The sequence below is a fragment of the Leptidea sinapis genome, chromosome 4 (genome assembly GCF_905404315.1).
Source record: "Leptidea sinapis chromosome 4, ilLepSina1.1, whole genome shotgun sequence".
Lineage (NCBI taxonomy): Eukaryota > Metazoa > Arthropoda > Insecta > Lepidoptera > Pieridae > Leptidea > Leptidea sinapis.
In genome coordinates, this window is record NC_066268.1 from 58,203 (window position 1) to 202,381 (window position 144,179).

Consider the following 144,179-nt stretch of genomic DNA (forward strand, 5'->3'; position numbering starts at 1 on the left):
TCCTCGGGGGTTTCACCAGGAACGGCCTTGGTAGGACTGCGGTTCTTTAAGTAGACTGCTGTGTTCACTGCCTCTGCCCAGAATTTCTTTTCCAGTCCAGCGTCACGCAGCATGCATCTAACCTTCTCCATCACCGTCCTATTGGCCCGTTCCGCGACGCCATTTTGTTGTGGGCAGTCGGGGATGGTCTTCTGGTGTTTGATCCCGCAGGTCTTTAGGTATTCCTTAAATTTAGAACTCATATATTCTCCGCCTCTATCACTTCTAAGAACTTTTAACTTCTTCCCAGTTTCATTCTCCACAAGGGCTTTGAATTTTTTGAAATTAGCAAAAGTTTCATTTTTTGATTTCAAAAAATAGACAAACTGCTTTCTTGTGTAGTCATCGATGAAACTAAGTATGTACCTAGCACCACTTATAGAGGGAACCTGTATGGGACCACATAAGTCTGTATGTATTAAACCCAGCACTTCTGTCGCTCTACTACTTGATTTCTTAGGAAAAGGGAGTCTACTTTGCTTTCCTTCAACACAAGACACACATTGCTGAAAATCAGAAGTATTAAAATGAACGCCAATTGCCATACCTTTTTGCAAAAGTTGCATACTTCTTAGATTAAGGTGACCGAGCCGCTTGTGCCACACTTCCTGGGATTTCAAGTCTGCCGCAGCTGATGCCATCATACTGCACTCCTGTTCCTCTGCAGTACAAACGCTATCAGACACAGTATCTAGCTGATAGACACCATTGACATGGGTACCTGTAGCTAAAATCTCGTTATTATCATAGATAGTACATGATGTACTATCAAAAGTAACAATATAACCTTTTTTGGTCATGGCACTGACTGACAACAAATTAGTACTTAAATTAGGAACATAATAAGTATCACTTATTGTCCTTACACAGTCTTTCAGCTGCACTTTTACTTGACCTAACCCCGCAGTGGATAGCTTTGCACCGTTTGCAATGCACACATCCACTGTTTTTTTCGGATCACATCCTACCATCACTTTTGCACTGTTACACATATGATTAGTGGCTCCGGAATCAATGTACCACTTGTTACTATTCACATTCACAGAGAGAGCCGTCACAAGCGCCTTGTTTTTAACAGGAACCTTCTTCTGCGAGCTCCTCGGTGGATGCCTCGTTCCCAGGCTGCTACTGTAGTTGCTTGCAGTTGCAATCTTTCTCTCCGGACAGTTCCGAGAAAGGTGTCCTTTGCCGTTGCACTTAAAACATTTGAATTGTTTCTGTGTGTGTGTGGTGACTAAGGCTGTACCACCTTCGTTCTTGTCTTCACGCCTTTGTACCTCTTGTAATAGTTTAGAGGAGATGGTATCGGTCGTCAACTTGGAACTAGAATTCTCAATTGCCATGATGAGCGGGTCGTAGTCTTCTGTGAGACCACTCAACATTATCACTGCAACAAATTCATCATCCAGAGGTGATTCTATTTCCTCCAGTTGGTGAGAAATCTCCTTAATTTTGTGTAGGTATGACTCCATCGAGGGATTTTCACTCAACTTGGTGCTGAAAAGACTCCGCAGCAGGCCCAATCTTCTGCTCAGACCACGTCCTTCATAAGCCTTTTTCAGTATGTTCCACGCCTCAAACGCGGTTTTGGCAGAACGGATGTACGGTATTACCGTCGGTGCCACAGAGAGCGCGATCCTCGCCAACGCTTTCTCACCTTTATTTTTGTCGCTTTCGTTATTGGTTTCAACGAAGTCCCACAATTCCTCGTGAATTAATAGCATGCGCATAGTAAACTTCCAAGTGGAGTAGTTTTCTGCCCCTTTTAGTTTCTCCATACCTTGTGCAAGCGGGGACGCCATGTTGTTCACCGAAGCAACGAAGTAACGCGTGCGTGATGAAAAATTGGTACGCGTAATCTCGCCGAAATAAATATTTTTTCCTATTCTCCCAACCACGCTCTGCTACCATGTTAGGAAAAATGATAGGAATAAAAACACTGCGATGAGATTACACTTGATTTTAATACTATGAGCGATAACAAACAAGACAAGTACGTACATTACCAATGACCATTAGCAGAGAACAGGAAGTTAAAGGGCTGACGTCTATTTGACATTACATATGTCACACTGAGCACAGACAAAATAAACTTTTAGGTTGCGTTTACATTTAAGCAATAGCTTCAACATAATGTAGTTATCGTACTTTTCAGCGGCGGCCAACTTTGATTTGAAAAATGATCACAAAATCGTTCTCTGCACCCTCGAGAACCTCGGATACGACACCCATAATGGAGTTATCATAAATTTGAGCGGCGGCCAGTTGGGTTTCAAAAATGATCACAAAATCGTTCTGTGCATTCTCGAAAACCTCGGATACGATACCCATATTTTTATGATCATAATCTTGCACGGCGGCCATCTCGGATTTAAAAATGATCCCAAAATTATTTTCTGCATCCTCGAGAACCTCGGACACGATATCCATATTGCTTAAAACATTATTGTTTGCGGCAGCGCTCTTGGATTTCAAAAATGATCACAGAATAATTCTCTGCACCCTCGAGAACCTCGGATACGATTTCCATATCGCAGAAATCATAATTTTGTACGGCGGCCATCTTGGTTTTGAAAAATGATCACAAAATCGTTCTCAGCACCCACGACAACCTCGGATACGATAACCATAATGTAGTTATCATACTTTTGAGCGGCGGCCATCTTGGATTTGAAAAATAATCACAAAATCGTTCTCTGCATCCTCGAGAACCTCTGATACGATAACCATAATGTAGTTATCATAATTTTGAGCGGCGGCCATCTCGGAAATAAACATGATCCCAAAATTGTTTTCTGCACATTCTAGATTCTCGGACACGATAACCATATTGCTAAATCCATAATTTTGTGCGGCGGCCATCTTTGATTTGAAAAATGATCAACAAATCGTTCTCTGCACTCTCGAGAACCTCGGATACGATACCCATAATGTAGTTATCATACTTTTGAGCGGCGGCCAACTTCGATTTGAAAAATGATCACAAAATCGTTCTCTGCACCCTCGACAAACTCGGATACGATATCCATAATGTAGTTATCGTATATTGAGCGGTGGCAATCTTGGATTTGAAAACTGATCACAAAATCGTTCTCAGCACCCTCGAGAACCTCGGATACGATACCCATAATCAAGTTATCATACTTTTGAGCGGCGGCCATCTCGGATTAAAACATGATCCCAAAATTGTTTTCTGCACATTCGAGAACCTCGGACACGATAACCATATTGCTAAATCCATAATTTAGTGCGGCGGCCATCTTGGATTTGAAAAATGATTACCAAATCGTTCTCTGCACCCTCGAAAACCTCGGGTACGATATCCATATTGCTGAAATCATAATTTTGTGCGGCGGCCATCTTGAATTTGAAAAATGATCAACAAATCGTTCTCTGCACCCTCGAGAACCTCGGGTACGATATCCATATTGCTTAATCCATAATTTTGTGCGGCGGCCATCTTGGATTTGAAAAATGATCACCAAATCTTTCTCTGCACCCTCGAGAACCTGTGATACGATACCTATATTTTTGTGATCATAAACTTGCACGGCGGCCCTCTTGGATTTGAAAAATGATCACAAAATCGTTCTGAGCACCCTCGAGAACCTTGGATACGATACCCATAATGTAGTTATCATACTTTTGAGCGGCGGCCATCTTGGATTTGAAGAATGATCACAAAATCGTTCTCTGCACCCTCGAGAACATGTGATACGATACCCATAATGTAGTAATCATAATTTTGAGCGGCGGCCATCTCGGATTAAAAAATGATCCCAAAATTGTTTTCTGCACCCTCGAGAACCTCGGCCACGATATCCATATAGCTGAGAACATAATTGTTTGCGGCAGCCCTCTTGGATTTCAAAAATGATCACAAAATCGTTCTCTGCACCCTCGAGAACCTCTGATACGATACCCATAATGTAGTTATCATAATATTGAGCGGCGGCCATCTCGGATTTAAAAATGATCCCAAAATTGTTTTCTCCACCCTCAAGAACCTCGGCCACGATATCCATATTGCTGAAATCATAATTTTGTGCGGCGGCAATCTTGGATTTGAAAAATGATCACAAAATCGTTCTCTTCACCCTCGAGAACCTCGGATACGATACCCATACTTTAATGATCATAATCTTACACGGCGGCCATCTTGGACTTGAAAAATGATCACAAAATCGTTCTCAGCGCCCTCGAGAAACTCGGATACGATATCCATAATGTAGTTATCATACTTTTGAGCGGCGGCCAACGTCGATTTGAAAAATGATCACAAAATCGTTCTCTGCACCCTCGAGAACCTCGGATACGACACCCATAATGGAGTTATCATAATTTTGAGCGGCGGCCAGTTGGGTTTCAAAAATGATCACAAAATCGTTCTGTGCACTCTCGAAAACCTCGGATACGATACCCATATTTTTATGATCATAATCTTGCACGGCGGCCATCTCGGATTTAAAAATGATCCCAAAATTATTTTCTGCACCCTCGAGAACCTCGGACACGATATCCATATTGCTGAAAACATTATTGTTTGCGGCAGCGCTCTTGGATTTCAAAAATGATCACAGAATAATTATCTGCACCCTCGAGAACCTCGGATACGATATCCATATTGCAGAAATCATAATTTTGTACGGCAGCCATCTTGGTTTTGAAAAATGATCACAAAATCGTTCTCAGCACCTTCGACAACCTCGGATACGATACCCATAATGGAGTTATCATAAATTTGAGCGGCGGCCATCTTGGATTTGAAAAATGATCATAAAATCGTTATCTGCATCCTCGAGAACCTCTGATACGATAACCATAATGTAGTTATCATAATTTTGAGCGGCGGCCATCTTGGAAATAAACATGATCCCAAAATTGTTTCCTGCACATTCGAGATTCTCGAACACGATAACCATATTGCTAAATCCATAATTTTGTGCGGCGGCCATCTTTGATTTGAAAATGATCACCAAATCGTTCTCTGCACCCTCGAGAACCTCGGATACGATACCCATAATGTAGTTATCATACTTTTGAGCGGCGGCCATATTGGATTTGAAAAATGATCACAAAATCGTTCTCTGCATCTTCGAGAACCTCTGATACGATAACCATAATGTAGTTATCATAATTTTGAGCGGCGGCCATCTCGGAAATAAACATGATCCCAAAATTGTTTTCTGCACATTCTAGATTCTCGGACACGATTACCATATTGCTAAATCCATAATTTTGTGCGGCGGCCATCTTTGATTTGAAAAATGATCACCAAATCGATCTCTGCACCCTCGAGAACCTCGGATACGATACCCATAATGTAGTTATCATACTTTTGAGCGGCGGCCAACTTTGATTTGAAAAATGATCACAAAATCGTTCTCTGCACACTCGAGGACCTCGGATACGACACCCATAATGGAGTTATCATACTTTTGAGCGGCGGCCATCTTGGATTTGAAAAATGATCACAAAATCGTTCTCTGCATCCTCGAGAACCTCTGATACGATAACCATAATGTAGTTATCATAATTTTGAGCGGCGGCCATCTCGGATTTAAACATGATCCCAAAATTGTTTTCTGCACATTCGAGAACCTAGAACACGATAACCATATTTCTAAATCCATAATTTTGTGCGGCGGCCATCTTGGATTTGAAAAGTGATCACCAAATCGTTTTCTGCACCCTCGAGAACCTCGGATACGATATCCATATTGCTGAAATCATAATTTTGTACGGCGGCCATCTTGGTTTTGAAAAATTATCACAAAATCGTTCTCAGCACCCTCGAGAACCTCGGATACGATACCCATAATGTAGTTATCATTCTTTTGAGCGGCGGCCAACGTCGATTTGAAAAATGATCACAAAATCGTTCTCTGCACCCTAGAGAACCTCGGATACGACACCCATAATGGAGTTATCATAATTTTGAGCGGCGGCCAGTTGGGTTTCAAAAATGATCACAAAATCGTTCTTTGCACTCTCGAAAACCTCGGATACGATACCCATATTTTTATGATCATAATCTTGCACGGCGGCCATCTCGGATTTAAAAATGATCCCAAAATTATTTTCTGCATCCTCGAGAACCTCGGACACGATATCCATATTGCTTAAAACATTATTGTTTGCGGCAGCGCTCTTGGATTTCAAAAATGATCACAGAATAATTCTCTGCACCCTCGAGAACCTCGGATACGATATCCATATTGCTGAAATCATAATTTTGTACGGCGGCTATCTTGGTTTTGAAAAATTATCACAAAATCGTTCTCAGCACCCTCGAGAACCTCGGATACGATACCCATAATGTAGTTATCATTCTTTTGAGCGGCGGCCAACGTCGATTTGAAAAATGATCACAAAATCGTTCTCTGCACCCTAGAGAACCTCGGATACGACACCCATAATGGAGTTATCATAATTTTGAGCGGCGGCCAGTTGGGTTTCAAAAATGATCACAAAATCGTTCTTTGCACTCTCGAAAACCTCGGATACGATACCCATATTTTTATGATCATAATCTTGCACGGCGGCCATCTCGGATTTAAAAATGATCCCAAAATTATTTTCTGCATCCTCGAGAACCTCGGACACGATATCCATATTGCTTAAAACATTATTGTTTGCGGCAGCGCTCTTGGAATTCAAAAATGATCACAGAATAATTATCTGCACCCCCGATAACCTCGGATACGATATCCATATTGCTGAAATCATAATTTTGTATGGCGGCCATCTCGGATTTAAAAATGATCCCAAAATTATTTTCTGCACCCTTGAGAACCTCGGACACGATATCCATATGTCTGAAAACATTATTGTTTGCGGCAGCGCTCTTGGATTTCAAAAATGATCACAGAATAATTATCTGCACCCTCGAGAACCTCGGATACGATATCCATATTGCTGAAATCATAATTTTGTATGGCGGCCATCTTGGTTTTGAAAAATGATCACAAAATCGTTCTCAGCACCCTCGAGAACCTCGGATACGATACCCATAATGTAGTTATCATACTTTTGAGCGGCGGTTAACGTCGATTTGAAAAATGATCACAAAATCGTTCTCTGCACCCTCGAGAACCTCGGATACGACACCCATAATGGAGTTATCATAATTTTGAGCGGCGGCCAGATGGTTTTCAAAAATGATCACAAAATCGTTCTGTGCACTCTCGAAAACCTCGGATACGATACCCATATTTTTATGATCATAATCTTGCACGGCGGCCATCTCGGATTTAAAAATGATCCCAAAATTATTTTCTGCACCCTCGAGAACTTCGGACACGATATCCATATTGCGGAAAACATTATTGTTTGCGGCAGCGCTCTTGGATTTCAAAAATGATCACAGAATAATTCTCTGCACCATCGAGAACCTCGGATACGATATCCATATCGCAGAAATCATAATTTTGTACGGTGGCCATCTTGGTTTTGAAAAATGATCACAAAATCGTTCTCTGCATCCTTGAGAACCTCTGATACGATAACCATAATGTAGTTATCATAATTTTGAGCGGCGGCCATCTCGGATTTAAACATGATCCCAAAATTGTTTTCTGCACATTCGAGAACCTCGGACACGATAACCATATTGCTAAATCCATAATTTTGTGCGGCGGCCATCTTGGATTTGAAAAATGATCACCAAATCGTTCTCTACACCCTCGAGAACCTCGGATACGATATCCATATTGCTGAAATCATAATTTTGTACGGCGGTCATCTTGGTTTTGAAAAATTATCACAAAATCGTTCTCAGCACCCTCGAGAACCTCGGATACGAAACCCATAATGTAGTTATCATACTTTTGAGCGGCGGCCAACGTCGATTTGAAAAATGATCACAAAATCGTTCTCTGCACCCTCGAGAACCTCGGATACGACACCCATAATGGAGTTATCATAATTTTGAGCGGCGGCCAGTTGGGTTTCAAAAATGATCACAAAATCGTTCTGTGCACTCTCGAAAACCTCGGATACGATACCCATATTTTTATGATCATAATCTTGCACGGCGGCCATCTCGGATTTAAAAATGATCCCAAAATTATTTTCTGCACCCTCGAGAACCTCGGACACGATATCCATATTGCTGAAAACATTATTGTTTGCGGCAGCGCTCTTGGATTTCAAAAATGATCACAGAATAATTATCTGCACCCTCGAGAACCTCGGATACGATATCCATATTGCAGAAATCATAATTTTGTACGGCGGCCATCTTGGTTTTGAAAAATGATCACAAAATCGTTCTCAGCACCCTCGACAACCTCAGATACGAGACCCATAATGGAGTTATCATAAATTTGAGCGGCGGCCATCTTGGATTTGAAAAATGATCATAAAATCGTTATCTGCATCCTCGAGAACCTCTGATACGATAACCATAATGTAGTTATCATAATTTTGAGCGGCGGCCATCTTGGAAATAAACATGATCCCAAAATTGTTTCCTGCACATTCGAGATTCTCGAACACGATAACCATATTGCTAAATCCATAATTTTGTGCGGCGGCCATCTTTGATTTGAAAATGATCACCAAATCGTTCTCTGCACCCTCGAGAACCTCGGATACGATACCCATAATGTAGTTATCATACTTTTGAGCGGCGGCCATATTGGATTTGAAAAATGATCACAAAATCGTTCTCTGCATCTTCGAGAACCTCTGATACGATAACCATAATGTAGTTATCATAATTTTGAGCGGCGGCCATCTCGGAAATAAACATGATCCCAAAATTGTTTTCTGCACATTCTAGATTCTCGGACACGATTACCATATTGCTAAATCCATAATTTTGTGCGGCGGCCATCTTTGATTTGAAAAATGATCACCAAATCGTTCTCTGCACCCTCGAGAACCTCGGATACGATACCCATAATGTAGTTATCATACTTTTGAGCGGCGGCCAACTTTGATTTGAAAAATGATCACAAAATCGTTCTCTGCACACTCGAGGACCTCGGATACGACACCCATAATGAAGTTATCATAATTTTGAGCGGCGCCCAGTTGGGTTTCAAAAATGATCACAAAATTGTTCTGTGCACTCTCGAGAACCTCAGATGCGATACCCATATTTTTATGATCATAATCTTGCACGGCGGCCATCTCGGATTTAAAAATGATCCCAAAATTATTTTCTGCACCCTCGAGAACCTCGGACACGATATCCATATGTCTGAAAACATTATTGTTTGCGGCAGCGCTCTTGGATTTCAAAAATGATCACAGAATAATTATCTGCACCCTCGAGAACCTCGGATACGATATCCATATTGCTGAATTCATAATTTTGTACGGCCGCCATCTTGGTTTTGAAAAATGATCACAAAATCGTTCTCAGTACCCTCGACAACCTTGGATACGATACCCATTATGTAGTTATCATACTTTTGAGCGGCGGCCATATTGGATTTGAAAAATGATCACAAAATCGTTCTCTGCATCCTCGAGAACCTCTGATACGATAACCATAATGTAGTTATCATAATTTTGAGCGGCGGCCATCTCGGAAATAAACATGATCCCAAAATTGTTTTCTGCACATTCTAGATTCTCGGACACGATTACCATATTGCTAAATCCATAATTTTGTGCGGCGGCCATCTTTGATTTGAAAAATGATCACCAAATCGTTCTCTGCACCCTCGAGAACCTCGGATACGATACCCATAATGTAGTCATCATACTTTTGAGCGGCGGCCAACTTTGATTTGAAAAATGATCACAAAATCGTTCTCTGCACCCTCGAGAACCTCGCATACGACACCCATAATGGAGTTATCATAATTTTGAGCGGCGGCCAGTTGGGTTTCAAAAATGATCACAAAATCGTTCTGTGCATTCTCGAAAACCTCGGATACGATACCCATATTTTTATGATCATAATCTTGCACGGCGGCCATCTTGGATTTAAAAATGATCCCAAAATTATTTTCTGCATCCTCGAGAACCTCGGACACGATATCCATATTGCTTAAAACATTATTGTTTGCGGCAGCGCTCTTGGATTTCAAAAATGATCACAGAATAATTCTCTGCACCCTCGAGAACCTCGGATACGATATCCATATCGCAGAAATCATAATTTTGTACGGCGGCCATCTTGGTTTTGAAAAATGATCACAAAATCGTTCTCAGCACCCACGACAACCTCGGATACGATAACCATAATGTAGTTATCATACTTTTGGGCGGCGGCCATCTTGGATTTGAAAAATAATCACAAAATCGTTCTCTGCATCCTCGAGAACCTCTGATACGATAACCATAATGTAGTTATCATAATTTTGAGCGGCGGCCATCTCGGAAATAAACATGATCCCAAAATTGTTTTCTGCACATTCTAGATTCTCGGACACGATAACCATATTGCTAAATCCATAATTTTGTGCTACGGCCATCTTTGATTTGAAAAATGATCAACAAATCGTTCTCTGCACTCTCGAGAACCTCGGATACGATACCCATAATGTAGTTATCATACTTTTGAGCGGCGGCCAACTTCGATTTGAAAAATGATCACAAAATCGTTCTCTGCACCCTCGACAAACTCGGATACGATACCCATAATGTACTTATCATACTTTTGAGCGGCGGCCAACTTCGATTTGAAAAATGATCACAAAATCGTTCTCAGCACCCTCGAGAACCTCGGATACGATACCCATAATCAAGTTATCATACTTTTGAGCGGCGGCCATCTCGGATTTAAAAATGATCCCAAAATTGTTTTCTGCACCCTCGAGAACCTCGGACACGATATCCATATTGCTGAAAACATAGTTGTTTGCGGCAGCCCTCTTTGATTTCAAAAATGATCACAGAATTGTTCTCTGCACCCTCGAGAACCTCTGATACGATACCCATAATCAAGTTATCATAATTTTGAGCGGCGGCCATCTCGGATTAAAACATGATCCCAAAATTGTTTTCTGCACATTCGAGAACCTCGGACACGATAACCATATTGCTTAAACCATAATTTAGTGCGGCGGCCATCTTGGATTTGAAAAATGATTACCAAATCGTTCTCTGCACCCTCGAGAACCTGTGAAACGATACCCATTATGTAGTTATCATAATTTTGAGCGGCGGCCATCTCGGATTTAAAAATGATCCCAAAATTGTTTTCTCCACCCTCAAGAACTTCGGCCACGATATCTTTATTGCTGAAAACATAATTGTTTGCGGCAGCTCTCTTGGATTTAAAAGATGATCACAGAATTGTTCTCTGCAACCTCCAGAACCTCGGACACAATATCCATATTGCTGAAATCATAATTTTGTGCGGCGGCCATCTTGAATTTGAAAAATGATCAACAAATCGTTCTCTGCACCCTCGAGAACCTCGGGTACGATATCCATATTGCTTAATCCATAATTTTGTGCGGCGGCCATCTTGGATTTGAAAAATGATCACAAAATCGTTCTCTGCATCCTCGAGAACCTCTGATACGATAATCATAATGTAGTTATCATAATTTTGAGAGGCGGCCATCTCGGATTTAAAAATGATCCCAAAATTGTTTTCTGCACATTCGAGAACCTCGGACACGATAACCATATTGCTAAATCCATAATTTTGTGCGGCGGCCATCTTGGATTTGAAAAATGATCACCAAATCTTTCTCTGCACCCTCGAGAACCTGTGATACGATACCTATATTTTTGTGATCATAAACTTGCACGGCGGCCCTCTTGGATTTGAAAAATGATCCCAAAATTGTTTTCTGCACCCTCGAGAACCTCGGCCATGATATCCATATAGCTGAGAACATAATTGTTTGCGGCAGCCCTCTTGGATTTCAAAAATGATCACAAAATCGTTCTCTGCACCCTCGAAAACCTCTGATACGATACCCATAATGTAGTTATCATAATATTGAGCGGCGGCCATCTCGGATTTAAAAATGATCCCAAAATTGTTTTCTCCACCCTCAAGAACCTCGGCCACGATATCCATATTGCTGAAATCATAATTTTGTGCGGCGGCCATCTTGGATTTGAAAAATGATCACAAAATCGTTCTCTTCACCCTCGAGAACCTCGGATACGATACCCATATTTTAATGATCATAATCTTACACGGCGGCCATCTTGGACTTGAAAAATGATCACAAAATCGTTCTCAGCGCCCTCGAGAACCTCGGATACGATACCCATAATGTAGTCATCATACTTTTGAGCGGCGGCCAACTTTGATTTGAAAAATGATCACAAAATCGTTCTCTGCACACTCGAGGACCTCGGATACGACACCCATAATGGAGTTATCATAATTTTGAGCGGCGGCCAGTTGGGTTTCAAAAATGATCACAAAATCGTTCTGTGCACTCTCGAGAACCTCGGATGCGATACCCATATTTTTATGATCATAATCTTGCACGGCGGCCATCTCGGATTTAAAAATGATCCCAAAATTATTTTCTGCACCCTCGAGAACCTCGGACACGATATCCATATGTCTGAAAACATTATTGTTTGCGGCAGCGCTCTTGGATTTCAAAAATGATCACAGAATAATTATCTGCACCCTCGAGAACCTCGGATACGATATCCATATTGCTGAATTCATAATTTTGTACGGCCGCCATCTTGGTTTTGAAAAATGATCACAAAATCGTTCTCAGTACCCTCGACAACCTCGGATACGATACCCATTATGTAGTTATCATACTTTTGAGCGGCGGCCATATTGGATTTGAAAAATGATCACAAAATCGTTCTCTGCATCCTCGAGAACCTCTGATACGATAACCATAATGTAGTTATCATAATTTTGAGCGGCGGCCATCTCGGAAATAAACATGATCCCAAAATTGTTTTCTGCACATTCTAGATTCTCGGACGCGATAACCATATTGCTAAATCCATAATTTTGTGCGGCGGCCATCTTTGATTTGAAAAATGATCACCAAATCGTTCTCTGCACCCTCGAGAACCTCGTATACGATACCCATAATGTAGTTATCATACTTTTGAGCGGCGGCCAACTTTGATTTGAAAAATGATCACAAAATCGTTCTCTGCACCCTCGAGAACCTCGGATACGACACCCATAATGGAGTTATCATAATTTTGAGCGGCGGCCAGTTGGGTTTCAAAAATGATCACAAAATCGTTCTGTGCATTCTCGAAAACCTCGGATACGACACCCATATTTTTATGATCATAATCTTGCACGGCGGCCATCTCGGATTTAAAAATGATCCCAAAATTATTTTCTGCATCCTCGAGAACCTCGGACACGATATCCATATTGCTTAAAACATTATTGTTTGCGGCAGCGCTCTTGGATTTCAAAAATGATCACAGAATAATTCTCTGCACCCTCGAGAACCTCGGATACGATATCCATATCGCAGAAATCATAATTTTGTACGGCGGCCATCTTGGTTTTGAAAAATGATCACAAAATCGTTCTCAGCACCCACGACAACCTCGGATACGATAACCATAATGTAGTTATCATACTTTTGAGCGGCGGCCATCTTGGATTTGAAAAATAATCACAAAATCGTTCTCTGCATCCTCGAGAACCTCTGATACGATAACCATAATGTAGTTATCATAATTTTGAGCGGCGGCCATCTCGGAAATAAACATGATCCCAAAATTGTTTTCTGCACATTCTAGATTCTCGGACACGATAACCATATTGCTAAATCCATAATTTTGTGCGGCGGCCATCTTTGATTTGAAAAATGATCAACAAATCGTTCTCTGCACTCTCGAGAACCTCGGATACGATACCCATAATGTAGTTATCATACTTTTGAGCGGCGGCCAACTTCTATTTGAAAAATGATCACAAAATCGTTCTCTGCACCCTCGACAAACTCGGATACGATATCCATAATGTAGTTATCGTATATTGAGCGGTGGCAATCTTGGATTTGAAAACTGATCACAAAATCGTTCTCAGCACCCTCGAGACTCCGGATACGATACCCATAATCAAGTTATCATACTTTTGAGCGGCGGCCATCTCGGATTTAAAAATGATCCCAAAATTGTTTTCTGCACCCTCGAGAACCTCGGACACGATATCCATATTGCTGAAAACATTATTGTTTGCGGCAGCCCTCTTTGATTTCAAAAATGATCACAGAATTGTTCTCTGCACCCTCGAGAACCTCTGATACGATACCCATAATCAAGTTATCATAATTTTGAGCGGCGGCCATCTCGGATTAAAACATGATCCCAAAATTGTTTTCTGCACATTCGAGAACCTCGGACACGATAACCATATTGCTAAATCCATAATTTAGTGCGGCGGCCATCTTGGATTTGAAAAATGATTACCAAATCGTTCTCAGCACCGTCGAGAACCTCGGATACGATACCCATAATCAAGTTATCATACTTTTGAGCGGCGGCCATCTCGGATCTAAAAATGATCCCAAAATTGTTTTCTGCACCCTCGAGAACCTCGGACATGATATCCATATTGCTGAAAACATTATTGTATGCGGCAGCCCTCTTTGATTTCAAAAATGATCACAGAATTGTTCTCTGCACCTACAAGAACCTCGGACACGATATTCATATTGCTAAAATCATAATTTTGTGCGGCGGCCATCTTGGATTTGAAAAATGATCACCAAATCGTTCTCTGCACCCTCGAGAACCTCGGATACGATACCCATAATGTAGTTATCATAATTTTTAGCGGCGGCCATCTTGGATTTCAAAAATGATCACAAAATCGTTCTGTGCACTCACGAGAAACTCGGATACGATACCCATACTTTAATGATCATAATCTTACACGGCGGCCATCTTGGACTTGAAAAATGATCACAAAATCGTTCTCAGCGCCCTCGAGAAACTCGGATACGATACCCATAATGTAGTTATCGTATATTGAGCGGCGGCAATCTTGGATTTGAAAACTGATCACAAAATCGTTCTCAGCACCCTCGAGAACCTCGGATACGATACCCATAATCAAGTTATCATACTTTTGAGCGGCGGCCATCTCGGATTTAAAAATGATCCCAAAATTGTTTTCTGCACCCTCGAGAACCTAGGAATAGATATCCATATTGCTTAAATCATTATTTTGTGCGGCGGCCATCTTGGATTTGAAAAATGATCACAAAATCGTTCTCAGCACCCTCGAGAAACTCAGATAGGATACCCATAATGTAGTTATCATACTTTTGAGTGGCAGCCTACTCGGATTTGAAAAATGATCACAAAATCGTTCTCTGCATCCTCGAGAACCTCGGATACGATACCCATAATCAAGTTATCATACTTTTGAGCGGCGGACATCTCGGATTTAAAAATGATCCCAAAATTGTTTTCTGCACCCTCAAGAACCTCGGCCACGATATCCATATTGCTTAAAACATAATTGTTTGCAGCAGCCTTCAAAAAATGATCACAGAATTGTTATTTGCAACCTCGAGAACCTCGGACACGATATCCATATTGCTAAAATCATAATTTTGAGCGGCGGCCATCTCGGAAATAAACATGATCCCAAAATTGTTTTCTGCACATTCTAGATTCTCGGACACGATAACCATATTGCTAAATCCATAATTTAGTGCGGCGGCCATCTTTGATTTGAAAAATGATCACCAAATCGTTCTCTGCACACTCGAGAACCTCGGATACGACACCCATAATGGAGTTTTCATTATTTTGAGCGGCGGCCAGTTGGGTTTCAAAAATGATCACAAAATGGTTCTGTGCACTCTCGAGAACCTCGGATACGATACCCATATTTTTATGATCATAATCTTGCACGGCGGCCATCTTGGTTTTGAAAAATGATCACAAAATCGTTCTCAGCACCCTCGACAACCTCGGATACGATACCCATAATGTAGTTATTATACTTTTGAGCGGCGGCCATCTTGGATTTGAAAAATGATCACAAAATCGTTCTCTGCATCCTCAAAAACCTCTGATACGATAACCATAATGTAGTTATCATAATTTTGAGCGGCGGCCATCTCGGATTTAAACATGATCCCAAAATTGTTTTCTGCACATTCGAGAACCTCGGACACGATAACCATATTGCTAAATCCATAATTTTGTGCGGCGGCCATCTTGGATCTGAAAAGTGATCACCAAATCGTTCTCTGCACCCTCGAGAACCTCGGATACGATATCCATATTGCTGAAATCATAATTTTGTACGGCGGCCATCTTGGTTTTGAAAAATGATCACAAACTCGTTCTCTGCACCCTCGAGAACCTCGGATACGACACCCATAATGGAGTTATCATAATTTTGAGCGGCGGCCAGTTGGGTTTCAAAAATGATCACAAAATCGTTCTGTGCACACTCGAAAACCTCGGATACGATACCCATATTTTTATGATCATAATCTTGCACGGCGGCCATCTCGGATTTAAAAATGATCCCAAAATTATTTTCTGCACCCTCGAGAACCTCGGACACGATATCCATATAGCTGAGAACATAATTGTTTGCGGCAGCCCTCTTGGATTTCAAAAATGATCACAGAATTGTTCTCTGCACCTACAAGAACCTCGGACACGATATTCATATTGCTAAAATCATAATTTTGTACGGCGGCCGTATGGATTTGAAAAATGATCACCAAATCGTTCTCTGTACCCTCGAGAACCTAGGAATAGATATCCATATTGCTTAAATCATTATTTTGTGCGGCGGCCATCTTGGATTTGAAAAATGATCACCAAATCGTTCTTTGCACCCTCGAGAACCTCGGGTACGATATCCATATTGCTGAAATCATAATTTTGTGCGGTGGCCATCTTGGATTTGAAAAATGATCACAAAATCGTTCTCAGCACCCTCGAGAAACTCAGATAGGATACCCATAATGTAGTTATCATACTTTTGAGTGGCGGCCAACTCGGATTTGAAAAATGATCACAAAATCGTTCTCTGCATCCTCGAGAACCTCGGATACGATACCCATAATCAAGTTATCATACTTTTGAGCGGCGGACATCTCGGATTTAAAAATGATCCCAAAATTGTTTTCTGCACCCTCAAGAACCTCGGCCACGATATCCATATTGCTTAAAACATAATTGTTTGCAGCAGCCCACTTGGATATAAAAAATGATCACAGAATTGTTATTTGCAACCTCGAGAACCTCGGACACGATATCCATATTGCTAAAATCATAATTTTGTGCGGCGGCCATCTTGGATTTGAAAAATGATCACCAAATCATTCTCTGCACCCTCAAGAACCTCGGATACGACACCCATAATTGAGTTATCATAATTTTGAGCGGCGGCCAGTTGGGTTTCAAAAATGATCACAAAATCGTTCTGTGCACTCTCGAAAACCTCGGATACGATACCCATATTTTTATGATCATAATCTTGCACGGCGGCCATCTCGGATTTAAAAATGATCCCAAAATTATTTTCTGCACCCTCGAGAACCTCGGACACGATATCCATATTGCTGAAAACATTATTGTTTGCGGCAGCGCTCTGGGATTTCAAAAATATTCATATTGCTAAAATCATAATTTTGTGCGGCGGCCATCTTGGATTTGAAAAATGATCACTAAATCGTTCTCTGCACCCTCGAGAACCTAGGACAAGATATCCATATTGCATAAATCATAATTTTGTGCGGCGGCCAGCTTGGATTTGAAAAATGAACACAAAATCGTTCTCAGCACCCTCGAGAACCTCTGATACGATAACCATAATGTAGTTATCATAATTTTGAGCGGCGACCATCTTGGATTCTCTGATCATAACTACATTATGGTTATCGTATCAGAGGTTCTCGAGGATGCAGAGAACAATTTTGTGATCATTTTTCAAATCCAAGATGGCCGCCGCACAAAATTATGGATTAAGCAATATGGTTATCGTACCCGAGGTTCTCGAGGGTTAAAAGAACGATTTGGTGATCATTTTTCAAATCCAAGATGGCTACCGCACAAAATCGGACACGATATCCATATTGCTGAAAACATTATTGTTTGCGGCAGCCCTCTTGGATTTCAAAAATAATCATATTGCTAAAATCATAATTTTTTGCGGCGGCCATCTTGGATTTGAAAAATGATCACCAAATCATTCTCTGCACCCTCGAGAACCTCGGATACGACACCCATAATGGAGTTATCATAATTTTGAGCGGCGGCCAGTTGGGTTTCAAAAATGATCACGAAATCGTTCTGTGCACTCTCGAAAACCTCGGATACGATACCCATATTTTTATGATCATAATCTTGCACGGCGGCCATCTCGGTTTTAAAAATGATCCCAAAATTATTTTCTGCACCCTCGAGAACCTCGGACACGATATCCATATTGCTGAAAACATTATTGTTTGCGGCAGCGCTCTGGGATTTCAAAAATATTCATATTGCTAAAATCATAATTTTGTGCGGCGGCCATCTTGGATTTGAAAAATGATCACTAAATCGTTCTCTGCACCCTCGAGAACCTAGGACAAGATATCCATATTGCATAAATCATAATTTTGTGCGGCGGCCAGCTTGGATTTGAAAAATGAACACAAAATCGTTCTCAGCACCCTCGAGAACCTCTGATACGATAACCATAATGTAGTTATCATAATTTTGAGCGGCGACCAGTTGGGTTTCAAAAATGATCACAAAATCGTTCTGTGCACTCTCGAAACCCTCGGATACGATACCCATATTTTTATGATCATAATCTTGCACGGCGGCCATCTCGGATTTAAAAATGATCCCAAAATTATTTTCTGCACCCTCGAGAACCTCGGACACGATATCCATATTGCTGAAAACATTATTGTTTGCGGCAGCGCTCTGGGATTTCAAAAATATTCATATTGCTTAAATCATAATTTTGTGCGGCGGCCATCTTGGATTTGAAAAATGATCACCAAATCGTTCTCTGCACCCTCGAGAACCTAGGACAAGATATCCATACTGCATAAATCATAATTTTGTGCGGCGGCCAGCTTGGATTTGAAAAATGATCACAAAATCGTTCTCAGCACCCTCGAGAACCTCTGATACGATAACCATAATGTAGTTATCATAATTTTGAGCGGCGACCATCTTGGATTTAAACATGATCCCAAAATTGTTTTCTGCACATTCGAGAACCTCGGGTACGATATCCATATTGCTTAATCCATAAGTTTGTGCGGCGGCCATCTTGGATTTAAAAAATGATCACAAAATCGTTCTCTGCATCCTCGAGATCCTCTGATACGATAACCATAATGTAGTTATCATAATTTTGAGCGGCGGCCATCTCGGATTTAAACATGATCCCAAAATTGTTTTCTGCACATTCGAGAACCTCGGACACGATAACCATATTGCTAAATCCATAATATTGTGCGGCGGCCATCTTGGATTTGAAAAATGATCACAAAATCGTTCTCTGCACTCTCGAGAACCTCGGATACGACACCCATAATGGAGTTATCATAATTTTGAGCGGCGGCCAGTTGGGTTTCAAAAATGATCACAAAATCGTTCTGTGCATTCTCGAAAACCTCGGATACGATACCCATATTTTTATGATCTTAATCTTGCACGGCGGCCATCTCCGATTTAAAAATGATCCCAAAATTGTTTTCTGCACCCTCGAGAACCTCGGACACGATATCCATATTGCTGAAAACATTATTGTTTGCGGTAGCGCTCTTGGATTTCAAAAATGATCACAGAATAATTATCTGCACCCTCGAGAACCTCGAATACGATATCCATATTGCAGAAATCATAATTTTGTACGGCGGCCATCATGGTTTTGAAAAATGATCACAAAATCGTTCTCAGCACCCTCGACAACCTCGGATACGATACCCATAATGTAGTTATCATACTTTTGAGCGGCGACCATCTTGGATTTGAAAAATGATCACAAAATCGTTCTCTGCATCCTTGAGAACCTCTGATACGATAACCATAATGTAGTTATCATAATTTTGAGCGGCGGCCATCTCGGATTTAAACATGATCCCAAAATTGTTTTCTGCACATTCGAGAACCTCGGACACGATAACCATATTGCTAAATCCATAATTTTGTGCGGCGGCCATCTTGGATTTGAAAAATGATCACCAAATCGTTCTCTACACCCTCGAGAACCTCGGATACGATATCCATATTGCTGAAATCATAATTTTGTATGGCGGTCATCTTGGTTTTGAAAAATTATCACAAAATCGTTCTCAGCACCCTCGAGAACCTCGGATACGCTACCCATAATGTAGTTATCATACTTTTGAGCGGCGGCCAACGTCGATTTGAAAAATGATCTCAAAATCGTTCTCTGCACCCTCGAGAACCTCGGATACGACACCCATAATGGAGTTATCATAATTTTGAGCGGCGGCCAGTTGGGTTTCAAAAATGATCACAAAATCGTTCTGTGCACTCTCGAAAACCTCGGATACGATACCCATATTTTTATGATCATAATCTTGCACGGCGGCCATCTCGGATTTAAAAATGATCCCAAAATTATTTTCTGCACCCTCGAGAACCTCGGACACGATATCCATATTGCTGAAAACATTATTGTTTGCGGCAGCGCTCTGGGATTTCAAAAATATTCATATTGCTAAAATCATAATTTTGTGCGGCGGCCATCTTGGATTTGAAAAATGATCACCAAATCGTTCTCTGCACCCTCGAGAACCTAGGACAAGATATCCATATTGCATAAATCATAATTTTGTGCGGCGGCCAGCTTGGATTTGAAAAATGATCACAAAATCGTTCTCAGCACCCTCGAGAACCTCTGATACGATAACCATAATGTAGTTATCATAATTTTGAGCGGCGACCATCTTGGATTCTCTGATCATAACTACATTATGGTTATCGTATCAGAGGTTCTCGAGGATGCAGAGAACAATTTTGTGATCATTTTTCAAATCCAAGATGGCCGCCGCACAAAATTATGGATTAAGCAATATGGTTATCGTACCCGAGGTTCTCGAGGGTTAAAAGAACGATTTGGTGATCATTTTTCAAATCCAAGATGGCTACCGCACAAAATCGGACACGATATCCATATTGCTGAAAACATTATTGTTTGCGGCAGCCCTCTTGGATTTCAAAAATAATCATATTGCTAAAATCATAATTTTTTGCGGCGGCCATCTTGGATTTGAAAAATGATCACCAAATCATTCTCTGCACCCTCGAGAACCTCGGATACGACACCCATAATGGAGTTATCATAATTTTGAGCGGCGGCCAGTTGGGTTTCAAAAATGATCACGAAATCGTTCTGTGCACTCTCGAAAACCTCGGATACGATACCCATATTTTTATGATCATAATCTTGCACGGCGGCCATCTCGGTTTTAAAAATGATCCCAAAATTATTTTCTGCACCCTCGAGAACCTCGGACACGATATCCATATTGCTGAAAACATTATTGTTTGCGGCAGCGCTCTGGGATTTCAAAAATATTCATATTGCTAAAATCATAATTTTGTGCGGCGGCCATCTTGGATTTGAAAAATGATCACTAAATCGTTCTCTGCACCCTCGAGAACCTAGGACAAGATATCCATATTGCATAAATCATAATTTTGTGCGGCGGCCAGCTTGGATTTGAAAAATGAACACAAAATCGTTCTCAGCACCCTCGAGAACCTCTGATACGATAACCATAATGTAGTTATCATAATTTTGAGCGGCGACCAGTTGGGTTTCAAAAATGATCACAAAATCGTTCTGTGCACTCTCGAAACCCTCGGATACGATACCCATATTTTTATGATCATAATCTTGCACGGCGGCCATCTCGGATTTAAAAATGATCCCAAAATTATTTTCTGCACCCTCGAGAACCTCGGACACGATATCCATATTGCTGAAAACATTATTGTTTGCGGCAGCGCTCTGGGATTTCAAAAATATTCATATTGCTTAAATCATAATTTTGTGCGGCGGCCATCTTGGATTTGAAAAATGATCACCAAATCGTTCTCTGCACCCTCGAGAACCTAGGACAAGATATCCATATTGCATAAATCATAATTTTGTGCGGCGGCCAGCTTGGATTTGAAAAATGATCACAAAATCGTTCTCAGCACCCTCGAGAACCTCTGATACGATAACCATAATGTAGTTATCATAATTTTGAGCGGCGACCATCTTGGATTTAAACATGATCCCAAAATTGTTTTCTGCACATTCGAGAACCTCGGGTACGATATCCATATTGCTTAATCCATAAGTTTGTGCGGCGGCCATCTTGGATTTAAAAAATGATCACAAAATCGTTCTCTGCATCCTCGAGATCCTCTGATACGATAACCATAATGTAGTTATCATAATTTTGAGCGGCGGCCATCTCGGATTTAAACATGATCCCAAAATTGTTTTCTGCACATTCGAGAACCTCGGACACGATAACCATATTGCTAAATCCATAATTTTGTGCGGCGGCCATCTTGGATTTGAAAAATGATCACAAAATCGTTCTCTGCACTCTCGAGAACCTCGGATACGACACCCATAATGGAGTTATCATAATTTTGAGCGGCGGCCAGTTGGGTTTCAAAAATGATCACAAAATCGTTCTGTGCATTCTCGAAAACCTCGGATACGATACCCATATTTTTATGATCTTAATCTTGCACGGCGGCCATCTCGGATTTAAAAATGATCCCAAAATTGTTTTCTGCACCCTCGAGAACCTCGGACACGATATCCATATTGCTGAAAACATTATTGTTTGCGGTAGCGCTCTTGGATTTCAAAAATGATCACAGAATAATTATCTGCACCCTCGAGAACCTCGAATACGATATCCATATTGCAGAAATCATAATTTTGTACGGCGGCCATCATGGTTTTGAAAAATGATCACAAAATCGTTCTCAGCACCCTCGACAACCTCGGATACGATACCCATAATGTAGTTATCATACTTTTGAGCGGCGACCATCTTGGATTTGAAAAATGATCACAAAATCGTTCTCTGCATCCTTGAGAACCTCTGATACGATAACCATAATGTAGTTATCATAATTTTGAGCGGCGGCCATCTCGGATTTAAACATGATCCCAAAATTGTTTTCTGCACATTCGAGAACCTCGGACACGATAACCATATTGCTAAATCCATAATTTTGTGCGGCGGCCATCTTGGATTTGAAAAATGATCACCAAATCGTTCTCTACACCCTCGAGAACCTCGGATACGATATCCATATTGCTGAAATCATAATTTTGTATGGCGGTCATCTTGGTTTTGAAAAATTATCACAAAATCGTTCTCAGCACCCTCGAGAACCTCGGATACGATACCCATAATGTAGTTATCATACTTTTGAGCGGCGGCCAACGTCGATTTGAAAAATGATCTCAAAATCGTTCTCTGCACCCTCGAGAACCTCGGATACGACACCCATAATGGAGTTATCATAATTTTGAGCGGCGGCCAGTTGGGTTTCAAAAATGATCACAAAATCGTTCTGTGCACTCTCGAAAACCTCGGATACGATACCCATATTTTTATGATCATAATCTTGCACGGCGGCCATCTCGGATTTAAAAATGATCCCAAAATTATTTTCTGCACCCTCGAGAACCTCGGACACGATATCCATATTGCTGAAAACATTATTGTTTGCGGCAGCGCTCTGGGATTTCAAAAATATTCATATTGCTAAAATCATAATTTTGTGCGGCGGCCATCTTGGATTTGAAAAATGATCACCAAATCGTTCTCTGCACCCTCGAGAACCTAGGACAAGATATCCATATTGCATAAATCATAATTTTGTGCGGCGGCCAGCTTGGATTTGAAAAATGATCACAAAATCGTTCTCAGCACCCTCGAGAACCTCTGATACGATAACCATAATGTAGTTATCATAATTTTGAGCGGCGACCATCTTGGATTTAAACATGATCCCAAAATTGTTTTCTGCACATTCGAGAACCTCGGGTACGATATCCATATTGCTTAATCCATAAGTTTGTGCGGCGGCCATCTTGGATTTAAAAAATGATCACAAAATCGTTCTCTGCATCCTCGAGATCCTCTGATACGATAACCATAATGTAGTTATCATAATTTTGAGCGGCGGCCATCTCGGATTTAAACATGATCCCAAAATTGTTTTCTGCACATTCGAGAACCTCGGACACGATAACCATATTGCTAAATCCATAATTTTGTGCGACGGCCATCTTGGATTTGAAAAATGATCACCAAATCGTTCTCTGCACCCTCGAGAACCTGTGATACGATACCCATTATGTAGTTATCAAAATTTTGAGCGGCGGCGATCTCGGATTTAAAAATGATCCCAAAATTGTTTTCTGCACCATCGAGAACCTCCGATACGATACCCATATTTTTGTGATCATAATCTTGCACGGCGGCCCTCTTGGATTTGAAAAATGATCACCAAATCGTTCTTTTCACCCTCGAGAACCTCGGGTACGATAACCATATTGCTTAATCCATAATATTGTGCGGCGGCCATCTTGGATTTGAAAAATGATCACAAAATAGTTCTCTGCATCCTCGAGAACCTCTGATACGATAACCATAATGAAGTTATGATCAGAGAATCCTAGATGGTCGCCGCTCAAAATTATGATAACTACATTATGGTTATCGTATCAGAGGTTCACGAGAGTGCTGAGAACGATTTTGTGATCATTTTTCAAATCCAAGGTGGCCGCCGCACAATATTATGATTTCAACAATATGGATATCGTACCCGAGGTTCTCGAGGGTGAAAAGAACGATTTGGTGATCATTTTTCAAATGCAAGATGGCCGCCGCACAAAATTATGATTTAAGCAATATGGATATCTTGTCCTAGTTTCACGAGGGTGCAGAGAACGATTTGGTGATCATTTTTCAAATCCAAGATGGCCGCCGCACAAAATTATGATTTTAGCAATATGATTATTTTTGAAATCCAAGAGGGCTGCCGCAAACAATAATGTTTTCAGCAATATGGATATCGTGTCCGAGGTTCTCGAATGTGCAGAATACAATTTTGGGATCATTTTTAAATCCGAGATGGCCGCCGCTCAAAAGTATGATAACTACATTATGGGTATCGTATCCGAGGTTCTCGAGGGTGCTGAGAACGATTTTGTGATCATTTTTCAAATCCAAGAGGGCCGCCGTGCAAGATTATGATCACAAAAATATGGGTATCGTATCCGAGGTTCTCGATGGTGCAGAAAACAATTTTGGGATCTTTTTTAAATCCGAGATGGCCGCCGCTCAAAATTATGATAACTACATTATGGTTATCGTATCAGAGGTTCCCGAGGATGCAGAGAACAATTTTGTGATCATTTTTCAAATCCAAGTTGGCCGCCGCACAAAAGTATGATAACTACATTATGGGTATCTTATCTGAGGTTCTCGAGGGTGCTGAGAACGATTTTGTGATCATTTTTCAAATCCAAGATGGCCGCAACACAAAATTATGATTTCAGCAATATGGATATCGTACCCGAGGTTCTCGAGGGTGCAAAGAACGATTTGGTGATCATTTTTCAAATCCAAGAGGGCCGCCGCTCAAAAGTATGATAACTACATTATGGGTATCGTATCCAAGGTTCTCGAGGGTGCTGAGAACGATTTTGTGATCATTTTTCAAATCCAAGAGGGCCGCCGTGCAAGATTATGATCACAAAAATATGGGTATCGTATCCGAGGTTCTCGATGGTGCAGAAAACAATTTTTGGATCATTTTTAAATCCGAGATGGCCGCCGCTCAAAATTATGATAACTACATAATGGGTATCGTATCACAGGTTCTCGAGGGTGCAGAGAACGATTTGGTGATCATTTTTCAAATCCAAGATGGCCGCCGCCCAAAATTATGGATTTAGCAATATGGTTATCGTGTCCGAGGTTCTCGAATGTGCAGAAAACAATTTTGGGATCATGTTTAAATCCGAGATGGCCGCCGCTCAAAATTATGATAACTACATTATGGTTATCGTATCAGAGGTTCTCGAGGATGCAGAGAACGATTTTGTGATCATTTTTCAAATCCAAGTTGGCCGCCGCACAAAATTATGGATTAAGCAACATGGATATCGTACCCGAGGTTCTCGAATGTGCAGAAAACAATTTTGGGATCATGTTTAAATCCGAGATGGTCGCCGCTCAAAATTATGATAACTACATTATGGTTATCGTATCAGAGGTTCTCGAGGGTGCTGAGAACGATTTTGTGATCATTTTTCAAATCCAAGCTGGCCGCCGCACAAAATTTTGATTTCAGCAATATGGATATCGTACCCGAGGTTCTCGAGGGTGAAAAGAACGATTTGTTGATCATTTTTCAAATCCAAGATGGCCGCCGCACAAAATTATGATTTAAGCAATATGGATATCTTGTCCTAGTTTCTCGAGGTCGCAGAAAACAATTTTGGGATCATTTTTAAATCCGAGATGGCCGCCGCTCAAAAGTATGATAACTACATTATGGTTATCGTATCCGAGTTTCTCGAGGGTGCTGAGAACGATTTTGTGATCATTTTTCAAATCCAAGAGGGCCGCCGTGCAAGATTATGATCACAAAAATATGGGTATCGTATCCGAGGTTCTCGATGGTGCAGAAAACAATTTTGGGATCATTTTTAAATCCGAGATGGCCGCCGCTCAAAATTATGATAACTACATTATGGGTATCGTATCACAGGTTCTCGAGGGTGCAGAGAACGATTTGGTGATCATTTTTCAAATCCAAGATGGCCGCCGCACAAAATTATGGATTTAGCAATATGGTTATCGTGTCCGAGGTTCTCGAATGTGCAGAAAACAATTTTGGGATCATGTTTAAATCCGAGATGGCCGCCGCTCAAAATTATGATAACTACATTATGGTTATCGTATCAGAGGTTCCCGAGGATGCAGAGAACAATTTTGTGATCATTTTTCAAATCCAAGATGGCCGCCGCACAAAAGTATGATAACTACATTATGGGTATCGTATCTGAGGTTCTCGAGGGTGCTGAGAACGATTTTGTGATCATTTTTCAAATCCAAGATGGCCGCCGCACAAAATTATGATTTAAGCAATATGGATATCTTTTCCTTGGTTCTCGAGGGTGCAGAGAACGATTTGGTGATAATTTTTCACATCCAAGATGGCCGCCGCACAAAATTATGATTTTAGCAATATGAATATCGTGTCCGAATTTCTCGAAGGTGCAGAGAACAATTCTGTGATCATTTTTGAAATCCAAGAGGGCTGCCGCAAACAATAATGTTTTCAGCAATATGGATATCGTGTCCGAGGTTCTCGAGGGTGCAGAAAACAATTTTGGGATCATTTTTAAATCCGAGATGGCCGTCGCTCAAAAGTATGATAACTTGATTATGGGTATCGTATCCGAGTTTCTCGAGGGTGCTGAGAACGATTTTGTGATCAGTTTTCAAATCCAAGATTGCCGCCGCTCAATATACGATAACTACATTATGGCTATCGTATCCGAGGTTCTTGATTGTGCAGAAAACAATTTTGGGATCATTTTTAAATCCGAGATGGCCGCCGCTGAAAAATTATGATAACTACATAATGGGTATCGTATCACAGGTTCTCGAGGGTGCAGAGAACGATTTGGTGATCATTTTTCAAATCCAAGATGGCCGCCGCACAAAATTATGGATTGAGCAATATGGTTATCGTGTCCGAGGTTCTCGAATGTGCAGAAAACAATTTTGGGATTATGTTTAAATCCGAGATGGCCGCCGCTCAAAATTATGATAACTACATTATGGTTATCGTATCAGAGGTTCCCGAGGATGCAGAGAACAATTTTGTGATCATTTTTCAAATCCAAGATGGCCGCCGCACAAAAGTATGTTAACTACATTATGGGTATCGTATCTGAGGTTCTCGAGGGTGTTGAGAACGATTTTGTGATCATTTTTCAAATCCAAGATTGCCGCCGCACAAAATTATGATTTCAGCAATATGGATATCGTACCCGAGGTTCTCGAGGGTGAAAAGAACGATTTGGTGATCATTTTTCAAATCCAAGATGGCCGCCGCACAAAATTATGATTTAAGCAATATGGATATCTTGTCCTAGTTTCTCGAGGGTGCAGAGAACGATTTGGTGATCATTTTTCAAATCCAAGATGGCCGCCGCACAAAATTATGATTTTAGCGATATGATTATTTTTGAAATCCAAGAGGGCTGCCGCAAACAATAATGTTTTCAGCAATATGGATATCGTGTCCGAGGTTCTCGAGGTCGCAGAAAACAATTTTGGGATCATTTTTAAATCCGAGATGGCCGCCGCTCAAAAGTATGATAACTACATTATGGGTATCGTATCCGAGTTTCTCGAGGGTGCTGAGAACGATTTTGTGATCATTTTTCAAATCCAAGAGGGCCGCCGTGCAAGATTATGATCACAAAAATATGGGTATCGTATCCGAGGTTCTCGATGGTGCAGAAAACAATTTTGGGATCATTTTTAAATCCGAGATGGCCGCCGCTCAAAATTATGATAACTACATTATGGGTATCGTATCACAGGTTCTCGAGGGTGCAGAGAACGATTTGGTGATCATTTTTCAAATCCAAGATGGCCGCCGCACAAAATTATGGATTTAGCAATATGGTTATCGTGTCCGAGGTTCTCGAATGTGCAGAAAACAATTTTGGGATCATGTTTAAATCCGAGATGGCCGCCGCTCAAAATTATGATAACTACATTATGGTTATCGTATCAGAGGTTCCCGAGGATGCAGAGAACAATTTTGTGATCATTTTTCAAATCCAAGATGGCCGCCGCACAAAAGTATGATAACTACATTATGGGTATCGTATCTGAGGTTCTCGAGGGTGCTGAGAACGATTTTGTGATCATTTTTCAAATCCAAGATGGCCGCCGCACAAAATTATGATTTAAGCAATATGGATATCTTTTCCTTGGTTCTCGAGGGTGCAGAGAACGATTTGGTGATAATTTTTCACATCCAAGATGGCCGCCGCACAAAATTATGATTTTAGCAATATGAATATCGTGTCCGAATTTCTCGAAGATGCAGAGAACAATTCTGTGATCATTTTTGAAATCCAAGAGGGCTGCCGCAAACAATAATGTTTTCAGCAATATGGATATCGTGTCCGAGGTTCTCGAGGGTGCAGAAAACAATTTTGGGATCATTTTTAAATCCGAGATGGCCTTCGCTCAAAAGTATGATAACTTGATTATGGGTATCGTATCCGAGTTTCTCGAGGGTGCTGAGAACGATTTTGTGATCAGTTTTCAAATCCAAGATTGCCGCCGCTCAATATACGATAACTACATTATGGCTATCGTATCCGAGGTTCTCGATTGTGCAGAAAACAATTTTGGGATCATTTTTAAATCCGAGATGGCCGCCGCTGAAAAATTATGATAACTACATAATGGGTATCGTATCACAGGTTCTCGAGGGTGCAGAGAACGATTTGGTGATCATTTTTCAAATCCAAGATGGCCGCCGCACAAAATTATGGATTGAGCAATATGGTTATCGTGTCCGAGGTTCTCGAATGTGCAGAAAACAATTTTGGGATTATGTTTAAATCCGAGATGGCCGCCGCTCAAAATTATGATAACTACATTATGGTTATCGTATCAGAGGTTCCCGAGGATGCAGAGAACAATTTTGTGATCATTTTTAAATCCGAGATGGCCGCCGCTCAAAATTATGATAACTACATTATGGGTATCGTATCTAAGGTTCTCGAGGGTGCTGAGAACGATTTTGTGATCATTTTTCAAATCCAAGATGGCCGCCGCATAAAATTATGATTTCAGCAATATGGATTTCGTACCCGAGGTTCTCGAGGGTGCTGAGAACGATTTTGTGATCATTTTTCAAATCCAAGATGGCCGCCGCACAAAATTATGATTTCAGCAATATGGATATCGTACCCGAGGTTCTCGAGGGTGCAAAGAACGATTTGGTGATCATTTTTCAAATCCAAGATGGCCGCCGCACAAAATTATGATTTAAGCAATATGGATATCTTGTCCTAGGTTCTCGAGGGTGCAGAGAACGATTTGGTGATCATTTTTCAAATCCAAGATGGCCTCCGCACAAAATTATGATTTTAGCAATATGAATATTTTTGAAATCCAAGAGCGCTGCCGCAAACAATAATGTTTTCAGCAATATGGATATCGTGTCCGAGGTTCTCGAGGGTGCAGAAAATAATTTTGGGATCATTTTTAAATCCGAGATGGCCGCCGTGCAAAATTATGATCATAAAAATATGGGTATCGTATCCGAGGTTTTCGAGAGTGCACAGAACGATTTTGTGATCATTTTTGAAACCCAACTGGCCGTCGCTCAAAATTATGATAACTCCATTATGGGTGTCGTTTCCGAGGTTCTCGTGGGTGCAGAGAACGATTTTGTGATCATTTTTCAAATCGAAGTTGGCCGACGCTTAAAAGTATGATAACTACATTATGGGTATCGTATCCGAGGTTCTCGAGGGTGCTCAGAACGATTTTGTGATCATTTTTCAAAACCAAGATGGCCGCCGTACAAAATTATGATTTCAGCAATATGGATATCGTATCCGAGGTTCTCGAGGGTGCAGAGAACGATTTGGTGATCATTTTTCAAATCCAAGATGGCCGCTGCACAAAATTATGGATTTAGCAATATGTTTATCGTGTCCAAGGTTCTCGAATTTGCAGAAAAGAATTTTGGGATCATGTTTAAATCCGAGATGGCCGCCGCTCAAAATTATGATAACTACATAATGGGTATCGTATCCGAGGTTCTTGAGGGTGCTGAGAACGATTTTGTGATAATTTTTCAAATCCAAGATGGCCGCGGCTCAAAAGTATGTTAACTACATTATTGTTATCGTATCAGAGGTTCTCGAGGGTGCTGAGAACGATTTTGTGATCATTTTTCAAATCCAAGATGGCCGCCGCACAAAATTATGATTTCAGCAATATGGATATTGTAGCCGAGGTTCTCGAGGGTGCAGAGAACGATTTGGTGATCATTTTTCAAATCCGAGATGGCCGCCGCACAAAATTATGATTTCAGCAATATGGATATCGTACCCGATGTTCTCGAGGGTGCAGAGAATGATTTGGTGATCATTTTTCAAATCCAAGATGGCCGCCGCACAAAATTCTGATTTTAGCAATATGGATATCGTGTCCGAGGTTCTCGAGGTTGCAAATAACAATTCTGTGATCATTTTTTATATCCAAGAGGGCTGCTGCAAACAATTATGTTTTTAGAAATATGGATATCGAGGCCGAGGTTCTCGAGGGTGCAGAAAACAATTTTGTGATCATTTTTCAAATTCAAGATGGCCGCCGCTCAAAAGTATGATAACTACATTATGAGTATCGTATCCAAGGTTCTCGAGTGTGCTGAGAACGATTTTGTGATCATTTTTCAAATCCAAGAGGGCCGCCGTGCAAGATTATGATCACAAAAATATGGGTATCGTATCAGAGGTTCTCGATGGTGCAGAAAACAATTTTTGGATCATTTTTAAATCCGAGATGGCCGCCGCTCAAAATTATGATAACTACATAATGGGTATCGTATCACAGGTTCTCGAGGGTGCAGAGAACGATTTGGTGATCATTTTTCAAATCCAAGATGGCCGCAGCCCAAAATTATGGATTTAGCAGTATGGTTATCGTGTCCGAGGTTCTCGAATGTGCAGAAAAGAATTTTGGGATCATGTTTAAATCCGAGATGGCCGCCGCTCAAAATTATGAGAACTACATTATGGTTATCGTATCAGAGGTTCCCGAGGATGCATAGAACGATTTTGTGATCATTTTTCAAATCCAAGATAGCCGCCGCACAAAATTATGGATTAAGCAACATGGATATCGTACTCGAGGTTCTCGAATGTGCAGAAAACAATTTTGGGATCATGTTTAAATCCGAGATGGTCGCCGCTCAAAATTATGATAACTACATTATGGTTATCGTATCAGAGGTTCTCGAGGGTGCTGAGAACGATTTTGTGATCATTTTTCAAATCCAAGCTGGCCGCCGCACAAAATTATGATTTCAGCAATATGGATATCTTGTCCTAGGTTCTCGAGGGTGCTGAGAACGATTTTGTGATCATTTTTCAAATCCAAGATGGCCGCCGCGTAAAATTATGATTTCAGCAATATGGATATCGAAGCCGAGGTTCTCGTGGGTGCAGAGAACGATTTGGTGATCATTTTTCAAATCCGAGATGGCCGCCGCACAAAATTATGATTTCAGCAATATGGATATCGTACCCGATGTTCTCAAGTGTGCAGAGAATGATTTGGTGATCATTTTTCAAATCCAAGATGGCCGCCGCACAAAATTCTGATTTTAGCAATATGGATATCGTGTCCGAGGTTCTCGAGATTGCAAATAACAATTCTGTGATCATTTTTTAATATCCAAGAGGGCTGCTGCAAACAATTATGTTTTTAGCAATATGGATATCGTAACGGAGGTTCTCGAGGGTGCAGAAAACAATTTTGGGATCATTTTTAAATCCGAGATGGCCGCCGCTCAAAAATATGATAACTACATTATGGGTATCGTATCACAGGTTCTCGAGGGTGCAGAGAACGATTTGGTGATAATTTTTCAAATCCAAGATGGCCGCCGCACAAAGTTATGGATTTAGCAATATGGTAATCGTGTCCGAGGTTCTCGAATGTGCAGAAAACAATTTTGGGATCATGTTTAAATCCGAGATGGCCGCCGCTCAAAATTATGATAACTACATTATGGGTATCGTATCTGAGGTTCTCGAGGGTGCTGAGAACGATTTTGTGATCATTTTTCAAATCCAAGATGGCCGCCGCATAAAATTATGATTTCAGCAATATGGATTTCGTACCCGAGGTTCTCGAGTGTGCAAAGAACGATTTGGTGATCATTTTTCAAATCCAAGATGGCCGCCGCACAAAATTATGATTTCAGCAATATGGATATCGTACCCGAGGTTCTCGAGGGTGCAAAGAACTATTTGGTGATCATTTTTCAAATCCAAGATGGCCGCCGCACAAAATTATGATTTAAGCAATATGGATATCTTGTCCTAGGTTCTCGAGGGTGCCGAGTACGATTTAGTGATCATTTTTCAAATCCAAGATGGCCGCCGCACAAAATAATGATTTTAGCAATATGAATATTTTTGAAATCCAAGAGAGCTGCCGCAAACAATAATGTTTTCAGCAATATGGATATCGTGTCCGATTTTCTCGAGGGTGCAGAAAACAATTTTGGGATCATTTTTAAATCCGAGATGGCCGCCGCTCAAAAGTATGATAACTACATTATGGGTATCGTATCCAAGGTTCTCGAGGGTGCTGTGAACGATTTTGTGATCATTTTTCAAATTCAAGAGGGCCGCCGTGCAAGATTATGATCACAAAAATATGGGTATCGTATCCGAGGTTCTCGATGGTGCAGAAAACAATTTTAGGATCATTTTTAAATCCGAGATGGCCGCCGCTCAAAATTATGGGTATCGTATCACAGGTTCTCGAGGGTGCAGAGAACGATTTGGTGATAATTTTTCAAATCCAAGATGGCCGCCGCACAAAGTTAAGGATTTAGCAATATGGTTATCGTGTCCGAGGTTCTCGATGGCGCAGAAAACAATTTTGGGATCATTTTTAAATCCGAGATGGCCGCCGCTCAAAATTATGATAACTATAACGATACTAAGCAATATGGATATCTTGTCCTAGGTTCTCGAGGGTGCCGAGTACGATTTAGTGATCATTTTTCAAATCCAAGATGGCCGCCGCACAAAATAATGATTTTAGCAATATGAATATTTTTGAAATCCAAGAGAGCTGCCGCAAACAATAATGTTTTCAGCAATATGGTTATCGTGTCCGAGGTTCTCGATGGCGCAGAAAACAATTTTGTGATCATTTTTCAAATTCAAGAGGGCCGCCGTGCAAGATTATGATCACAAAAATATGGGTATCGTATCCGAGGTTCTCGATGGTGCAGAAAACAATTTTGGGATCATTTTTAAATCCGAGATGGCCGCCGCTCAAAATTATGATAACTACATTATGGGTATCGTATCACAGGTTCTCGAGGGTGCTGAGAACGATTTTGTGATCATTTTTCAAATCCAAGATGGCCGCCGCATAAAATTATGATTTCAGCAATATGGATTTCGTAACCGAGGTTCTCGAGTGTGCAAAGAACGATTTGGTGATCATTTTTCAAATCCAAGATGGCCGCCGCACAAAATTATGATTTCAGCAATATGGATATCGTACCCGAGGTTCTCGAGGGTGCAAAGAACGATTTGGTGATCATTTTTCAAATCCAAGATGGCCGCCGCACAAAATTATGATTTAAGCAATATGGATATCTTGTCCTAGGTTCTCGAGGGTGCCGAGTACGATTTAGTGATCATTTTTCAAATCCAAGATGGCCGCCGCACAAAATAATGAATTTAGCAATATGAATATTTTTGAAATCCAAGAGAGCTGCCGCAAACAATAATGTTTTCAGCAATATGGATATCGTGTCCGATTTTCTCGAGGGTGCAGAAGACAAATTTTGGGATCATTTTTAAATCCGAGATGGCCGCCGCTCAAAAGTATGATAACTACATTATGGGTATCGTATCCAAGGTTCTCGAGGGTGCTGAGAACGGTTTTGTGATCATTTTTCAAATTCAAGAGGGCCGCCGTGCAAGATTATGATCACAAAAATATGGGTATCGTATCCGAGGTTCTCGATGGTGCAGAAAACAATTTTGGGTTCATTTTTAAATCCGAGATGGCCGCCGCTCAAAATTATGATAAATACATTATGGGTATCGTATGTGAGGTTCTCGAGGGTGCTGAGAACGATTTTGTGATCATTTTTCAAATCCAAGATGGCCGCTGCACAAAATTATGATTTCAGCAATATGGATATCGTACCCGAGGTTCTCGAGGGTGCAAAGAACGATTTGGTGATCATTTTTCAAATCCAAGATGGCCGCCGCACAAAATTATGATTTAAGCAATATGGATGTCTTGTCCTAGGTTTTCGAGGGTGCAGAGTACGATTTGGTGATCATTTTTCAAATCCAAGATGGCCGCCGCACAAAATAATGATTTTAGCAATATGAATATTTTTGAAATCCAAGAGGGCTGCCGCAAACAATAATGTTTTCAGCAATATGGATATCGTGTCCGAGGTTCTCGAGGTTGCAAATAACAATTCTGTGATCATTTTTTATATCCAAGAGGGCTGCTGCTAACAATTATGTGTTTAGCAATATGGATATCGTGGCCGAGGTTCTCGAGGGTGCAGAAAACAATTTTGGGATCATTTTTTAATCCGAGATGGCCGCCGCTCAAAAGTATGATAACTTGATTATGGGTATCGTATCCGAGGTTCTCGAGGATGCAGAGAACGATTTTGTGATCATTTTTCAAATCCAAGATGGCCACCGCACAAAATTACGATTTAAGCAATATGTATATCTTGTCCTAGGTTCTCGAGGGTGCAGAGAACGATTTGGTGATCATTTTTCAAATCCAAGATGGCCGCCGCACAAAATTATGATTTTAGCAATATGGATATCGTGTCCGAGGTTCTCGAGGTTGCAGAGAACAATTCTGTGATCATCTTTTAAATCCAAGAGAGCTGCCGCAAACAATTATGATTTCAGCAATATGGATATCGTGGCCGAGGTTCTCGAGGGTGCAGAAAACAATTTTGGGATCATTTTTAAATCCGAGATGGCCGCCGCTCAAAAATATGATAACTACATTATGGGTATCGTATCACAGGTTCTCGAGGGTGCAGAGAACGATTTGGTGATAATTTTTCAAATCCAAGATGGCCGCCGCACAAAGTTATGGATTTAGCAATATGGTTATCGTGTCCGAGGTTCTCGAATGTGCAGAAAACAATTTTGGGATCATGTTTAAATCCGAGATGGCCGCTGCTCAAAATTATGATAACTACATTATGATTATCGTATGTGAGGTTCTCGAGGGTGCTGAGAACGATTTTGTGATCATTTTTCAAATCCAAGATGGCCTCCGCACAAAATTATGATTTCAGCAAGATGGATATCGTACCCGAGGTTCTCGAGGGTGCAAAGAACGATTTGGTGATCATTTTTCAAATCCAAGAGGGCCGCCGTGCAAGATTATGATCACAAAAATATGGGTATCGTATCCGTGGTTCTCGATGGTCCAGAAAACAATTTTGGGATCATTTTTAAATCCGAGATGGCCGCCGCTCAAAATTATGATAACTACATTATGGGTATCGTATCTGAGGTTCTCGAGGGTGCTGAGAACGATTTTGTGATCATTTTTCAAATTCAAGAGGGCCGCCGTGCAAGATTATGATCACAAAAATATGGGTATCGTATCCGAGGTTCTCGATGGTGCAGAAAACAATTTTGGGATCATTTTTAAATCCGAGATGGCCGCCGCTCTAAATTATGATAACTACATTATTGGTATCGTATCACAGGTTCTCGAGGGTGCTGAGAACGATTTTGTGATCATTTTTCAAATCCAAGATGGCCGCCGCATAAAATTATGATTTCAGCAATATGGATTTCGTACCCGAGGTTCTCGAGTGTGCAAAGAACGATTTGGTGATCATTTTTCAAATCCAAGATGGCCGCCGCACAAAATTATGATGTCAGCATTATGGATATCGTACCCGAGGTTCTCGAGGGTGCAAAGAACAATTTGGTGATCATTTTTCAAATCCAAGATGGCCGCCGCACAAAATTATGATTTAAGCAATATGGATATCTTGTCCTAGGTTCTCGAGGGTGCCGAGTACGATTTAGTGATCATTTTTCAAATCCAAGATGGCCGCCGCACAAAATAATGATTTTAGCAATATGAATATTTTTGAAATCCAAGAGAGCTGCCGCAAACAATAATGTTTTCAGCAATATGGATATCGTGTCCGATTTTCTCGAGGGTGCAGAAAACAATTTTGGGATCATTTTTAAATCCGAGATGGCCGCCGCTCAAAAGTATGATAACTACATTATGGGTATCGTATCCAAGGTTCTCGAGGGTGCTGAGAACGATTTTGTGATCATTTTTCAAATTCAAGAGGGCCGCCGTGCAAGATTATGATCACAAAAATATGGGTATCGTATCCGAGGTTCTCGATGGTGCAGAAAACAATTTTGGGATCATTTTTAAATCCGAGATGGCCGCCGCTCTAAATTATGATAACTACATTATGGGTATCGTATCACAGGTTCTCGAGGGTGCAGAGAACGATTTGGTGATAATTTTTCAAATCCAAGATGGCCGCTGCACAAAGTTAAGGATTTAGCAATATGGTTATCGTGTCCGAGGTTCTCGATGGCGCAGAAAACTATTTTGGGATCATTTTTAAATCCGAGATGGCCGCCGCTCAAAATTATGATAACTATAACGATACTAAGCAATATGGATATCTTGTCCAAGGTTCTCGAGGGTGCCGAGTACGATTTAGTGATCATTTTTCAAATCCAAGATGGCCGCCGCACAAAATAATGATTTTAGCAATACGAATATTTTTGAAATCCAAGAGAGCTGCCGCAAACAATAATGTTTTCAGCAATATGGTTATCGTGTCCGAGGTTCTCGATGGCGCAGAAAACAATTTTGTGATCATTTTTCAAATTCAAGAGGGCCGCCGTGCAAGATTATGATCACAAAAATATGGGTATCGTATCCGAGGTTCTCGATGGTGCAGAAAACAATTTTGGGATCATTTTTAAATCCGAGATGGCCGCCGCTCAAAATTATGATAACTACATTATGGGTATCGTATCACAGGTTCTCGAGGGTGCTGAGAACGATTTTGTGATCATTTTTCAAATCCAAGATGGCCGCCGCATAAAATTATGATTTCAGCAATATGGATTTCGTACCCGAGGTTCTCGAGTGTGCAAAGAACGATTTGGTGATCATTTTTCAAATCCAAGATGGCCGCCGCACAAAATTATGATTTCAGCAATATGGATATCGTACCCGAGGTTCTCGAGGGTGCAAAGAACGATTTGGTGATCATTTTTCAAATCCAAGATGGCCGCCGCACAAAATTATGATTTAAGCAATATGGATATCTTGTCCTAGGTTCTCGAGGGTGCCGAGTACGATTTAGTGATCATTTTTCAAATCCAAGATGGCCGCCGCACAAAATAATGAATTTAGCAATATGAATATTTTTGAAATCCAAGAGAGCTGCCGCAAACAATAATGTTTTCAGCAATATGAATATCGTGTCCGATTTTCTCGAGGGTGCAGAAGACAAATTTTGGGATCATTTTTAAATCCGAGATGGCCGCCGCTCAAAGGTATGATAACTACATTATGGGTATCGTATCACAGGTTCTCGAGGGTGCAGAGAACGATTTGGTGATCATTTTTCAAATCCAAGATGGCCGCCGCACAAAATTATGGATTTAGCAATATGGTTATCGTGTCCGAGGTTCTCGATGGTCCAGAAAACAATTTTGGGATCATTTTTAAATCCGAGATGGCCGCCGCTCAAAATTATGATAACTACATTATGGGTATCGCATCTGAGGTTCTCGAGGGTGCTGAGAACGATTTTGTGATCATTTTTCAAATCCAAGATGGCCGCCGCATAAAATTATGATTTCAGCAATATGGATTTCTTACCCGAGGTTCTCGAGTGTGCAAAGAACGATTTGGTGATCATTTTTCAAATCCAAGATGGCCGCCGCACAAAATTATGATTTCAGCAATATGGATATCGTACCCGAGGTTCTCGAGGGTGCAAAGAACAATTTGGTGATCATTTTTCAAATCCAAGATGGCCGCCGCACAAAATTATGATTTAAGCAATATGGATATCTTGTCCTAGGTTCTCGAGGGTGCCGAGTACGATTTAGTGATCATTTTTCAAATCCAAGATGGCCGCCGCACAAAATAATGATTTTAGCAATATGAATATTTTTGAAATCCAAGAGAGCTGCCGCAAACAATAATGTTTTCAGCAATATGGATATCGTGTCCGATTTTCTCGAGGGTGCAGAAAACAATTTTGGGATCATTTTTAAATCCGAGATGGCCGCCGCTCAAAAGTATGATAACTACATTATGGGTATCGTATCCAAGGTTCTCGAGGGTGCTGAGAACGATTTTGTGATCATTTTTCAAATTCAAGAGGGCCGCCGTGCAAGATTATGATCACAAAAATATGGGTATCGTATCCGAGGTTCTCGATGGTGCAGAAAACAATTTTGGGATCATTTTTAAATCCGAGATGGCCGCCGCTCAAAATTATGATAACTACATTATGGGTATCGTATCACAGGTTCTCGAGGGTGCAGAGAACGATTTGGTGATAATTTTTCAAATCCAAGATGGCCGCCGCACAAAGTTAAGGATTTAGCAATATGGTTATCGTGTCCGAGGTTCTCGATGGCGCAGAAAACAATTTTGGGATCATTTTTAAATCCGAGATGGCCGCCGCTCAAAATTATGATAACTATAACGATACTAAGCAATATGGATATCTTGTCCTAGGTTCTCGAGGGTGCCGAGTACGATTTAGTGATCATTTTTCAAATCCAAGATGGCCGCCGCACAAAATAATGATTTTAGCAATATGAATATTTTTGAAATCCAAGAGAGCTGCCGCAAACAATAATGTTTTCAGCAATATGGTTATCGTGTCCGAGGTTCTCGATGGCGCAGAAAACAATTTTGTGATCATTTTTCAAATTCAAGAGGGCCGCCGTGCAAGATTATGATCACAAAAATATGGGTATCGTATCCGAGGTTCTCGATGGTGCAGAAAACAATTTTGGGATCATTTTTAAATCCGAGATGGCCGCCGCTCAAAATTATGATAACTACATTATGGGTATCGTATCACAGGTTCTCGAGGGTGCTGAGAACGATTTTGTGATCATTTTTCAAATCCAAGATGGCCGCCGCATAAAATTATGATTTCAGCAATATGGATTTCGTACCCGAGGTTCTCGAGTGTGCAAAGAACGATTTGGTGATCATTTTTCAAATCCAAGATGGCCGCCGCACAAAATTATGATTTCAGCAATATGGATATCGTACCCGAGGTTCTCGAGGGTGCAAAGAACGATTTGGTGATCATTTTTCAAATCCAAGATGGCCGAAGCACAAAATTATGATTTAAGCAATATGGATATCTTGTCCTAGGTTCTCGAGGGTGCCGAGTACGATTTAGTGATCATTTTTCAAATCCAAGATGGCCGCCGCACAAAATAATGAATTTAGCAATATAAATATTTTTGAAATCCAAGAGAGCTGCCGCAAACAATAATGTTTTCAGCAATATGGATATCGTGTCCGATTTTCTCGAGGGTGCAGAAGACAAATTTTGGGATCATTTTTAAATCCGAGATGGCCGCCGCTCAAAAGTATGATAACTACATTATGGGTATCGTATCCAAGGTTCTCGAGGGTGCTGAGAACGGTTTTATGATCATTTTTCAAATTTAAGAGGGCCGCCGTGCAAGATTATGATCACAAAAATATGGGTATCGTATCCGAGGTTCTCGATGGTGCAGAAAATAATTTTGGGTTCATTTTTAAATCCGAGATGGCCGCCGCTCAAAATTATGATAAATACATTATGGGTATCGTATGTGAGGTTCTCGAGGGTGCTGAGAACGATTTTGTGACCATTTTTCAAATCCAAGATGGCCGCTGCACAAAATTATGATTTCAGCAATATGGATATCGTACCCGATGTTCTCGAGGGTGCAAAGTACGATTTGGTGATCATTTTTCAAATCCAAGATGGCCGCCGCACAAAATTATGATTTAAGCAATATGGATGTCTTGTCCTAGGTTTTCGAGGGTGCAGAGTACGATTTGGTGATCATTTTTCAAATCCAAGATGGCCGCCGCACAAAATAATGATTTTAGCAATATGAATATTTTTGAAATCCAAGAGGGCTGCCGCAAACAATAATGTTTTCAGCAATATGGATATCGTGTCCGAGGTTCTCGAGGTTGCAAATAACAATTCTGTGATCATTTTTTATATCCAAGAGGGCTGCTGCTAACAATTATGTGTTTAGCAATATGGATATCGTGGCCGAGGTTCTCGAGGGTGCAGAAAACAATTTTGGGATCATTTTTTAATCCGAGATGGCCGCCGCTCAAAAGTATGATAACTTGATTATGGGTATCGTATCCGAGGTTCTCGAGGATGCAGAGAACGATTTTGTGATCATTTTTCAAATCCAAGATGGCCACCGCACAAAATAATGATTTAAGCAATATGTATATCTTGTCCTAGGTTCTCGAGGGTGCAGAGAACGATTTGGTGATCATTTTTCAAATCCAAGATGGCCGCCGCACAAAATTATGATTTTAGCAATATGGATATCGTGTCCGAGGTTCTCGAGGTTGCAGAGAACAATTCTGTGATCATCTTTTAAATCCAAGAGAGCTGCCGCAAACAATTATGTTTTCAGCAATATATATATCGTGGCCGAGGTTCTTGAGGGTGGAGAAAACAATTTTGGGATCATTTTTAAATCCGAGATGGCCGCCGCTCAAAATTATGATAACTACATTATGGGTATCGTATCAGAGGTTCTCGAGGGTGCAGAGAACGATTTTGTGATCATTTTTGAAATCCAAGAGGGCTGCCGCAAACAATTATGTTCTCAGCTATATGGATATTGTGGCCGAGGTTCTCGAGGGTGCAGAAAACAATTTTGGGATCATTTTTAAATCCGAGATGGCCGCCGCTCAAAATTATGATTACTACATTATGGGTATCGTATCACAGGTTCTCGAGGGTGCTGAGAACGATTTTGTGATCATTTTTCAAATTCAAGAGGGCCGCCGTGCAAGATTATGATCACAAAAATATGGGTATCGTATCCGAGGTTCTCGATGGTGCAGAAAACAATTTTGGGATCATTTTTAAATCCGAGATGGCCGCCGCTCAAAATTATGATAACTACATTATGGGTATCGTATGTCAGGTTCTCGAGGGTGCTGAGAACGATTTTGTGATCATTTTTCAAATCCAAGATGGCCGCTGCACAAAATTATGATTTCAGCAATATGGATATCGTACCCGAGGTTCTGGAGGGTGCAAAGAACGATTTGGTGATCATTTTTCAAATCCAAGATGGCCGCCGCACAAAATTATGATTTAAGCAATATGGATGTCTTGTCCTAGGTTCTCGAGGGTGCAGAGTACGATTTGGTGATCATTTTTCAAAACCAAGATGGCCGCCGCACAAAATAATGATTTTAGCAATATCAATATTTTTGAAATCTAAGAGGGCTGCCGCAAACAATAATGTTTTCAGCAATATGGATATCGTGTCCGAGGTTCTCGAGGGTGCAGAAAACAATTTTGTGATCATTTTTGAATCCGAGATGGCCACCGCTCAAAAGTATGATAACTACATTATGGGTATCGTATCCGAGGTTCTCGAGGGTGCTGAGAACGATTTTGTGATCATTTTTCAAATCCATGAGGGCCGCCGTGCAAGATTATGATCACAAAAATATGGGTATCGTATCCGAGGTTCTCGATGGTGCAGAAAACAATTTTGGGATCATTTTTAAATCCGAGATGGCCGCCGCTCAAAATTATGATAACTACATTATGGGTATCGTATCTGAGGTTCTCGAGGGTGCTGAGAACGATTTTGTGATCATTTTTCAAATCCAAGATGGCTGCCGCATAAAATTATGATTTCAGCAATATGGATTTCGTACCCGAGGTTCTCGAGGGTGCAAAGAACGATTTGGTGATCATTTTTCAAATCCAAGATGGCCGCCGCACAAAATTATGATAACTACATTATGGGTATCGTATGTGAGATTCTCGAGAGTGCTGAGAACGATTTTGTGATCATTTTTCAAATCCAAGTTGGCCGCCGCACAAAATTATGATTTCAGCAATATGGATATCGTACCCGAGGTTCTCGAGGGTGCAAAGAACGATTTGGTGATCATTTTTCAAATCCAAGATGGCCGCCGCACAAAATTATGATTTAAGCAATATGGATGTCTTGTCCTAGGTTCTCGAGGGTGCAGAGTACGATTTGGTGATCATTTTTCAAAACCAAGATGGCCGCCGCACAAAATAATGATTTTAGCAATATGAATATTTTTGAAATCCAAGAGGGCTGCCGCAAACAATAATGTTTTCAGCAATATGGATATCGTGTCCGAGGTTCTCGAGGGTGCAGAAAACAATTTTGGGATCATTTTTAAATCCGAGATGGCCACCGCTCAAAAGTATGATAACTACATTATGGGTATCGTATCCGAGGTTCTCGATGGTGCAGAAAACAATTTTGGGATCATTTTTAAATCCGAGATGGCCGCCGCTCAAAATTATGATAACTACATTATGGGTATCGTATCTGAGGTTCTCGAGGGTGCTGAGAACGATTTTGTGATCATTTTTCAAATCCAAGATGGCTGCCGCATAAAATTATGATTTCAGCAATATGGATTTCGTACCCGAGGTTCTCGAGGGTGCAAAGAACGATTTGGTGATCATTTTTCAAATCCAAGTTGGCCGCCGCACAAAATTATGATAACTACATTTTGGGTATCGTATGTGAGATTCTCGAGAGTGCTGAGAACGATTTTGTGATCATTTTTCAAATCCAAGTTGGCCGCCGCACAAAATTATGATTTCAGCAATATGGATATCGTACCCGAGGTTCTCGAGGGTGCAAAGAACGATTTGGTGATCATTTTTCAAATCCAAGATGGCCGCTATCGTGTCCAAGGTTCTCGAGGGTGCTGAGAACGATTTTGTGATCATTTTTCAAAACCAAGATGGCCGCCGTACAAAATTATGATTTCAGCAATATGGATATCGTATCCGAGGTTCTCGAGGGTGCAGAGAACGATTTGGTGATCATTTTTCAAATCCAGGATAGCCGCCGCACAAAATTATGGATTTAGCAATATGTTTATCGTGTCCAAGGTTCTCGAATGTGCAGAAAATAATTTTGGGATCATTTTTAAATCCGAAATTGCCGCCGTGCAAGATTATGATCATAAAAATATGGGTATCGTATCCGAGGTTTTCGAGAGTGCACAGAACGATTTTGTGATCATATTTGAAACCCAACTGGCCGCCGCTCAAAATTATGATAACTCCATTATGGGTGTCGTATCCGAGGTTCTCGAGGGTGCAGAGAACGATTTTGTGATCATTTTTCAAATCGAAGTTGGCAGCCGCTTAAAAGTATGATAACTACATTATGGGTATCGTATCCGAGGTTCTCGAGGGTGCTGAGAACGATTTTGTGATCATTTTTCAAAACCAAGATGGCCGCCGAACAAAATTATGGTTTCAGCAATATGGATATCGTATCCGAGGTTCTCTAGGGTGCAGAGAACGATTTGGTGATCATTTTTCAAATCCAGGATGGCCGCCGCACAAAATTATGATTTTAGCAATATGGATATCGTGTCCGAGGTTCTCGAGGTTGCAAATAACAATTCTGTGATCATTTTTTATATCCAAGAGGGCTGCTGCAAACAATTATGTTTTTAGCAATATGGATATCGTGGCCGAGGTTCTCGAGGGTGCAGAAAACAATTTTGGGATCATTTTTAAATCCGAGATGGCCGCCGCTCAAAAGTATGATAACTTGATTATGGGTATCGAATCCGAGGTTCTCGAGGATGCAGAGAACGATTTTGTGATCATTTTTCAAATCCAAGATGGCCACCGCACAAAATTATGATTTAAGCAATATGTATATCTTGTCCTAGGTTCTCGAGGGTGCAGAGAACGATTTGGTGATCATTTTTCAAATCCACGATGGCCGCCGCACAAAATTATGATTTTAGCAATATGGATATCGTGTCCGAGGTTCTCGAGGTTGCAGAGAACAATTCTGTGATCATCTTTTAAATCCAAGAGAGCTGCCGCAAACAATTATGTTTTCAGTAATATATATATCGTGGCCGAGGTTCTTGAGGGTGGAGAAAACAATTTTGGGATCATTTTTAAATCCGAGATGGCCGCCGCTCAAAATTATGATAACTACATTATGGGTATCGTATCAGAGGTTCTCGAGGGTGCAGAGAACGATTTTGTGATCATTTTTGAAATCCAAAAGGGCTGCCGCAGACAATTATGTTCTCAGCTATATGGATATCGTGGCCGAGGTTCTCGAGGGTGCAGAAAACAATTTTGGGATCATTTTTAAATCCGAGATGGCCGCCGCTCAAAATTATGATTACTACATTATGGGTATCGTATCACAGGTTCTCGAGGGTGCAAAGAACGATTTTGTGATCATTTTTAAATCCAAGATGGCCGCCGCTCAAAAGTATGATAACTACATTATGGGTATCGTATCCAAGGTTCTCGAGGGTGCTGAGAACGATTTTGTGATCATTTTTCAAATCCAAGAGGGCCGCCGTGCAAGATTATGATCACAAAAATATAGGTATCGTATCACAGGTTCTCGAGGCTGCAGAGAACGATTTGGTGATCATTTTTCAAATCCAAGATGGCCGCCGCACAAAATTGTGGATTTAGCAATATGGTTATCGTGTCCGAGGTTCTCGAATGTGCAGAAAACAATTTTGGGATCATGTTTAAATCCGAGATGGCCGCCGCTCAAAATTACGGTAACTAGATTATGGTTATCGTATCAGAGGTTCTCGAGGATGCAGAGAACGATTTTGTGATGATTTTTCAAATCCAAGATGGCCGCCGCACAAAATTATGGATTAAGCAATATGGATATCTTACCCGAGGTTCTCGAGGGTGAAGAGAACGATTTGTTGATCATTTTTCAAATTCAAGATGGCCGCCGCACAAAATTATGATTTCAGCAATATGGATATTGTGTCCGAGGTTCAAAACGGTTGCAGAGAACAATTCTGTGATCATCTTTTAAATCCAAGAGAGCTGCCGCAAACAATTATGTTTTCAGCAATATAGATATCGTGGCCGAGGTTCTCGAGGGTGGAGAAAACAATTTTGGGATCATTTTTAAATCCGAGATGGCCGCCGCTCAAAATTATGATAACTACATTATGGGTATCGTATCACAGGTTCTCGAGGGTGCAGAGAACGATTTTGTGATCATTTTTCAAATCCAAGAGGGCCGCCGTGCAAGATTATGATCACAAAAATATGGGTATCGTATCCGAGGTTCTCGATGGTGCAGAAAACAATTTTTGGATCATTTTTATATCCGAGATGGCCGCCGCTCAAAATTATGATAACTACATAATGGGAATCGTATCACAGATTCTCGAGGGTGCAGAGAACGATTTGGTGATCATTTTTCAAATCCAAGATGGCCGCCGCCCAAAATTATGGATTTAGCAATATGGTTATCGTGTCCGAGGTTCTCGAATGTGCAGAAAACAATTTTGGGATCATGTTTAAATCCGAGATGGCCGCCGCTCAAAATTATGATAACTACATTATGGGTATCGTATCACAGGTTCTCGAGGGTGCAGAAAATGATTTTGTGATCATTTTTCAAAACCAAGATGGCCGCTGTACAAAATTATGATTTCAGCAATATGGATATCGTATCCGAGGTTCTCGAGGGTGCAGAGAACGATTTGGTGATCATTTTTCAAATCCAAGATGGCCGCCGCACAAAATTATGGATTTAGCAATATGTTTATCGTGTCCAAGGTTCTCGAATGTGCAGAAAACAATTTTGGGATCATGTTTAAATCCGAGATGGCCGCCGCTCAAAAGTATGATAACTTGATTATGGGTATCGTATCCGAGTTTCTCGAGGGTGCTGAGAACGATTTTGTGATCAGTTTTCAAATCCAAGATTGCCGCCGCTCAATATACGATAACTACATTATGGCTATCGTATCCGAGGTTCTCGATTGTGCAGAAAACAATTTTGGGATAATTTTTAAATCCGAGATGGCCGCCGCTGAAAAATTATGATAACTACATAATGGGTATCGTATCACAGGTTCTCGAGGGTGCAGAGATCAATTTTGTGATCATTTTTCAAATCCAAGATGGCCGCCGCACAAACTTATGGATTTAGCAATATGGTTATGGTGTCCGAGGTTCTCGAATGTGCAGAAAACAATTTTGGGATCATGTTTAAATCCGAGATGGCCGCCGCTCAAAATTATGATAACTACATTATGGGTATCGTATCTGAGGTTCTCGATGGTGCTGAGAACGATTTTGTGAACATTTTTCAAATCCAAGATGGCCGCCGCACAAAATTATGATTTAAGCAATATGGATATCTTTTCCTAGGTTCTCGAGGGTGCAGAAAACAATTTTGGGATCATGTTTAAATCCGAGATGGCCGCCGAACAAAATTATGATTTTAGCAATATGAATATTTTTGAAATCCAAGAGCGCTGCCGCAAACAATAATGTTTTCAGCAATATGGATATCGTGTCCGAGGTTCTCGAGGGTGCAGAAAATAATTTTGGGATCATTTTTAAATCCGAGATGGCCGCCGTGCAAGATTATGATCATAAAAATATGGGTATCGTATCCGAGGTTTTCGAGAGTGCACAGAACGATTTTGTGATCATTTTTGAAACCCAATTGGCCGCCGCTCAAAATTATGATAACTCCATTATGGGTGTCGTATCCGAGGTTCTCGTGGGTGCAGAGAACGATTTTGTGATCATTTTTCAAATCGAAGTTGGCCGCCGCTTAAAAGTATGATAACTACATTATGGGTATCGTATCCGAGGTTCTCGAGGGTGCTGAGAACGATTTTGTGATCATTTTTCAAATCCAAGAGGGCCGCCGTGCAAGATTATGATAACAAAAATATAGGTATCGTATCACAGGTTCTCGAGGGTGCAGAGAACGATTTGGTGATCATTTTTCAAATCCTAGATGGCCGCCGCACAAAATTGTGGATTTAGCAATATGGTTATCGTGTCCGAGGTTCTCGAATGTGCAGAAAACAATTTTGGGATCATGTTTAAATCCGAGATGGCCGCCGCTCAAAATTATGGTAACTAGATTATGGTTATCGTATCAAAGGTTCTCGAGGATGCAGAGAACGATTTTGTTATGATTTTTCAAATCCAAGATGGCCGCCGCACAAAAATATGGATTAAGCAATATGGATATCTTACCCGAGGTTCTCGAGGGTGAAGAGAACGATTTGTTGATCATTTTTCAAATTCAAGATGGCCGCCGCACAAAATTATGATTTCAGAAATATGGATATTGTGTCCGAGGTTCAAAACGGTTGCAGAGAACAATTCTGTGATCATCTTTTAAATCCAAGAGTGCTGCCGCAAACAATTATGTTTTCAGCAATATAGATATCGTGGCCGAGGTTCTCGAGGGTGGAGAAAACAATTTTGGGATCATTTTTAAATCCGAGATGGCCGCCGCTCAAAATTATGATAACTACATTATGGGTATCGTATACCAGGTTCTCGAGGGTGCAGAGAACGATTTTGTGATCATTCTTCAAATCCAAGATGGCCGCCGCTCAAAAGTATGATAACTACAATATGGGTATCGTATCCAAGGTTCTCGAGGGTGCTGAGAACGATTTTGTGATCATTTTTCAAATCCAAGAGGGCCGCCGTGCAAGATTATGATCACAAAAATATGGGTATCGTATCCGAGGTTCTCGATGGTGCAGAAAACAATTTTTGGATCATTTTTAAATCCGAGATGGCCGCCGCTCAAAATTATGATAACTACATAATGGGAATCGTATCACAGGTTCTTGAGGGTGCAGAGAACGATTTGGTGATCATTTTTCAAATCCAAGATGGCCGCCGCCCAAAATTATGGATTTAGCAATATGGTTATCGTGTCCGAGGTTCTCGAATGTGCAGAAAACAATTTTGGGATCATGTTTAAATCCGAGATGGCCGCCGCTCAAAATTATGATAACTACATTATGGGTATCGTATCACAGGTTCTCGAGGGTGCAGAAAACGATTTTGTGATCATTTTTCAAAACCAAGATGGCCGCTGTACAAAATTATGATTTCAGGAATATGGATATCGTATCCGAGGTTCTCGAGGGTGCAGAGAACGATTTGGTGATCATTTTTCAAATCCAAGATGGCCGCCGCACAAAATTATGGATTTAGCTATATGTTTATCGTGTCCAAGGTTCTCGAATGTGCAGAAAACAATTTTGGGATCATGTTTAAATCCGAGATGGCCGCCGCTCAAAAGTATGATAACTTGATTATGGGTATCGTATCCGAGTTTCTCGCGGGTGCTGAGAATGATTTAGTGATCAGTATTCAAATCCAAGATTGCCGCCGCTCAATATACGATAACTACATTATGGCTATCGTATCCGAGGTTCTCAATTGTGCAGAAAACAATTTTGGGATAATTTTTAAATCCGAGATGGCCGCCGCTGAAAAATTATGATAACTACATAATGGGTATCGTATCACAGGTTCTCGAGGGTGCAGAGATCAATTTTGTGATCATTTTTCAAATCCAAGATGGCCGCCGCACAAACTTATGGATTTAGCAATATGGTTATGGTGTCCGAGGTTCTCGAATGTGCAGAAAACAATTTTGGGATCATGTTTAAATCCGAGATGGCCGCCGCTCAAAATTATGATAACTACATTATGGGTATCGTATCTGAGGTTCTCGATGGTGCTGAGAACGATTTTGTGAACATTTTTCAAATCCAAGATGGCCGCCGCACAAAATTATGATTTAAGCAATATGGATATCTTTTCCTAGGTTCTCGAGGGTGCAGAAAACAATTTTGGGATCATGTTTAAATCCGAGATGGCCGCCGAACAAAATTATGATTTTAGCAATATGAATATTTTTGAAATCCAAGAGCGCTGCCGCAAACAATAATGTTTTCAGCAATATGGATATCGTGTCCGAGGTTCTCGAGGGTGCAGAAAATAATTTTGGGATCATTTTTAAATCCGAGATGGCCGCCGTGCAAGATTATGATCATAAAAATATGGGTATCGTATCCGAGGTTTTCGAGAGTGCACAGAACGATTTTGTGATCATTTTTGAAACCCAATTGGCCGCCGCTCAAAATTATGATAACTCCATTATGGGTGTCGTATCCGAGGTTCTCGTGGGTGCAGAGAACGATTTTGTGATCATTTTTCAAATCGAAGTTGGCCGCCGCTTAAAAGTATGATAACTACATTATGGGTATCGTATCCGAGGTTCTCGAGGGTGCTGAGAACGATTTTGTGATCATTTTTCAAATCCAAGAGGGCCGCCGTGCAAGATTATGATAACAAAAATATAGGTATCGTATCACAGGTTCTCGAGGGTGCAGAGAACGATTTGGTGATCATTTTTCAAATCCTAGATGGCCGCCGCACAAAATTGTGGATTTAGCAATATGGTTATCGTGTCCGAGGTTCTCGAATGTGCAGAAAACAATTTTGGGATCATGTTTAAATCCGAGATGGCCGCCGCTCAAAATTATGGTAACTAGATTATGGTTATCGTATCAAAGGTTCTCGAGGATGCAGAGAACGATTTTGTTATGATTTTTCAAATCCAAGATGGCCGCCGCACAAAAATATGGATTAAGCAATATGGATATCTTACCCGAGGTTCTCGAGGGTGAAGAGAACGATTTGTTGATCATTTTTCAAATTCAAGATGGCCGCCGCACAAAATTATGATTTCAGAAATATGGATATTGTGTCCGAGGTTCAAAACGGTTGCAGAGAACAATTCTGTGATCATCTTTTAAATCCAAGAGTGCTGCCGCAAACAATTATGTTTTCAGCAATATAGATATCGTGGCCGAGGTTCTCGAGGGTGGAGAAAACAATTTTGGGATCATTTTTAAATCCGAGATGGCCGCCGCTCAAAATTATGATAACTACATTATGGGTATCGTATACCAGGTTCTCGAGGGTGCAGAGAACGATTTTGTGATCATTCTTCAAATCCAAGATGGCCGCCGCTCAAAAGTATGATAACTACAATATGGGTATCGTATCCAAGGTTCTCGAGGGTGCTGAGAACGATTTTGTGATCATTTTTCAAATCCAAGAGGGCCGCCGTGCAAGATTATGATCACAAAAATATGGGTATCGTATCCGAGGTTCTCGATGGTGCAGAAAACAATTTTTGGATCATTTTTAAATCCGAGATGGCCGCCGCTCAAAATTATGATAACTACATAATGGGAATCGTATCACAGGTTCTTGAGGGTGCAGAGAACGATTTGGTGATCATTTTTCAAATCCAAGATGGCCGCCGCCCAAAATTATGGATTTAGCAATATGGTTATCGTGTCCGAGGTTCTCGAATGTGCAGAAAACAATTTTGGGATCATGTTTAAATCCGAGATGGCCGCCGCTCAAAATTATGATAACTACATTATGGGTATCGTATCACAGGTTCTCGAGGGTGCAGAAAACGATTTTGTGATCATTTTTCAAAACCAAGATGGCCGCTGTACAAAATTATGATTTCAGGAATATGGATATCGTATCCGAGGTTCTCGAGGGTGCAGAGAACGATTTGGTGATCATTTTTCAAATCCAAGATGGCCGCCGCACAAAATTATGGATTTAGCTATATGTTTATCGTGTCCAAGGTTCTCGAATGTGCAGAAAACAATTTTGGGATCATGTTTAAATCCGAGATGGCCGCCGCTCAAAAGTATGATAACTTGATTATGGGTATCGTATCCGAGTTTCTCGCGGGTGCTGAGAATGATTTAGTGATCAGTATTCAAATCCAAGATTGCCGCCGCTCAATATACGATAACTACATTATGGCTATCGTATCCGAGGTTCTCAATTGTGCAGAAAACAATTTTGGGATAATTTTTAAATCCGAGATGGCCGCCGCTGAAAAATTATGATAACTACATAATGGGTATCGTATCACAGGTTCTCGAGGGTGCAGAGATCAATTTTGTGATCATTTTTCAAATCCAAGATGGCCGCCGCACAAACTTATGGATTTAGCAATATGGTTATGGTGTCCGAGGTTCTCGAATGTGCAGAAAACAATTTTGGGATCATGTTTAAATCCGAGATGGCCGCCGCTCAAAATTATGATAACTACATTATGGGTATCGTATCTGAGGTTCTCGATGGTGCTGAGAACGATTTTGTGAACATTTTTCAAATCCAAGATGGCCGCCGCACAAAATTATGATTTAAGCAATATGGATATCTTTTCCTAGGTTCTCGAGGGTGCAGAAAACAATTTTGGGATCATGTTTAAATCCGAGATGGCCGCCGCACAAAATTATGATTTTAGCAATATGGATATCGTGTCCGAGGTTCTCGAGGTTGCAGAGAACAATTCTGTGATCATCTTTTAAATCCAAGAGAGCTGCCACAAACAATTATGTTTTCAGCAATATATATATCGTGGCCGAGGTTCTTGAGGGTGGAGAAAACAATTTTGGGATCATTTTTAAATCCGAGATGGCCGCCGCTCAAAATTATGATAACTACATTATGGGTATCGTGGCCGAAGTTCTCGAGGGTGCAGAAAACAATTTTGGGATCATTTTTAAATCCGAGATGGCCGCCGCTCAAAAGTATGATAACTTGATTATGGGTATCGTATCCGAGGTTCTCGAGGATGCAGAGAACGATTTTGTGATCATTTTTCAAATCCAAGATGGCCGCCGCTCAAAATTATGATTACTACATTATGGGTATCGTATCACAGGTTCTCGAGGGTGCTGAGAACGATTTTGTGATCATTTTTCAAATTCAAGAGGGCCGCCGTGCAAGATTATGATCACAAAAATATGGGTATCGTATCCGAGGTTCTCGATGGTGCAGAAAACAATTTTGGGATCATTTTTAAATCCGAGATGGCCGCCGCTCAAAATTATGATAACTACATTATGGGTATCGTATGTGAGGTTCTCGAGGGTGCTGAGAACGATTTTGTGATCATTTTTCAAATCCAAGATGGCCGCTGCACAAAATTATGATTTCAGCAATATGGATATCGTACCCGAGGTTCTCGAGGGTGCAAAGAACGATTTGGTGATCATTTTTCAAATCCAAGATGGCCGCCGCACAAAATTATGATTTAAGCAATATGGATGTCTTGTCCTAGGTTCTCGAGGGTGCAGAGTACGATTTGGTGATCATTTTTCAAATCCAAGATGGCCGCCGCACAAAATAATGATTTTAGCAATATGAATATTTTTGAAATCCAAGAGGGCTGCCGCAAACAATAATGTTTTCAGCAATATGGATATCGTGTCCGAGGTTCTCGAGGGTGCAGAGAACGATTTGGTGATCATTTTTCAAATCCAGGATGGCCGCCGCACAAAATTATGGATTTAGCAATATGTTAATCGTGTCCAAGGTTCTCGAATGTGCAGAAAACAATTTTGGGATCATTTTTAAATCCGAAATGGCCGCCGTGCAAGATTATGATCATAAAAATATGGGTATCGTATCCGAGGTTTTCGAGAGTGCACAGAACGATTTTGTGATCATATTTGAAACCCAACTGGCCGCCGCTCAAAATTATGATAACTCCATTATGGGTGTCGTATCCGAGGTTCTCGAGGGTGCAGAGAACGATTTTGTGATCATATTTGAAACCCAACTGGCCGCCGCTCAAAATTATGATAACTCCATTATGGGTGTCGTATCCGAGGTTCTCGAGGGTGCAGAGAACGATTTTGTGATCATTTTTCAAATCGAAGTTGGCCGCCGCTTAAAACTATGATAACTACATTATGGGTATCGTATCCGAGGTTCTCGAGGGTGCTGAGAACGATTTTGTGATCATTTTTCAAAACCAAGATGGCCGCCGTACAAAATTATGATTTCAGCAATATGGATATCGTATCCGAGGTTCTCTAGGGTGCAGAGAACGATTTGGTGATCATTTTTCAAATCCAGGATGGCCGCCGCACAAAATTATGATTTTAGCAATATGGATATCGTGTCCGAGGTTCTCGAGGTTGCAAATAACAATTCTGTGATCATTTTTTATATCCAAGAGGGCTGCTGCAAACAATTATGTTTTTAGCAATATGGATATCGTGGCCGAGGTTCTCAAGGGTGCAGAAAACAATTTTGGGATCATTTTTAAATCCGAGATGGCCGCCGCTCAAAAGTATGGTAACTTGATTATGGGTATCGTATCCGAGGTTCTCGAGGATGCAGAGAACGATTTTGTGATCATTTTTCAAATCCAAGATGGCCACCGCACAAAATTATGATTTAAGCAATATGTATATCTTGTCCTAGGTTCTCGAGGGTGCAGAGAACGATTTGGTGATCATTTTTCAAATCCAAGATGGCCGCCGCACAAAATTATGATTTTAGCAATATGGATATCGTGTCCGAGGTTCTCGAGGTTGCAGAGAACAATTCTGTGATCATCTTTTAAATCCAAGAGAGCTGCCGCAAACAATTATGTTTTCAGCAATATATATATCGTGGCCGAGGTTCTTGAGGGTGGAGAAAACAATTTTGGGATCATTTTTATATCCGAGATGGCCGCCGCTCAAAATTATGATAACTACATTATGGGTATCGTATCAGAGGTTCTCGAGGGTGCAGAGAACGATTTTGTGATCATTTTTGAAATCCAAGAGGGCTGCCGCAAACAATTATGTTCTCAGCTATATGGATATTGTGGCCGAGGTTCTCGAGGGTGCAGAAAACAATTTTGGCATCATTTTTAAATCCGAGATGGCCGCCGCTCAAAATTATGATTACTACATTATGGGTATCGTATCACAGGTTCTCGAGGGTGCAAAGAACGATTTTGTGATCATTTTTAAATCCAAGATGGCCGCCGCTCAAAAGTATGATAACTACATTATGGGTATCGTATCCATGGTTCTCGAGGGTGCTGAGAACGATTTTGTGATCATTTTTCAAATCCAAGAGGGCCGCCGTGCAAGATTATGATCACAAAAATATAGGTATCGTATCACAGGTACTCGAGGGTGCAGAGAACGATTTGGTGATCATTTTTCAAATCCAAGAGAGCTGCCGCAAACAATTATGTTTTCAGCAATATAGATATCGTGGCCGAGGTTCTCGAGGGTGGAGAAAACAATTTTGGGATCATTTTTAAATCCGAGATGGCCGCCGCTCAAAATTATGATAACTACATTATGGGTATCGTATCACAGGTTCTCGAGGGTGCAGAGAACGATTTTGTGATCATTCTTGAAATCCAAGATGGCCGCCGCTCAAAAGTATGATAACTCCATTATGGGTGTCGTATCCGAGGTTCTCGAGGGTGCAGAGAACGATTTTGTGATCAGTTTTCAAATCCAAGATTGCCGCCGCTCAATATACGATAACTACATTATGGCTATCGTATCCGAGGTTCTCGATTGTGCAGAAAACAATTTTGGGATAATTTTTAAATCCGAGATGGCCGCCGCTGAAAAATTATGATAACTACATAATGGGTATCGTATCACAGGTTCTCGAGGGTGCAGAGATCAATTTTGTGATCATTTTTCAAATCCAAGATGGCCGCCGCACAAACTTATGGATTTAGCAATATGGTAATCGTGTCCGAGAATCTAGAATGTGCAGAAAACAATTTTGGGATCATGTTTATTTCCGAGATGGCCGCCGCTCAAAATTATGATAACAACATTATGGTTATCGTATCAGAGGTTCTCGAGGATGCAGATAACGATTTTATGATCATTTTTCAAATCCAAGATGGCCGCCGCTCAAATTTATGATAACTCCATTATGGGTATCGTATCCGAGGTTGTCGAAGGTGCTGAGAACGATTTTGTGATCATTTTTCAAAACCAAGATGGCCGCCGTACAAAATTATGATTTCTGCAATATGGATATCGTATCCGAGGTTCTCGAGGGTGCAGATAATTATTCTGTGATCATTTTTGAAATCCAAGAGCGCTGCCGCAAACAATAATGTTTTCAGCATTATGGATATCGTGTCCGAGGTTCTCGAGGGTGCAGAAAATAATTTTGGGATCATTTTTAAATCTGAGATGGCCGCCGTGCAAGATTATGATCATAAAAATACGGGTATCGTATCCGAGGTTTTCGAGAGTGCACAGAACGATTTTGTGATCATTTTTGAAACCCAACTGGCCGCCGCTCAAAATTATGATAACTCCATTATGGGTGTCGTATCCGAGGTTCTCGTGGGTGCAGAGAACGATTTTGTGATCATTTTTCAAATCGAAGTTGGCCGCCGCTTAAAAGTATGATAACTACATTATGGGTATCGTATCCGAGGTTCTCGAGGGTGCTGAGAACGATTTTGTGATCATTTTTCAAAACCAAGATGGCCGCCGTACAAAATTATGATTTCAGCAATATGGATATCGTATCCGAGGTTCTTGAGGGTGCAGAGAACGATTTGGTGATCATTTTTCAAATCCAAGATGGCCGCCGCACAAAATTATGGATTCAGCAATATGTTTTTCGTGTCCAAGGTTCTCGAATGTGCAGAAAACAATTTTGGGATCATGTTTAAATCCGAGATGGCCGCCGCTCAAAATTATGATAACTACATAATGGGTATCGTATCACAGGTTCTCGAGGGTGCAGAGATCAATTTTGTGATCATTTTTCAAATCCAAGATGGCCGCCGCACAAACTTATGGATTTAGCAATATGGTTATGGTGTCCGAGGTTCTCGAATGTGCAGAAAACAATTTTGGGATCATTTTTAAATCCGAGATGGCCGCCGTGCAAGATTATGATCATAAAAATATGGGTATCGTATCCGAGGTTTTCGAGAGTGCACAGAACGATTTTGTGATCATATTTGAAACCCAACTGGCCGCCGCTCAAAATTATGATAACTCCATTATGGGTGTCGTATCCGAGGTTCTCGAGGGTGCAGAGAACGATTTTGTGATCATTTTTCAAATCGAAGTTGGCCGCCGCTTAAAAGTATGATAACTACATTATGGGTATCGTATCCGAGGTTCTCGAGGGTGAAGAGAACGATATGTTGATCATTTTTCAAATTCAAGATGTCCGCCGCACAAAATTATGATTTCAGCAATATGGATATTGTGTCCGAGGTTCAAAACGGTTGCAGAGAACAATTCTGTGATCATCTTTTAAATCCAAGGGAGCTGCCGCAAACAATTATGTTTTCAGCAATATAGATATCGTGGCCGAGGTTCTCGAGGGTGGAGAAAACAATTTTGGGATCATTTTTAAATCCGAGATGGCCGCCGCTCAAAATTATGATAACTACATTATGGGTATCGTATCACAGGTTCTCGAGGGTGCAGAGAACGATTTTGTGATCATTCTTCAAATCCAAGATGGCCGCCGCTCAAAAGTATGATAACTACATTATGGGTATCGTATCCAAGGTTCTCGAGGGTGCTGAGAACGATTTTGTGATCATTTTTCAAATCCAAGAGGGCCGCCGTGCAAGATTATGATCACAAAAATATGGGTATCGTATACGAGGTTCTCGATGGTGCAGAAAACAATTTTTGGATCATTTTTAAATCCGAGATGGCCGCCGCTCAAAATTATGATAACTACATACTGGGTATCGTATCACAGGTTCTCGAGGGTGCAGAGAACGATTTGGTGATCATTTTTCAAATCCAAGATGGCCGCCGCCCAAAATTATGGATTTAGCAATATGGTTATCGTGTCCGAGGTTCTCGAATGTGCAGAAAACAATTTTGGGATCATGTTTAAATCCGAGATGGCCGCCGCTCAAAATTATGATAACTACATTATGGGTATCGTATCACAGGTTCTCGAGGGTGCAGAGAACGATTTTGTGATCATTTTTCAAAACCAAGATGGCCGCTATACAAAATTATGATTTTAGCAATGTGGATATCGTATCCGAGGTTCTCGAGGGTGCAGAGAACGATTTGGTGATAATTTTTCAAATCCAAGATGGCCGCCGCACAAAATTATGGATTTAGCAATATGTTTATCGTGTCCAAGGTTCTCGAATGTGCAGAAAACAATTTTGGGATCATGTTTAAATCCGAGATGGCCGCCGCTCAAAAGTATGATAACTTGATTATGGGTATCGTATCCGAGTTTCTCGAGGGTGCTGAGAACGATTTTGTGATCAGTTTTCAAATCCAAGATTGCCGCCACTCAATATACGATAACTACATTATGGCTATCGTATCCGAGGTTCTCGATTGTGCAGAAAACAATTTTGGGATAATTTTTAAATCCGAGATGGCCGCCGCTGAAAAATTATGATAACTACATAATGGGTATCGTATCACAGGTTCTCGAGGGTGCAGAGATCAATTTTGTGATCATTTTTCAAATCCAAGATGGCCGCCGCACAAACTTATGGATTTAGCAATATGGTTATGGTGTCCGAGGTTCTCGAATGTGCAGAAAACAATTTTGGGATCATGTTTAAATCCGAGATGGCCGCCGCTCAAAATTATGATAACTACATTATGGGTATCGTATCTGAGGTTCTCGATGGTGCTGAGAACGATTTTGTGAACATTTTTCAAATCCAAGATGGCCGCCGCACAAAATTATGATTTAAGCAATATGGATATCTTTTCCTAGGTTCTCGAGGGTGCAGAAAACAATTTTGGGATCATGTTTAAATCCGAGATGGCCGCCGCACAAAATTATGATTTTAGCAATATGAATATTTTTGAAATCCAAGAGCGCTGCCGCAAACAATAATGTTTTCAGCAATATGGATATCGTGTCCGAGGTTCTCGAGGGTGCAGAAAATAATTTTGGGATCATTTTTAAATCCGAGATGGCCGCCGTGCAAGATTATGATCATAAAAATACGGGTATCGTATCCGAGGTTTTCGAGAGTGCACAGAACGATTTTGTGATCATTTTTGAAACCCAACTGGCCGCCGCTCAAAATTATGATAACTCCATTATGGGTGTCGTATCCGAGGTTCTCGTGGGTGCAGAGAACGATTTTGTGATCATTTTTCAAATCGAAGTTGGCCGCCGCTTAAAAGTATGATAACTACATTATGGGTATCGTATCCGAGGTTCTCGAGGGTGCTGAGAACGATTTTGTGATCATTTTTCTAAACCAAGATGGCCGCCGTACAAAATTATGATTTCAGCAATATGGATATCGTATCCGAGGTTCTTGAGGGTGCAGAGAACGATTTGGTGATCATTTTTCAAATCCAAGATGGCTGCCGCACAAAATTATGGATTTAGCAATATGTTTATCGTGTCCAAGGTTCTCGAATGTGCAGAAAACAATTTTGGGATCATGTTTAAATCCGAGATGGCCGCCGCTCAAAATTATGATAACTACATAATGGGTATCGTATCACAGGTTCTCGAGGGTGCAGAGATCAATTTTGTGATCATTTTTCAAATCCAAGATGGCCGCCGCACAAACTTATGGATTAAGCAATATGGTTATGGTGTCCGAGATTCTCGAATGTGCAGAAAACAATTTTGGGATCATGTTTAAATCCAAGATGGCCGCCGCTCAAAATTATGATAACTACATTATGGGTATCGTATCTGAGGTTCTCGATGGTGCTGAGAACGATTTTGTGAACATTTTTCAAATCCAAGATGGCCGCCGCACAAAATTATGATTTATGCAATATGGATATCTTTTCCTAGGTTCTCGAGGGTGCAGAAAACAATTTTGGGATCATGTTTAAATCCGAGATGGCCGCCGCACAAAATTATGATTTTAGCAATATGAATATTTTTGAAATCCAAGAGCGCTGCCGCAAACAATAATGTTTTCAGCAATATGGATATCGTGTCCGAGGTTCTCGAGGGTGCAGAAAATAATTTTGGGATCATTTTTAAATCCGAGATGGCCGCCGTGCAAGATTATGATCATAAAAATATGGGTATCGTATCCGAGGTTTTCGAGAGTGCACAGAACGATTTTGTGATCATTTTTGAAACCCAACTGGCCGCCGCTCAAAATTATGATAACTCCATTATGGGTGTCGTATCCGAGGTTCTCGTGGGTGCAGAGAACGATTTTGTGATCATTTTTCAAATCGAAGTTGGCCGCCGCTTAAAAGTATGATAACTACATTATGGGTATCGTATCAGAGGTTCTCGAGGGTGCTGAGAACGATTTTGTGATCATTTTTCAAATCCAAGATGGCCGCCGTACAAAATTATGATTTCAGCAATATGGATATCGTAGCCGAGGTTCTCGAGGGTGTAGAGAACGATTTGGTGATCATTTTTCAAATTCGAGATGGCCGCCGCACAAAATTATGATTTCAGCAATATGGATATCGTGTCCGAGGTTCTCGAGGTTGCAAATAACAATTCTGTGATCATTTTTTATATCCAAGAGGGCTGCTGCAAACAATTATGTTTTTAGCAATATGGATATCGTGGCCGAGGTTCTCGAGGGTGCAGAGAACGATTTGGTGATCATTTTTCAAATCCAATATGGCTGCCGCACAAAAATATGAATTTGCAATATGGATATCGCGTGAGAGGTTCTCGAGGGTGCAGAGAATTATTCTGTGATCATTTTTGAAATCCAAGAGCGCTGCCGCAAACAATAATGTTTTCAGCAATATGGATATCGTGTCCGAGGTTCTCGAGGGTGCAAAAAATTATTTTGGGATCATTTTTAAATCCGAGATGGCCGCCGTGCAAGATTATGATCATAAAAATATGGGTATCGTATTTGAGGTTTTCGAGAGTGCACAGAACGATTTTGTTATCATTTTTGAAACCCAACTGGCCGCCGCTCAAAATTATGATAACTCCATTATGGGTGTCGTATCCGAGGTTCTCGAGGGTGCAGAGAACGATTTTGTGATCATTTTTCAAATCAAAGTTGGCTGCGGCTCAAAAGTATGTTAACTACATTATGGTTATCGTATCAGAGGTTCTCGAGGGTGCTGAGAACGATTTTGTGATCATTTTTCAAATCCAAGATGGCTGCGGCTCAAAAGTATGTTAACTACATTATGGTTATCGTATCAGAGGTTTTCGAGGGTGCTGAGAATGATTTTGTGATCATTTTTCAAATCCAAGATGGCCGCTGCACAGATTTATGATTTCAGCAATATGGATATCGTACCCGAGGTTCTCGAGGGTGCAAAGAACGATTTGGTGATCATTTTTCAAATCCAAGATGGCCGCCGTACAAAATTATGATTTAAGCAATATGGATATCTTGTCCTAGGTTCTCGAGGGTGCAGAGAACGATTTTGTGATCATTTTTCAAATCAAAGTTGGCCGCCGCACAAAATTATGATAACTACATTATGGGTATCGTATCCGAGGTTCTCGAGGGTGCTGAGAACGATTTTGTGATCATTTTTCGAATCAAAGATGGCTGCGGCTCAAAAGTATGATAACTACATTATGGGTATCGTATCCGAGGTTCTCGAGGGTGCTGAGAACGATTTTGTGATCATTTTTCAAATCAAAGATGGCTGCGGCTCAAAAGTATGTTAACTACATTATGGTTATCGTATCAGAGGTTCTCGAGGGTGCTGAGAACGATTTTGTGATCATTTTTCAAATCCAAGATGGCCGCCGCTCAAAAGTATGATAACTACATTATGGGTATCGTATCCGAGGTTCTCGAGGGTGCTGAGAACGATTTTGTGATCATTTTTCAAATCAAATATGGCTGCGGCTCAAAAGTATGTTAACTACATTATGGTTATCGTATCAGAGGTTCTCGAGGGTGCTGAGAACGATTTTGTGATCATTTTTCAAATCCAAGATGGCTGCGGCTCAAAAGTATGTTAACTACATTATGGTTATCGTATCAGAGGTTTTCGAGGGTGCTGAGAATGATTTTGTGATCATTTTTCAAATCCAAGATGGCCGCTGCACAGATTTATGATTTCAGCAATATGGATATCGTACCCGAGGTTCTCGAGGGTGCAAAGAACGATTTGGTGATCATTTTTCAAATCCAAGATGGCCGCCGTACAAAATTATGATTTAAGCAATATGGATATCTTGTCCTAGGTTCTCGAGGGTGCAGAGAACAATTTTGGGATCATTTTTAAATCCGAGATGGCCGCCGCTCAAAAGTATGATAACTTGATTATGGGTATCGTATTCGAGGTTCTCGAGGGTGCTGAGAATGATTTTGTGATCAGTTTTAAATCCAAGATTGCCGCCGCTCAATATACGATAACTACATAATGGGTATCGTATGCGAGGTTGTCGAGGGTACTGAGAACGATTTTGTGATCATTTTTCAAAACCAAGATGGCAGCCGTACAAAAATATGATTTCAGCAATATGGATATCGTGTCCGAGGTTCTCGAGGGTGCAGATAATTATTCTGTGATCATTTTTGAAATCCAAGAGCGCTGCCGCAAACAATAATGTTTTCAGACATATGGATATCGTGTCCGAGGTTCTCGAGGGTGCAGAAAACAATTTTGGGATCATTTTTAAATCCGAGATGGCCGCCGCTCAAAAGTATGATAACTTGATTATGGGTATCGTATTCGAGGTTCTCGAGGGTGCTGAGAATGATTTTGTGATCAGTTTTAAATCCAAGATTGCCGCCGCTCAATATACGATAACTACATAATGGGTATCGTATGCGAGGTTGTCGAGGGTACTGAGAACGATTTTGTGATCATTTTTCAAAACCAAGATGGCCGCCGTACAAAAATATGATTTCAGCAATATGGATATCGTGTCCGAGGTTCTCGAGGGTGCAGATAATTATTCTGTGATCATTTTTGAAATCCAAGAGCGCTGCCGCAAACAATAATGTTTTCAGACATATGGATATCGTGTCCGAGGTTCTCGAGGTTGCAGAAAATAATTTTGGGATCATTTTTAAATCCGAGATGGCCGCCGTGCAAGATTATGATCATAAAAATATGGGTATCGCATCCGAGGTTCTCGAGAGTGCACAGAACAATTTTGTGATCATTTTTTAAACCCAACTGGCCGCCGCTCAAAATTATGATAACTCCATTATGGGTGTCGTATTCGAGGTTCTCGAGGGTGCAGAGAACGATTTTGTGATCATTTTTCAAATCAAAGTTGGCCGCCGCTCAAAAGTATTATAACTACATTATGGGTATCGTATCCGAGGTTCTCGAGGGTGCTGAGAACGATTTTGTGATCATTTTTCAAAACCAAGATGGCCGCCGTAAAAAATTATGATTTCAGCAATATGGATATCGTATCCGAGGTTCTCGAGGGTGCAGAGAACGATTTGGTGATCATTTTTCAAATCCAAGATGGCCGCCGCACAAAATTATGGATTTAGCAATATGGTTATCGTGTCCGAGGTTCTCGAATGTGCAGAAAACAATTTTGGGATCATGTTTAAATCCGAGATGGCCGCCGCTCAAAATTATGATAACTACATTATGGTTATCCTATCAGAGGTTCTCGAGGATGCAGATAACGATTTTATGATCATTTTTCAAATCCAAGATGGCCGCCGCTCAAAAGTATGATAACTACATTATGGGTATTGTATCCGAGGTTCTCGAGGGTGCTGAGAACGATTTTGTGATCATTTTTCAAATCCAAGATGGCTGCGGCTCAAAAGTATGTTGACTACATTATGGTTATCGTATCAGAGTTTCTCGAGGGTGCTGAGAACGATTTTGTGATAATTTTTCAAATCCAAGATGGCCGCTGCACAGATTTATGATTTCAGCAATATGGATATCGTGTCCCAGATTCTCGAGGGTGCAGAGAACGATTTGGTGATCATTTTTCAAATCCAATATGGCCGCCGCACAAAAATATGATTTTTGCAATATGGATATCGCGTGAGAGGTTCTCGAGGGTGCAGAGAATTATTCTGTGATCATTTTTGAAATCCAAGAGCGCTGCCGCAAACAATAATGTTTTCAGCAATATGGATATCGTGTCCGAGGTTCTCGAGGGTGCAGAAAATAATTTTGGGATCATTTTAAAATCTGAGATGGCCGCCGTGCAAGATTATGATCATAAAAATATGGGTATCGTATCCGAGGTTTTCGAGAGTGCACAGAACGATTTTGTGATCATTTTTGAAACCCAACTGGCCGCCGCTCAAAATTATGATAACTCCATTATGGGTGTCGTATCCGAGGTTCTCGAGGGTGCAGAGAACGATTTAGTGATCATTTTTCAAATCGAAGTTGGCCGCCGCTCAAAAGTATGATAACTACATTATGGGTATCGTATCCGAGGTTCTCGAGGGTGCAGAGAACGATTTGGTGATCATTTTTCAAAACCAAGATGGCCGCCGCACAAAATTATGGATTTAGCAATATGCTTATCGTGTCCGAGGTTCTCGAATATACAGAAAACTTTTTTGGGATCATGTTTAAATCCGAGATGGCCGCCGCTCAAACTTATGATAACTACATTATGGTTATCGTATCAGAGGTTCCCGAGGATGCAGAGAACAATTTTGTGATCATTTTTCAAATCCAAGATGGCCGCCGCACATAAGTATGATAACTACATTATGGGTATCGTATCTGAGGATTTCGAGGGTGCTGAGAACGATTTTGTGATCATTTTTCAAATCCAAGATGGCCGCCGCACAAAATTATGATTTCAGCAATATGGATATCGTACCCGAGGTTCTCGAGGGTGCAAAGAACAATTTTGTGATCATTTTTCAAATCCAAGATGGCCGCCGCACAAAAGTATGATAACTACATTATGGGTATCGTATCTGAGGTTTACGAGGGTGCTGAGAACGATTTTGTGATCATTTTTCAAATCCAAGATGGCCGCCGCACAAAATTATGATTTCAGCAATATGGATATCGTACCCGAGGTTCTCGAGGGTGCAAAGAACGATTTGGTGATCATTTTTCAAATCCAAGATGGCCGTCACACAAAATTATGATTTTAGCAATATGAATATTTTTGAAATCCAATAGGGCTGCCGCAAACAATAATGTTTTCAGCAATATGGATATCGTGTCCGAGGTTCTCGAGGGTGCAGAAAACAATTTTGGGATCATTTTTAAATTCGAGATGGCCGCCGCTCAAAAGTATGATAACTACATTATGGGTATCGTATCCTAGGTTTTCGAGGGTGCTGAGAACGATTTTGTGATCATTTTTCAAATCCAAGGGGGCTGCCGTGCAAGATTGTGATCACAAAAATATGGGTATCGTATCCGAGGTTCTCGATGGTGCAGAAAACAATTTTGGGATCATTTTTAAATCCGAGATGGCCGCCGCTCAAAATTATGATAACTACATTATGGGTATCGTATCTGAGGTTCTCGAAGGTGCTGAGAACGATTTTGTGATCATTTTTCAAATCCAAGATGGCCGCCGCAAAAAATTAGGATTTCAGCAATATGGATTTCGTACCCGAGGTTCTCGAGAGTGCAAAGAACGATTTGGTGATCATTTTTCAAATCCAAGATGGCCGCCGCACAAAATTATGATTTCAGCAATATGGATATCGTACCCGAGGTTCTCGAGGGTGCAGAAAACAATTTTGGGATCATTTTTCAATCCGAGATGGCCGCCGCTCAAAAGTATGATAACTACATTATGGGTATCGTATCCGAGGTTCTCGAGGGTGCTGAGAACGATTTTGTGATCATTTTTCAAATTCAAGAGGGCCGCCGTGCAAGATTATGATCACAAAAATATGGGTATCGTATCCGAGGTTATCGATGGTGCAGAAAACAATTTTGGGATTATTTTTAAATCCGAGATGGCCGCCGCTCATAATTATGATAACTACAGTATGGATATCGTACCCGTGGTTCTCGAGGGTGCAAAGAACGATTTGGTGATCATTTTTCAAATCCAAGATGGCCGCCGTACAAAATTATGATTTAAGCAATATGGATATCTTGTCCTAGGTTCTCGAGGGTGCAGAGAACAATTTTGGGATCATTTTTAAATCCGAGATGGCCGCCGCTCAAAAGTATGATAACTTGATTATGGGTATCGTATTCGAGGTTCTCGAGGGTGCTGAGAATGATTTTGTGATCAGTTTTAAATCCAAGATTGCCGCCGCTCAATATACGATAACTACATAATGGGTATCGTATGCGAGGTTGTCGAGGGTACTGAGAACGATTTTGTGATCATTTTTCAAAACCAAGATGGCAGCCGTACAAAAATATGATTTCAGCAATATGGATATCGTGTCCGAGGTTCTCGAGGGTGCAGATAATTATTCTGTGATCATTTTTGAAATCCAAGAGCGCTGCCGCAAACAATAATGTTTTCAGACATATGGATATCGTGTCCGAGGTTCTCGAGGGTGCAGAAAACAATTTTGGGATCATTTTTAAATCCGAGATGGCCGCCGCTCAAAAGTATGATAACTTGATTATGGGTATCGTATTCGTGGTTCTCGAGGGTGCTGAGAATGATTTTGTGATCAGTTTTAAATCCAAGATTGCCGCCGCTCAATATACGATAACTACATAATGGGTATCGTATGCGAGGTTGTCGAGGGTACTGAGAACGATTTTGTGATCATTTTTCAAAACCAAGATGGCCGCCGTACAAAAATATGATTTCAGCAATATGGATATCGTGTCCGAGGTTCTCGAGGGTGCAGATAATTATTCTGTGATCATTTTTGAAATCCAAGAGCGCTGCCGCAAACAATAATGTTTTCAGACATATGGATATCGTGTCCGAGGTTCTCGAGGTTGCAGAAAATAATTTTGGGATCATTTTTAAATCCGAGATGGCCGCCGTGCAAGATTATGATCATAAAAATATGGGTATCGCATCCGAGGTTCTCGAGAGTGCACAGAACAATTTTGTGATCATTTTTTAAACCCAACTGGCCGCCGCTCAAAATTATGATAACTCCATTATGGGTGTCGTATTCGAGGTTCTCGAGGGTGCAGAGAACGATTTTGTGATCATTTTTCAAATCAAAGTTGGCCGCCGCTCAAAAGTATTATAACTACATTATGGGTATCGTATCCGAGGTTCTCGAGGGTGCTGAGAACGATTTTGTGATCATTTTTCAAAACCAAGATGGCCGCCGTAAAAAATTATGATTTCAGCAATATGGATATCGTATCCGAGGTTCTCGAGGGTGCAGAGAACGATTTGGTGATCATTTTTCAAATCCAAGATGGCCGCCGCACAAAATTATGGATTTAGCAATATGGTTATCGTGTCCGAGGTTCTCGAATGTGCAGAAAACAATTTTGGGATCATGTTTAAATCCGAGATGGCCGCCGCTCAAAATTATGATAACTACATTATGGTTATCCTATCAGAGGTTCTCGAGGATGCAGATAACGATTTTATGATCATTTTTCAAATCCAAGATGGCCGCCGCTCAAAAGTATGATAACTACATTATGGGTATTGTATCCGAGGTTCTCGAGGGTGCTGAGAACGATTTTGTGATCATTTTTCAAATCCAAGATGGCTGCGGCTCAAAAGTATGTTGACTACATTATGGTTATCGTATCAGAGTTTCTCGAGGGTGCTGAGAACGATTTTGTGATAATTTTTCAAATCCAAGATGGCCGCTGCACAGATTTATGATTTCAGCAATATGGATATCGTGTCCCAGATTCTCGAGGGTGCAGAGATCGATTTGGTGATCATTTTTCAAATCCAATATGGCCGCCGCACAAAAATATGATTTTTGCAATATGGATATCGCGTGAGAGGTTCTCGAGGGTGCAGAGAATTATTCTGTGATCATTTTTGAAATCCAAGAGCGCTGCCGCAAACAATAATGTTTTCAGCAATATGGTTATCGTGTCCGAGGTTCTCGAGGGTGCAGAAAATAATTTTGGGATCATTTTAAAATCTGAGATGGCCGCCGTGCAAGATTATGATCATAAAAATATGGGTATCGTATCCGAGGTTTTCGAGAGTGCACAGAACGATTTTGTGATCATTTTTGAAACCCAACTGGCCGCCGCTCAAAATTATGATAACTCCATTATGGGTGTCGTATCCGAGGTTCTCGAGGGTGCAGAGAACGATTTTGTGATCATTTTTCAAATCGAAGTTGGCCGCCGCTCAAAAGTATGATAACTACATTATGGGTATCGTATCCGAGGTTCTCGAGGGTGCAGAGAACGATTTGGTGATCATTTTTCAAAACCAAGATGGCCGCCGCACAAAATTATGATTTCAGCAATATGGATATCGTACCCGAGGTTCTCGAGGGTGCAAAGAACAATTTTGTGATCATTTTTCAAATCCAAGATGGCCGCCGCACAAAAGTATGATAACTACATTATGGGTATCGTATCTGAGGTTTACGAGGGTGCTGAGAACGATTTTGTGATCATTTTTCAAATCCAAGATGGCCGCCGCACAAAATTATGATTTCAGCAATATGGATATCGTACCCGAGGTTCTCGAGGGTGCAAAGAACGATTTGGTGATCATTTTTCAAATCCAAGATGGCCGTCACACAAAATTATGATTTTAGCAATATGAATATTTTTGAAATCCAATAGGGCTGCCGCAAACAATAATGTTTTCAGCAATATGGATATCGTGTCCGAGGTTCTCGAGGGTGCAGAAAACAATTTTGGGATCATTTTTAAATTCGAGATGGCCGCCGCTCAAAATTATGATAACTACATTATGGGTATCGTATCTGAGGTTCTCGAAGGTGCTGAGAACGATTTTGTGATCATTTTTCAAATCCAAGATGGCCGCCGCAAAAAATTAGGATTTCAGCAATATGGATTTCGTACCCGAGGTTCTCGAGAGTGCAAAGAACGATTTGGTGATCATTTTTCAAATCCAAGATGGCCGCCGCACAAAATTATGATTTCAGCAATATGGATATCGTACCCGAGGTTCTCGAGGGTGCAGAAAACAATTTTGGGATCATTTTTCAATCCGAGATGGCCGCCGCTCAAAAGTATGATAACTACATTATGGGTATCGTATCCGAGGTTCTCGAGGGTGCTGAGAACGATTTTGTGATCATTTTTCAAATTCAAGAGGGCCGCCGTGCAAGATTATGATCACAAAAATATGGGTATCGTATCCGAGGTTATCGATGGTGCAGAAAACAATTTTGGGATTATTTTTAAATCCGAGATGGCCGCCGCTCATAATTATGATAACTACAGTATGGGTATCGTATGTGAGGTTCTCGAGGGTGCTGAGAACGATTTTGTGATCATTTTTCAAATCCAAGATGGCCGCCGCACAAAATTATGATTTCAGCAATATGGATATCGTACCCGAGGTTCTCGAGGGTGCAAAGAACGATTTGGTGATCATTTTTCAAATCCAAGATGGCCGCCGCACAAAATTATGATTTAAGCAATATGGATATCTTGTCCTAGGTTCTCGAGGGTGCAGAGAACAATTTTGTGATCATTTTTCAAATCCAAGATGGCTGCCCCTCAAAAGTATGATAACTACATAACGGGTATCGTATCCGAGGTTGTCGAGGGTATTGAGAACGATTTTGTGATCAATTTTCAAAACCAAGATGGCCGCCGTACAAAATTATGATTTCAGCAATATGGATATCGTATCCGAGGTTCTCGAGGGTGCAGATAATTATTCTGTGATCATTTTTGAAATCCAAGAGCGCTGCCGCAAACAATAATGTTTTCAGACATATGGATATCGTGTCCGAGGTTCTCGAGGGTGCAGAAAATAATTTTGGGATCATTTTTAAATCCGAGATGGCCGCCGTGCAAGATTATGATCATAAAAATATGGGTATCGCATCCGAGGTTCTCGACAGTGCACAGAACGATTTTGTGATCATTTTTGAAACCCAACTGGCCGCCGCTCAAAATTATGATAACTCCATTATGGGTATCGTATCCGAGGTTCTCGAGGGTGCAGAGAACGATTTTGTGATCATTTTTCAAATCAAAGTTGGCCGCCGCTCAAAATTATGATAACTACATTATGGTAATCGTATCCGAGGTTCTCGAGGGTGGTGAGAACGATTTTGTGATCATTTTTCAAAACCAAGATGGCCGCAGTACAAAATTATGATTTCAGCAATATGGATATCGTATACGAGGTTCTCGAGGGTGCAGAGAACGATTTGCTGATCATTTTTCAAATCCAAGATGGCCGCCGCACAAAATTATGATTTCAGCAATATGGATATCGTACCCGAGGTTCTCGAGGGTGCAAAGAACGATTTGGTGATCATTTTTCAAATCAAAGATGGCCGCCGCACAAAATTATGATTTAAGCAATATGGATATCTTGTCCTAGGTTCTCGAGGGTGCAGAGAACGATTTGGTGATCATTTTTCAAATCCATACGGCCGCTGCACAAAATTATGATTGTAGCAATATGGATATCATCTCCGAGGTTCTTGAAGGTGCAGAGAACAATTCTGTGATCATTTGTGAAATCCAAGAGGGCTGCCGCAAACAATAATGTTTTCAGCAATATGAATATCGTGTCCGAGGTTCTCGAGGGTACAGAAAACAATTTTGGGATCATTTTTAATTCCGAGATGGCCGCCGCTTAAAAGTATGATAACTTGATTATGGGTATCGTATCCGAGGTTCTCGAGGGTGCTGAGAACGATTTTGTGATCAGTTTTCAAATCCAAGATTGCCGCCGCTCAATATACGATAACTACATTATGGGTATCGTATCCGAGTTTCTCGAGGGCGCTGAGAACGATTTTGTGATCATTTTTCAAGTCCAAGATGGCCGCCGTGCAAGATTATGATCATAAAAATATGGGTATCGTATCCGAGGTTTTCGAGAGTGCACAGAACGATTTTGTGATCATTTTTGAAACCCAACTGGCCGCCGCTCAAAATTATGATAACTCCATTATGGGTGTCGTATCCGAGGTTCTCGAGGGTGCAGAGAACGATTTTGTGATCATTTTTCAAATCGAAGTTGGCCGCCGCTCAAAAGTATGATAACTACATTATGGGTATCGTATCCGAGGTTCTCGAGGGTGCAGAGAACGATTTGGTGATCATTTTTCAAAACCAAGATGGCCGCCGCACAAAATTATGGATTTAGCAATATGCTTATCGTGTCCGAGGTTCTCGAATATACAGAAAACTTTTTTGGGATCATGTTTAAATCCGAGATGGCCGCCGCTCAAACTTATGATAACTACATTATGGTTATCGTATCAGAGGTTCCCGAGGATGCAGAGAACAATTTTGTGATCATTTTTCAAATCCAAGATGGCCGCCGCACATAAGTATGATAACTACATTATGGGTATCGTATCTGAGGTTTTCGAGGGTGCTGAGAACGATTTTGTGATCATTTTTCAAATCCAAGATGGCCGCCGCACAAAATTATGATTTCAGCAATATGGATATCGTACCCGAGGTTCTCGAGGGTGCAAAGAACAATTTTGTGATCATTTTTCAAATCCAAGATGGCCGCCGCACAAAAGTATGATAACTACATTATGGGTATCGTATCTGAGGTTTACGAGGGTGCTGAGAACGATTTTGTGATCATTTTTCAAATCCAAGATGGCCGCCGCACAAAATTATGATTTCAGCAATATGGATATCGTACCCGAGGTTCTCGAGGGTGCAAAGAACGATTTGGTGATCATTTTTCAAATCCAAGATGGCCGTCACACAAAATTATGATTTTAGCAATATGAATATTTTTGAAATCCAATAGGGCTGCCGCAAACAATAATGTTTTCAGCAATATGGATATCGTGTCCGAGGTTCTCGAGGGTGCAGAAAACAATTTTGGGATCATTTTTAAATTCGAGATGGCCGCCGCTCAAAAGTATGATAACTACATTATGGGTATCGTATCCTAGGTTTTCGAGGGTGCTGAGAACGATTTTGTGATCATTTTTCAAATCCAAGGGGGCTGCCGTGCAAGATTGTGATCACAAAAATATGGGTATCGTATCCGAGGTTCTCGATGGTGCAGAAAACAATTTTGGGATCATTTTTAAATCCGAGATGGCCGCCGCTCAAAATTATGATAACTACATTATGGGTATCGTATCTGAGGTTCTCGAAGGTGCTGAGAACGATTTTGTGATCATTTTTCAAATCCAAGATGGCCGCCGCATAAAATTAGGATTTCAGCAATATGGATTTCGTACCCGAGGTTCTCGAGAGTGCAAAGAACGATTTGGTGATCATTTTTCAAATCCAAGATGGCCGCCGCACAAAATTATGATTTCAGCAATATGGATATCGTACCCGAGGTTCTCGAGGGTGCAGAAAACAATTTTGGGATCATTTTTCAATCCGAGATGGCCGCCGCTCAAAAGTATGATAACTACATTATGGGTATCGTATCCGAGGTTCTCGAGGGTGCTGAGAACGATTTTGTGATCATTTTTCAAATTCAAGAGGGCCGCCGTGCAAGATTATGATCACAAAAATATGGGTATCGTATCCGAGGTTATCGATGGTGCAGAAAACAATTTTGGGATTATTTTTAAATCCGAGATGGCCGCCGCTCATAATTATGATAACTACAGTATGGGTATCGTATGTGAGGTTCTCGAGGGTGCTGAGAACGATTTTGTGATCATTTTTCAAATCCAAGATGGCCGCCGCACAAAATTATGATTTCAGCAATATGGATATCGTACCCGAGGTTCTCGAGGGTGCAAAGAACGATTTGGTGATCATTTTTCAAATCCAAGATGGCCGCCGCACAAAATTATGATTTAAGCAATATGGATATCTTGTCCTAGGTTCTCGAGGGTGCAGAGAACAATTTTGTGATCATTTTTCAAATCCAAGATGGCTGCCCCTCAAAAGTATGATAACTACATAATGGGTATCGTATCCGAGGTTGTCGAGGGTATTGAGAACGATTTTGTGATCAATTTTCAAAACCAAGATGGCCGCCGTACAAAATTATGATTTCAGCAATATGGATATCGTATCCGAGGTTCTCGAGGGTGCAGATAATTATTCTGTGATCATTTTTGAAATCCAAGAGCGCTGCCGCAAACAATAATGTTTTCAGACATATGGATATCGTGTCCGAGGTTCTCGAGGGTGCAGAAAATAATTTTGGGATCATTTTTAAATCCGAGATGGCCGCCGTGCAAGATTATGATCATAAAAATATGGGTATCGCATCCGAGGTTCTCGACAGTGCACAGAACGATTTTGTGATCATTTTTGAAACCCAACTGGCCGCCGCTCAAAATTATGATAACTCCATTATGGGTATCGTATCCGAGGTTCTCGAGGGTGGTGAGAACGATTTTGTGATCATTTTTCAAAACCAAGATGGCCGCAGTACAAAATTATGATTTCAGCAATATGGATATCGTATACGAGGTTCTCGAGGGTGCAGAGAACGATTTGCTGATCATTTTTCAAATCCAAGATGGCCGCCGCACAAAATTATGATTTCAGCAATATGGATATCGTACCCGAGGTTCTCGAGGGTGCAAAGAACGATTTGGTGATCATTTTTCAAATCAAAGATGGCCGCCGCACAAAATTATGATTTAAGCAATATGGATATCTTGTCCTAGGTTCTCGAGGGTGCAGAGAACGATTTGGTGATCATTTTTCAAATCCATACGGCCGCTGCACAAAATTATGATTGTAGCAATATGGATATCGTCTCCGAGGTTCTTGAAGGTGCAGAGAACAATTCTGTGATCATTTGTGAAATCCAAGAGGGCTGCCGCAAACAATAATGTTTTCAGCAATATGAATATCGTGTCCGAGGTTCTCGAGGGTACAGAAAACAATTTTGGGATCATTTTTAATTCCGAGATGGCCGCCGCTTAAAAGTATGATAACTTGATTATGGGTATCGTATCCGAGGTTCTCGAGGGTGCTGAGAACGATTTTGTGATCAGTTTTCAAATCCAAGATTGCCGCCGCTCAATATACGATAACTACATTATGGGTATCGTATCCGAGTTTCTCGAGGGCGCTGAGAACGATTTTGTGATCATTTTTCAAGTCCAAGATGGCCGCCGTGTAAGATTATGATCATTAAAATATGGGTATCGTATCCGAGATTCTCGTGAGTGCACAGAACGATTTTGTGATTATTTTCGAAATCCAAGATGACCGCTGCTCAAAATTATGATAACTACATTATGGGTATCGTATCCGAGGTTCTCGAGGGTGCAGAGAACGATTTGGTGATCATTTTTCAAATCCAAGATGGCCGCCGCACAAAATTATGATTTCAGCAATATGGATATCGTGTCCGAGGTTCTCGAGGTTGCAGAGAACAATTCTGTGATCATCTTTTAAATCCAAGAGAGCTGCCGCAAACAATTATGTTTTCAGCAATATAGATATCGTGGCCGAGGTTCTTGAGGGTGGAGAAAACAATTTTGGGATCATTTTTAAATCCGAGATGGCCGCCGCTTAAAATTATGATAACTACATTATGGGTATCGTATCAGAGGTTCTCGAGGGTCTAGAGAACGATTTTGTGATCATTTTTGAAATCCAAGAGGGCTGCCGCAAACAATTATGTTCTCAGCTATATGGATATCGTGGCCGAGGTTCTCGAGGGTGCAGAAAACAATTTTGGGATCATTTTTAAATCCGAGATGGCTGCCGCTCAAAATAATGATTACTACATTATGGTTATCGTATCACAGGTTCTCGAGGGTGCAGAGAACGATTTTGTGATCATTCTTCAAATCCGAGATGGCCGCCGCTCAAAATTATGATTACTACATTATGGGTATCGTATCCGAGGTTCTCGAGGGTGCTGAGAACAATTTTGTGATCATTTTTCAAATCCAAGAGGGCCGCCGTGCAAGATTATGATCACAAAAATATGGGTATCGTATCCGAGGTTCTCGATGGTGCAAAAAACAATTTTGGGATCATTTTTAAATCCAAGATGGCCGCCGCTCAAAATTTTGATAACTACATAATGGGTATCGTATCACAGGTTCTCGAGGGTGCAGAGAACGATTTGGTGATCATTTTTCAAATCCAAGATGGCCGCCGCACAAAATTATGGATTTAGCAATATGGTTATCGTGTCCGAGGTTCACGAATGTGCAGAAAACAATTTTGGGATCATGTTTAAATCCGAGATGGCCGCCGCTCATAATTATGATAACTACATTATGGTTATCGTATCAGAGGTTCTCGAGGATGCAGAGAACGATTTTGTGATCATTTTTCAAATCCAAGATGGCCGCCGCACAAAATTATGGATTAAGCAATATGGATATCGTACCCGAGGTTCTCGAGGGTGCAGAGAACGATTTGTTGAACATTTTTCAAACCCAAGATGGCCGCCGCACAAAATTATGATTTCAGCAATATGGATATCGTGTCCGAGGTTCTCGAGGTTGCAGAGAACAATTCTGTGATCATCTTTTAAATCCAAGAGAGCTGCCGCAAACAATTATGTTTTCAGCAATAAAGATATCGTGGCCGAGGTTCTTGAGGGTGGAGAAAACAATTTTGGGATCATTTTTAAATCCGAGATGGCCGCCGCTCAAAATTATGATAACTACATTATGGGTATCGTATCAGAGGTTCTCGAGGGTCTAGAGAACGATTTTGTGATCATTTTTGAAATCCAAGAGGGCTGCCGCAAACAACTATGTTCTCAACTATATGGATATCGTGGCGGAGGTTCTCGAGGGTGCAGAAAACAATTTTGGGATCATTTTTAAATCCGAGATGGCCGCCGCTCAAAATTATGATTACTACATTATGGGTATCGAATCACAGGTTCTCGAGGGTGCAGAGAACGATTTTGAGATCATTCTTCAAATCCAAGATGGCCGCCGCTCAAAAGTATGATAACTACATTATGGGTATCGTATCCAAGGTTCTCGAGGGTGCTGAGAACGATTTTGTGATCATTTTTCAAATCCAAGCTGGCCGCCGTGCAAGATTATGATCACAAAAATATGGGTATCGTATCCGAGGTTCTCGATGGTGCAGAAAACAATTTTGGGATCATGTTTAAATCCGAGATGGCCGCCGCTCAAAATTATGATTTAAGCAATATGGATATCTTGTCCTAGTTTCTCGAGGATGCAGAGAACGATTTTGTGATCATTTTTCAAATCCAAGATGGCCGCCGCACAAAATTATGGATTAAGCAATATGGATATCGTACCCGAGGTTCTCGAATGTGAAGAAAACAATTTTGGGATCATGTTTAAATCCGAGATGGCCGCCGCTCAAAATTATGAAAACTACATTATGGTTATCGTATCAGAGGTTCTCGAGGGTGCTGAGAACGATTTTGTGATCATTTTTCAAATCCAAGCTGGCCGCCGCACAAAATTATGATTTCAGCAATATGGATATCGTACCCGAGGTTCTCGAGGGTGAAAAGAACGATTTGGTGATCATTTTTCAAATCCAAGATGGCCGCCGCACAAAATTATGATTTAAGCAATATGGATATCTTGTCCTAGTTTCTCGAGGGTGCAAAGAACGATTTGGTGATCATTATTCAAATCCAAGATGGCCGCTACACAAAATTATGATTTTAGCAATATGATTATTTTTGAAATCCAAGAGGGCTGCCGCAAACAATAATGTTTTCAGCAATATGGATATCGTGTCCGAGGTTCTCGAGGTCGCAGAAAACAATTTTGGGATCATTTTTAAATCCGAGATGGCCGCCGCTCAAAAGTATGATAACTACATTATGGGTATCGTATCCGAGGTTCTCGAGGGTGCTGAGAACGATTTTGTGATCATTTTTCAAATCCAAAAGGGGCCGCCGTGCAAGATTATGATCACAAAAATATGGGTATCGTATCCGAGGTTGGCGATGGTGCAGAAAACAATTTTGGGATCATTGTTAATTCCGAGATGGCCGCCGCACAAAATTATGATTTCAGCAATATGGATATCGTACCCGAGGTTCTCGAGGGTGCAAAGAACGATTTGGTGATCATTTTTCAAATCCAAGATGGCCGCCGCACAAAATTATGATTTAAGCAATATGGATATCTTGTCCTAGGTTCTCGAGGGTGCAGAGAACAATTTTGTGATCATTTTTCAAATTCAAGATGGCTGCCGCTCAAAAGTATGATAACTACATAATGGGTATCTTATCCGAGGTTGTCGAGGGTATTGAGAACGATTTTGTGATCAATTTTCAAAACCAAGATGGCCGCCGTACAAAATTATGATTTCAGCAATATTGATATCGTATCCGAGGTTCTCGAGGGTGCAGATAATTATTCTGTGATCATTTTTGAAATCCAAGAGCGCTGCCGCAAACAATAATGTTTTCAGACATATGGATATCGTGTCCGAGGTTCTCGAGGGTGCAGAAAATAATTTTGGGATCATTTTTAAATCCGAGATGGCCGCCGTGCAAGATTATGATCACAAAAATATGGGTATCGTATCCGAGGTTGGCGATGGTGCAGAAAACAATTTTGGGATCATTGTTAATTCCGAGATGGCCGCCGCACAAAATTATGATTTCAGCAATATGGATATCGTACCCGAGGTTCTCGAGGGTGAAAAGAAAGATTTGGTGATCATTTTTCAAATCCAAGATGGCCGCCGCACAAAATTATGATTTAAGCAATATGGATATCTTGTCCTAGTTTCTCGAGGGTGCAAAGAACGATTTTGTGATCATTTTTGAAACCCAACTGGCCGCCGCTCAAAATTATGATAACTCCATTATGGGTATCGTATCCGAGGTTCTCGAGGGTGGTGCGAACGATTTTGTGATCATTTTTCAAAACCAAGATGGCCGCAGTACAAAATTATGATTTCAGCAATATGGATATCGTATACGAGGTTCTCGAGGGTGCAGAGAACGATTTGCTGATCATTTTTCAAATCCAAGATGGCCGCCGCACAAAATTATGGATTTAGCAATATGGTTATCGTGTCCGAGAATCTCGAATGTGCAGAAAACAATTTTGGGATCATGTTTATTTCCGAGATGGCCGCCCCTCAAAATTATGATAACTACATTATGGTTATCCTATCTGAGGGTCTCGAGGATGCAGAGAACGATTTTGTGATCATTTTTCAAATCCGAGATGGCCGCCGCTCAAAAGTATGATAACTACATTATGGGTATCCTATCTGAGGTTCTCGAGGGTGCTGAGAACGATTTTGTGACCATTTTTCAAATCCAAGATGGCCGCCGCACAAAATTATGATTTCAGCAATATGGATATCGTACCCGAGGTTCTCGAGGGTGCAGAGAACGATTTGGTGATCATTTTTCAAATCCATACGGCCGCCGCACAATATCGTCTCCGAGGTTCTTGAAGGTGCAGAGAACAATTCTGTGATCATTTGTGAAATCCAAGAGGGCTGCCGCAAACAATAATGTTTTCAGCAATATGAATATCGTGTCCGAGGTTCTCGAGGGTACAGAAAACAATTTTGGGATCATTTTTAATTCCGAGATGGCCGCCACTCAAAAGTATGATAACTTGATTATGGGTATCGTATCCGAGGTTCTCGAGGGTGCTGAGAACGATTTTGTGATCAGTTTTCAAATCCAAGATTGCCGCCGCTCAATATACGATAACTACATTATGGGTATCGTATCCGAGTTTCTCGAGGGCGCTGAGAACGATTTTGTGATCATTTTTCAAGTTCAAGATGGCCGCCGTGTAAGATTATGATCATTAAAATATGGGTATCGTATCCGAGATTCTCGTGAGTGCACAGAACGATTTTGTGATCATTTTTGAAATCCAAGATAGCCGCTGCTCAAAATTATGATAACTACATTATGGGTATCGTATCCGAGGTTCTCGAGGGTGCAGAGAACGATTTTGTGATCATTTTTCAAATCCAAGATGGCCGCCGCACAAAATTATGATTTCAGCAATATGGATATCGTACCCGAGGTTCTCGAGGGTGCAGAGAACGATTTGGTGATCATTTTTCAAATCCAAGATGGCCACCGCACAAAATTATGATTTCAGCAATATGGATATCGTACCCGAGGTTCTCGAGGGTGCAGAGAACGATTTGGTGATCATTTTTCAAATCCAAGATGGCCGCCGCACAAAATTATGATTTCAGCAATATGGATATCGTGTCCGAGGTTCTCGAGGTTGCAGAGAACAATTCTGTGATCATCTTTTAAATCCAAGAGAGCTCCCGCAAACAATTATGTTTTCAGCAATATAGATATCGTGGCCGAGGTTCTTGAGGGTGGAGAAAACAATTTTGGGATCATTTTTAAATCCGAGATGGCCGCCGCTTAAAATTATGATAACTACATTATGGGTATCGTATCCGAGGTTCTCGAGGGTGGAGAAAACAATTTTGGGATCATTTTTAAATCCGAGATGGCCGCCGCTCAAAATTATGATAACTACATTATGGGTATCGTATCAGAGGTTTTCGAGGGTGCAGAAAACGATTTTGTGATCAGTTTTGAAATCCAAGATGGCCGCCGCTCAAAAGTATGATAACTACATTATGGGTATCGTATCCAAGGTTCTCGAGGTGGCTGAGAACGATTTTGTGATCATTTTTCAAATCCAAGCGGGCCGCCGTGCAAGATTATGATCACAAAAATATGGGTATCGTATCCGAGGTTCTCGATGATGCAGAAAACAATTTTGGGATCATTTTTAAATCCGAGATGGCCGCCGTGCAAGATTATGATCACAAAAATATGGGTATCGTATCCGAGGTTCTCGATGGTGCAGAAAACAATTTTGGGATCATTTTTAAATCCGATATGGTCGCCGCTCAAAATTATGATAACTACATAATGGGTATCGTATCACAGGTTCTCGAGGGTGCAGAGAACGATTTGGTGATCATTTTTCAAATCCAAGATGGCCGCCGCACAAAATTATGGATTTAGCAATATGGTTATCGTGTCCGAGGTTCTCGAATGTGCAGAAAACAATTTTGGGATCATGTTTAAATCCGAGATGGCCGCCGCTCAAAATTATGATTTAAGCAATATGGATATCTTGTCCTAGTTTCTCGAGGGTGCAGAGAACGATTTGGTGATCATTTTTCAAATCCATACGGCCGCCGCACAAAATTATGATTTTAGCAATATGAATATCGTCTCCGAGGTACTTGAAGCTGCAGAGAACAATTCTGTGATCATTTGTGAAATCCAAGAGGGCTGCCGCAAACAATTATGTTCTCAGCTATATGGATATCGTGGCCGAGGTTCTCGAGGGTGCAGAAAACAATTTTGGGATCATTTTTAAATCTGAGATGGCCGCCGCTCAAAATTATGATAACTTCATTATGGGTATCGTATCACAGGTTCTCGAGGGTGCAGAGAACGATTTTGTGATCATTCTTCAAATCCAAGATGGCCGCCGCTCAAAAGTATGATAACTACATTATGGGTATCGTATCCAAGGTTCTCGAGGGTGCTGAGAACGATTTTGTGATCATTTTTGAAATCAAAGAGGGCTGCCGCAAACAACTATGTTCTCAACTATATGGATATCGTGGCCGAGGTTCTCGAGGGTGCAGAAAACAATTTTGCGATCATTTTTAAATCCGAGATGGCCGCCGCTCAAAATTATGATTACTACATTATGGGTATCGTATCACAGGTTCTCGAGGGTGCAGAGAACGATTTTGTGATCATTCTTCAAATCCAAGATGGCCGCCGCACAAAATTATGATTTAAGCAATATGTATATCTTGTCCTAGGTTCTCGAGGGTGCAGAGAACGATTTGGTGATCATTTTTCAAATCCAAGATGGCCGCCGCACAAAATTTTTATTTTAGCAATATGGATATCGTGTCCGAGGTCCTCGAGGTTGCAGAGAACAATTCTGTGATCATCTTTTAAATCCAAGAGAGCTGCCGCAAACAATTATGTTTTCAGCAATATATATATCGTGGCCGAGGTTCTTGAGTGTGGAGAAAACAATTTTGGGATCATTTTTATATCCGAGATGGCCGCCGCTCAAAATTATGATAACTACATTATGGGTATCGTATCAGAGGTTCTCGAGGGTGCAGAGAACGATTTTGTGATCATTTTTGAAATCCAAGAGGGCTGCCGCAAACAATTATGTTCTCAGCTATATGGATATTGTGGCCGAGGTTCTCGAGGGTGCAGAAAACAATTTTGGGATCATTTTTAAATCCGAGATGGCCGCCGCTCAAAATTATGATTACTACATTATGGGTATCGTATCACAGGTTCTCGAGAGTGCACAGAACGATTTTGTGATCATATTTGAAACCCAACTGGCCGCCGCTCAAATTTATGATAACTCCATTATGGGTATCGTATCCGAGGTTGTCGAAGGTGCTGAGAACGATTTTGTGATCATTTTTCAAAACCAAGATGGCCGCCGTACAAAATTATGATTTCTGCAATATGGATATCGTATCCGAGGTTCTCGAGGGTGCAGATAATTATTCTGTGATCATTTTTGAAATCCAAGAGCGCTGCCGCAAACAATAATGTTTTCAGCATTATGGATATCGTGTCCGAGGTTCTCGAGGGTGCAGAAAATAATTTTGGGATCATTTTTAAATCCGAGATGGCCGCCGTGCAAGATTATGATCATAAAAATATGGGTATCGTATCCGAGGTTTTCGAGAGTGCACAGAACGATTTTGTTATCATTTTTGAAACCCAACTAGCCGCCGCTCAAAATTATGATAACTCCATTATGGGTGTCGTATCCGAGGTTCTCGTGGGTGCAGAGAACGATTTCGTGATAATTTTTCAAATCGAAGTTGGCCGCCACTTAAAAGTATGATAACTACATTATGGGTATCGTATCCGAGGTTCTCGAGGGTGCTGAGAACGATTTTGTGATCATTTTTCAAAACCAAGATGGCCGGCGTACAAAATTATGATTTCAGCAATATGGATATCGTATCCGAGGTTCTTGAGGGTGCAGAGAACGATTTGGTGATCATTTTTCAAATCCAAGATGGCCGCCGCACAAAATTATGGATTCAGCAATATGTTTTTCGTGTCCAAGGTTCTCGAATGTGCAGAAAACAATTTTGGGATCATGTTTAAATCCGAGATGGCCGCCGCTCAAAATTATGATAACTACATAATGGGTATCGTATCACAGGTTCTCGAGGGTGCAGAGATCAATTTTGTGATCATTTTTCAAATCCAAGATGGCCGCCGCACAAACTTATGGATTTAGCAATATGGTTATGGTGTCCGAGGTTCTCGAATGTGCAGAAAACAATTTTGGGATCATGTTTATTTCCGAGATGGCCGCCGCTCAAAATTATGATAACTACATTATGGTTATCGTATCAGAGGTTCTCGAGGATGCAGATAACGATTTTATGATCATTTTTCAAATCCAAGATGGCCGCCGCTCAAAATTATGATAACTCCATTATGGGTGTCGTATCCGAGGTTCTCGAGGGTGCAGAGAACGATTTTGTGATCATTTTTCAAATCGAAGTTGGCCGCCGCTTAAAAGTATGATAACTACATTATGGGTATCGTATCCGAGGTTCTCGAGGGTGAAGAGAACGATATGTTGATCATTTTTCAAATTCAAGATGGCCGCCGCACAAAATTATGATTTCAGCAATATGGATATTGTGTCCGAGGTTCAAAACGGTTGCAGAGAACAATTCTGTGATCATCTTTTAAATCCAAGGGAGCTGCCGCAAACAATTATGTTTTCAGCAATATAGATATCGTGGCCGAGGTTCTCGAGGGTGGAGAAAACAATTTTGGGATCATTCTTCAAATCCAAGATGTCCGCCGCTCAAAATTATGATAACTACATTATGGGTATCGTATCACAGGTTCTCGAGGGTGCAGAGAACGATTTTGTGATCATTCTTCAAATCCAAGATGGCCGGCGCTCAAAAGTATGATAACTACATTATGGGTATCGTATCCAAGGTTCTCGAGGGTGCTGAGAACGATTTTGTGATAATTTTTCAAATCCAAGAGGGCCGCCGTGCAAGATTATGATCACAAAAATATGGGTATCGTATCCGAGGTTCTCGATGGTGCAGAAAACAATTTTTGGATCATTTTTAAATCCGAGATGGCCGCCGCTCAAAATTATGATAACTACATAATGGGTATCGTATCACAGGTTCTCGAGGGTGCAGAGAACGATTTGGTGATCATTTTTCAAATCCAAGATGGCCGCCGCCCAAAATTATGGATTTAGCAATATGGTTATCGTGTCCGAGGTTCTCGAATGTGCAGAAAACAATTTTGGGATCATGTTTAAATCCGAGATGGCCGCCGCTCAAAATTATGATAACTACATTATGGGTATCGTATCACAGGTTCTCGAGGGTGCAGAGAACGATTTTGTGATCATTTTTCAAAACCAAGATGGCCGCTGTACAAAATTATGATTTCAGCAATGTGGATATCGTATCCGAGGTTCTCGAGGGTGCAGAGAACGATTTGGTGATAATTTTTCAAATCCAAGATGGCCGCCGCACAAAATTATGGATTTTGCAATATGTTTATCGTGTCCAAGGTTCTCGAATGTGCAGAAAACAATTTTGGGATCATGTTTAAATCCGAGATGGCCGCCGCTCAAAAGTATGATAACTTGATTATGGGTATTGTATCCGAGTTTCTCGAGGGTGCTGAGAACGATTTTGTGATCAGTTTTCAAATCCAAGATTGCCGCCACTCAATATACGATAACTTCATTATGGCTATCGTATCCGAGGTTCTCGATTGTGCAGAAAACAATTTTGGGATAATTTTTCAATCCGAGATGGCCGCCGCTGAAAAATTATGATAACTACATAATGGGTATCGTATCACAGGTTCTCGAGGGTGCAGAGATCAATTTTGTGATCATTTTTCAAATCCAAGATGGCCGCCGCACAAACTTATGGATTTAGCAATATGGTTATGGTGTCCGAGGTTCTCGAATGTGCAGAAAACAATTTTGGGATCATGTTTAAATCCGAGATGGCCGCCGCTCAAAATTATGATTTAAGCAATATGGATATCTTGTCCTAGTTTCTCGAGGGTGCAGAGAACGATTTGGTGATCATTTTTCAAATCCATACGGCCGCCGCACAAAATTATGATTTTAGCAATATGAATATCGTCTCCGAGGTACTTGAAGCTGCAGAGAACAATTCTGTGATCATTTGTGAAATCCAAGAGGGCTGCCGCAAACAATTATGTTCTCAGCTATATGGATATCGTGGCCGAGGTTCTCGAGGGTGCAGAAAACAATTTTGGGATCATTTTTAAATCTGAGATGGCCGCCGCTCAAAATTATGATAACTTCATTATGGGTATCGTATCACAGGTTCTCGAGGGTGCAGAGAACGATTTTGTGATCATTCTTCAAATCCAAGATGGCCGCCGCTCAAAAGTATGATAACTACATTATGGGTATCGTATCCAAGGTTCTCGAGGGTGCTGAGAACGATTTTGTGATCATTTTTGAAATCAAAGAGGGCTGCCGCAAACAACTATGTTCTCAACTATATGGATATCGTGGCCGAGGTTCTCGAGGGTGCAGAAAACAATTTTGCGATCATTTTTAAATCCGAGATGGCCGCCGCTCAAAATTATGATTACTACATTATGGGTATCGTATCACAGGTTCTCGAGGGTGCAGAGAACGATTTTGTGATCATTCTTCAAATCCAAGATGGCCGCCGCACAAAATTATGATTTAAGCAATATGTATATCTTGTCCTAGGTTCTCGAGGGTGCAGAGAACGATTTGGTGATCATTTTTCAAATCCAAGATGGCCGCCGCACAAAATTTTGATTTTAGCAATATGGATATCGTGTCCGAGGTCCTCGAGGTTGCAGAGAACAATTCTGTGATCATCTTTTAAATCCAAGAGAGCTGCCGCAAACAATTATGTTTTCAGCAATATATATATCGTGGCCGAGGTTCTTGAGGGTGGAGAAAACAATTTTGGGATCATTTTTATATCCGAGATGGCCGCCGCTCAAAATTATGATAACTACATTATGGGTATCGTATCAGAGGTTCTCGAGGGTGCAGAGAACGATTTTGTGATCATTTTTGAAATCCAAGAGGGCTGCCGCAAACAATTATGTTCTCAGCTATATGGATATTGTGGCCGAGGTTCTCGAGGGTGCAGAAAACAATTTTGGGATCATTTTTAAATCCGAGATGGCCGCCGCTCAAAATTATGATTACTACATTATGGGTATCGTATCACAGGTTCTCGAGAGTGCACAGAACGATTTTGTGATCATATTTGAAACCCAACTGGCCGCCGCTCAAATTTATGATAACTCCATTATGGGTATCGTATCCGAGGTTGTCGAAGGTGCTGAGAACGATTTTGTGATCATTTTTCAAAACCAAGATGGCCGCCGTACAAAATTATGATTTCTGCAATATGGATATCGTATCCGAGGTTCTCGAGGGTGCAGATAATTATTCTGTGATCATTTTTGAAATCCAAGAGCGCTGCCGCAAACAATAATGTTTTCAGCATTATGGATATCGTGTCCGAGGTTCTCGAGGGTGCAGAAAATAATTTTGGGATCATTTTTAAATCCGAGATGGCCGCCGTGCAAGATTATGATCATAAAAATATGGGTATCGTATCCGAGGTTTTCGAGAGTGCACAGAACGATTTTGTTATCATTTTTGAAACCCAACTAGCCGCCGCTCAAAATTATGATAACTCCATTATGGGTGTCGTATCCGAGGTTCTCGTGGGTGCAGAGAACGATTTCGTGATAATTTTTCAAATCGAAGTTGGCCGCCACTTAAAAGTATGATAACTACATTATGGGTATCGTATCCGAGGTTCTCGAGGGTGCTGAGAACGATTTTGTGATCATTTTTCAAAACCAAGATGGCCGGCGTACAAAATTATGATTTCAGCAATATGGATATCGTATCCGAGGTTCTTGAGGGTGCAGAGAACGATTTGGTGATCATTTTTCAAATCCAAGATGGCCGCCGCACAAAATTATGGATTCAGCAATATGTTTTTCGTGTCCAAGGTTCTCGAATGTGCAGAAAACAATTTTGGGATCATGTTTAAATCCGAGATGGCCGCCGCTCAAAATTATGATAACTACATAATGGGTATCGTATCACAGGTTCTCGAGGGTGCAGAGATCAATTTTGTGATCATTTTTCAAATCCAAGATGGCCGCCGCACAAACTTATGGATTTAGCAATATGGTTATGGTGTCCGAGGTTCTCGAATGTGCAGAAAACAATTTTGGGATCATGTTTATTTCCGAGATGGCCGCCGCTCAAAATTATGATAACTACATTATGGTTATCGTATCAGAGGTTCTCGAGGATGCAGATAACGATTTTATGATCATTTTTCAAATCCAAGATGGCCGCCGCTCAAAATTATGATAACTCCATTATGGGTGTCGTATCCGAGGTTCTCGAGGGTGCAGAGAACGATTTTGTGATCATTTTTCAAATCGAAGTTGGCCGCCGCTTAAAAGTATGATAACTACATTATGGGTATCGCATCCGAGGTTCTCGAGGGTGAAGAGAACGATATGTTGATCATTTTTCAAATTCAAGATGGCCGCCGCACAAAATTATGATTTCAGCAATATGGATATTGTGTCCGAGGTTCAAAACGGTTGCAGAGAACAATTCTGTGATCATCTTTTAAATCCAAGGGAGCTGCCGCAAACAATTATGTTTTCAGCAATATAGATATCGTGGCCGAGGTTCTCGAGGGTGGAGAAAACAATTTTGGGATCATTCTTCAAATCCAAGATGTCCGCCGCTCAAAATTATGATAACTACATTATGGGTATCGTATCACAGGTTCTCGAGGGTGCAGAGAACGATTTTGTGATCATTCTTCAAATCCAAGATGGCCGCCGCTCAAAAGTATGATAACTACATTATGGGTATCGTATCCAAGGTTCTCGAGGGTGCTGAGAACGATTTTGTGATCATTTTTCAAATCCAAGAGGGCCGCCGTGCAAGATTATGATCACAAAAATATGGGTATCGTATCCGAGGTTCTCGATGGTGCAGAAAACAATTTTTGGATCATTTTTAAATCCGAGATGGCCGCCGCTCAAAATTATGATAACTACATAATGGGTATCGTATCACAGGTTCTCGAGGGTGCAGAGAACGATTTGGTGATCATTTTTCAAATCCAAGATGGCCGCCGCCCAAAATTATGGATTTAGCAATATGGTTATCGTGTCCGAGGTTCTCGAATGTGCAGAAAACAATTTTGGGATCATGTTTAAATCCGAGATGGCCGCCGCTCAAAATTATGATAACTACATTATGGGTATCGTATCACAGGTTCTCGAGGGTGCAGAGAACGATTTTGTGATCATTTTTCAAAACCAAGATGGCCGCTGTACAAAATTATGATTTCAGCAATGTGGATATCGTATCCGAGGTTCTCGAGGGTGCAGAGAACGATTTGGTGATAATTTTTCAAATCCAAGATGGCCGCCGCACAAAATTATGGATTTTGCAATATGTTTATCGTGTCCAAGGTTCTCGAATGTGCAGAAAACAATTTTGGGATCATGTTTAAATCCGAGATGGCCGCCGCTCAAAAGTATGATAACTTGATTATGGGTATTGTATCCGAGTTTCTCGAGGGTGCTGAGAACGATTTTGTGATCAGTTTTCAAATCCAAGATTGCCGCCACTCAATATACGATAACTTCATTATGGCTATCGTATCCGAGGTTCTCGATTGTGCAGAAAACAATTTTGGGATAATTTTTCAATCCGAGATGGCCGCCGCTGAAAAATTATGATAACTACATAATGGGTATCGTATCACAGGTTCTCGAGGGTGCAGAGATCAATTTTGTGATCATTTTTCAAATCCAAGATGGCCGCCGCACAAACTTATGGATTTAGCAATATGGTTATGGTGTCCGAGGTTCTCGAATGTGCAGAAAACAATTTTGGGATCATGTTTAAATCCGAGATGGCCGCCGCTCAAAATTATGATTTAAGCAATATGGATATCTTGTCCTAGTTTCTCGAGGGTGCAGAGAACGATTTGGTGATCATTTTTCAAATCCATACGGCCGCCGCACAAAATTATGATTTTAGCAATATGAATATCGTCTCCGAGGTACTTGAAGCTGCAGAGAACAATTCTGTGATCATTTGTGAAATCCAAGAGGGCTGCCGCAAACAATTATGTTCTCAGCTATATGGATATCGTGGCCGAGGTTCTCGAGGGTGCAGAAAACAATTTTGGGATCATTTTTAAATCTGAGATGGCCGCCGCTCAAAATTATGATAACTTCATTATGGGTATCGTATCACAGGTTCTCGAGGGTGCAGAGAACGATTTTGTGATCATTCTTCAAATCCAAGATGGCCGCCGCTCAAAAGTATGATAACTACATTATGGGTATCGTATCCAAGGTTCTCGAGGGTGCTGAGAACGATTTTGTGATCATTTTTGAAATCAAAGAGGGCTGCCGCAAACAACTATGTTCTCAACTATATGGATATCGTGGCCGAGGTTCTCGAGGGTGCAGAAAACAATTTTGCGATCATTTTTAAATCCGAGATGGCCGCCGCTCAAAATTATGATTACTACATTATGGGTATCGTATCACAGGTTCTCGAGGGTGCAGAGAACGATTTTGTGATCATTCTTCAAATCCAAGATGGCCGCCGCACAAAATTATGTTTTAAGCAATATGTATATCTTGTCCTAGGTTCTCGAGGGTGCAGAGAACGATTTGGTGATCATTTTTCAAATCCAAGATGGCCGCCGCACAAAATTTTGATTTTAGCAATATGGATATCGTGTCCGAGGTCCTCGAGGTTGCAGAGAACAATTCTGTGATCATCTTTTAAATCCAAGAGAGCTGCCGCAAACAATTATGTTTTCAGCAATATATATATCGTGGCCGAGGTTCTTGAGGGTGGAGAAAACAATTTTGGGATCATTTTTATATCCGAGATGGCCGCCGCTCAAAATTATGATAACTACATTATGGGTATCGTATCAGAGGTTCTCGAGGGTGCAGAGAACGATTTTGTGATCATTTTTGAAATCCAAGAGGGCTGCCGCAAACAATTATGTTCTCAGCTATATGGATATTGTGGCCGAGGTTCTCGAGGGTGCAGAAAACAATTTTGGGATCATTTTTAAATCCGAGATGGCCGCCGCTCAAAATTATGATTACTACATTATGGGTATCGTATCACAGGTTCTCGAGAGTGCACAGAACGATTTTGTGATCATATTTGAAACCCAACTGGCCGCCGCTCAAATTTATGATAACTCCATTATGGGTATCGTATCCGAGGTTGTCGAAGGTGCTGAGAACGATTTTGTGATCATTTTTCAAAACCAAGATGGCCGCCGTACAAAATTATGATTTCTGCAATATGGATATCGTATCCGAGGTTCTCGAGGGTGCAGATAATTATTCTGTGATCATTTTTGAAATCCAAGAGCGCTGCCGCAAACAATAATGTTTTCAGCATTATGGATATCGTGTCCGAGGTTCTCGAGGGTGCAGAAAATAATTTTGGGATCATTTTTAAATCCGAGATGGCCGCCGTGCAAGATTATGATCATAAAAATATGGGTATCGTATCCGAGGTTTTCGAGAGTGCACAGAACGATTTTGTTATCATTTTTGAAACCCAACTAGCCGCCGCTCAAAATTATGATAACTCCATTATGGGTGTCGTATCCGAGGTTCTCGTGGGTGCAGAGAACGATTTCGTGATAATTTTTCAAATCGAAGTTGGCCGCCACTTAAAAGTATGATAACTACATTATGGGTATCGTATCCGAGGTTCTCGAGGGTGCTGAGAACGATTTTGTGATCATTTTTCAAAACCAAGATGGCCGCCGTACAAAATTATGATTTCAGCAATATGGATATCGTATCCGAGGTTCTTGAGGGTGCAGAGAACGATTTGGTGATCATTTTTCAAATCCAAGATGGCCGCCGCACAAAATTATGGATTCAGCAATATGTTTTTCGTGTCCAAGGTTCTCGAATGTGCAGAAAACAATTTTGGGATCATGTTTAAATCCGAGATGGCCGCCGCTCAAAATTATGATAACTACATAATGGGTATCGTATCACAGGTTCTCGAGGGTGCAGAGATCAATTTTGTGATCATTTTTCAAATCCAAGATGGCCGCCGCACAAACTTATGGATTTAGCAATATGGTTATGGTGTCCGAGGTTCTCGAATGTGCAGAAAACAATTTTGGGATCATGTTTATTTCCGAGATGGCCGCCGCTCAAAATTATGATAACTACATTATGGTTATCGTATCAGAGGTTCTCGAGGATGCAGATAACGATTTTATGATCATTTTTCAAATCCAAGATGGCCGCCGCTCAAAATTATGATAACTCCATTATGGGTGTCGTATCCGAGGTTCTCGAGGGTGCAGAGAACGATTTTGTGATCATTTTTCAAATCGAAGTTGGCCGCCGCTTAAAAGTATGATAACTACATTATGGGTATCGTATCCGAGGTTCTCGAGGGTGAAGAGAACGATATGTTGATCATTTTTCAAATTCAAGATGGCCGCCGCACAAAATTATGATTTCAGCAATATGGATATTGTGTCCGAGGTTCAAAACGGTTGCAGAGAACAATTCTGTGATCATCTTTTAAATCCAAGGGAGCTGCCGCAAACAATTATGTTTTCAGCAATATAGATATCGTGGCCGAGGTTCTCGAGGGTGGAGAAAACAATTTTGGGATCATTCTTCAAATCCAAGATGTCCGCCGCTCAAAATTATGATAACTACATTATGGGTATCGTATCACAGGTTCTCGAGGGTGCAGAGAACGATTTTGTGATCATTCTTCAAATCCAAGATGGCCGCCGCTCAAAAGTATGATAACTACATTATGGGTATCGTATCCAAGGTTCTCGAGGGTGCTGAGAACGATTTTGTGATCATTTTTCAAATCCAAGAGGGCCGCCGTGCAAGATTATGATCACAAAAATATGGGTATCGTATCCGAGGTTCTCGATGGTGCAGAAAACAATTTTTGGATCATTTTTAAATCCGAGATGGCCGCCGCTCAAAATTATGATAACTACATAATGGGTATCGTATCACAGGTTCTCGAGGGTGCAGAGAACGATTTGGTGATCATTTTTCAAATCCAAGATGGCCGCCGCCCAAAATTATGGATTTAGCAATATGGTTATCGTGTCCGAGGTTCTCGAATGTGCAGAAAACAATTTTGGGATCATGTTTAAATCCGAGATGGCCGCCGCTCAAAATTATGATAACTACATTATGGGTATCGTATCACAGGTTCTCGAGGGTGCAGAGAACGATTTTGTGATCATTTTTCAAAACCAAGATGGCCGCTGTACAAAATTATGATTTCAGCAATGTGGATATCGTATCCGAGGTTCTCGAGGGTGCAGAGAACGATTTGGTGATAATTTTTCAAATCCAAGATGGCCGCCGCACAAAATTATGGATTTAGCAATATGTTTATCGTGTCCAAGGTTCTCGAATGTGCAGAAAACAATTTTGGGATCATGTTTAAATCCGAGATGGCCGCCGCTCAAAAGTATGATAACTTGATTATGGGTATTGTATCCGAGTTTCTCGAGGGTGCTGAGAACGATTTTGTGATCAGTTTTCAAATCCAAGATTGCCGCCACTCAATATACGATAACTTCATTATGGCTATCGTATCCGAGGTTCTCGATTGTGCAGAAAACAATTTTGGGATAATTTTTCAATCCGAGATGGCCGCCGCTGAAAAATTATGATAACTACATAATGGGTATCGTATCACAGGTTCTCGAGGGTGCAGAGATCAATTTTGTGAACATTTTTCAAATCCAAGATGGCCGCCGCACAAACTTATGGATTTAGCAATATGGTTATGGTGTCCGAGGTTCTCGAATGTGCAGAAAACAATTTTGGGATCATGTTTAAATCCGAGATGGCCGCCGCTCAAAATTATGATAACTACATTATGGGTATCGTATCTGAGGTTCTCGATGGTGCTGAGAACGATTTTGTGAACATTTTTCAAATCCAAGATGGCCGCCGCACAAAATTATGATTTAAGCAATATGGATATCTTTTCCTAGGTTCTCGAGGGTGCAGAAAACAATTTTGGGATCATGTTTAAATCCGAGATGGCCGCCGCACAAAATTATGATTTTAGCAATATGAATATTTTTGAAATCCAAGAGCGCTGCCGCAAACAATAATGTTTTCAGCAATATGGATATCGTGTCCGAGGTTCTCGAGGGTGCAGAAAATAATTTTGGGATCATTTTTAAATCCGAGATGGCCGCCGTGCAAGATTATGATCATAAAAATATGGGTATCGTATCCGAGGTTTTCGAGAGTGCACAGAACGATTTTGTGATCATTTTTGAAACCCAACTGGCCGCCGCTCAAAATTATGATAACTCCATTATGGGTGTCGTATCCGAGGTTCTCGTGGGTGCAGAGAACGATTTTGTGATCATTTTTCAAATCGAAGTTGGCCGCCGCTTAAAAGTATGATAACTACATTATGGGTATCGTATCAGAGGTTCTCGAGGGTGCTGAGAACGATTTTGTGATCATTTTTCAAATCCAAGATGGCCGCCGTACAAAATTATGATTTCAGCAATATGGATATCGTAGCCGAAGTTCTCGAGGGTGTAGAGAACGATTTGGTGATCATTTTTCAAATTCGAGATGGCCGCCGCACAAAATTATGATTTCAGCAATATGGATATCGTGTCCGAGGTTCTCGAGGTTGCAAATAACAATTCTGTGATCATTTTTTATATCCAAGAGGGCTGCTGCAAACAATTATGTTTTTAGCAATATGGATATCGTGGCCGAGGTTCTCGAGGGTGCAGAAAACAATTTTGGGATCATTTTTAAATCCGAGATGGCCGCCGCTCAAAAATATGATAACTACATTATGGGTATCGTATCACAGGTTCTCGAGGGTGCAGAGAACGATGTTGTGATCATTTTTCAAATCCAAGATGGCCGCCGCTCAAAAGAATGATAACTACATTATTGTTATCGTATCAGAGGTTCTCGAGGGTGCAGAGAACGATTTTGTGATCATTTTTCAAATCGAAGTTGGCTGCCGCTGAAAAGTATGATAACTACATTATAGGTATCGTATCCGAGGTTCTCGAGGGTGCTGAGAACGATTTTGTAATCATTTTTCAAATCCAAGAGGGCCGCCGTGCATAATTATGATCACAAAAATATGGGTATCGTATCCGAGGTTCTCGAGAGTGCAGAGAACGATTTGGTGATCATTTTTCAAATCCAAGATGGCTGCCGCAAAAAATTATGATTTTAGCAATTTGGATATCGTGTCCTAGGTTCTCGAAGTTGCAGAGAACAATTCTGTGATCATTTTTTAAATCAAAGAAAGCTGCCGCACACAATTATGTTTTGAGCAATATAGGTATCGTGGCCGAGGTTCTCGAGGGTGCAGAAAACAATTTTGGGATCATTTTTAAATCCGAGATGGCCCCCGCACAAAATTATGATTTCAGCAATATGGATATCGTACCCGAGGTTCTCGAGGGTGCAGAGAACGATTTGGTGATAATTTTTCAAATCCGAGATGGCCGCCGCACAAAATTATGATTTCAGCAATATGGATATCGTACCCGATGTTCTCGAGGGTGCAGAGAATGATTTGGTGATCATTTTTCAAATCCAAGATGGCCGCCGCACAAAATTATAGATTTAGCAATATGGTTTTCGTGTCCGAGGTTCTCGAATGTGCAGAAAACAATTTTGGGATCATGTTTAAATCCGAGATGGCCGCCGCTCAAAATTATGATAACTACATTATGGTTATCGTATCAGAGGTTCTCGAGGATGCAGAGAACGATTTTGTGATCATTTTTCAAATCCAAGATGGCCGCCGCTCAAAAGTATGATAACTACATAATGGTTATCGTATCAGAGGTTCTCGAGGGTGCTGAGAACGATTTTGTGATCATTTTTCAAATCCATTATGGCCGCTGCACAGATTTATGATTTCAGCAATATGGATATCGTGTCCCAGATTCTCGAGGGTGCAGAGAACGATTTGGTGATCATTTTTCAAATCCAATATGGCTGCCGCACAAAAATATGAATTTGAATCCGAGATGGCCACCGCTCAAAAGTATGATAACTTGATTATGGGTATCGTATTCGAGGTTCTCGAGGGTGCTGAGAATGATTTTGTGATCAGTTTTAAATCCAAGATTGCCGCCGCTCAATATACGATAACTACATAATGGGTATCGTATGCGAGGTTGTCGAGGGTACTGAGAACGATTTTGTGATCATTTTTCAAAACCAAGATGGCCGCCGTACAAAAATATGATTTCAGCAATATGGATATCGTGTCCGAGGTTCTCGAGGGTGCAGATAATTATTCTGTGATCATTTTTGAAATCCAAGAGCGCTGCCGCAAACAATAATGTTTTCAGACATATGGATATCGTGTCCGAGGTTCTCGAGGGTGCAGAAAACAATTTTGGGATCATTTTTAAATCCGAGATGGCCGCCGCTCAAAAGTATGATAACTTGATTATGGGTATCGTATTCGAGGTTCTCGAGGGTGCTGAGAATGATTTTGTGATCAGTTTTAAATCCAAGATTGCCGCCGCTCAATATACGATAACTACATAATGGGTATCGTATGCGAGGTTCTCGAGGGTGCTGAGAACGATTTTGTGATCATTTTTCAAATTCAAGAGGGCCGCCGTGCAAGATTATGATCACAAAAATATGGGTATCGTATCCGAGGTTATCGATGGTGCAGAAAACAATTTTGGGATTATTTTTAAATCCGAGATGGCCGCCGCTCATAATTATGATAACTACAGTATGGATATCGTACCCGAGGTTCTCGAGGGTGCAAAGAACGATTTGGTGATCATTTTTCAAATCCAAGATGGCCGCCGTACAAAATTATGATTTAAGCAATATGGATATCTTGTCCTAGGTTCTCGAGGGTGCAGAGAACAATTTTGGGATCATTTTTAAATCCGAGATGGCCGCCGCTCAAAAGTATGATAACTTGATTATGGGTATCGTATTCGAGGTTCTCGAGGGTGCTGAGAATGATTTTGTGATCAGTTTTAAATCCAAGATTGCCGCCGCTCAATATACGATAACTACATAATGGGTATCGTATGCGAGGTTGTCGAGGGTACTGAGAACGATTTTGTGATCATTTTTCAAAACCAAGATGGCAGCCGTACAAAAATATGATTTCAGCAATATGGATATCGTGTCCGAGGTTCTCGAGGGTGCAGATAATTATTCTGTGATCATTTTTGAAATCCAAGAGCGCTGCCGCAAACAATAATGTTTTCAGACATATGGATATCGTGTCCGAGGTTCTCGAGGGTGCAGAAAACAATTTTGGGATCATTTTTAAATCCGAGATGGCCGCCGCTCAAAAGTATGATAACTTGATTATGGGTATCGTATTCGTGGTTCTCGAGGGTGCTGAGAATGATTTTGTGATCAGTTTTAAATCCAAGATTGCCGCCGCTCAATATACGATAACTACATAATGGGTATCGTATGCGAGGTTGTCGAGGGTACTGAGAACGATTTTGTGATCATTTTTCAAAACCAAGATGGCCGCCGTACAAAAATATGATTTCAGCAATATGGATATCGTGTCCGAGGTTCTCGAGGGTGCAGATAATTATTCTGTGATCATTTTTGAAATCCAAGAGCGCTGCCGCAAACAATAATGTTTTCAGACATATGGATATCGTGTCCGAGGTTCTCGAGGTTGCAGAAAATAATTTTGGGATCATTTTTAAATTCGAGATGGCCGCCGTGCAAGATTATGATCATAAAAATATGGGTATCGCATCCGAGGTTCTCGAGAGTGCACAGAACAATTTTGTGATCATTTTTTAAACCCAACTGGCCGCCGCTCAAAATTATGATAACTCCATTATGGGTGTCGTATTCGAGGTTCTCGAGGGTGCAGAGAACGATTTTGTGATCATTTTTCAAATCAAAGTTGGCCGCCGCTCAAAAGTATTATAACTACATTATGGGTATCGTATCCGAGGTTCTCGAGGGTGCTGAGAACGATTTTGTGATCATTTTTCAAAACCAAGATGGCCGCCGTAAAAAATTATGATTTCAGCAATATGGATATCGTATCCGAGGTTCTCGAGGGTGCAGAGAACGATTTGGTGATCATTTTTCAAATCCAAGATGGCCGCCGCACAAAATTATGGATTTAGCAATATGGTTATCGTGTCCGAGGTTCTCGAATGTGCAGAAAACAATTTTGGGATCATGTTTAAATCCGAGATGGCCGCCGCTCAAAATTATGATAACTACATTATGGGTATCGTATCCGAGGTTCTCGAGGGTGCAGAGAACGATTTGGTGATCATTTTTCAAAACCAAGATGGCCGCCGCACAAAATTATGGATTTAGCAATATGCTTATCGTGTCCGAGGTTCTCGAATATACAGAAAACTTTTTTGGGATCATGTTTAAATCCGAGATGGCCGCCGCTCAAACTTATGATAACTACATTATGGTTATCGTATCAGAGGTTCCCGAGGATGCAGAGAACAATTTTGTGATCATTTTTCAAATCCAAGATGGCCGCCGCACATAAGTATGATAACTACATTATGGGTATCGTATCTGAGGTTTTCGAGGGTGCTGAGAACGATTTTGTGATCATTTTTCAAATCCAAGATGGCCGCCGCACAAAATTATGATTTCAGCAATATGGATATCGTATCCGGGGTTCTCGAGGGTGCAAAGAACAATTTTGTGATCATTTTTCAAATCCAAGATGGCCGCCGCACAAAAGTATGATAACTACATTATGGGTATCGTATCTGAGGTTTACGAGGGTGCTGAGAACGATTTTGTGATCATTTTTCAAATCCAAGATGGCCGCCGCACAAAATTATGATTTCAGCAATATGGATATCGTACCCGAGGTTCTCGAGGGTGCAAAGAACGATTTGGTGATCATTTTTCAAATCCAAGATGGCCGTCACACAAAATTATGATTTTAGCAATATGAATATTTTTGAAATCCAATAGGGCTGCCGCAAACAATAATGTTTTCAGCAATATGGATATCGTGTCCGAGGTTCTCGAGGGTGCAGAAAACAATTTTGGGATCATTTTTAAATTCGAGATGGCCGCCGCTCAAAAGTATGATAACTACATTATGGGTATCGTATCCTAGGTTTTCGAGGGTGCTGAGAACGATTTTGTGATCATTTTTCAAATCCAAGGGGGCTGCCGTGCAAGATTGTGATCACAAAAATATGGGTATCGTATCCGAGGTTCTCGATGGTGCAGAAAACAATTTTGGGATCATTTTTAAATCCGAGATGGCCGCCGCTCAAAATTATGATAACTACATTATGGGTATCGTATCTGAGGTTCTCGAAGGTGCTGAGAACGATTTTGTGATCATTTTTCAAATCCAAGATGGCCGCCGCATAAAATTAGGATTTCAGCAATATGGATTTCGTACCCGAGGTTCTCGAGAGTGCAAAGAACGATTTGGTGATCATTTTTCAAATCCAAGATGGCCGCCGCACAAAATTATGATTTCAGCAATATGGATATCGTACCCGAGGTTCTCGAGGGTGCAGAAAACAATTTTGGGATCATTTTTCAATCCGAGATGGCCGCCGCTCAAAAGTATGATAACTACATTATGGGTATCGTATCCGAGGTTCTCGAGGGTGCTGAGAACGATTTTGTGATCATTTTTCAAATTCAAGAGGGCCGCCGTGCAAGACTATGATCACAAAAATATGGGTATCGTATCCGAGGTTATCGATGGTGCAGAAAACAATTTTGGGATTATTTTTAAATCCGAGATGGCCGCCGCTCATAATTATGATAACTACAGTATGGGTATCGTATGTGAGGTTCTCGAGGGTGCTGAGAACGATTTCGTGATCATTTTTCAAATCCAAGATGGCCGCCGCACAAAATTATGATTTCAGCAATATGGATATCGTACCCGAGGTTCTCGAGGGTGCAAAGAACGATTTGGTGATCATTTTTCAAATCCAAGATGGCCGCCGCACAAAATTATGATTTAAGCAATATGGATATCTTGTCCTAGGTTCTCGAGGGTGCAGAGAACAATTTTGTGATCATTTTTCAAATCCAAGATGGCTGCCCCTCAAAAGTATGATAACTACATAATGGGTATCGTATCCGAGGTTGTCGAGGGTATTGAGAACGATTTTGTGATCAATTTTCAAAACCAAGATGGCCGCCGTACAAAATTATGATTTCAGCAATATGGATATCGTATCCGAGGTTCTCGAGGGTGCAGATAATTATTCTGTGATCATTTTTGAAATCCAAGAGCGCTGCCGCAAACAATAATGTTTTCAGACATATGGATATCGAGTCCGAGGTTCTCGAGGGTGCAGAAAATAATTTTGGGATCATTTTTAAATCCGAGATGGCCGCCGTGCAAGATTATGATCATAAAAATATGGGTATCGCATCCGAGGTTCTCGACAGTGCACAGAACGATTTTGTGATCATTTTTGAAACCCAACTGGCCGCCGCTCAAAATTATGATAACTCCATTATGGGTATCGTATCCGAGGTTCTCGAGGGTGCAGAGAACGATTTTGTGATCATTTTTCAAATCAAAGTTGGCCGCCGCTCAAAATTATGATAACTACATTATGGTTATCGTATCCGAGGTTCTCGAGGGTGGTGAGAACGATTTTGTGATCATTTTTCAAAACCAAGATGGCCGCAGTACAAAATTATGATTTCAGCAATATGGATATCGTATACGAGGTTCTCGAGGGTGCAGAGAACGATTTGCTGATCATTTTTCAAATCCAAGATGGCCGCCGCACAAAATTATGATTTCAGCAATATGGATATCGTACCCGAGGTTCTCGAGGGTGCAAAGAACGATTTGGTGATCATTTTTCAAATCAAAGATGGCCGCCGCACAAAATTATGATTTAAGCAATATGGATATCTTGTCCTAGGTTCTCGAGGGTGCAGAGAACGATTTGGTGATCATTTTTCAAATCCATACGGCCGCTGCACAAAATTATGATTGTAGCAATATGGATATCGTCTCCGAGGTTCTTGAAGGTGCAGAGAACAATTCTGTGATCATTTGTGAAATCCAAGAGGGCTGCCGCAAACAATAATGTTTTCAGCAATATGAATATCGTGTCCGAGGTTCTCGAGGGTACAGAAAACAATTTTGGGATCATTTTTAATTCCGAGATGGCCGCCGCTTAAAAGTATGATAACTTGATTATGGGTATCGTATCCGAGGTTCTCGAGGGTGCTGAGAACGATTTTGTGATCAGTTTTCAAATCCAAGATTGCCGCCGCTCAATATACGATAACTACATTATGGGTATCGTATCCGAGTTTCTCGAGGGCGCTGAGAACGATTTTGTGATCATTTTTCAAGTCCAAGATGGCCGCCGTGCAAGATTATGATCATAAAAATATGGGTATCGTATCCGAGGTTTTCGAGAGTGCACAGAACGATTTTGTGATCATTTTTGAAACCCAACTGGCCGCCGCTCAAAATTATGATAACTCCATTATGGGTATCGTATCCGAGGTTCTCGAGGGTGCAGAGAACGATTTGGTGATCATTTTTCAAATCCAAGATGGCCGCCGTTCAAAATTATGATTTCAGCAATATGGATATCGTGTCCGAGGTTCTCGAGGTTGCAGAGAACAATTCTGTGATCATCTTTTAAATCCAAGAGAGCTGCCGCAAACAATTATGTTTTCAGCAATATAGATATCGTGGCCGAGGTTCTTGAGGGTGGAGAAAACAATTTTGGGATCATTTTTAAATCCGAGATGGCCGCCGCTTAAAATTATGATAACTACATTATGGGTATCGTATCAGAGGTTCTCGAGGGTCTAGAGAACGATTTTGTGATCATTTTTGAAATCCAAGAGGGCTGCCGCAAACAATTATGTTCACAGCTATATGGATATCGTGGCCGAGGTTCTCGAGGGTGCAGAAAACAATTTTGGGATCATTTTTAAATCCGAGATGGCTGCCGCTCAAAATAATGATTACTACATTATGGTTATCGTATCACAGGTTCTCGAGGGTGCAGAGAACGATTTTGTGATCATTCTTCAAATCCGAGATGGCCGCCGCTCAAAATTATGATTACTACATTATGGGTATCGTATCCGAGGTTCTCGAGGGTGCTGAGAACAATTTTGTGATCATTTTTCAAATCCAAGAGGGCCGCCGTGCAAGATTATGATCACAAAAATATGGGTATCGTTTCCGAGGTTCTCGATGGTGCAAAAAACAATTTTGGGATCATTTTTAAATCCAAGATGGCCGCCGCTCAAAATTTTGATAACTACATAATGGGTATCGTATCACAGGTTCTCGAGGGTGCAGAGAACGATTTGGTGATCATTTTTCAAATCCAAGATGGCCGCCGCACAAAATTATGGATTTAGCAATATGGTTATCGTGTCCGAGGTTCTCGAATGTGCAGAAAACAATTTTGGGATCATGTTTAAATCCGAGATGGCCGCCGCTCATAATTATGATAACTACATTATGGTTATCGTATCAGAGGTTCTCGAGGATGCAGAGAACGATTTTGTGATCATTTTTCAAATCCAAGATGGCCGCCGCACAAAATTATGGATTAAGCAATATGGATATCGTACCCGAGGTTCTCGAGGGTGCAGAGAACGATTTGTTGAACATTTTTCAAATCCAAGATGACCGCCGCACAAAATTATGATTTCAGCAATATGGATATCGTGTCCGAGGTTCTCGAGGTTGCAGAGAACAATTCTGTGATCATCTTTTAAATCCAAGAGAGCTGCCGCAAACAATTATGTTTTCAGCAATAAAGATATCGTGGCCGAGGTTCTTGAGGGTGGAGAAAACAATTTTGGGATCATTTTTAAATCCGAGATGGCCGCCGCTCAAAATTATGATAACTACATTATGGGTATCGTATCAGAGGTTCTCGAGGGTCTAGAGAACGATTTTGTGATCATTTTTGAAATCCAAGAGGGCTGCCGCAAACAACTATGTTCTCAACTATATGGATATCGTGGCGGAGGTTCTCGAGGGTGCAGAAAACAATTTTGGGATCATTTTTAAATCCGAGATGGCCGCCGCTCAAAATTATGATTACTACATTATGGGTATCGAATCACAGGTTCTCGAGGGTGCAGAGAACGATTTTGAGATCATTCTTCAAATCCAAGATGGCCGCCGCTCAAAAGTATGATAACTACATTATGGGTATCGTATCCAAGGTTCTCGAGGGTGCTGAGAACGATTTTGTGATCATTTTTCAAATCCAAGCTGGCCGCCGTGCAAGATTATGATCATTAAAATATGGGTATCGTATCCGAGATTCTCGTGAGTGCACAGAACGATTTTGTGATCATTTTTGAAATCCAAGATAGCCGCTGCTCAAAATTATGATAACTACATTATGGGTATCGTATCCGAGGTTCTCGAGGGTGCAGAGAACGATTTTGTGATCATTTTTCAAATCCAAGATGGCCGCCGCACAAAATTATGATTTCAGCAATATGGATATCGTACCCGAGGTTCTCGAATGTGAAGAAAACAATTTTGGGATCATGTTTAAATCCGAGATGGCCGCCGCTCAAAATTATGAAAACTACATTATGGTTATCGTATCAGAGGTTCTCGAGGGTGCTGAGAACTATTTTGTGATCATTTTTCAAATCCAAGCTGGCCGCCGCACAAAATTATGATTTCAGCAATATGGATATCGTACCCGAGGTTCTCGAGGGTGAAAAGAACGATTTGGTGATCATTTTTCAAATCCAAGATGGCCGCCGCATTAAATTATGATTTAAGCAATATGGATATCTTGTCCTAGTTTCTCGAGGGTGCAAAGAACGATTTGGTGATCATTTTTCAAATCCAAGATGGCCGCTACACAAAATTATGATTTAAGCAATATGATTATTTTTGAAATCCAAGAGGGCTGCCGCAAACAATAATGTTTTCAGCAATATGGATATCGTGTCCGAGGTTCTCGAGGTCGCAGAAAACAATTTTGGGATCATTTTTAAATCCGAGATGGCCGCCGCTCAAAAGTATGATAACTACATTATGGGTATCGTATCCGAGGTTCTCGAGGGTGCTGAGAACGATTTTGTGATCATTTTTCAAATCCAAAAGGGGCCGCCGTGCAAGATTATGATCACAAAAATATGGGTATCGTATCCGAGGTTGGCGATGGTGCAGAAAACAATTTTGGGATCATTGTTAATTCCGAGATGGCCGCCGCACAAAATTATGATTTCAGCAATATGGATATCGTACCCGAGGTTCTCGAGGGTGCAAAGAACGATTTGGTGATCATTTTTCAAATCCAAGATGGCCGCCGCACAAAATTATGATTTAAGCAATATGGATATCTTGTCCTAGGTTCTCGAGGGTGCAGAGAACAATTTTGTGATCATTTTTCAAATTCAAGATGGCTGCCGCTCAAAAGTATGATAACTACATAATGGGTATCGTATCCGAGGTTGTCGAGGGTATTGAGAACGATTTTGTGATCAATTTTCAAAACCAAGATGGCCGCCGTACAAAATTATGATTTCAGCAATATTGATATCGTATCCGAGGTTCTCGAGGGTGCAGATAATTATTCTGTGATCATTTTTGAAATCCAAGAGCGCTGCCGCAAACAATAATGTTTTCAGACATATGGATATCGTGTCCGAGGTTCTCGAGGGTGCAGAAAATAATTTTGGGATCATTTTTAAATCCGAGATGGCCGCCGTGCAAGATTATGATCATAAAAATATGGGTATCGCATCCGAGGTTCTCGAGAGTGCACAGAACGATTTTGTGATCATTTTTGAAACCCAACTGGCCGCCGCTCAAAATTATGATAACTCCATTATGGGTATCGTATCCGAGGTTCTCGAGGGTGGTGCGAACGATTTTGTGATCATTTTTCAAAACCAAGATGGCCGCAGTACAAAATTATGATTTCAGCAATATGGATATCGTATACGAGGTTCTCGAGGGTGCAGAGAACGATTTGCTGATCATTTTTCAAATCCAAGATGGCCGCCGCACAAAATTATGGATTTAGCAATATGGTTATCGTGTCCGAGAATCTCGAATGTGCAGAAAACAATTTTGGGATCATGTTTATTTCCGAGATGGCCGCCCCTCAAAATTATGATAACTACATTATGGTTATCCTATCTGAGGGTCTCGAGGATGCAGAGAACGATTTTGTGATCATTTTTCAAATCCGAGATGGCCGCCGCTCAAAAGTATGATAACTACATTATGGGTATCCTATCTGAGGTTCTCGAGGGTGCTGAGAACGATTTTGTGACCATTTTTCAAATCCAAGATGGCCGCCGCACAAAATTATGATTTCAGCAATATGGATATCGTACCCGAGGTTCTCGAGGGTGCAAAGAACGATTTGGTGATCATTTTTCAAATCAAAGATGGCCGCCGCACAAAATTATGATTTAAGCAATATGGATATCTTGTCCTAGGTTCTCGAGGGTGCAGAGAACGATTTGGTGATCATTTTTCAAATCCATACGGCCGCCGCACAATATCGTCTCCGAGGTTCTTGAAGGTGCAGAGAACAATTCTGTGATCATTTGAGAAATCCAAGAGGGCTGCCGCAAACAATAATGTTTTCAGCAATATGAATATCGTGTCCGAGGTTCTCGAGGGTACAGAAAACAATTTTGGGATCATTTTTAATTCCGAGATGGCCGCCACTCAAAAGTATGATAACTTGATTATGGGTATCGTATCCGAGGTTCTCGAGGGTGCTGAGAACGATTTTGTGATCAGTTTTCAAATCCAAGATTGCCGCCGCTCAATATACGATAACTACATTATGGGTATCGTATCCGAGTTTCTCGAGGGCGCTGAGAACGATTTTGTGATCATTTTTCAAGTCCAAGATGGCCGCCGTGTAAGATTATGATCATTAAAATATGGGTATCGTATCCGAGATTCTCGTGAGTGCACAGAACGATTTTGTGATCATTTTTGAAATCCAAGATAGCCGCTGCTCAAAATTATGATAACTACATTATGGGTATCGTATCCGAAGTTCTCGAGGGTGCAGAGAACGATTTTGTGATCATTTTTCAAATCCAAGATGGCCGCCGCACAAAATTATGATTTCAGCAATATGGATATCGTACCCGAGGTTCTCGAGGGTGCAGAGAACGATTTGGTGATCATTTTTCAAATCCAAGATGGCCGCCGCACAAAATTATGATTTCAGCAATATGGATATCGTGTCCGAGGTTCTCGAGGTTGCAGAGAACAATTCTGTGATCATCTTTTAAATCCAAGAGAGCTCCCGCAAACAATTATGTTTTCAGCAATATAGATATCGTGGCCGAGGTTCTTGAGGGTGGAGAAAACAATTTTGGGATCATTTTTAAATCCGAGATGGCCGCCGCTTAAAATTATGATAACTACATTATGGGTATCGTATCCGAGGTTCTCGAGGGTGGAGAAAACAATTTTGGGATCATTTTTAAATCCGAGATGGCCGCCGCTCAAAATTATGATAACTACATTATGGGTATCGTATCAGAGGTTTTCGAGGGTGCAGAAAACGATTTTGTGATCAGTTTTGAAATCCAAGAGGGCTGCCGCAAAAAATTATGTTCTCAGCTATATGGATATCGTGGCCGAGGTTCTCGAGGGTGCAGAAAACAATTTTGGGATCATTTTTAAATCTGAGATGGCCGCCGCTCAAAATTATGATTACTTCATTATGGGTATCGTATCACAGGTTCTCGAGGGTGCAGAGAACGATTTTGTGATCATTCTTCAAATCCAAGATGGCCGCCGCTCAAAAGTATGATAACTACATTATGGGTATCGTATCCAAGGTTCTCGAGGGTGCTGAGAACGATTTTGTGATCATTTTTGAAATCCAAGAGGGCTGCCGCAAACAACTATGTTCTCAACTATATGGATATCTTGGCCGAGGTTCTCGAGGGTGCAGAAAACAATTTTGGGATCATTTTTAAATCCGAGATGGCCGCCGCTCAAAATTATGATTACTACATTATGGGTATCGTATCACAGGTTCTCGAGGGTGCAGAGAACGATTTTGTGATCATTCTTCAAATCCAAGATGGCCGCCACTCAAAAGTATGATAACTACATTATGGGTATCGTATCCAAGGTTCTCGAGGTGGCTGAGAACGATTTTGTGATCATTTTTCAAATCCAAGCGGGCCGCCGTGCAAGATTATGATCACAAAAATATGGGTATCGTATCCGAGGTTCTCGATGGTGCAGAAAACAATTTTGTGATCATTTTTAAATCCGAGATGGCCGCCGTGCAAGATTATGATCACAAAAATATGGGTATCGTATCCGAGGTTCTCGATGGTGCAGAAAACAATTTTGGGATCATTTTTAAATCCGATATGGTCGCCGCTCAAAATTATGATAACTACATAATGGGTATCGTATCACAGGTTCTCGAGGGTGCAGAGAACGATTTGGTGATCATTTTTCAAATCCAAGATGGCCGCCGCACAAAATTATGGATTTAGCAATATGGTTATCGTGTCCGAGGTTCTCGAATGTGCAGAAAACAATTTTGGGATCATGTTTAAATCCGAGATGGCCGCCGCTCAAAATTATGATTTAAGCAATATGGATATCTTGTCCTAGTTTCTCGAGGGTGCAGAGAACGATTTGGTGATCATTTTTCAAATCCATACGGCCGCCGCACAAAATTATGATTTTAGCAATATGAATATCGTCTCCGAGGTACTTGAAGCTGCAGAGAACAATTCTGTGATCATTTGTGAAATCCAAGAGGGCTGCCGCAAACAATTATGTTCTCAGCTATATGGATATCGTGGCCGAGGTTCTCGAGGGTGCAGAAAACAATTTTGGGATCATTTTTAAATCTGAGATGGCCGCCGCTCAAAATTATGATTACTTCATTATGGGTATCGTATCACAGGTTCTCGAGGGTGCAGAGAACGATTTTGTGATCATTCTTCAAATCCAAGATGGCCGCCGCTCAAAAGTATGATAACTACATTATGGGTATCGTATCCAAGGTTCTCGAGGGTGCTGAGAACGATTTTGTGATCATTTTTGAAATCAAAGAGGGCTGCCGCAAACAACTATGTTCTCAACTATATGGATATCGTGGCCGAGGTTCTCGTGGGTGCAGAAAACAATTTTGGGATCATTTTTAAATCCGAGATGGCCGCCGCTCAAAATTATGATTACTACATTATGGGTATCGTATCCGAGTTTCTCGAGGGCGCTGAGAACGATTTTGTGATCATTTTTCAAGTCCAAGATGGCCGCCGTGTAAGATTATGATCATTAAAATATGGGTATCGTATCCGAGATTCTCGTGAGTGCACAGAACGATTTTGTGATCATTTTTGAAATCCAAGATAGCCGCTGCTCAAAATTATGATAACTACATTATGGGTATCGTATCCGAGGTTCTCGAGGGTGCAGAGAACGATTTTGTGATCATTTTTCAAATCCAAGATGGCCGCCGCACAAAATTTTGATTTCAGCAATATGGATATCGTACCCGAGGTTCTCGAGGGTGCAGAGAACGATTTGGTGATCATTTTTCAAATCCAAGATGGCTGCCGCACAAAATTATGATTTCAGCAATATGGATATCGTGTCCGAGGCTCTCGAGGTTGCAGAGAACAATTCTGTGATCATCTTTTAAATCCAAGAGAGCTCCCGCAAACAATTATGTTTTCAGCAATATAGATATCGTGGCCGAGGTTCTTGAGGGTGGAGAAAACAATTTTGGGATCATTTTTAAATCCGAGATGGCCGCCGCTTAAAATTATGATAACTACATTATGGGTATCGTATCCGAGGTTCTCGAGGGTGGAGAAAACAATTTTGGGATCATTTTTAAATCCGAGATGGCCGCCGCTCAAAATTATGATAACTACATTATGGGTATCGTATCAGAGGTTTTCGAGGGTGCAGAAAACGATTTTGTGATCGGTTTTGAAATCCAAGAGGGCTGCCGCAAAAAATTATGTTCTCAGCTATATGGATATCGTGGCCGAGGTTCTCGAGGGTGCAGAAAACAATTTTGGGATCATTTTTAAATCTGAGATGGCCGCCGCTCAAAATTATGATTACTTCATTATGGGTATCGTATCACAGGTTCTCGAGGGTGCAGAGAACGATTTTGTGATCATTCTTCAAATCCAAGATGGCCGCCGCTCAAAAGTATGATAACTACATTATGGGTATCGTATCCGAGGTTCTCGAGGGTGCTGAGAACGATTTTGTGATCATTTTTGAAATCCAAGAGGGCTGCCGCAAACAACTATGTTCTCAACTATATGGATATCTTGGCCGAGGTTCTCGAGGGTGCAGAAAACAATTTTGGGATCATTTTTAAATCCGAGATGGCCGCCGCTCAAAATTATGATTACTACATTATGGGTATCGTATCACAGGTTCTCGAGGGTGCAGAGAACGATTTTGTGATCATTCTTCAAATCCAAGATGGCCGCCACTCAAAAGTATGATAACTACATTATGGGTATCGTATCCAAGGTTCTCGAGGTGGCTGAGAACGATTTTGTGATCATTTTTCAAATCCAAGCGGGCCGCCGTGCAAGATTATGATCACAAAAATATGGGTATCGTATCCGAGGTTCTCGAGGGTGCAGAAAACAATTTTGGGATCATTTTTAAATCCGAGATGGCCGCCGTGCAAGATTATGATCACAAAAATATGGGTATCGTATCCGAGGTTCTCGATGGTGCAGAAAACAATTTTGGGATCATTTTTAAATCCGAGATGGTCGCCGCTCAAAATTATGATAACTACATAATGGGTATCGTATCACAGGTTCTCGAGGGTGCAGAGAACGATTTGGTGATCATTTTTCAAATCCAAGATGGCCGCCGCACAAAATTATGGATTTAGCAATATGGTTATCGTGTCCGAGGTTCTCGAATGTGCAGAAAACAATTTTGGGATCATGTTTAAATCCGAGATGGCCGCCGCTCAAAATTATGATTTAAGCAATATGGATATCTTGTCCTAGTTTCTCGAGGGTGCAGAGAACGATTTGGTGATCATTTTTCAAATCCATACGGCCGCCGCACAAAATTATGATTTTAGCAATATGAATATCGTCTCCGAGGTACTTGAAGCTGCAGAGAACAATTCTGTGATCATTTGTGAAATCCAAGAGGGCTGCCGCAAACAATTATGTTCTCAGCTATATGGATATCGTGGCCGAGGTTCTCGAGGGTGCAGAAAACAATTTTGGGATCATTTTTAAATCTGAGATGGCCGCCGCTCAAAATTATGATTACTTCATTATGGGTATCGTATCACAGGTTCTCGAGGGTGCAGAGAACGATTTTGTGATCATTCTTCAAATCCAAGATGGCCGCCGCTCAAAAGTATGATAACTACATTATGGGTATCGTATCCAAGGTTCTCGAGGGTGCTGAGAACGATTTTGTGATCATTTTTGAAATCAAAGAGGGCTGCCGCAAACAACTATGTTCTCAACTATATGGATATCATGGCCGAGGTTCTCGAGGGTGCAGAAAACAATTTTGGGATCATTTTTAAATCCGAGATGGCCGCCGCTCAAAATTATGATTACTACATTATGGGTATCGTATCACAGGTTCTCGAGGGTGCAGAGAACGATTTTGTGATCATTCTTCAAATCCAAGATGGCCGCCGCTCAAAAGTATGATAACTACATTATGGGTATCGTATCCAAGGTTCTCGAGGTGGCTGAGAACGATTTTGTGATCATTTTTCAAATCCAAGCGGGCCGCCGTGCAAGATTATTATCACAAAAATATGGGTATCGTATCCGAGGTTCTCGATGATGCAGAAAACAATTTTGGGATCATTTTTAAATCCGAGATGGCCGCCGTGCAAGATTATGATCACAAAAATATGGGTATCGTATCCGAGGTTCTCGATGGTGCAGAAAACATTTTTGGGATCATTTTTAAATCCGATATGGCCGCCGCTCAAAATTATGATAAATACATAATGGGTATCGTATCACAGGTTCTCGAGGGTGCAGAGAACGATTTGGTGATCATTTTTCAAATCCAAGATGGCCACCGCACTAAATTATGGATTTAGCAATATGGTTATCGTGTCCGAGGTTCTCGAATGTGCAGAAAACAATTTTGGGATCATGTTTAAATCTGAGATGGCCGCCGCTCAAAATTATGATTTAAGCAATATGGATATCTTGTCCTAGTTTCTCGAGGGTGCAGAGAACGATTTGGTGATCATTTTTCAAATCCATACGGCCGCCGCACAAAATTATGATTTTAGCAATATGAATATCGTCTCCGAGGTACTTGAAGCTGCAGAGAACAATTCTGTGATCATTTGTGAAATCCAAGAGGGCTGCCGCAAACAATTATGTTCTCAGCTATATGGATATCGTGGCCGAGGTTCTCGAGGGTGCAGAAAACAATTTTGGGATCATTTTTAAATCCGAGATGGCCGCCGCTCAAAATTATGATTACTACATTATGGGTATCGTATCACAGGTTCTCGAGGGTGCAGAGAACGATTTTGTGATCATTCTTCAAATCCGAGATGGCCGCCGCTCAAAAGTATGATAACTACATTATGGGTATCCTATCTGAGGTTCTCGAGGGTGCTGAGAACGATTTTGTGACCATTTTTCAAATCCAAGATGGCCGCCGCACAAAATTATGATTTCAGCAATATGGATATCGTACCCGAGGTTCTCGAGGGTGCAAAGAACGATTTGGTGATCATTTTTCAAATCAAAGATGGCCGCCGCACAAAATTATGATTTAAGCAATATGGATATCTTGTCCTAGGTTCTCGAGGGTGCAGAGAACGATTTGGTGATCATTTTTCAAATCCATACGGCCGCCGCACAATATCGTCTCCGAGGTTCTTGAAGGTGCAGAGAACAATTCTGTGATCATTTGTGAAATCCAAGAGGGCTGCCGCAAACAATAATGTTTTCAGCAATATGAATATCGTGTCCGAGGTTCTCGAGGGTACAGAAAACAATTTTGGGATCATTTTTAATTCCGAGATGGCCGCCACTCAAAAGTATGATAACTTGATTATGGGTATCGTATCCGAGGTTCTCGAGGGTGCTGAGAACGATTTTGTGATCAGTTTTCAAATCCAAGATTGCCGCCGCTCAATATACGATAACTACATTATGGGTATCGTATCCGAGTTTCTCGAGGGCGCTGAGAACGATTTTGTGATCATTTTTCAAGTCCAAGATGGCCGCCGTGTAAGATTATGATCATTAAAATATGGGTATCGTATCCGAGATTCTCGTGAGTGCACAGAACGATTTTGTGATCATTTTTGAAATCCAAGATAGCCGCTGCTCAAAATTATGATAACTACATTATGGGTATCGTATCCGAGGTTCTCGAGGGTGCAGAGAACGATTTTGTGATCATTTTTCAAATCCAAGATGGCCGCCGCACAAAATTATGATTTCAGCAATATGGATATCGTACCCGAGGTTCTCGAGGGTGCAGAGAACGATTTGGTGATCATTTTTCAAATCCAAGATGGCCACCGCACAAAATTATGATTTCAGCAATATGGATATCGTACCCGAGGTTCTCGAGGGTGCAGAGAACGATTTGGTGATCATTTTTCAAATCCAAGATGGCCGCCGCACAAAATTATGATTTCAGCAATATGGATATCGTGTCCGAGGTTCTCGAGGTTGCAGAGAACAATTCTGTTATCATCTTTTAAATCCAAGAGAGCTCCCGCAAACAATTATGTTTTCAGCAATATAGATATCGTGGCCGAGGTTCTTGAGGGTGGAGAAAACAATTTTGGGATCATTTTTAAATCCGAGATGGCCGCCGCTTAAAATTATGATAACTACATTATGGGTATCGTATCCGAGGTTCTCGAGGGTGGAGAAAACAATTTTGGGATCATTTTTAAATCCGAGATGGCCGCCGCTCAAAATTATGATAACTACATTATGGGTATCGTATCAGAGGTTTTAGAGGGTGCAGAAAACGATTTTGTGATCAGTATGGAAATCCAAGAGGGCTGCCGCAAACAATTATGTTCTCAGCTATATGGATATCGTGGCCGAGGTTCTCGAGGGTGCAGAAAACAATTTTGGGATCATTTTTAAATCTGAGATGGCCGCTGCTCAAAATTATGATTACTTCATTATGGGTATCGAATCACAGGTTCTCGAGGGTGCAGAGAACGATTTTGTGATCATTCTTCAAATCCAAGATGGCCGCCGCTCAAAAGTATGATAACTACATTATGGGTATCGTATCCAAGGTTCTCGAGGGTGCTGAGAACGATTTTGTGATCATTTTTGAAATCCAAGAGGGCTGCCGCAAACAACTATGTTCTCAACTATATGGATATCGTGGCCGAGGTTCTCGAGGGTGCAGAAAACAATTTTGGGATCATTTTTAAATCCGAGATGGCCGCCGCTCAAAATTATGATTACTACATTATGGGTATCGTATCACAGGTTCTCGAGGGTGCAGAGAACGATTTTGTAATCATTCTTCAAATCCAAGATGGCCGCCGCTCAAAAGTATGATAACTACATTATGGGTATCGTATCCAAGGTTCTCGAGGTGGCTGAGAACGATTTTGTGATCATTTTTCAAATCCAAGCGGGCCGCCGTGCAAGATTATGATCACAAAAATATGGGTATCGTATCCGAGGTTCTCGATGATGCAGAAAACAATTTTGGGATCATTTTTAAATCCGAGATGGCCGCCGTGCATGATTATGATCACAAAAATATGGGTATCGTATCCGAGGTTCTCGATGGTGCAGAAAACAATTTTGGGATCATTTTTAAATCCGATATGGCCGCCGCTCAAAATTATGATAACTACATAATGGGTATCGTATCACAGGTTCTCGAGGGTGCAGAGAACAATTTGGTGATCATTTTTGAAATCCAAGATGGCCGCCGCACAAAATTATGGATTTAGCAATATGGTTATCGTGTCCGAGGTTCTCGAATGTGCAGAAAACAATTTTGGGATAATGTTTAAATCCGAGATGGCCGCCGCTCAAAATTATGATTTAAGCAATATGGATATCTTGTCCTAGTTTCTCGAGGGTGCAGAGAACGATCTGGTGATCATTTTTCAAATCCATACGGCCGCCGCACAAAATTATGATTTTAGCAATATGAATATCGTCTCCGAGTTACTTGAAGCTGCAGAGAACAATTCTGTGATCATTTGTGAAATCCAAGAGGGCTGCCGCAAACAATTATGTTCTCAGCCATATGGATATCGTGGCCGAGGTTCTCGAGGGTGCAAAAAACAATTTTGGGATCATTTTTAAATCTGAGATGGCCGCCGCTCAAAATTATGATTACTACATTATGGGTATCGTATCACAGGTTCTCGAGGGTGCAGAGAACGATTTTGTGATCATTCTTCAAATCCAAGATGGCCGCCGCTCAAAAGTATGATAACTACATTATGGGTATCGTATCCAAGGTTCTCGAGGGTGCTGAGAACGATTTTGTGATCATTTTTGAAATCCAAGAGGGCTGCCGCAAACAACTATGTTCTCAACTATATGGATATCGTGGCCGAGGTTCTCGAGGGTGCAGAAAACAATTTTGGGATCATTTTTAAATCCGAGATGGCCGCCGCTCAAAATTATGATTACTACATTATGGGTATCGTATCACAGGTTCTCGAGGGTGCAGAGAACGATTTTGTGATCATTCTTCAAATCCAAGATGGCCGCCGCTCAAAAGTATGATAACTACATTATGGGTATCGTATCCAAGGTTCTCGAGGTGGCTGAGAACGATTTTGTGATCATATTTCAAATCCAAGCGGGCCGCCGTGCAAGATTATGATCACAAAAATATGGGTATCGTATCCGAGGTTCTCGATGATGCAGAAAACAATTTTGGGATCATTTTTAAATCCGAGATGGCCGCCGTGCAAGATTATGATCACAAAAATATGGGTATCGTATCCGAGGTTCTCGATGGTGCAGAAAACAATTTTGGGATCATTTTAAAATCCGATATGGCCGCCGCTCAAAATTATGATAACTACATAATGGGTATCGTATCACAGGTTCTCGAGGGTGCAGAGAACGATTTGGTGATCATTTTTCAAATCCAAGATGGCCGCCGCACAAAATTATGGATTTAGCAATATGGTTATCGTGTCCGAGGTTCTCGAATGTGCAGAAAACAATTTTGGGATCATGTTTAAATCCGAGATGGCCGCCGCTCAAAATTATGATTTAAGCAATATGGATATCTTGTCCTAGTTTCTCGAGGGTGCAGAGAACGATTTGGTGATCATTTTTCAAATCCATACGGCCGCCACACAAAATTATAATTTTAGCTATATGAATATCGTCTCCGAGGTACTTGAAGCTGCAGAGAACAATTCTGTGATCATTTGTGAAATCCAAGAGGGCTGCCGCAAACAATTATGTTCTCAGCTATATGGATATCGTGGCCGAGGTTCTCGAGGGTGCAGAAAACAATTTTGGGATCATTTTTAAATCCGAGATGGCCGCCGCTCAAAATTATGATTACTACATTATGGGTATCGTATCACAGGTTCTCGAGGGTGCAGAGAACGATTTTGTGATCATTCTTCAAATCCAAGATGGCCGCCGCTCAAAATTATGATAACTACATTATGGGTATCGTATCCCAGGTTCTCGAGGGTGCTGAGAACGATTTTGTGATCATTTTTGAAATACAAGAGGGCTGCCGCAAACAACTATGTTCTCAACTATATGGATATCGTGGCCGAGGTTCTCGAGGTTGCAGAGAACAATTCTGTGATCATTTGTGAAATCCAAGAGAGCTGCCGCAAACAATTATGTTATCAGCAATATAGATATCGTGGCCGAGGTTCTTGAGGGTGGAGAAAACAATTTTGGGATGATTTTTAAATCCGAGATGGCCGCCGCTCAAAATTATGATATCTACATTATGGGTATCGTATCAGAGGTTCTCGAGGGTGCAGAAAACGATTTTGTGATCATTTTTGAAATCCAAGAGGGCTGCCGCAAACAATTATGTTCTCAGCTATATGGATATCGTGGCCGAGGTTCTCGATGGTGCAGAAAACAATTTTGGGATCATTTTTATATCCGAGATGGCCGCCGCTCAAAATTATGATTACTACATTATGGGTATCGTATCACAGGTTCTCGAGGGTGCAGAGAACGATTTTGTGATCATTCTTCAAATCCAACATGGCCGCCGCTCAAAAGTATGATAACTCCATTATGGGTATCGTATCCCAGGTTCTCGAGGGTGCTGAGAACTATTTTGTGATCATTTTTGAAATCCAAGAGGGCTGCCGCAAACAACTATGTTCTCAACTATATGGATATCGTGGCCGAGGTTCTCGAGGGTGCAGAAAACAATTTTGGGATCATTTTTAAATCCGAGATGACCGCCGCTCAAAATTATGATTACTACATTATGGGTATCGTATCCCAGGTTCTCGAGGGTGCAGAGAACGATTTTGTGATCATTCTTCAAATCCAAGATGGCCGCCGCTCAAAAGTATGATAACTACATTATGGGTATCGTATCCAAGGTTCTCGAGGGTGCTGAGAACGATTTTGTGATCATTTTTCAAATCCAAGCGGGCCGGCATGCAAGATTATGATCACAAAAATATGGGTATCGTATCCGAGGTTCTCGATGGTGCAGAAAACAATTTTGGGATCATTTTTAAATCCGATATGGCCGCCGCTCAAAATTATGATAACTACATAATGGGTATCGAATCACAGGTTCTCGAGGGTGCAGAGAACGATTTGGTGATCATTTTTCAAATCCAAGATGGCCGCCGCACAAAATTATGGATTTAGCAATATGTTTATCGTGTCCGAGGTTCTCGAATGTGCAGAAAACAATTTTGGGATCATGTTTAAATCCGAGATGGCCGCCGCTCATAATTATGAAAACTACATTATGGTTATCGTATCAGAGGTTCTCGAGGGTGCTGAGAACGATTTTGTGATCATTTTTCAAATCCAAGCTGGCCGCCGCACAAAATTATGATTTCAGTAATATGGATATCGTACCCGAGGTTCTCGAGGGTGAAAAGAACGCATTGGTGATCATTTTTCAAATCCAAGATGGCCGCCGCACAAAATTATGATTTAAGCAATATGGATATCTTGTCCTAGTTTCTCGAGGGTGCAAAGAACGATTTGGTGATCATTTTTCAAATCCAAGATGGCCGCTACACAAAATGATGATTTTAGCAATATGATTATTTTTGAAATCCAAGAGGGCTGCCGCAAACAATAATGTTTTCAGCAATATGGATATCGTGTCCGAGGTTCTCGAGGTCGCAGAAAAATATTTTGGGATCATTTTTAAATCCGAGATGGCCGCCGCTCAAAAGTATGATAACTACATTATGGGTATCGTATCCGTGGTTCTCGAGGGTGCTGAGAACGATTTTGTGATCAGTTTTCAAATCCAAAAGGGGCCGCCGTGCAAGATTATGATCACAAAAATATGGGTATCGTATCCGAGGTTCGCGATGGTGCAGAAAACAATTTTGGGATCATTGTTAAATCCGAGATTGCCGCCGCTCAAAATTATGATAACTACATTATGGGTATCGTATCACAGGTTCTCGAGGGTGCAGAGAACGATTTGGTGATCATTTTTCGAATCCAAGATGGCCGCCGCACAAAATTATGGATTTAGCTATATGGTTATCGTGTCCGAGGTTCTCGAATGTGCAGAAAACAATTTTGGGATCATGTTTAAATTCGAGATGGCCACCGCTCAAAATTATGATAACTACATTTTGGTTATCGTATCAGAGGTTTCCGAGGATGCAGAGAACAATTTTGTGATCAATTTTCAAATCCAAGATGGCCGCCGCACAAAAGTATGATAACTACATTATGGGTATCGTATCTGAGGTTCTCGAGGGTGCTGAGAACGATTTTGTGATCATTTTACAAATCCAAGATGGCCGCCGCACAAAATTATGATTAAAGCAATATGGATATCTTTTCCTAGGTTCTCGAGGGTGCAGAGAAAGATTTGGTGATAATTTTTCAAATCCAAGATGTCCGCCGCACAAAATTATGATTTTAGCAATATGAATATCGTGTCCGAGATTCTCGAACTTGCAGAGAACAATTCTGTGATCATTTTTGAAATCCAAGAGGGCTGCCGCATACAATAATGTTTTCAGCAATATGGATATCGTGTCCGAGGTTCTCGAGGGTACAGAAAACAATTTTGGGATCATTTTTAAATACGAGATGGCCGCCGCTCAAAAGTATGATAACTTGATTATGGGTATCGTATCCGAGTTTCTCGAGGGTGCTGAGAACGATTTTGTGATCAGTTTTCAAATCCAAGATTTCCGCCGCTCAATATACGATAACTACATTATGGCTATCTTATCCGAGGTTTTCGATGGTGCAGAAAACAATTTTGGGATCATTTTTAAATCCGAGATGGCCGCCGCTCAAAATTATGATTACTACATTATGGGTATCGTATCACAGGTTCTCGAGGGTGCAGAGAACGATTTTGTGATCATTCTTCAAATCCAACATGGCCGCCGCTCAAAAGTATGATAACTCCATTATGGGTATCGTATCCCAGGTTCTCGAGGGTGCTGAGAACTATTTTGTGATCATTTTTGAAATCCAAGAGGGCTGCCGCAAACAACTATGTTCTCAACTATATGGATATCGTGGCCGAGGTTCTCGAGGGTGCAGAAAACAATTTTGGGATCATTTTTAAATCCGAGATGACCGCCGCTCAAAATTATGATTACTACATTATGGGTATCGTATCACAGGTTCTCGAGGGTGCAGAGAACGATTTTGTGATCATTCTTCAAATCCAAGATGGCCGCCGCTCAAAAGTATGATAACTACATTATGGGTATCGTATCCAAGGTTCTCGAGGGTGCTGAGAACGATTTTGTGATCATTTTTCAAATCCAAGCGGGCCGGCATGCAAGATTATGATCACAAAAATATGGGTATCGTATCCGAGGTTCTCGATGGTGCAGAAAACAATTTTGGGATCATTTTTAAATCCGATATGGCCGCCGCTCAAAATTATGATAACTACATAATGGGTATCGAATCACAGGTTCTCGAGGGTGCAGAGAACGATTTGGTGATCATTTTTCAAATCCAAGATGGCCGCCGCACAAAATTATGGATTTAGCAATATGTTTATCGTGTCCGAGGTTCTCGAATGTGCAGAAAACAATTTTGGGATCATGTTTAAATCCGAGATGGCCGCCGCTCATAATTATGAAAACTACATTATGGTTATCGTATCAGAGGTTCTCGAGGGTGCTGAGAACGATTTTGTGATCATTTTTCAAATCCAAGCTGGCCGCCGCACAAAATTATGATTTCAGTAATATGGATATCGTACCCGAGGTTCTCGAGGGTGAAAAGAACGCATTGGTGATCATTTTTCAAATCCAAGATGGCCGCCGCACAAAATTATGATTTAAGCAATATGGATATCTTGTCCTAGTTTCTCGAGGGTGCAAAGAACGATTTGGTGATCATTTTTCAAATCCAAGATGGCCGCTACACAAAATGATGATTTTAGCAATATGATTATTTTTGAAATCCAAGAGGGCTGCCGCAAACAATAATGTTTTCAGCAATATGGATATCGTGTCCGAGGTTCTCGAGGTCGCAGAAAAATATTTTGGGATCATTTTTAAATCCGAGATGGCCGCCGCTCAAAAGTATGATAACTACATTATGGGTATCGTATCCGTGGTTCTCGAGGGTGCTGAGAACGATTTTGTGATCAGTTTTCAAATCCAAAAGGGGCCGCCGTGCAAGATTATGATCACAAAAATATGGGTATCGTATCCGAGGTTCGCGATGGTGCAGAAAACAATTTTGGGATCATTGTTAAATCCGAGATTGCCGCCGCTCAAAATTATGATAACTACATTATGGGTATCGTATCACAGGTTCTCGAGGGTGCAGAGAACGATTTGGTGATCATTTTTCGAATCCAAGATGGCCGCCGCACAAAATTATGGATTTAGCTATATGGTTATCGTGTCCGAGGTTCTCGAATGTGCAGAAAACAATTTTGGGATCATGTTTAAATTCGAGATGGCCACCGCTCAAAATTATGATAACTACATTTTGGTTATCGTATCAGAGGTTTCCGAGGATGCAGAGAACAATTTTGTGATCAATTTTCAAATCCAAGATGGCCGCCGCACAAAAGTATGATAACTACATTATGGGTATCGTATCTGAGGTTCTCGAGGGTGCTGAGAACGATTTTGTGATCATTTTACAAATCCAAGATGGCCGCCGCACAAAATTATGATTAAAGCAATATGGATATCTTTTCCTAGGTTCTCGAGGGTGCAGAGAAAGATTTGGTGATAATTTTTCAAATCCAAGATGTCCGCCGCACAAAATTATGATTTTAGCAATATGAATATCGTGTCCGAGATTCTCGAACTTGCAGAGAACAATTCTGTGATCATTTTTGAAATCCAAGAGGGCTGCCGCATACAATAATGTTTTCAGCAATATGGATATCGTGTCCGAGGTTCTCGAGGGTACAGAAAACAATTTTGGGATCATTTTTAAATACGAGATGGCCGCCGCTCAAAAGTATGATAACTTGATTATGGGTATCGTATCCGAGTTTCTCGAGGGTGCTGAGAACGATTTTGTGATCAGTTTTCAAATCCAAGATTTCCGCCGCTCAATATACGATAACTACATTATGGCTATCTTATCCGAGGTTTTCGATGGTGCAGAAAACAATTTTGGGATCATTTTTAAATCCGAGATGGCCGCCGCTCAAAATTATGATAACTACATTATGGGTATCGTATCAGAGGTTCTTGAGGGTGCAGAGAATGATTTTGTGATCATTTTTGAAATCCAAGAGGGCTGCCGCAAACAATTATGTTCTCAGCTATATGGATATCGTGGCCGAGGTTCTCGAGGGTGCAGAAAACAATTTTGGGATCATTTTTAAATCCGAGATGGCCGCCGCTCAAAATTATGATAACTACATTATGGGTATCGTATCAGAGGTTCTCGAGGGTGCAGAGAACGATTTTGTGATCATTTTTGAAATCCAAGAGGGCTGCCGCAAACAATTATGTTCTCAGCTATATGGATATCGTGGCCGAGGTTCTCGAGGGTGCAGAAAACAATTTTGGGATCATTTTTCAAATCCAAGATGGCCGCCACTCAAAAGAATGATAACTTCATTATGGGTATCGTATCCGAGGTTCTTGAGGGTGCTGAGAACGATTTTGTGATCATTTTTCAAATCCAAGATGGCTGCCGCTCAAAAGTATGATAACTACATTATGGGTATCGTATCCGAGGTTCTCGAGGGTGCTGAGAACGATTTTGTAATCATTTTTCAAATCCAAGAGGGCCGCCGTGCAAGATTATGATCACAAAAATATGGGTATCGTATCCGAGGTTCTCGAGAGTGCAGAGAACGATTTGGTGATCATTTTTCAAATCCAAGATGGCTGCCGCACAAAAATTATGATTTTAGCAATTTGGATATCGTGTCCTAGGTTTTCGAGGTTGCAGAGAACAATTCTGTGATCATTTTTTAAATCCAAGAGAGCTGCCCCAAGCAATTATGTTTTGAGCAATATAGGTATCGTGGCCGAGGTTCTCGAGGGTGCAGAAAACGATTTTGTGATCATTTTTCAAATCGAAGTTGGCCGCCGATCAAAAGTATGATTACTACATTATGGCTATCGTATCCAAAGTTCTCGAGGGTGCTGAAAAACGATTTTGTGATCATTTTTCAAAACCAAGATGGCCGCCGTACAAAATTATGATTTCAGCAATATGGATATCGTATCCGAGGTTCTCGAGGGTGCAGAGAACGAATCTGTGATCATTTTTCAAATCCAAGATGGCCGCAGCACAAAATTATGATTTCAGCAATATGGTTATCGTGTCCAAGGTTCTCGAATGTGCAGAAAACAATTTTGGGATCATGTTTAAATCCGAGATGGCCGCCGCTCAAAATTATGATAACTACATTATGGTTATCGTATCAGAGGTTCCCGAGGATGCAGAGAACAATTTTGTGATCATTTTTCAAATCCAAGATGGCCGCCGCACAAAATTATGATAACTTCATTATGGGTATCGTATCCGAGGTTCTCGAGGGTGCAGAGAACGATTTTGTGATCATTTTTGAAATCCAAGAGGGCTGCCGCAAACACTATGTTCTCAACTATATGGATATCGTGGCCGAGGTTCTCGAGGGTGCAGAAAACAATTTTGGGATCATTTTTAAATCCGAGATGGCCGCCGCTCAAAATTATGATAACTACATACTGGGTATCGTATCACAGGTTCTCGAGGGTGCAGAGAACGATTTTGTGATCATTCTTCAAATCCAAGATGGCCGCCGCTCAAAAGTATGATAACTACATTATGGGTATCGTATCCAAGGTTCTCGAGGGTGCTGAGAACGATTTTGTGATCATTTTTCAAATCCAAGCGGGCCGGCATGCAAGATTATGATCACAAAAATATGGGTATCGTATCCGAGGTTCTCGATGGTGCAGAAAACAATTTTTGGATCATTTTTAAATCCGAGATGGCCGCCGCTCAAAATTATGATAACTACATACTGGGTATCGTATCATAGGTTCTCGAGGGTGCAGAGAACGATTTGGTGATCATTTTTCAAATCCAAGATGGCCGCCGCCCAAAATTATGGATTTAGCAATATGGTTATCGTGTCCGAGGTTCTCGAATGTGCAGAAAACAATTTTGGGATCATGTTTAAATCCGAGATGGCCGCCGCTCAAAATTATGATAACTACATTATGGGTATCGTATCAGAGGTTCTCGAGGGTGCTGAGAACGATTTTGTGATCATTTTTCAAATCCAAGCTGGCCGCCGCACAAAATTATGATTTCAGCAATATGGATATCGTACCCGAGGTTCTCGAGGGTGAAAAGAACGATTTGGTGATCATTTTTCAAATCCAAGATGGCCGCCGCACAAAATTATGATTTAAGCAATATGGATATCTTGTCCTAGTTTCTCGAGGGTGCAAAGAACGATTTGGTGATCATTTTTCAAATCCAAGATGGCCGCTACACAAAATTATGATTTAAGCAATATGATTATTTTTGAAATCCAAGAGGGCTGCCGCAAACAATAATGTTTTCAGCAATATGGATATCGTGTCCGAGGTTCTCGAGGTCGCAGAAAACAATTTTGGGATCATTTTTAAATCCGATATGGCCGCCGCTCAAAAGTATGATAACTACATTATGGGTATCGTATCCGAGGTTCTCGAGGGTGCTGAGAACGATTTTGTGATCATTTTTCAAATCCAAAAGGGGCCGCCGTGCAAGATTATGATCACAAAAATATGGGTATCGTATCCGAGGTTGGCGATGGTGCAGAAAACAATTTTGGGATCATTGTTAATTCCGAGATGGCCGCCGCACAAAATTATGATTTCAGCAATATGGATATCGTACCCGAGGTTCTCGAGGGTGCAAAGAACGATTTGGTGATCATTTTTCAAATCCAAGATGGCCGCCGCACAAAATTATGATTTAAGCAATATGGATATCTTGTCCTAGGTTCTCGAGGGTGCAGAGAACAATTTTGTGATCATTTTTCAAATTCAAGATGGCTGCCGCTCAAAAGTATGATAACTACATAATGGGTATCGTATCCGAGGTTGTCGAGGGTATTGAGAACGATTTTGTGATCAATTTTCAAAACCAAGATGGCCGCCGTACAAAATTATGATTTCAGCAATATTGATATCGTATCCGAGGTTCTCGAGGGTGCAGATAATTATTCTGTGATCATTTTTGAAATCCAAGAGCGCTGCCGCAAACAATAATGTTTTCAGACATATGGATATCGTGTCCGAGGTTCTCGAGGGTGCAGAAAATAATTTTGGGATCATTTTTAAATCCGAGATGGCCGCCGTGCAAGATTATGATCATTAAAATATGGGTATCGCATCCGAGGTTCTCGAGAGTGCACAGAACGATTTTGTGATCATTTTTGAAACCCAACTGGCCGCCGCTCAAAATTATGATAACTCCATTATGGGTATCGTATCCGAGGTTCTCGAGGGTGGTGCGAACGATTTTGTGATCATTTTTCAAAACCAAGATGGCCGCAGTACAAAATTATGATTTCAGCAATATGGATATCGTATACGAGGTTCTCGAGGGTGCAGAGAACGATTTGCTGATCATTTTTCAAATCCAAGATGGCCGCCGCACAAAATTATGGATTTAGCAATATGGTTATCGTGTCCGAGAATCTCGAATGTGCAGAAAACAATTTTGGGATCATGTTTATTTCCGAGATGGCCGCCCCTCAAAATTATGATAACTACATTATGGTTATCCTATCTGAGGGTCTCGAGGATGCAGAGAACGATTTTGTGATCATTTTTCAAATCCGAGATGGCCGCCGCTCAAAAGTATGATAACTACATTATGGGTATCCTATCTGAGGTTCTCGAGGGTGCTGAGAACGATTTTGTGACCATTTTTCAAATCCAAGATGGCCGCCGCACAAAATTATGATTTCAGCAATATGGATATCGTACCCGAGGTTCTCGAGGGTGCAAAGAACGATTTGGTGATCATTTTTCAAATCAAAGATGGCCGCCGCACAAAATTATGATTTAAGCAATATGGATATCTTGTCCTAGGTTCTCGAGGGTGCAGAGAACGATTTGGTGATCATTTTTCAAATCCATACGGCCGCCGCACAATATCGTCTCCGAGGTTCTTGAAGGTGCAGAGAACAATTCTGTGATCATTTGAGAAATCCAAGAGGGCTGCCGCAAACAATAATGTTTTCAGCAATATGAATATCGTGTCCGAGGTTCTCGAGGGTACAGAAAACAATTTTGGGATCATTTTTAATTCCGAGATGGCCGCCACTCAAAAGTATGATAACTTGATTATGGGTATCGTATCCGAGGTTCTCGAGGGTGCTGAGAACGATTTTGTGATCAGTTTTCAAATCCAAGATTGCCGCCGCTCAATATACGATAACAACATTATGGGTATCGTATCCGAGTTTCTCGAGGGCGCTGAGAACGATTTTGTGATCATTTTTCAAGTCCAAGATGGCCGCCGTGTAAGATTATGATCATTAAAATATGGGTATCGTATCCGAGATTCTCGTGAGTGCACAGAACGATTTTGTGATCATTTTTGAAATCCAAGATAGCCGCTGCTCAAAATTATGATAACTACATTATGGGTATCGTATCCGAGGTTCTCGAGGGTGCAGAGAACGATTTTGTGATCATTTTTCAAATCCAAGATGGCCGCCGCACAAAATTATGATTTCAGCAATATGGATATCGTACCCGAGGTTCTCGAGGGTGCAGAGAACGATTTGGTGATCATTTTTCAAATCCGAGATGGCCGCCGCACAAAATTATGATTTCAGCAATATGGATATCGTGTCCGAGGTTCTCGAGGTTGCAGAGAACAATTCTGTGATCATCTTTTAAATCCAAGAGAGCTCCCGCAAACAATTATGTTTTCAGCAATATAGATATCGTGGCCGAGGTTCTTGAGGGTGGAGAAAACAATTTTGGGATCATTTTTAAATCCGAGATGGCCGCCGCTTAAAATTATGATAACTACATTATGGGTATCGTATCCGAGGTTCTCGAGGGTGGAGAAAACAATTTTGGGATCATTTTTAAATCCGAGATGGCCGCCGCTCAAAATTATGATAACTACATTATGGGTATCGTATCAGAGGTTTTCGAGGGTGCAGAAAACGATTTTGTGATCAGTTTTGAAATCCAAGAGGGCTGCCGCAAAAAATTATGTTCTCAGCTATATGGATATCGTGGCCGAGGTTCTCGAGGGTGCAGAAAACAATTTTGGGATCATTTTTAAATCTGAGATGGCCGCCGCTCAAAATTATGATTACTTCATTATGGGTATCGTATCACAGGTTCTCGAGGGTGCAGAGAACGATTTTGTGATCATTCTTCAAATCCAAGATGGCCGCCGCTCAAAAGTATGATAACTACATTATGGGTATCGTATCCAAGGTTCTCGAGGGTGCTGAGAACGATTTTGTGATCATTTTTGAAATCCAAGAGGGCTGCCGCAAACAACTATGTTCTCAACTATATGGATATCTTGGCCGAGGTTCTCGAGGGTGCAGAAAACAATTTTGGGATCATTTTTAAATCCGAGATGGCCGCCGCTCAAAATTATGATTACTACATTATGGGTATCGTATCACAGGTTCTCGAGGGTGCAGAGAACGATTTTGTGATCATTCTTCAAATCCAAGATGGCCGCCACTCAAAAGTATGATAACTACATTATGGGTATCGTATCCAAGGTTCTCGAGGTGGCTGAGAACGATTTTGTGATCATTTTTCAAATCCAAGCGGGCCGCCGTGCAAGATTATGATCACAAAAATATGGGTATCGTATCCGAGGTTCTCGATGATGCAGAAAACAATTTTGGGATCATTTTTAAATCCGAGATGGCCGCCGTGCAAGATTATGATCACAAAAATATGGGTATCGTATCCGAGGTTCTCGATGGTGCAGAAAACAATTTTGGGATCATTTTTAAATCCGATATGGTCGCCGCTCAAAATTATGATAACTACATAATGGGTATCGTATCACAGGTTCTCGAGGGTGCAGAGAACGATTTGGTGATCATTTTTCAAATCCAAGATGGCCGCCGCACAAAATTATGGATTTAGCAATATGGTTATCGTGTCCGAGGTTCTCGAATGTGCAGAAAACAATTTTGGGATCATGTTTAAATCCGAGATGGCCGCCGCTCAAAATTATGATTTAAGCAATATGGATATCTTGTCCTAGTTTCTCGAGGGTGCAGAGAACGATTTGGTGATCATTTTTCAAATCCATACGGCCGCCGCACAAAATTATGATTTTAGCAATATGAATATCGTCTCCGAGGTACTTGAAGCTGCAGAGAACAATTCTGTGATCATTTGTGAAATCCAAGAGGGCTGCCGCAAACAATTATGTTCTCAGCTATATGGATATCGTGGCCGAGGTTCTCGAGGGTGCAGAAAACAATTTTGGGATCATTTTTAAATCTGAGATGGCCGCCGCTCAAAATTATGATTACTTCATTATGGGTATCGTATCACAGGTTCTCGAGGGTGCAGAGAACGATTTTGTGATCATTCTTCAAATCCAAGATGGCCGCCGCTCAAAAGTATGATAACTACATTATGGGTATCGTATCCAAGGTTCTCGAGGGTGCTGAGAACGATTTTGTGATCATTTTTGAAATCAAAGAGGGCTGCCGCAAACAACTATGTTCTCAACTATATGGATATCGTGGCCGAGGTTCTCGAGGGTGCAGAAAACAATTTTGGGATCATTTTTAAAACCGAGATGGCCGCCGCTCAAAATTATGATTACTACATTATGGGTATCGTATCCGAGTTTCTCGAGGGCGCTGAGAACGATTTTGTGATCATTTTTCAAGTCCAAGATGGCCGCCGTGTAAGATTATGATCATTAAAATATGGGTATCGTATCCGAGATTCTCGTGAGTGCACAGAACGATTTTGTGATCATTTTTGAAATCCAAGATAGCCGCTGCTCAAAATTATGATAACTACATTATGGGTATCGTATCCGAGGTTCTCGAGGGTGCAGAGAACGATTTTGTGATCATTTTTCAAATCCAAGATGGCCGCCGCACAAAATTATGATTTCAGCAATATGGATATCGTACCCGAGGTTCTCGAGGGTGCAGAGAACGATTTGGTGATCATTTTTCAAATCCAAGATGGCTGCCGCACAAAATTATGATTTCAGCAATATGGATATCGTGTCCGAGGTTCTCGAGGTTGCAGAGAACAATTCTGTGATCATCTTTTAAATCCAAGAGAGCTCCCGCAAAAAATTATGTTTTCAGCAATATAGATATCGTGGCCGAGGTTCTTGAGGGTGGAGAAAACAATTTTGGGATCATTTTTAAATCCGAGATGGCCGCCGCTTAAAATTATGATAACTACATTATGGGTATCGTATCCGAGGTTCTCGAGGGTGGAGAAAACAATTTTGGGATCATTTTTAAATCCGAGATGGCCGCCGCTCAAAATTATGATAACTACATTATGGGTATCGTATCAGAGGTTTTCGAGGGTGCAGAAAACGATTTTGTGATCAGTTTTGAAATCCAAGAGGGCTGCCGCAAAAAATTATGTTCTCAACTATATGGATATCTTGGCCGAGGTTCTCGAGGGTGCAGAAAACAATTTTGGGATCATTTTTAAATCCGAGATGGCCGCCGCTCAAAATTATGATTACTACATTATGGGTATCGTATCACAGGTTCTCGAGGGTGCAGAGAACGATTTTGTGATCATTCTTCAAATCCAAGATGGCCGCCACTCAAAAGTATGATAACTACATTATGGGTATCGTATCCAAGGTTCTCGAGGTGGCTGAGAACGATTTTGTGATCATTTTTCAAATCCAAGCGGGCCGCCGTGCAAGATTATGATCACAAAAATATGGGTATCGTATCCGAGGTTCTCGATGATGCAGAAAACAATTTTGGGATCATTTTTAAATCCGAGATGGCCGCCGTGCAAGATTATGATCACAAAAATATGGGTATCGTATCCGAGGTTCTCGATGGTGCAGAAAACAATTTTGGGATCATTTTTAAATCCGATATGGCCGCCGCTCAAAATTATGATAACTACATAATGGGTATCGTATCAGAGGTTCTCGAGGGTGCAGAGAACGATTTGGTGATCATTTTTCAAATCCAAGATGGCCGCCGCACAAAATTATGGATTTAGCAATATGGTTATCGTGTCCGAGGTTCTCGAATGTGCAGAAAACAATTTTGGGATCATGTTTAAATCCGAGATGGCCGCCGCTCAAAATTATGATTTAAGCAATATGGATATCTTGTCCTAGTTTCTCGAGGGTGCAGAGAACGATTTGGTGATCATTTTTCAAATCCATACGGCCGCCGCACAAAATTATGATTTTAGCAATATGAATATCGTCTCCGAGGTACTTGAAGCTGCAGAGAACAATTCTGTGATCATTTGTGAAATCCAAGAGGGCTGCCGCAAACAATTATGTTCTCAGCTATATGGATATCGTGGCCGAGGTTCTCGAGGGTGCAGAAAACAATTTTGGGATCATTTTTAAATCTGAGATGGCCGCCGCTCAAAATTATGATTACTTCATTATGGGTATCGTATCACAGGTTCTCGAGGGTGCAGAGAACGATTTTGTGATCATTCTTCAAATCCAAGATGGCCGCCGCTCAAAAGTATGATAACTACATTATGGGTATCGTATCCAAGGTTCTCGAGGGTGCTGAGAACGATTTTGTGATCATTTTTGAAATCAAAGAGGGCTGCCGCAAACAACTATGTTCTCAACTATATGGATATCATGGCCGAGGTTCTCGAGGGTGCAGAAAACAATTTTGGGATCATTTTTAAATCCGAGATGGCCGCCGCTCAAAATTATGATTACTACATTATGGGTATCGTATCACAGGTTCTCGAGGGTGCAGAGAACGATTTTGTGATCATTCTTCAAATCCAAGATGGCCGCCGCTCAAAAGTATGATAACTACATTATGGGTATCGTATCCAAGGTTCTCGAGGTGGCTGAGAACGATTTTGTGATCATTTTTCAAATCCAAGCGGGCCGCCGTGCAAGATTATTATCACAAAAATATGGGTATCGTATCCGAGGTTCTCGATGATGCAGAAAACAATTTTGGGATCATTTTTAAATCCGAGATGGCCGCCGTGCAAGATTATGATCACAAAAATATGGGTGTCGTATCCGAGGTTCTCGATGGTGCAGAAAACATTTTTGGGATCATTTTTAAATCCGATATGGCCGCCGCTCAAAATTATGATAAATACATAATGGGTATCGTATCACAGGTTCTCGAGGGTGCAGAGAACGATTTGGTGATCATTTTTCAAATCCAAGATGGCCACCGCACTAAATTATGGATTTAGCAATATGGTTATCGTGTCCGAGGTTCTCGAATGTGCAGAAAACAATTTTGGGATCATGTTTAAATCTGAGATGGCCGCCGCTCAAAATTATGATTTAAGCAATATGGATATCTTGTCCTAGTTTCTCGAGGGTGCAGAGAACGATTTGGTGATCATTTTTCAAATCCATACGGCCGCCGCACAAAATTATGATTTTAGCAATATGAATATCGTCTCCGAGGTACTTGAAGCTGCAGAGAACAATTCTGTGATCATTTGTGAAATCCAAGAGGGCTGCCGCAAACAATTATGTTCTCAGCTATATGGATATCGTGGCCGAGGTTCTCGAGGGTGCAGAAAACAATTTTGGGATCATTTTTAAATCCGAGATGGCCGCCGCTCAAAATTATGATTACTACATTATGGGTATCGTATCACAGGTTCTCGAGGGTGCAGAGAACGATTTTGTGATCATTCTTCAAATCCGAGATGGCCGCCGCTCAAAAGTATGATAACTACATTATGGGTATCCTATCTGAGGTTCTCGAGGGTGCTGAGAACGATTTTGTGACCATTTTTCAAATCCAAGATGGCCGCCGCACAAAATTATGATTTCAGCAATATGGATATCGTACCCGAGGTTCTCGAGGGTGCAAAGAACGATTTGGTGATCATTTTTCAAATCAAAGATGGCCGCCGCACAAAATTATGATTTAAGCAATATGGATATCTTGTCCTAGGTTCTCGAGGGTGCAGAGAACGATTTGGTGATCATTTTTCAAATCCATACGGCCGCCGCACAATATCGTCTCCGAGGTTCTTGAAGGTGCAGAGAACAATTCTGTGATCATTTGTGAAATCCAAGAGGGCTGCCGCAAACAATAATGTTTTCAGCAATATGAATATCGTGTCCGAGGTTCTCGAGGGTACAGAAAACAATTTTGGGATCATTTTTAATTCCGAGATGGCCGCCACTCAAAAGTATGATAACTTGATTATGGGTATCGTATCCGAGGTTCTCGAGGGTGCTGAGAACGATTTTGTGATCAGTTTTCAAATCCAAGATTGCCGCCGCTCAATATACGATAACTACATTATGGGTATCGTATCCGAGTTTCTCGAGGGCGCTGAGAACGATTTTGTGATCATTTTTCAAGTCCAAGATGGCCGCCGTGTAAGATTATGATCATTAAAATATGGGTATCGTATCCGAGATTCTCGTGAGTGCACAGAACGATTTTGTGATCATTTTTGAAATCCAAGATAGCCGCTGCTCAAAATTATGATAACTACATTATGGGTATCGTATCCGAGGTTCTCGAGGGTGCAGAGAACGATTTTGTGATCATTTTTCAAATCCAAGATGGCCGCCGCACAAAATTATGATTTCAGCAATATGGATATCGTACCCGAGGTTCTCGAGGGTGCAGAGAACGATTTGGTGATCATTTTTCAAATCCAAGATGGCCACCGCACAAAATTATGATTTCAGCAATATGGATATCGTACCCGAGGTTCTCGAGGGTGCAGAGAACGATTTGGTGATCATTTTTCAAATCCAAGATGGCCGCCGCACAAAATTATGATTTCAGCAATATGGATATCGTGTCCGAGGTTCTCGAGGTTGCAGAGAACAATTCTGTTATCATCTTTTAAATCCAAGAGAGCTCCCGCAAACAATTATGTTTTCAGCAATATAGATATCGTGGCCGAGGTTCTTGAGGGTGGAGAAAACAATTTTGGGATCATTTTTAAATCCGAGATGGCCGCCGCTTAAAATTATGATAACTACATTATGGGTATCGTATCCGAGGTTCTCGAGGGTGGAGAAAACAATTTTGGGATCATTTTTAAATCCGAGATGGCCGCCGCTCAAAATTATGATAACTACATTATGGGTATCGTATCAGAGGTTTTCGAGGGTGCAGAAAACGATTTTGTGATCAGTTTTGAAATCCAAGAGGGCTGCCGCAAACAATTATGTTCTCAGCTATATGGATATCGTGGCCGAGGTTCTCGAGGGTGCAGAAAACAATTTTGGGATCATTTTTAAATCTGAGATGGCCGCTGCTCAAAATTATGATTACTTCATTATGGGTATCGAATCACAGGTTCTCGAGGGTGCAGAGAACGATTTTGTGATCATTCTTCAAATCCAAGATGGCCGCCGCTCAAAAGTATGATAACTACATTATGGGTATCGTATCCAAGGTTCTCGAGGGTGCAGAGAACGATTTGGTGATCATTTTTCAAATCCAAGATGGCCGCCGCACAAAATTATGATTTCAGCAATATGGATATCGTGTCCGAGGTTCTCGAGGTTGCAGAGAACAATTCTGTTATCATCTTTTAAATCCAAGAGAGCTCCCGCAAACAATTATGTTTTCAGCAATATAGATATCGTGGCCGAGGTTCTTGAGGGTGGAGAAAACAATTTTGGGATCATTTTTAAATCCGAGATGGCCGCCGCTTAAAATTATGATAACTACATTATGGGTATCGTATCCGAGGTTCTCGAGGGTGGAGAAAACAATTTTGGGATCATTTTTAAATCCGAGATGGCCGCCGCTCAAAATTATGATAACTACATTATGGGTATCGTATCAGAGGTTTTCGAGGGTGCAGAAAACGATTTTGTGATCAGTTTTGAAATCCAAGAGGGCTGCCGCAAACAATTATGTTCTCAGCTATATGGATATCGTGGCCGAGGTTCTCGAGGGTGCAGAAAACAATTTTGGGATCATTTTTAAATCTGAGATGGCCGCTGCTCAAAATTATGATTACTTCATTATGGGTATCGAATCACAGGTTCTCGAGGGTGCAGAGAACGATTTTGTGATCATTCTTCAAATCCAAGATGGCCGCCGCTCAAAAGTATGATAACTACATTATGGGTATCGTATCCAAGGTTCTCGAGGGTGCTGAGAACGATTTTGTGATCATTTTTGAAATCCAAGAGGGCTGCCGCAAACAACTATGTTCTCAACTATATGGATATCGTGGCCGAGGTTCTCGAGGGTGCAGAAAACAATTTTGGGATCATTTTTAAATCCGAGATGGCCGCCGCTCAAAATTATGATAACTACATTATGGGTATCGTATCACAGGTTCTCGAGGGTGCAGAGAACGATTTTGTAATCATTCTTCAAATCCAAGATGGCCGCCGCTCAAAAGTATGATAACTACATTATGGGTATCGTATCCAAGGTTCTCGAGGTGGCTGAGAACGATTTTGTGATCATTTTTCAAATCCAAGCGGGCCGCCGTGCAAGATTATGATCACAAAAATATGGGTATCGTATCCGAGGTTCTCGATGATGCAGAAAACAATTTTGGGATCATTTTTAAATCCGAGATGGCCGCCGTGCATGATTATGATCACAAAAATATGGGTATCGTATCCGAGGTTCTCGATGGTGCAGAAAACAATTTTGGGATCATTTTTAAATCCGATATGGCCGCCGCTCAAAATTATGATAACTACATAATGGGTATCGTATCACAGGTTCTCGAGGGTGCAGAGAACAATTTGGTGATCATTTTTGAAATCCAAGATGGCCGCCGCACAAAATTATGGATTTAGCAATATGGTTATCGTGTCCGAGGTTCTCGAATGTGCAGAAAACAATTTTGGGATCATGTTTAAATCCGAGATGGCCGCCGCTCAAAATTATGATTTAAGCAATATGGATATCTTGTCCTAGTTTCTCGAGGGTGCAGAGAACGATCTGGTGATCATTTTTCAAATCCATACGGCCGCCGCACAAAATTATGATTTTAGCAATATGAATATCGTCTCCGAGTTACTTGAAGCTGCAGAGAACAATTCTGTGATCATTTGTGAAATCCAAGAGGGCTGCCGCAAACAATTATGTTCTCAGCCATATGGATATCGTGGCCGAGGTTCTCGAGGGTGCAGAAAACAATTTTGGGATCATTTTTAAATCTGAGATGGCCGCCGCTCAAAATTATGATTACTACATTATGGGTATCGTATCACAGGTTCTCGAGGGTGCAGAGAACGATTTTGTGATCATTCTTCAAATCCAAGATGGCCGCCGCTCAAAAGTATGATAACTACATTATGGGTATCGTATCCAAGGTTCTCGAGGGTGCTGAGAACGATTTTGTGATCATTTTTGAAATCCAAGAGGGCTGCCGCAAACAACTATGTTCTCAACTATATGGATATCGTGGCCGAGGTTCTCGAGGGTGCAGAAAACAATTTTGGGATCATTTTTAAATCCGAGATGGCCGCCGCTCAAAATTATGATTACTACATTATGGGTATCGTATCACAGGTTCTCGAGGGTGCAGAGAACGATTTTGTGATCATTCTTCAAATCCAAGATGGCCGCCGCTCAAAAGTATGATAACTACATTATGGGTATCGTATCCAAGGTTCTCGAGGTGGCTGAGAACGATTTTGTGATCATATTTCAAATCCAAGCGGGCCGCCGTGCAAGATTATGATCACAAAAATATGGGTATCGTATCCGAGGTTCTCGATGATGCAGAAAACAATTTTGGGATCATTTTTAAATCCGAGATGGCCGCCGTGCAAGATTATGATCACAAAAATATGGGTATCGTATCCGAGGTTCTCGATGGTGCAGAAAACAATTTTGGGATCATTTTAAAATCCGATATGGCCGCCGCTCAAAATTATGATAACTACATAATGGGTATCGTATCACAGGTTCTCGAGAGTGCAGAGAACGATTTGGTGATCATTTTTCAAATCCAAGATGGCCGCCGCACAAAATTATGGATTTAGCAATATGGTTATCGTGTCCGAGGTTCTCGAATGTGCAGAAAACAATTTTGGGATCATGTTTAAATCCGAGATGGCCGCCGCTCAAAATTATGATTTAAGCAATATGGATATCTTGTCCTAGTTTCTCGAGGGTGCAGAGAACGATTTGGTGATCATTTTTCAAATCCATACGGCCGCCACACAAAATTATAATTTTAGCAATATGAATATCGTCTCCGAGGTACTTGAAGCTGCAGAGAACAATTCTGTGATCATTTGTGAAATCCAAGAGGGCTGCCGCAAACAATTATGTTCTCAGCTATATGGATATCGTGGCCGAGGTTCTCGAGGGTGCAGAAAACAATTTTGGGATCATTTTTAAATCCGAGATGGCCGCCGCTCAAAATTATGATTACTACATTATGGGTATCGTATCACAGGTTCTCGAGGGTGCAGAGAACGATTTTGTGATCATTCTTCAAATCCAAGATGGCCGCCGCTCAAAATTATGATAACTACATTATGGGTATCGTATCCCAGGTTCTCGAGGGTGCTGAGAACGATTTTGTGATCATTTTTGAAATACAAGAGGGCTGCCGCAAACAACTATGTTCTCAACTATATGGATATCGTGGCCGAGGTTCTCGAGGTTGCAGAGAACAATTCTGTGATCATTTGTGAAATCCAAGAGAGCTGCCGCAAACAATTATGTTATCAGCAATATAGATATCGTGGCCGAGGTTCTTGAGGGTGGAGAAAACAATTTTGGGATGATTTTTAAATCCGAGATGGCCGCCGCTCAAAATTATGATAACTACATTATGGGTATCGTATCAGAGGTTCTCGAGGGTGCAGAAAACGATTTTGTGATCATTTTTGAAATCCAAGAGGGCTGCCGCAAACAATTATGTTCTCAGCTATATGGATATCGTGGCCGAGGTTCTCGATGGTGCAGAAAACAATTTTGGGATCATTTTTATATCCGAAATGGCCGCCGCTCAAAATTATGATTACTACATTATGGGTATCGTATCACAGGTTCTCGAGGGTGCAGAGAACGATTTTGTGATCATTCTTCAAATCCAACATGGCCGCCGCTCAAAAGTATGATAATTCCATTATGGGTATCGTATTCCAGGTTCTCGAGGGTGCTGAGAACTATTTTGTGATCATTTTTGAAATCCAAGAGGGCTGCCGCAAACAACTATGTTCTCAACTATATGGATATCGTGGCCGAGGTTCTCGAGGGTGCAGAAAACAATTTTGGGATCATTTTTAAATCCGAGATGACCGCCGCTCAAAATTATGATTACTACATTATGGGTATCGTATCACAGGTTCTCGAGGGTGCAGAGAACGATTTTGTGATCATTCTTCAAATCCAAGATGGCCGCCGCTCAAAAGTATGATAACTACATTATGGGTATCGTATCCAAGGTTCTCGAGGGTGCTGAGAACGATTTTGTGATCATTTTTCAAATCCAAGCGGGCCGGCATGCAAGATTATGATCACAAAAATATGGGTATCGTATCCGAGGTTCTCGATGGTGCAGAAAACAATTTTGGGATCATTTTTAAATCCGATATGGCCGCCGCTCAAAATTATGATAACTACATAATGGGTATCGAATCACAGGTTCTCGAGGGTGCAGAGAACGATTTGGTGATCATTTTTCAAATCCAAGATGGCCGCCGCACAAAATTATGGATTTAGCAATATGTTTATCGTGTCCGAGGTTCTCGAATGTGCAGAAAACAATTTTGGGATCATGTTTAAATCCGAGATGGCCGCCGCTCATAATTATGAAAACTACATTATGGTTATCGTATCAGAGGTTCTCGAGGGTGCTGAGAACGATTTTGTGATCATTTTTCAAATCCAAGCTGGCCGCCGCACAAAATTATGATTTCAGTAATATGGATATCGTACCCGAGGTTCTCGAGGGTGAAAAGAACGCATTGGTGATCATTTTTCAAATCCAAGATGGCCGCCGCACAAAATTATGATTTAAGCAATATGGATATCTTGTCCTAGTTTCTCGAGGGTGCAAAGAACGATTTGGTGATCATTTTTCAAATCCAAGATGGCCGCTACACAAAATGATGATTTTAGCAATATGATTATTTTTGAAATCCAAGAGGGCTGCCGCAAACAATAATGTTTTCAGCAATATGGATATCGTGTCCGAGGTTCTCGAGGTCGCAGAAAAATATTTTGGGATCATTTTTAAATCCGAGATGGCCGCCGCTCAAAAGTATGATAACTACATTATGGGTATCGTATCCGTGGTTCTCGAGGGTGCTGAGAACGATTTTGTGATCAGTTTTCAAATCCAAAAGGGGCCGCCGTGCAAGATTATGATCACAAAAATATGGGTATCGTATCCGAGGTTCGCGATGGTGCAGAAAACAATTTTGGGATCATTGTTAAATCCGAGATTGCCGCCGCTCAAAATTATGATAACTACATTATGGGTATCGTATCACAGGTTCTCGAGGGTGCAGAGAACGATTTGGTGATCATTTTTCGAATCCAAGATGGCCGCCGCACAAAATTATGGATTTAGCAATATGGTTATCGTGTCCGAGGTTCTCGAATGTGCAGAAAACAATTTTGGGATCATGTTTAAATTCGAGATGGCCACCGCTCAAAATTATGATAACTACATTTTGGTTATCGTATCAGAGGTTTCCGAGGATGCAGAGAACAATTTTGTGATCAATTTTCAAATCCAAGATGGCCGCCGCACAAAAGTATGATAACTACATTATGGGTATCGTATCTGAGGTTCTCGAGGGTGCTGAGAACGATTTTGTGATCATTTTACAAATCCAAGATGGCCGCCGCACAAAATTATGATTAAAGCAATATGGATATCTTTTCCTAGGTTCTCGAGGGTGCAGAGAAAGATTTGGTGATAATTTTTCAAATCCAAGATGTCCGCCGCACAAAATTATGATTTTAGCAATATGAATATCGTGTCCGAGATTCTCGAACTTGCAGAGAACAATTCTGTGATCATTTTTGAAATCCAAGAGGGCTGCCGCATACAATAATGTTTTCAGCAATATGGATATCGTGTCCGAGGTTCTCGAGGGTACAGAAAACAATTTTGGGATCATTTTTAAATACGAGATAGCCGCCGCTCAAAAGTATGATAACTTGATTATGGGTATCGTATCCGAGTTTCTCGAGGGTGCTGAGAACGATTTTGTGATCAGTTTTCAAATCCAAGATTTCCGCCGCTCAATATACGATAACTACATTATGGCTATCTTATCCGAGGTTTTCGATGGTGCAGAAAACAATTTTGGGATCATTTTTAAATCCGAGATGGCCGCCGCTCAAAATTATGATAACTACATTATGGGTATCGTATCAGAGGTTCTTGAGGGTGCAGAGAACGATTTTGTGATCATTTTTGAAATCCAAGAGGGCTGCCGCAAACAATTATGTTCTCAGCTATATGGATATCGTGGCCGAGGTTCTCGAGGGTGCAGAAAACAATTTTGGGATCATTTTTAAATCCGAGATGGCCGCCGCTCAAAATTATGATAACTACATTATGGGTATCGTATCAGAGGTTCTCGAGGGTGCAGAGAACGATTTTGTGATCATTTTTGAAATCCAAGAGGGCTGCCGCAAACAATTATGTTCTCAGCTATATGGATATCGTGGCCGAGGTTCTCGAGGGTGCAGAAAACAATTTTGGGATCATTTTTCAAATCCAAGATGGCCGCCACTCAAAAGAATGATAACTTCATTATGGGTATCGTATCCGAGGTTCTTGAGGGTGCTGAGAACGATTTTGTGATCATTTTTCAAATCCAAGATGGCTGCCGCTCAAAAGTATGATAACTACATTATGGGTATCGTATCCGAGGTTCTCGAGGGTGCTGAGAACGATTTTGTAATCATTTTTCAAATCCAAGAGGGCCGCCGTGCAAGATTATGATCACAAAAATATGGGTATCGTATCCGAGGTTCTCGAGAGTGCAGAGAACGATTTGGTGATCATTTTTCAAATCCAAGATGGCTGCCGCACAAAAATTATGATTTTAGCAATTTGGATATCGTGTCCTAGGTTTTCGAGGTTGCAGAGAACAATTCTGTGATCATTTTTTAAATCCAAGAGAGCTGCCGCAAGCAATTATGTTTTGAGCAATATAGGTATCGTGGCCGAGGTTCTCGAGGGTGCAGAAAACGATTTTGTGATCATTTTTCAAATCGAAGTTGGCCGCCGCTCAAAAGTATGATTACTACATTATGGCTATCGTATCCAAAGTTCTCGAGGGTGCTGAAAAACGATTTTGTGATCATTTTTCAAAACCAAGATGGCCGCCGTACAAAATTATGATTTCAGCAATATGGATATCGTATCCGAGGTTCTCGAGGGTGCAGAGAACGAATCTGTGATCATTTTTCAAATCCAAGATGGCCGCAGCACAAAATTATGATTTCAGCAATATGGTTATCGTGTCCAAGGTTCTCGAATGTGCAGAAAACAATTTTGGGATCATGTTTAAATCCGAGATGGCCGCCGCTCAAAATTATGATAACTACATTATGGTTATCGTATCAGAGGTTCCCGAGGATGCAGAGAACAATTTTGTGATCATTTTTCAAATCCAAGATGGCCGCCGCACAAAATTATGATAACTTCATTATGGGTATCGTATCCGAGGTTCTCGAGGGTGCAGAGAACGATTTTGTGATCATTTTTGAAATCCAAGAGGGCTGCCGCAAACAACTATGTTCTCAACTATATGGATATCGTGGCCGAGGTTCTCGAGGGTGCAGAAAACAATTTTGGGATCATTTTTAAATCCGAGATGACCGCCGCTCAAAATTATGATTACTACATTATGGGTATCGTATCACAGGTTCTCGAGGTTGCAGAGAACGATTTTGTGATCATTCTTCAAATCCAAGATGGCCGCCGCTCAAAAGTATGATAACTACATTATGGGTATCGTATCCAAGGTTCTCGAGGGTGCTGAGAACGATTTTGTGATCATTTTTCAAATCCAAGCGGGCCGGCATGCAAGATTATGATCACAAAAATATGGGTATCGTATCCGAGGTTCTCGATGGTGCAGAAAACAATTTTGGGATCATTTTTAAATCCGATATGGCCGCCGCTCAAAATTATGATAACTACATAATGGGTATCGAATCACAGGTTCTCGAGGGTGCAGAGAACGATTTGGTGATCATTTTTCAAATCCAAGATGGCCGCCGCACAAAATTATGGATTTAGCAATATGTTTATCGTGTCCGAGGTTCTCGAATGTGCAGAAAACAATTTTGGGATCATGTTTAAATCCGAGATGGCCGCCGCTCATAATTATGAAAACTACATTATGGTTATCGTATCAGAGGTTCTCGAGGGTGCTGAGAACGATTTTGTGATCATTTTTCAAATCCAAGCTGGCCGCCGCACAAAATTATGATTTCAGCAATATGGATTTCGTACCCGAGGTTCTCGAGGGTGAAAAGAACGCATTGGTGATCATTTTTCAAATCCAAGATGGCCGCCGCACAAAATTATGATTTAAGCAATATGGATATCTTGTCCTAGTTTCTCGAGGGTGCAAAGAACGATTTGGTGATCATTTTTCAAATCCAAGATGGCCGCTAAACAAAATGATGATTTTAGCAATATGATTATTTTTGAAATCCAAGAGGGCTGCCGCAAACAATAATGTTTTCAGCAATATGTATATCGTGTCCGAGGTTCTCGAGGTCGCAGAAAAATATTTTGGGATCATTTTTAAATCCGAGATGGCCGCCGCTCAAAAGTATGATAACTACATTATGGGTATCGTATCCGTGGTTCTCGAGGGTGCTGAGAACGATTTTGTGATCAGTTTTCAAATCCAAAAGGGGCCGCCGTGCAAGATTATGATCACAAAAATATGGGTATCGTATCCGAGGTTCGCGATGGTGCAGAAAACAATTTTGGGATCATTGTTAAATCCGAGATTGCCGCCGCTCAAAATTATGATAACTACATTATGGGTATCGTATCACAGGTTCTCGAGGGTGCAGAGAACGATTTGGTGATCATTTTTCGAATCCAAGATGGCCGCCGCACAAAATTATGGATTTAGCAATATGGTTATCGTGTCCGAGGTTCTCGAATGTGCAGAAAACAATTTTGGGATCATGTTTAAATTCGAGATGGCCACCGCTCAAAATTATGATAACTACCTTTTTGTTATCGTATCAGAGGTTTCCGAGGATGCAGAGAACAATTTTGTGATCAATTTTCAAATCCAAGATGGCCGCCGCACAAAAGTATGATAACTACATTATGGGTATCGTATCTGAGGTTCTCGAGGGTGCTGAGAACGATTTTGTGATCATTTTACAAATCCAAGATGGCCGCCGCACAAAATTATGATTAAAGCAATATGGATATCTTTTCCTAGGTTCTCGAGGGTGCAGAGAAAGATTTGGTGATAATTTTTCAAATCCAAGATGTCCGCCGCACAAAATTATGATAACTACATTATGGGTATCGTATCAGAGGTTCTTGAGGGTGCAGAGAACGATTTTGTGATCATTTTTGAAATCCAAGAGGGCTGCCGCAAACAATTATGTTCTCAGCTATATGGATATCGTGGCCGAGGTTCTCGAGGGTGCAGAAAACAATTTTGGGATCATTTTTAAATCCGAGATGGCCGCCGCTCAAAATTATGATAACTACATTATGGGTATCGTATCAGAGGTTCTCGAGGGTGCAGAGAACGATTTTGTGATCATTTTTGAAATCCAAGAGGGCTGCCGCAAACAATTATGTTCTCAGCTATATGGATATCGTGGCCGAGGTTCTCGAGGGTGCAGAAAACAATTTTGGGATCATTTTTCAAATCCAAGATGGCCGCCACTCAAAAGAATGATAACTACATTATGGGTATCGTATCCGAGGTTCTCGAGGGTGCTGAGAACGATTTTGTAATCATTTTTCAAATCCAAGAGGGCCGCCGTGCAAGATTATGATCACAAAAATATGGGTATCGTATCCGAGGTTCTCGAGAGTGCAGAGAACGATTTGGTGATCATTTTTCAAATCCAAGATGGCTGCCGCACAAAAATTATGATTTTAGCAATTTGGATATCGTGTCCTAGGTTTTCGAGGTTGCAGAGAACAATTCTGTGATCATTTTTTAAATCCAAGAGAGCTGCCGCAAGCAATTATGTTTTGAGCAATATAGGTATCGTGGCCGAGGTTCTCGAGGGTGCAGAAAACGATTTTGTGATCATTTTTCAAATCGAAGTTGGCCGCCGCTCAAAAGTATGATTACTACATTATGGCTATCGTATCCAAAGTTCTCGAGGGTGCTGAAAACGATTTTGTGATCATTTTTCAAAACCAAGATGGCCGCCGTACAAAATTATGATTTCAGCAATATGGATATCGTATCCGAGGTTCTCGAGGGTGCAGAGAACGAATCTGTGATCATTTTTCAAATCCAAGATGGCCGCAGCACAAAATTATGATTTCAGCAATATGGTTATCGTGTCCAAGGTTCTCGAATGTGCAGAAAACAATTTTGGGATCATGTTTAAATCCGAGATGGCCGCCGCTCAAAATTATGATAACTACATTATGGTTATCGTATCAGAGGTTCCCGAGGATGCAGAGAACAATTTTGTGATCATTTTTCAAATCCAAGATGGCCGCCGCACAAAATTATGATAACTTCATTATGGGTATCGTATCCGAGGTTCTCGAGGGTGCAGAGAACGATTTTGTGATCATTTTTATAATCCAAGATGGCCGCCGCACAAAATTATGATTTCAGCATTATGGTTATCGTATCAGAGGTTCTCGAGGGTGCTGAGAACGATTTGTTGATCATTTTTCAAATCCAAGCTGGCCGCCGCACAAAATTATGATTTCAGCAATATGGATATCGTACCCGAGGTTCTCGAGGGTGAAAAGAACGATTTGGTGATCATTTTTCAAATCCAAGATGGCCGCCGCACAAAATTATGATTTAAGCAATATGGATATCTTGTCCTAGTTTCTCGAGGTTGCAGAGAACGATTTGGTGATCATTTTTCAAATCCAAGATGGCCGCCGCACAAAATTATGATTTTAGCAATATGATTATTTTGAAATCCAAGAGGGCTGCCGCAAACAACAATGTTTTCAGCAATATGGATATCGTGTCCGAGGTTCTCGAGGGTGCAGAAAATAATTTTGGGATCATTTTTAAATCCGAGATGGCCTCCGTGCAAGATTATGATCATAAAAATATGGGTATCGTATCCGAGGTTCTCGAGGGTGCTGAGAACGATTTTGTGATCATTTTTCAAATCCAAGATGGCCGCCGCACAAAATTATGATTTCAGCAATATGGATATCGTACCCGAGGTTCTCGAGGGTGCAAAGAACTATTTGGTGATCATTTTTCAAATCCAAGATGGCCGCCGCACAAAATTATGATTTAAGCAATATGGATATCTTGTCCTAGGTTCTCGAGGGTGCAGAGAACGATTTGGTTATCATTTTTCAAATCCAAGATGGCCGCCGCACAAAATTATGATTTTAGCAATATGAATATTTTTGAAATCCAAGAGGGCTGCCGCAAACAATAATGGTTTCAGCAATATGGATATCGTGTCCGAGATTCTCGAATGTGCAGAAAAAAATTTTGGGATCATCTTTAAATCCGAGATGGCCGCCACTCAAAATTATGATAACTACATAATGGGTATCGTATCCGAGGTTCTTGAGGGTGCTGAGAACGATTTTGTGATCATTTTTCAAATCCAAGATGGCCGCGGCTCAAAAGTATGTTAACTACATTATTGTTATCGTATCAGAGGTTCTCGAGGGTGAAGAGAACGATTTTGTGATCATTTTTCAAATCCAAGATGGCCGCCGCACAAAATTATGATTTCAGCAATATGGATATCGTACCCGAGAATCTCGAGGGTGCAGAGAACGATTTGGTGATCAATTTTCAAATCCGAGATGGCCGCCGCACAAAATTATGATTTCAGCAATATGGATATCGTACCCGAGGTTCTCGAGGGTGTAGAGAACGATTTGGTGATCATTTTTCAAATCCGAGATGGCCGCCGCACAAAATTATGATTTTAGCAATATGGATATCGTGTCCGAGGTTCTCGAGGTTGCAAATAACAATTCTGTGATAATTTTTTATATCCAAGAGGGCTGCTGCAAACAATTATGTTTTTAGCAATATGGATATCGTGGCCGATGTTCTCGGGGGTGCAGAATACAATTTTGGGGTCATTTTTAAATCCGAGATGGCCGTTGCTCAAAAATATGATAACTACATTATGGGTATCGTATCACAGGTTCTCGAGGGTGCAGAGAACGATGTTGTGATCATTTTTCAAATCCAAGATGGCCGCCACTCAAAAGAATGATAACTACATTATGGGTATCGTATCCGAGGTTCTTGAGGGTGCTGAGAACGATTTTGTGATCATTTTTCAAATCCAAGATGGCCGCGGCTCAAAAGTATGTTAACTACATTATTGTTATCGTATCACAGGTTCTCGAGGGTGCTGAGACCGATTTTGTGATCATTTTTCAAATCCAAGATGGCCGCCGCTCAAAAGTATGATAACTACATTATGGGTATCGTATCCGAGGTTCTCGAGGGTGCTGAGAACGATTTTGTAATCATTTTTCAAATCCAAGAGGGCCGCCGTGCAAGATTATGATCACAAAAATATGGGTATCGTATCCGAGGTTCTCGAGAGTGCAGAGAACGATTTGGTGATCATTTTTCAAATCCAAGATGGCTGCCGCACAAAATTATGATTTTAGCAATTTGGATATCGTGTCCTAGGTTCTCAAGGTTGCAGAGAACAATTCTGTGATCATTTTTTAAATCCAAGAGAGCTGCCGCAAACAATTATGTTTTGAGCAATATAGGTATCGTGGCCGAGAATCTCGAGGGTGCAGAAAACAATTTTGGGATCATTTTTAAATCCGTGATGGCCGCCGCTCAAAACTATGATAACTTCATTATGGGTATCATATCACAGGTTCTCGAGGGTGCAGAGAACGATTTTGTGATCATTTTTCAATTCCAAGATGGCCGCCGCTCAAAAGTATGATAACTACATTATGGGTATCGTATCCGAGGTTCTCGAGGGTGCTGAGAACGATTTTGTAATCATTTTTCAAATCCAAGATGGCTGCGGCTCAAAAGTATGTTAACTACATTATGGTTATCGTATCAGAGGTTCTCAAGGGTGCTGAGAACGATTTTGTGATCATTGTTCAAATCCAAGATGGCCGCTGCACAGATTTATGATTTCAGCAATATGGATATCGTGTCCCAGATTCTCGAGGGTGCAGAGAACGATTTGGTGATCATTTTTCAAATCCAATATGGCCGCCGCACAAAAATATGATTTTTGCAATATGGATATCGCGTGAGAGTTTCTCGAGGGTGCAGAGAATTATTCTGTGATCATTTTTGAAATCCAAGAGCGCTGCCGCAAACAATAATGTTTTCAGCAATATGAATATCGTGTCCGAGGTTCTCGAATGTGCAGAAAACAATTTTGGGATCATGTTTAAATCCGAGATGGCCGCCGCTCAAAATTATTATAACAACATTATGGTTATCGTATCAGAGGTTCTCGAGGATGCATAGAACGATTTTGTGATCATTTTTCAAATCCAATATGGCCGCCGCTCAAAAGTATGATAACTACATTATGGGTAACGTATCCGAGGTTCTCGAGGGTGCTGAGAACGATTTTGTGATCATTTTTCAAATCCAAGATGGCTGCGACTCAAAAGTATGTTAACTAATTTATGGTTATCGTATCAGAGGTTCTCGAGGGTGCTGAGAACGATTTTGTGATCATTTATCAAATCCAAGATGGCCGCTCTACAGATTTATGATTTCAGCAATATGGATATCGTGTCCCAGATTCTCGAGGGTGCAGAGAACGATTTGGTGATCATTTTTCAAATCCAATATGGCCACCGCACAAAAATATGATTTTTGCAATATGGATATCGCGTGAGAGGTTCTCGAGGGTGAAGATAATTATTCTGTGATCATTTTTGAAATCCAAGAGCGCTGCCGCAAACAATAATGTTTTCAGCAATATGGATATCGTGTCCGAGGTTCTCGAGGGTGCAGAAAATAATTTTGGAATCATTTTTAAATCAGAGATGGCCGCCGTGCAAGATTATGATCATAAAAATATGGGTATCGTATCCGAGGTTCTCGAGAGTGCACAGAACGATTTTGTGATCATTTTTGAAACCCAACTGGCCGCCGCTCAAAATTATTAAAACTCCATTATGGGTGTCGTATCCGAGGTTCTCGAGGGTGCAGAGAACGATTTTGTGATCATTTTTCAAATCCAAGATGGCCGCCACACAAAAGTATGATAACTACATTATGGGTATCGTATCTGAGGTTCTCGAGGGTGCTGAGAACGATTTTGTGATCATTTTTCAAATTCAAGATGGCCGCCGCACAAAATTATGATTTCAGCAATATGGTTATCGTGTCCGAGGTTCTCGAATGTGCAGAAAACAATTTTGGGATCATGTTTAAATCCGAGATGGCCGCCGCTCAAAATTATGATAACTACA

The 144,179-nt window shown here is 41.1% G+C and overlaps 1 long non-coding RNA gene across 2 annotated transcripts; it reads left to right on the forward strand.

The window, feature by feature from the left end:
* The first annotated feature begins 27,229 nt into the window (after positions 1–27,229).
* LOC126980014 (uncharacterized) lies at positions 27,230–107,429 on the forward strand. Of its 2 annotated transcripts, none has more exons than XR_007732939.1 (3): positions 27,230–27,320; positions 77,071–77,169; positions 107,412–107,429. It is a non-coding gene; the product is annotated as an uncharacterized LOC126980014 (long non-coding RNA). The 2 variants fall into 2 exon arrangements; XR_007732940.1 differs by lacking the exon at positions 27,230–27,320 and adding an exon at positions 29,081–29,169 and having other exon boundaries at positions 107,412–107,425.
* Positions 107,430–144,179: the final 36,750 nt, after the last annotated feature.